This window comes from Betta splendens, chromosome 17 (assembly GCF_900634795.4).
Source record: "Betta splendens chromosome 17, fBetSpl5.4, whole genome shotgun sequence".
In the NCBI taxonomy this organism is placed as follows: Eukaryota; Metazoa; Chordata; class Actinopteri; order Anabantiformes; family Osphronemidae; genus Betta; species Betta splendens.
The window spans coordinates 2,541,263-2,684,283 of record NC_040897.2 but is presented as its reverse complement, the minus strand read 5'-3'; the positions used below and the strand labels follow the sequence as shown (position 1 = coordinate 2,684,283).

General features: G+C 43.7%; 7 protein-coding genes across 12 annotated transcripts; 5 read left to right on the top strand and 2 right to left on the bottom strand.

Annotated features, from left to right (window-relative positions):
• The first annotated feature begins 42,284 nt into the window (after positions 1-42,284).
• On the top strand, positions 42,285-72,780 carry cdh6 (cadherin 6). The gene is made up of 12 exons (XM_029132057.3): positions 42,285-42,440; positions 52,657-52,960; positions 58,803-59,097; positions 59,172-59,291; positions 60,010-60,183; positions 62,838-63,025; positions 63,783-64,033; positions 67,330-67,466; positions 68,105-68,226; positions 68,833-68,950; positions 69,057-69,308; positions 70,295-72,780. The coding sequence occupies exons 2-12, from the start codon at positions 52,772-52,774 to the stop codon at positions 70,840-70,842; spliced, it is 2,394 nt and encodes a 797-aa protein (XP_028987890.1). The 5' UTR covers positions 42,285-42,440; positions 52,657-52,771; the 3' UTR covers positions 70,843-72,780.
• A 10,470-nt stretch (positions 72,781-83,250) lies between these two features.
• Positions 83,251-87,705, top strand: c17h5orf22 (chromosome 17 C5orf22 homolog). Of its 2 annotated transcripts, none has more exons than XM_055503656.1 (10): positions 83,251-83,493; positions 83,705-83,850; positions 84,010-84,159; positions 84,302-84,435; positions 84,703-84,998; positions 85,644-85,706; positions 86,386-86,507; positions 86,726-86,792; positions 87,014-87,255; positions 87,335-87,705. In XM_055503656.1, exons 1-10 carry the CDS (start codon positions 83,419-83,421, stop codon positions 87,486-87,488), a joined length of 1,449 nt encoding a protein of 482 aa, XP_055359631.1. In that variant the 5' UTR covers positions 83,251-83,418; the 3' UTR covers positions 87,489-87,705. The 2 variants fall into 2 exon arrangements, with proteins under 2 accessions (XP_055359631.1, XP_028988656.1); XM_029132823.3 differs by having other exon boundaries at positions 83,253-83,493; positions 87,116-87,255.
• Positions 87,706-89,459: 1,754 nt separating this feature from the next.
• Positions 89,460-95,739, top strand: LOC114844971 (uncharacterized). The gene is made up of 7 exons (XM_029132699.3): positions 89,460-89,652; positions 93,053-93,197; positions 93,278-93,373; positions 93,867-94,011; positions 94,088-94,233; positions 94,363-94,502; positions 95,206-95,739. The coding sequence occupies exons 1-7, from the start codon at positions 89,553-89,555 to the stop codon at positions 95,352-95,354; spliced, it is 921 nt and encodes a 306-aa protein (XP_028988532.1). The 5' UTR covers positions 89,460-89,552; the 3' UTR covers positions 95,355-95,739.
• Positions 95,740-97,891: 2,152 nt separating this feature from the next.
• On the top strand, positions 97,892-100,700 carry LOC114844333 (actin-related protein 2/3 complex subunit 5-like). Its single transcript, XM_029131629.3, has 4 exons — positions 97,892-98,181; positions 98,797-98,869; positions 99,930-100,106; positions 100,180-100,700. Exons 1-4 carry the CDS (start codon positions 98,042-98,044, stop codon positions 100,240-100,242), a joined length of 453 nt encoding a protein of 150 aa, XP_028987462.1. The 5' UTR covers positions 97,892-98,041; the 3' UTR covers positions 100,243-100,700.
• Positions 100,701-102,621: 1,921 nt separating this feature from the next.
• rnf2 (ring finger protein 2) lies at positions 102,622-108,633 on the bottom strand. The gene is made up of 9 exons (XM_029131628.3): positions 108,500-108,633; positions 107,236-107,332; positions 106,781-106,941; positions 105,448-105,530; positions 105,189-105,321; positions 105,014-105,113; positions 104,733-104,905; positions 103,843-104,032; positions 102,622-103,626 (listed from the first exon to the last, which is right to left on the bottom strand). Exons 2-9 carry the CDS (start codon positions 107,320-107,322, stop codon positions 103,525-103,527), a joined length of 1,029 nt encoding a protein of 342 aa, XP_028987461.1. The 5' UTR covers positions 107,323-107,332; positions 108,500-108,633; the 3' UTR covers positions 102,622-103,524.
• Positions 108,634-109,017: 384 nt separating this feature from the next.
• Positions 109,018-121,306, top strand: si:ch211-267e7.3 (ADAMTS-like protein 2). Of its 2 annotated transcripts, XM_029131625.3 has the most exons (19): positions 109,018-109,154; positions 111,551-111,654; positions 113,056-113,131; positions 113,209-113,311; positions 113,388-113,533; positions 113,630-113,753; positions 114,994-115,074; positions 115,310-115,485; positions 115,572-115,950; positions 116,445-116,513; positions 117,368-117,620; positions 117,702-117,802; positions 118,002-118,128; positions 118,571-118,784; positions 119,208-119,363; positions 119,462-119,632; positions 119,709-119,885; positions 119,978-120,125; positions 120,210-121,306. In XM_029131625.3, the coding sequence occupies exons 1-19, from the start codon at positions 109,062-109,064 to the stop codon at positions 120,338-120,340; spliced, it is 2,829 nt and encodes a 942-aa protein (XP_028987458.1). In that variant the 5' UTR covers positions 109,018-109,061; the 3' UTR covers positions 120,341-121,306. The 2 variants fall into 2 exon arrangements, with proteins under 2 accessions (XP_028987458.1, XP_028987460.1); XM_029131627.3 differs by lacking the exon at positions 120,210-121,306 and having other exon boundaries at positions 119,983-120,120.
• A 995-nt stretch (positions 121,307-122,301) lies between these two features.
• Positions 122,302-136,104, bottom strand: agla (amylo-alpha-1, 6-glucosidase, 4-alpha-glucanotransferase a). 4 transcript variants are annotated; one of them, XM_029132351.3, is made up of 35 exons: positions 135,952-136,104; positions 134,096-134,223; positions 133,484-133,694; positions 133,224-133,393; positions 132,767-132,970; positions 132,092-132,273; positions 131,890-132,001; positions 131,224-131,350; positions 130,977-131,079; positions 130,552-130,649; positions 130,334-130,473; positions 130,005-130,192; positions 129,692-129,815; positions 128,560-128,723; positions 128,376-128,477; positions 128,132-128,287; positions 127,895-128,045; positions 127,703-127,827; positions 127,496-127,608; positions 127,290-127,424; positions 127,015-127,145; positions 126,192-126,328; positions 125,981-126,114; positions 125,732-125,907; positions 125,532-125,634; positions 125,175-125,298; positions 124,813-124,914; positions 124,625-124,736; positions 124,416-124,551; positions 124,231-124,343; positions 123,905-124,116; positions 123,727-123,824; positions 123,551-123,638; positions 123,282-123,415; positions 122,302-123,209 (listed from the first exon to the last, which is right to left on the bottom strand). In XM_029132351.3, exons 2-35 carry the CDS (start codon positions 134,181-134,183, stop codon positions 123,092-123,094), a joined length of 4,611 nt encoding a protein of 1,536 aa, XP_028988184.1. In that variant the 5' UTR covers positions 134,184-134,223; positions 135,952-136,104; the 3' UTR covers positions 122,302-123,091. The 4 variants fall into 4 exon arrangements, with proteins under 4 accessions (XP_028988184.1, XP_028988183.1, XP_028988185.1 ...); XM_029132350.3 differs by lacking the exon at positions 129,692-129,815 and adding an exon at positions 129,367-129,490; XM_029132352.3 differs by lacking the exons at positions 129,692-129,815; positions 134,096-134,223; positions 135,952-136,104 and adding an exon at positions 129,367-129,490 and having other exon boundaries at positions 133,488-133,627.
• Positions 136,105-143,021: the final 6,917 nt, after the last annotated feature.

Below are 143,021 nucleotides of genomic sequence, written 5' to 3'. Positions count from 1 at the left end.
CCTGCTGCTACCCACCCACACACAATCCAAATGCTTATCAGGTTTAAGATCGGCCGTTTCCAAAGTCAACAGATGTGAACCAATTCAGGATGTTCAGCAGACACACTCTGCTCCTCACATGACTAATGCAATTAGAGCGGCAGGGCTGCACACAGGAGGATAAACAGGCACATCAGTAATCTGCACACACACACACACACACACACACGCACACACGCACACACGCACACACGCACGCCCGCACGCAAAAAAACTTCCATTAGCCTGACACTCTTTTCACCACACTGTCAGAGTCATCTCAAAATAATTTGCTTTTCATGGTTTGAAAGCCACCTTTCATTCTGTGAAAGTGATTTCTGGAATGAAAATGTACCGTTGGAAGCACCACGGCATCAACGGGGTCAGCAGCTACGATTAAAACAGTAACGATGAAAGAGAGGGATTCATAACATTGTGACATCTTCTATTTAAAAGGCCCAAAAAACAACATTTATGCTGTTTCAAAAAGGCATGAGTGAAGAGAGTGTCAGCTTGGTCTGCAGAGGTTTAGCTCGCATAGTTTTTTGTCTTCACCTTCATGTTTAGCTACACAGACTGTCCACAGACAACGACTAAAACTCCTTAAACATGCAAAGCTCGTTTTTACACTTGTTACCTCAGATGTTGGTTTGATATACAGGATATGATGATTAAAAACACAATCCTCATTTCACTGCAACATAGGAGAACAATGGCAAAATCCATCAGATACTGTATTAGACAAACACCCCTTCACTCAGTTCAGCTGACTGCGCAGCCCCCATGCTGAAAGGCCAGGCCCAGGGATCTAGAGCCAACCACTGCACTTTACATCACTAAGTGTTCTGCCTCATGTCCACACCAAATAACTGGGTTAAGTAGCTATGTAAGTAATGTTCATCTTAATATAACAACCTAGGATTCATCAGCAACACGTCAACACAGTGTGGCTGTCTGACCCAAGGCCCGACTCATCTCTGTCTGTCTGATGCTTCCCTTCTGTTTCACAGCAACACATTCCTTTCCTGCTCTACTTGACTCCAAGGTCAACGTCTAATTAAGAAAGTGTTCAAAATGAATCACAGACTGATGCATTGATCACATCAGCGTTAACATAAATGTGCCTGAAAGTGCCTCTAATGGATTTGATCCATATGGTGCTGAGCCCCGAGGCCCTGAGGGGAAGTGGGACATGTTGAGTGGGGGATGGGGGAGATGTCCATGGGTAAGTGTTGACTGCTGAGGATCACTTCAGGCTAGAATATTAGCAGAGCTCTATTTGCCAAGATAAAACCTCTGCGAGTCTGTCGCAGAGGGGAAATGTCAGCATTTGTGGACGTAAAGGGGAGGACAGGTAACATTTAAAATCCCGAAGTGGAACACATTTAGCCTCCCTCTGTTCAAAATAATACAACAAGCTTAATGAGAACAAAGGACGCAAACCCAGAGACATACCTCAATATTGGTTCAGGGTAAAATGCAATGGAATTAACAGTCTATGCTCCTCTGGAACATCCTGCATCTGCAGCAGCCATGCAGCTTCTGCTTTTTTGTTCTAGTCAGGTACATCTTGATGTAGTGTCTATGCTAAAACCAGACTAATAACAAATAAGTCACCTGTAACTGTTACACACCAATGGACTATTTATTTCTCCTAGTGCTTGGAATTTTGTCCAATGTTCTCAACAACAAAGCAGCAAAATGATCAGGTGTCATGTGGGTGCAGGGGTTTGGAGAAGTGGTGAGGCATGTGCACGTTCCCCAGTGGTCTGACTGGGCCAGTCGTCTGCGCCAGGTGTAACGGGGACATAGGTAATGAATGCAGAGCTGTGCAGTGTGGTCTTGAGGCCCAGGAAAAACCTGACTGCGATTTGTACTGTGGAGGAACCCGAGCCCATTATCTGTCGTTCATATCAGGCTGTCGTGTGAATATGGGCTCTGACCAAAGGGACATTATTAAAGAGTGACAGGGAGCCGTGCAGTGTTTATGGGTGTGCAGACACGTCTGCCTGCATCTGCAAGTCTATATCTGTGTGCATGCATGTTGTCACTGAGGCTAACGTCACATGTGTGTTGTCTGCGTGCAAATGCCAACATGCATGTAACTGTGTGTGACCAAGCGATGAGTCCTGACAGCGGCTGTCACATTAAACATGGATGTGGTGTGGCCGTGTTCATTTGCTGTCTTCGCTCATTAAACAGCGGCGTCGGGACGGAGGCTCACCAGGGTCATGGAACGCCATTAACGGCTGCATGTGCGTCTGTGAGGACGCGCTGCACTTCAGAGCAGAGACAGCTCCACAGGTCCTGGTCCCACACACACTTGGTTTTAGGGTTTGAGCGAAGTGACGTGTTGTGCGTTGCAGATTAAAGGCCTGCTTCAAGCAGTGGAGCAGTAACAAAGTGAAATCAGCCTCATCGTGCTACAGACCTTCACAAAGCTGTAAAGTCAGGGGCTTCCACCATGTGCAGCGCTGACTACTTCTTACTTATTCATTATTTAATGTGCATCTCAGCTCATTGGCTGGAGTCTGCTGAGGTAAGGATGCTGTGTATGGTCCATGGCCATGTTTGGTGGCTGACTGCTGATGCAGTCATTGCATCATGACCTTTAGGTTTAATGCTTGGTAATGTTTTACTTCTGTACATCAGCTGGTGCAACAGTCATTAATGTCTCTGACAGTAGCTGTATGAACAAACATAGTATTGATATTCCTATCAGCCTCTGCTTTACTTTGTCTTTAAAAGTTTGCTTTGATTCTGACCTAAATTTATGGCTTTAATCTAAAAACTGTATTTCTCTCTTTGATTTGACATGTTGAAAGCATTATTACAGTTAGTGTTGACCAGGAATTTCATTATTCCTACTGCCAATAAGGCACCACATGACCAAAGTGGCAGGTGAACGTTCTCTACATGTGGTCTACATGTTCTCGTTCACAGACACACAGCATCAACATATGTTTAAACTGTTGCAAACACATGCAGCAACTCTTTAGAAAATTGGAGAAAACTTCTGATTGTTGCCCACATGAAACTCTGATGAAATGTTAATTATCACCTGCCAAGAAGAAACTAGATGTAAAAACCTTCCATGACAGCGTCTGTTTGCTGTGTTCTGTGTGAGACAAAGCTAGAAATAGCACTGTGTCCAGGCACTTGTTTGTGTTGTTGTCCACAGACATAAAGAAACGTGTCATGGGATGCTGTCTGGCGTGCTGTTTACTGTATGTTTGACTGAGAATGACCACATAATGTACGTACAACAGACTCTTTTATCCGTCACCTTCATTTCTTACACCTCCTCTCACATGCTTACATTTTTTTTATCTCATCTTCACTTCTTAAATTTTTGCTTTTGAATTAAAAGTCATCAAAGGGAAGTGAATTCATTGTTTGAGGAAGCTGCAGTGAGAATATTTATCATACGAATGCCACTGCACCTCTGCAGTGGTGATGACCGTGGCTTCTCCTTGTGATTGAAAGCTTTTTATTATTTTATAATAAATGGCGTAATGTGGTTATGTCAAGTATTAATACAGTACGCCGTCAGAAATGTTTAAAATCTCAAAGCCTCAGTGCAGCGATACTGTTACTGAAACGTTTAATATTCTGGACCTGACACGTGCAGACACAGTCATCTGTACTTGTCACCCAATGGATGATGCTCTATATACTTTCACACAGCATCATGAGACCTGACTGTAAACTAGAGGAGAGACGGACTCACACTCCTAGGATTATGGATTGGATAGTGGTGTTCACCTGCTGCGTAGAAGTGCTGCCTCTCAGCTACAAGTCAATGGATTCATAAAGTAGTCCACAAGGTTCTGGCTCCTCCAGAACATGTGCTTGCTAGTACAAGTAGGTACAGTAGAGTCACAGGCTTAACAGCATCAACAGTGGATCAGGTTCATTCGACCTCCACGTATCACACAGGTAATAACACACATTTCACACAGTTTGAGTTTCTCTGCCTTATTCTCACATTAGTTTGTGATCAGTGATGGACCAGTCACTGGTAGAGCTAAGGTTACTGTATATTACAGCAAAACTTTCCTAGTTACGGGCGGGTGCAGTGGGTAGCCATGTCGCTTCACAGCAAGAGGCGGGTTCTGCAGAAGCAAGTTCAGGGTTCGATTCCCGGGGCGGACCAGGTGCCTTTTGATGTGCAGTTTTCATGTTCTCCCCATGTTTGCGTGGGTTCTCTCTGGGTTCTCTGGCTTCCTCCCAGGGTCCAAAAACATGCATTAGGTTGATTGGTGACTCTAGATTGCCCGTAGGTGTGAGTGTGTGTGTTATGGTTGTCTGTCTGTGTGTTGCCCTGTGATGGACTGGTGACCTGTCCAGGGTGCACCCTGCCTCTCGCCCATAGCCAGCTGGGAGAGGCTCCAGCACCACCAGCAACCTCGCATGGGAACAAGCAGTAGAAAATGGATGGATGGACTTTCCTAGTTTCTTCAGGATTTTTTGGTCCCAGTTAATAAATAAATAAATCCCAGTTAATAAAATACTACAGCGCAAGAATGCAAGTTTTACTACAATTCAGCAGAACATTACTGCAGAACTTTACTTTGCTGATGAATATTGCGCCTTTATCTTTTAACAATAACAGAATGTTCCCTGTGAGGATACATATGATATTACTGTGAGCCTCCTGGTCTTGTACTTCATTGATTCTGCACTGGAGACGGTTCTGGGTTTAAACCATCCCTCTGGGGGCAGCAGTGGGCAGCCAACAATCCATTGAATGAACTATGCATCCAGTTCCAAATCAGTTTTTAAGTGTCCATGTGTTGATGCATATGAGATCATCTATGTTCGGTAAATGGTGCTAATCCTACATAGTCCCAGATTCACCTGGTGCTTAGTGAGAGCGTCATGCAGCCTGCTGGTCTCACTCTATGCATCACTGCGCTCTTTTAAGTGCACTCTCTCACCTGTGGAGTGAACTGGACCTTGTAAAAGTGCTAAGTAATGCTTTGTGACTCACCATTGTAGAACGTTTGCTCTGACTTTTGTACATGAACCATTGTTGCCAGACTAATGACAATTATCGTATTTATACGATAGTCATAGGGTCAGTACGATCCATGATAGAGCCAATATACGATAGTTTTCACACTGCTGTTCCTCATGTTTTGATTTCGTTTTGATTGACGTACACATTACCAGAAACTGTTTTCACCCGTAGCTGGTTGGCTCCTCCCCTCTGTCAATCACATCAGCAGCTGCTGATTGGTTCGATCATCTCCTCGTGTTTACACAGTTGCACCTATCATTCGGCATTGCGACAAGAGTGAAAATAAGTAAAGTGAGTTCAGAACCAAAGTAAACTAGCAAAAGAAAAACCTCTGGTGGTACAGAGACTGATGAGCAAACCAAGCAGCTTCATCGGCCTAACTGTGAGTTGGACGCTACGTTTCAGGGACAGATTGAACCTGTTGAATGAGGTCGAAGCCTTTTGCCGCTTGTGATGTACTGTACGTCAACTATGCAGTAAACTGCATCTAATGATTATTGACCAGGTTTATCAGATTGACAGATTGAAGTAAACATCAGGAACCAAACTCGCTTGACGTTTTACACTTAATGCTGCCAGTGGAAGTAGAAACAGCTAGTGTGAAATATACTCTATGGATGCGTAATTATAAAAATATATACAAATATATACAGTATATTTTAATTAAAATATTAATAACACACACACAACATAACAGACATAACAAGTCTTCATTATGGACCATATTAAACAGAAAAAAGGATGCTGTCATTGACTAAACCTCTCACATATTTGACGCTTGAATCAGAACTATGAACCTGCATATCTGACTCTTTGCCTCTGTCAAATTCTCATCCTCTGCTGACTATTACTGTGTTTACAGAAGCACTCAGGGCCAGACCCTGTACCAGGAGCCTAGTCAGGTGCAACTTGACCTGCTGCGATCCCTCTGCAGGTCCCTGGAGCAGAGTCCAGAGGGTCAATTACTTATCAGTTGGTGTGACTGACGTTAACTACTAGGACTAAACATAACAGCATTAACATACAGCAGTAATGTCTGGGGCTTTGACAGCTGTACAAGTACCATCACACGCTCTTAGAATTCTCTGTTAAAGTGGTGAACTGCTCATCTCCTAGCATCTCCGATTTTTGAGTTTACTTTGTCTATAGCTGAAACGTGCTCATGATTTACAAAGAAAGAAAAGCAGCAGGTCGACGTCCACTCCTACAGTACCTCATAATCAAACTTAAACTAACTGAACATCTTAGTGTACAAAACTAGCTCTGTATCACAAAAAACACCTTGTGATAAAACTTTATTAAAGCTTTATTTGAATAACAGTACATTGCGTTTACAGCTTCTAAACATGCAACAGGATTTTCTGTTCACCTGATCAACTCTCTTCTCTGTGTTGTTCAGCCTCCTGCATACGTGACAATACAAAACATCAGGTTTATGACGAGCATCTTGTTGTGTTAAATGGACCCAAAAAGCAAATGGAGGCAAAATAATCTACACTTTAAAGCAAAGTATGAATACCAACTAAACAAAATAACAAACTCTGCTGAAACAAAAGAAGAAGAGGGCAAAAACCTCTTCTTAAGGCATGGCAACACAAAATACAACCACACAGTGACCCTCAAACAAAGGCTCGCTAAAAAACAACTTCACAGCAGAAGGAGTTTCAGTAACATGATAGTAATGAAGGCCTGCACAGCTGAACATGCCTTCCTTGTAAGCAGAGCTCTCTGAAGCTTGACTCTGATTGACTGATCTGTGTTTATTTGTAATATCACCAAGATGGTGATACAAGCAACACTTGTGCCAGCCTCCACTGGAAACGATTAAACGAGTGGAGATGATGGAGGTGAGCGAAGCTAAGCAGTGATATAACCAGTGGGGGTGAACAGGAGGTAGAGGCTGGAGCCATGGCAGGTCATGGAGGATGCAGCCTGCTGCTGCAGTTAGTCTGCAATAGAAGGAAGGCTCCACAAAACCAAATCTGATGGGAATTAGATATTGACAATATTGACAATAAATAATTTGACTTGATCAATTAACTGAAAACTCAAGGTCTAAGATGGCACCCTGCCGCAAGGCATCCTGGGAGCTGACATCATCAAGCAGAAGGCATATACTGTATAAATAAGGTTAGTGGAGGTGACAGTTAAATCATATTTTAGTTCTTAGTACAAATTGTTAATGGTGCCAGAAAACATCTTGAGCATTAAATAAATACCAAAACTAAGTACAAAGCAAAACAATAAGATGCTTATTGAACTAAGACTGAGAACTGAGACTCCAGTTTCCAACCATCCTGTCTGTGTCAGTATACAGTTTATATACAGTTTATTGATTGGCTACAATAAAGGTTGGCTTCATGTGGGATTTACTGGGTTTAGTTGTGTAAAGTACGATAACATTTGTGATGAATTGGTTCTATGGAAATAAAACTGAATTTGAAGGAAATATAGCAACAGAACAGCAGTGAAATTTCACTGAGGCAGCACTGGAAAGGTTGTCTGAGAAGGAAGGAAGTAAAAATGCCTGCCTGCCTGCCTGCCTGCCTGCCTGCCTGCCTGCCTGCCTGCCTGCCTGTCTGTCTGTCTGTCTGTCTGTCTGTCTGTCTGTCTGTCTGTCTGTCTGTCTGTCTGTCTGCATGTCTGTCTGTCTGCCTGTGCCTGCCTGCCTGCCTGTCTGCCTGCCTGTCTGTCTGTCTACACAAAGAACCTACATATTCTGTAACAATCTGCTGCCGTTGAACAAACTGTCAAGATAATAACTCAGAACCGCTTCAACTTCATGAATGGAATCGATTCTAACACGCACAATGGCAGCTTATCCACAAACACGGTCCACACACACAACCGGAGTGTGTGTGTAAGCATCAGAGGAAGGAAGCAGCCATGTCAGCGCCGGGACCCTTCACATGCTCTCCTCAGGGCCTCCTGTCAGAGGTGAAGCCCAGCAGCTCCACAGCGACCCACTGACCCCACGGCCTGCTTTCATCTGCACTGCTGACGTCTGCTGATGCTCACAGGCATTTCCTCCTGGCTTTGAACACAACCAACCGTTCATCATGACTTGTACAATGAAACCTTTCACAGCCTTTTTACACTTGGTAAACTGCTACTGTACACTTAAACTTTTTTTAAACAGAGACACATTTGGCCACAACCCTATTGTGTGCTGATGTGTCCTGAGGGCATTACAGGAAACACGTTATCTATGCAGGATGTGGAGCCAGAACCAAGCTTCTTACTCTGCTGGGTCAGCGTTCTCCACTGCCTCACTATGTGTGTTACAGTATGTATGTACAGTACAGCTAAGACTCCAGCAGGACTCCAGCAGCTGAAGGTGAACAGGCTCTGACATACATTTTGCTCTGGCTCTTTCCTTTGGCCTGGATATTGTGACTGAACACTGTCGACTGAGGAGGACTAGACTAAATCTAATGTAAGTTAATCAGTGACCAAATATCTAGATGTGGATCTATAATACTAAACACACTGCCGCCTCATTGGTTTCGTCACACTGACAAAGTAATAATAAAATAGAATCAGAGAAATATTTTACCACAGACATATTTGTGCTGGGAAGGACGCTGGTGATTCACTAATTACTATTACTTTTGGAATATTCATTTGCTTTTTTCAGTAACTTTGTGGAGAAATGTCAGAAGTATGGTACAGTACAGTATGTTCAGCTTTGGACTAAACCCAGTGTCAGTCATGTCTGTGTTCATTTGTCCAATTACAGTATGCAGCATTCACATACATTAAACGTGTCACAAGGTCTCATCTCAAAGATGTTAATGCTCCTCACGTTCTCTGGATTCATCTCACTCACACTGATCCATTTGTTTACTTTTACTCCATCCGGCACTGAATAGACACACGTTACTTAACAATTAAGACTCTGGCTTTTCCTGTTATCTGACAACTACATTTATCTTCACCAGGTTTACTTTCATTCAGATTGTAGCTCATGTTGTGGTTTGATGAATTTCACTCTTTGCAACATTATTGAGTCCTAGTGAGGCTAGTTTCTGTAGTCAAGTTAATACTAACTCAAAACAGCTGTACCAAGGTCTGGCAAAGACCACCCAGACGTCCTGGGTGGATCCACCTGAATGGTGGTCTTTCCTCCCTTGTTTCTAGCATGTGCTGCACTAAACACTTATTTCATGGACTCCTTTTTTCAGTTACTGTTTGTTTGAGTTCATACCCTGTCCTTCTGCTTGGTTTTGTGCAGTCTTGTCTGTCAGTCGTGCTATTTTGTTCCATCCTGGTCTGTGTTTTGTTTTATCTCAATTATCTGAGATGGCGAGATGGAGACAGGAGAGGGGAAGAACCCAAATGCAACGACACAACAAGGAAATTAAATGAAACATATAATTTATTAAATACAAAACAAACACAAACTAACTGCTTCCAGCAGGAGCAATAATAGAATAGGTAGCTATGTAACTAACATAAACTTAAACTAAACATAAAGCCAGGACTAAAGCTTGAACAGAAAATTACTGCAGGAACAAAACTAAACTCGCTACTGCTAAACTAAACACGCTCTGTAAACAAACCTGAACATGAAAAAGCCAGAAACAAAGACAAACCTCCAGAGTGGAACAAAGACACTGGGCATCAAAAAATACAAAACTCCACTATAACCACTATAACTGTAATGTGCACCAACAAACCAACAAGGTCTAAACCAAAAGACAAGGCTTAAATACAACATACAACAGGTGCATCAAATTAACATCAGACCAGGAACAGGAAATGTAGAACAACAAAAGTAAAAGGGCCAAAACCAAAAGAGAGTGTCTCAAGTGGTGCGAAGGACCCATTGTCACGTTTACAGTGTGTGTGACCAGTGGCTTTTTACTTTGTGTAGGTTTATACTCATTGACTCACAGACGAGATTCACATTCATCCAGTTTAATCTGATATACAGAAATAAAAACAAAACCCACATCTGTGTGATTATATGCCCTCTCCAGGGCTCCAGGTTACTCTCAGGTATGAACAGCTACAGTATGCTGGTGTTAGAACAGATTTTGGGTAATTAGAACAAATTAAGTTATCACCTAGCTACATTTGTACGTGTGTACTGTGGGGATAGACCATTGTGTAATATGTGTGTGTGATACACCCACCAAGTGGTGGAGGTTTGATGTTGTCCTATTGGCTTTGATCACCATGTGTCAGTACGCTGCTATGACCTCATTTACACTCATGCTGACTCACTGTCATCGAGACCTTTACATATTTAAATGGTTGGTGAACATGACTGAGTGACAGGTGAAGCTGACATTTGCTGCATCATGATTATTCTCAGTCAAACCATCAAAGAATGACAAATATGACAACTATGATGTGAATGCGTGTCCAGTTCAATAAATATTTTATCGTACTAGGCAAGTTTAATTTAACAATTTCATTTAATTCTTTTGACTTGGTCACACATGAAACAGGAAGAGAAGCTTCACATTCACCATGTCATGCTGACATTCACCAGCCTTATGTTAGTTCCTGAGCTGGTGGCTCCTGAAAGCACAGTAGGTTCCACTTGCTACAAAATGAACTGGTTCCTTCTCCTTCTGCTATTAAAGCTTATTTCAGTTGTTTTTATTTATATTAATTTTGTGACATGGAATCATCCCACCACTCCCCAATCAAACAAGCTGCAGATGATAAGCAGTTTCATAAACTGACCTCACAGAAGAGAATTATGATTTCATATTTGACAACCTAGCAGTAATATGGAGCAGTGTGACATGTGGAATTAATATCAGAATATATCCATTTTAGAAGGTTGTAACATAAGTGAAAGGTGTTGATTTTTGCTTTTGCTTTTGAATTGAATTATAACCTGAATGATTCTGTCAATACCAACAAATTAATGTGTTTTTTACTTACTTAAGTATTGCTGTAATGACCGTTTTTGCTAAAGCCCTGATCAGGCTCATGGAGAGCTTGGCAGATGTTCCACATGTTCCCTCTCACCTTTGCTGTCAAGGGACCAAGCGAAGTAAAAGAACAGAACATAACCTCAACTAAAACATCAGGTTTGTTCTCCTGTATGAAACTCTTTCAGCTCCAGCTTTTGTCCAAATCTAATCAAAACACAGACCTGTCGACTTGTGCTGCATTGAGCCTCTAGTTGTGACTGAAGCTGAACTTGGCCTATGCTTCTTATCTGAAGGCATCTGCTCAGACTCATCAAAGATGAGATCGTGTAAAACCAGACAAATGTCTTTTAGTTTGTTACGTCAGCTTTGGTATGTGTTATCTACTGCCTGGACAGTCAGCTGACTCCACAGACCGTCTCCACCACTCACCACCTGCCACCGAGCAGTGATTCAGGCTCCATGACTCTCAAACAATAATAGTTCACTGCTGACTCACCAACAGTCTTTAGTCCAGAGGCGTCTGTATTCTGTACATATGGGGCCTACAATAATGTGCTCAAACAAAATCACGGCTGGTGACATTTATTCATGGTTCACATGGTTTGCAGAATAACTGGAAGAGAAGGCTTTATTTTTCATTTATTTGAAAACGTTTTGGCCCCAAAGTGTTCAAATCATCATTCAGAGCACCTACACGTTATTATCTACGTCTAAATTATTTTTTTGCTGAATAATTTTTCTCAGTTTCACACAAGGCACAGAAACACGTCAGCCCCAAGCTATGAATAGGCCACTGTTGTATACGCACTACGTCTGAGGTGAAAGACTAAAATGAGGGTGAGTCCGTTGACTTTGAGTTAAATGCACCACTAAAGTCATATGTGTGTGTTCAACACCTAACTTCTTCTCTGTTTTCTGTACTTTATCCCAGAACCTGATTGTCTAATTGTAGTATACAGAAACAGATGATGTCTGATGAAGACAATTTGTCAATATTCATATTAAGCTGGTTGTTATAATTAAAAGAGTTATAGGGTGTTTTTTGTTTTGTTCTTTCTCTATACCCCAAATTAAAACAATGCTGGTGCCTAAACATTTTCCTTCACATCCTTCAAACCAAAGGTCACCACGTCTACAGTTCAGACCCTCTGCAGAGGTGACTCCTCAGCCACAGAGCTTTCAGTCAGTTTTAATCAATACAGCTGTCTGTGCTGTCTACGCTGCCTGATGATGCATCAAGCGTAACCACAATGCTCCGAATGGAATGCTTTAACTTGTGGTTACACCAGTGTCAGCATGCAGAATCTTCTGCCAAACGTCCCAATTGGGAACTTCACTGAGCCTGATTGGCAGATGGTAAAACATCCATTCTATCAGTTCTAAGTAGCTCTTTACTTTAACACAAGCTCGCCCATAACTCACCCTATAACTTTCCATAGGCTAGAGCTTAACCTACATTTTATCTACAAAGAGTTTGACATCTAGACAGACGATACAGGAGCAAACCCTTTACCAGGCAATGAGACAAACTACACCAAGTAGATGCGTTAATGTTGTTGGTGGCTCCTCAGGCATGCAGAGCTGTGCAGTAAATCTCCTCAAAGATGGTGGGGAAACAGTAATTACAGCTAAGCTACTTCATCCAAACAAATTAAGCCCAACAGCTGTGCCAGGCTGAAGCTGTTTGTTTCCTACAGCAGTCACGAGCTGTGATCATTGCATTTAGACATTCTCTACTGTTTCCTTGTTCTCTAGAGAAAAACTAAAGACTAAATTGAAAACAACAGTGACAAACAAACTGTAAAACCACATTCACTGTAGTGCCTGTGAGAAACAGATGCTGAATTATTGAACTTGGCTAAGTTCAAATCCAGAAAACTGTGTAAGTACAGATGTATCAATTGCTACTACAGTAAGTACGAATCCACACGTTTCCTTTATACTTACCAATCTACGTAGAATTGAGCACGGATGATTGATTAGCAGAGTCCTCCCATGACACGCCTCGATATACATATGCACAACGGGAATTAATATTAAGGCTGTTAAATTATTTACTGACCACAAAGCCAATGATCTGGTATGAGCTTCAAATGTGTTCCAATGAATGGATCATCGCTAAAGCAGGCAACCCGCTACAATGTTGCTGACTGTAACTGCATTTGTGATTATTTGTAAATTGATGAAATAAAAATGTTTCCTTTTGATTCATGTTTCATCCTGTGACGGTGCTTTTATACTGTAGTGATGTGTCCTGTCAATGGGTCCGATTACATCAGGTAAACCTGTAAACTGCGCTTTAATGTTGCCCTGATCAAACGCATTATGATGCCTTGCTGACATACAGATGATTGCCTCCCACAGAGCTGGCATGGCTCGGCTCAGGGTCCACTACCGGACCGGTCCGCAGCTCCTTCTGGATGCCCCCGTGGATGCAACAGCTGTGTGGTCAACAGCTGGATGTGCACTGGCCGCCTGGCTTCTGAGAAGGAGGATCTGGGAATGAATGTGCAACAGGAGGAAGATGGAGCACGAGCTGCAGTGTAACAGCACCAGCAGAGTGTTGAGAGGACTTAAAACCATCACTGGTAACAAGAAGCCCAGCACTGAGCTGGAAGTGTCTGAACGGACCATTACAAATACATGGGTATTCAGCTGACGTAAAAACTGGACTGGTCACACAACACAAATGCTCTGTACAGGAGAGCAAAGCAAAGTCTTCCTGCTGAGGAGGCTAAGGTCTGAGGGGAGTGCAGGGAACACTGCTTAAGACCTTAAATGTGCAGGAGTTGGGAGAAAGGAAGATGGTGCTGTAACCATCACTGCTCCAGAACAATTCCCACCCCCTGTACAGCACCGTGTAGTCTCTGTACAGCTCCTTCAGCGACAGACTGTTACAGACTGTGAACCACTGAACATAGAGTAACGCTGGAGGTAATCTGAATAGCTATGAACCAATGACTGAATATAATGAATGAAAGAGTACATACGTCAGGCACGATAAGGACGCAACCTGTGAGTGTGACACAGCTGTGACTCGGTTGTTGCTCGTGGGGCTTGGCTTAGATTAACTAGAGAAAATGCATAAGTACAGTAAACGAGCAGATTGGGCAACAGAGCCCAGTTGCTACTGTAGCACATGTCCGAGCCAGTGCTGTGTGACCTGACCCAAACACACGCAGAGTTTTTCTTTTTTACTTTAAAGTGATCAACATAAGCAGCCATTATATCAGTATCATTGCGGATCAAGCAGAGATAAAGACTCCTTGTACTATTATACTTTGTTCTCTCTCATATTCGCCCCCACTATGAGCTGTCACTGACACCTTAGTCCAGGCTCCTGTCTGCTGAGGCTGCTGCAAACAAGGCGTTGGGTGAACTAGTCATGAACAAAGCCTGGTCATCGTGTTGTGTAAACTAATTCCAGTCAGCCTCATGTACCTGGTGCCCTGGTGAGTGGTCACGCAGCAGGAGAGGATTCATTTGGTTTGATCTGTGCTGTGTTCTTTTCCCTCAGTCAGACCTGCTGCACTGAAGTAACACATTTGTCATCTCTATTCTCCCATGTAGCTGTACGTTTAATGTTTCTCTTTATGACTCTGCTCCCCTCCTCATCCTCCTCCTCTCTTAATCTCTTGCCTTTGATGCCATTAAAGGCAACTCCGCGGAGACTTGCAGCTCTGTCAATAGAAAAGCTGCCAAATCAGATTCAGACCCAAGGAAGCTCACTGTGATCTGCAGCTACACATCAGGGGTTTGTTGTGAAATGGCACAATAAACAGCAAACACTGCATCCTGTGACTATAGATCACAGAATAAATCCATGGCAACAATCACAAATGTTTCTTAGGTCATTCTGACAAAGATATTGATTTGATTTGGCCTTTTCAAAGTAACATGGTTCATTTCAGAAAGTGTGGACTGTAGACAACTCGAGTTAACCTCCATCTCACATGCTCTTTGTTCTTTCCCTCTCGCCTTGAGCTGCAGAAACTGAAGGTTGATCTTTGCCGCTTCATCGAAGACACCAACTCGGTGACACACATTTCAGCCTTTTACTGATGACAAAAGCGACATTTATGCTGCGAATGGCATTTGATAAGTGACAGCGCAGCCATCACTGTGTTAAAACATTAATGACCTTTTCCCGTTGTCACTCAACTGTTACCAAGTGTGACTCATGAGTTTGTGCACAACACACAGAGTGTGGGACAGGAGTATGGTTGAAGATCCAAAGCAAACCTGTCATTATTGCTCCACTGACAGTGAGGCTGGGAAGAAGGAGCTTAGATAGATACATGTACACACCCATGTCATGCAAATGATTAAGTGAAACTAGAGACACCTGACACTTCTATACTGATCAGATGTGCAGTCCATGATTGTACAATAAGTAATGTGGTTTGTAATAAGCACACAGCTGCACACGGAGCAGCAGATCAGAGATTGGATCAAAGGAGAAACCGCCACATGAAGCCAAGTTTCAATTTAATTATAGCACCTACAGTAAAGCAGAGTATAATGAAAACGGACTGTTTTACTTTATATAAAAGATTGCTTCTGAAAAGGATAAATGTTTTACACATGTTACATGTTCAGAAAGGAAGCAATGACCAGAACACAACAGGATAATAAAACCTGATGGACATTGTGGAGCCCATTTGTTCGTGGACACGCCAAAGGAGAATTGATGAGGACCAGTGATTTTCAATCTATCTGTGGCTGCAACTTGTTTTGACCCCAATATGTCTAGTGCAGTGTTTCTTCATTGAATACATTGCTTGGCCAATATGTGCTGCAGAAATTTGGCGCCAGTGTTGCCAGACATACAATAATTATCATATTTATACGCTAGTTTTGAGGCCTGTATGTTCTACGATATCATAGAGCCAATACATAGTGTCAAAACTATTGTACACAATACACGATAGGTTTGACACTGCTGTTCGTCATGTTTTGATTTAGTTTTGTTCCTGTGCTTTTTTCTCTCTCTATTTTTTCACCCCAACCGCTCGGGGCAGATGGCCGCCCACATCCAGCCTGGTTCTGCTGGAGGTTTATTCCTCGTTAGAGAGGGAGTTTTTCCTCTCCACTGCTGTCAAATTGTAATTAAAGTTTTGCTGTATGTGGGATCTGTTGGGTTTAGTTGTGTAAGGTCTTAAACCTTACTTGAGATAATTTTGTTGTGATTTGGCGCTATATAAATATAATTGAAATGAACTGAATTGCATTGAACTGAACATCACCAGAAACAGAGGTCTCCTCCCCTCTGTCCATCACATCAGCAGCTGCTGGTTGGTTCCATGATCGTGTTTGTTTGCACACTTGCACCTTTCATCCAGCATTGTGAAAGTGAATAAGCAAACATGAGTTCAGAACTAAAGTAAACTAGTGAAAGAAAAGACTCTAGTGGTGACTGATAAGCAAACCAAGCATCTTTATCGGCCTGTCTGTGAGTTGGTAGCTGCCTTTCAGGGATGGATTCTGCCGGGTGAATAAGGCTGAATCCTTTTGCCACTGCTGCGGTGCTCAAGTGGTGTTGGATATTACAGTAAAAAAAAAAATAAAAGAAAACAGTAACTATTCATTATTATTGTAGCCATAAGGTAAAACTATTAAAACATTTCAGTGTGGTAATTTTACGAAAGGTCATGTACTGTAATATGTGAGTTCATACATTGTATTGGTTTTGCTCTCTGAACACAGTGATGTTAATGCATTTGCATTTTGTGAACAAGTAAAACATATATCTGTCTTGAATAAAATAAAGAAGGGTTTGGTGAATGTGCATTTGAAACTGGTGGGGTTCAGTACCTCCAATAAGGTTAAGAACCACTGGTCTGGACACACAGCGTCTGAAGGCCTGGATGAGGAGTGGACGTATGGTTAAAGCTAAGTAGACAGGTGAATAGATGTCATACAGTAGCAACAACATGAAACAGACAAAGTTAAATCATCTGCAATATTATGTCCTGAGAAGAATATCAGCACCATCGCCACAATATTTTCATGGTTACTAGAACCCAGGGAAAAAGGCAGACGGTCCAGATCAGCAGGTGGGTCAGAGTCCAGAGGATGCGGAGCCAGAATGGGGCTGTTTGTAATGTGACACATTTTTATGGTGATAGTTTAACTGTGTTTTGAACAGTGAGTCGTGTATATACAGTGAGACAGTGAGAGTATATATATTTCTTATATACTCTTCTTGTAAAAGCAAAGCTGCCCATCACAATACGGCATTCAGCCTAATACATGCTGCCTGTTGAACTGCTGGACAGAACAAAAGAAAAGGTTAATATTAGTTATGACCTCTATGTCTGAGCTGGGATCAGGTTGGCAGAACATTTACAGTAGTGATTCAATATACTCACCACCATAAAAATGTTAGGGACATTTGGATCATCTTCATCTTGACACCTTGTCCATTTTTTTATTCATACTTATTCTGAGTTGGATTCTTTTTTAATTTGAACAGCTACTGTTTCTGGGGATTTGATAAAAAGAGGCTCCACCTTCACAGGACTCATGTTTGACTCACTTTTACAGTATCACTGTTATTATCCAGTTTACACTGTACTGTATAATAAACCAGACTTCACCTGCACTAGACACAACCACCATGTGGAGTTTGTTTCTGTGGGAACCTGATGTGATGGTTAGAATAAACCCTCAGCTGATAATTCAACCCATCATAAGAACTACTGTAATTGTTTATTCGACAAAAAGGATCCAATAGAGAAACCAAAAGGACACAAGGACATAGCCTAAATGGCCTAATATGAAAGAGCAGTAACCATAACACCATTCATATAATGTGTATTCCCCTGTGTTAGACTTACAGGTGCATCCAATCAATAAGCCAAAGAAGTTCTATTTGATCCATTTTACCATATTCTAGTTGCAGCTGCTTCTGTTCCAGGCTGCCATGTCCACTTCCTGCAGCACCTGCTCCTTGGTTCTCCCTCGTCTGCTCCCTCTGCCACCTTCCACCAGTCAGCCAAATGGCACGCAGACAGTTTGTCTGCAGTGAATCAGTACCGGGTCACTGGTCCGTCATGGAAGGAAAACCTCTAGAAGAGGTGTGGGCGCTAGGGTTCTACCACTGGACCAATGGTTTTCTGGACCCTGGAGCTGGACTAGTGGTTTCACTTTCTGAGCATTTATGTCTATTTGTCATTAAACTTGTCTATTCATTTCTCAGTATAAGCTGGCGTACATGGAACCTTGAAGAGCAGCTATTTTGTTCTCTGTGTGTTCAGCTCTGATAAAATGTAATTGACAATCCTCTTTTTAGATAAAGGGACGAAGGGTCTTGTTTCAGTTGGGAGCAGTGTATGCTTCTGCTTCCTAACAGAGATATTTATATTTAGTGATATTTATGTCATGTTTTCTGGGTTCAATTCCCGGAGGCGGCCCTGGTGCCTTTCTGTGTGGAGTTTGCACCTTCTCCCCGTGTTTGCGTGGGTTCTCTCCGGGTTCTCCTGCTTCCTCCCACAGTCCAAAGACGTGCATTAGGTTGATTGGCTTCTCTTCATTGCCCGTGAGTGTGTGAGTGTATGGTTGTCTGTCTATGTGTTGCCCTGCGATGGACTGGCGACCTGTCCAGGGTGTACCCTGCCTCTCGCCCGTAGCCAGCTGGGATAGGCTCCAGCACCCCCGTGACCCCGCACTAGGGAGTAAGCGGTTAAGAAAATGGATGGATGGATTATGTCATGTTCCTCCTAGTGTGTTGGACATGTTGAAGAATGCACATGAACAGTGGCTTCCTTTAGTGTTTTCCCGTGTTTGGCTCCAAGACCGCAGAAAGTGCGGTGCATAGTTTAACTGTTGCAATGAGTGTTTTCTCTGTCTTCTCTCTTCGCCTTTTGAAGTCTGCAGCTAGATATTAGCGGCTCTCAGATTAATCCCGCTGGCTGGCATGCTCATCATCCTTACAGGTGAAATAGATGCTATGGAGCCACTTTGTGCTGCTTTCATGGTGGAATTATCTGTGAATAGAGGTTCACAACTAAAGATGCTTGTGTCATTATTTCTCTGTGCACAGGAAAGATGATTCATCTGCAGTTTTTATTCAAGGTGAAATTACTTTGAAACAGTTTATACCATAAACTTACAGCTGAGCTGAGCCAGATTGGCCGGGTTGACTGGTCTGAAGTGCTGTGGCTCCAACTAATGGCTGTGGTTCATCCTGCTCTGCTGGTTTCAGTCATTAGGTCCTGAGCAGGACCAGAGGACCCACTGCACCAGACTGAGGTCGTGGTAGTTTCTTATTGACGTAAACACTCATCTAATCAACCCATTTGTCTAAAATTGTCTGAACCAGCGTCTCATTAAACTCGACTGATTATTCTTATCTTTGTCAGTTTCATTGATCTTGTATTAGCAACATTATTGTTTGATGTGACTGTTGTTCTGGTGTGGCTGCATTATTTACCCTACTGACACTCAGGCCGTTAGACTAGCTGCACAACATTATATTGTGAGAATATTCAATTCCGACCTGTAAACGCTGTTATTGTAATTTCTTCTTCAGTCTCTGACAGCTCGGACTGTCTGGCATCATGGGCTCTGTGCACCATTGGGTCAATTGTAACTTATCTTTTGCATGTAATCTTAGGATTAATCCCATAGTGAGTCTGCCTCCGTGGACGACAGCGTGTAGCGTCAGGAAGACACAGGACTGGCATTAAGCTCTGCAGATTATTATGGGGACAACACGCAGACGTTTCACCTGGACACACTTTAATCTGCTCTGTTCTGTTCTTCTTGGGTCTTTTATGGGTTTAAAGCTTTTTCTCTTTATCCTAATCTGTTTATCCACTTGTTTCATTTTTTTAATACCTGGGGGGCTCTGGAGGCTTTCTCATAATAACATTGGCTTTTATTGTGGATGACTTGACACTGAAGCTTCTCTCTGTCCATTTGTTTCCTCTGTGTCTAAATCCTGTGTTCTAACCTACAATAGAGCTGTTAAAGCTTCTGAAATGCTGAGCAGGCCTTGAAACTGTCTATTGAAAGTGTGGACGACAGATGGACAGTGATAGAGGGAGAGAGGGGGACCTTATAAGAGAGAGGAGGGACAGAGTTGGAGGTTGGTCTGAAAGCTTCAAAGTGCCTTTAGCAACGTTGGATTAAGGTCACAGACGCGTTTCATAATGACAACATAGCACAACGTCAGTTAATATCACAGTCACTCACTCTGCTGTGTGCTTTAGTGGGCAGCTCCCAGCACACTTCATGTTTAAGGTGGTGTGGGCTTTTCACAGGCAGTACTCCCTGAAGAATTTAACGAAATCCCCGTTAATCCCTGAATCCCCACCAGTTGCTACTGAATGATTCAATTTCCCTCTCATTGTCTGTGAAAGTGTGTGTGTTGGTTCATGCGCTGAGTGAGTGTGCGGCTTCATGCGCTGGGAGCATGCTCAGTGGCCTTTGGATTGACAGCCAGGGGGGAGGACTTTGTGTTTGTGTGGGGGAGGGAGGTGAAGGAGAGACACACTCATGTCAGCATTGGTTAAAGAATCATTCACTGCACAGAAATGTCGATGCATGTGTAGTGACTAACTATAATCTTGTTAAAAAGGTTAAACCAAACCTCAACAGTCAAAGATAATGATACATGTGACTCACGCATCTTTCTTAAGGTCATTTCAGCAGTAACTAACATAAAGATCAAGTGTAGTCAGGTAATCGAATCATTAGCTTTAATAAAGAGGTTTTCTTTGGACACCGGATGTGTGGCCCTGACCAAAGGATTTTCTGGCCTCACTGGATACAAGACCCTGGACCTGACTGTAAATCAATAAAGAAAATGGATTTGAACCAAAAACGTCCAATGCTTGGTGATTATTGTGTGTGTGGTTTATTACCAGGCAAAGCTAGAAAAAGGCTGATCATAACTGAATATTACGCCACAGTCCTTGGATCGTAAAAACCCCAAATGGCTGTAAACTCCCCCTCGCAGCCTGGATGAAGCCCTATGTCCTCAGACTCCTGCTGCTCTGAACTAATGCTGGTCTAACAGACTCGTGTCACAGATTAATAGAAGTCATTGCAGTGAAATCAGGACACGTCTTCAGTTTGCTATTTTTCTTGTTAGAAGAGAACCACTGCCACATGTCTGGGTATTCAGCACCTCCCATCAATCACCAGCCAGTATGCTGACCACGACCGCAGTTAACTGCATATAAGGAAGAGTAATTGATGCCACTTATCAGGTAATTTGGCACTGATGAGCATCTGACCACAGCAGATCCTTCTGCCTGAAGGAATCGATGGCTCCCATATGCTGCAGTGAGGGGTTTTGATCTGTGCAGCAGCACCAGAGTAACCAGAGATGGAGGGACAGATGGACAGTGTATCCACTGGTGACTCTGAAGCTCAGCCAGACAATTTTTATCCTCCACTCCTCCAGAGACACCTTTCTGTGATATATGTCCATATTATTCCTTTACCTGAGGAACCCTGCACTCATCTGTATGTTAAACTGTTGTTTGATGCCGTACTTTCTTAATGTTTTAACTCAATTATAAACTATGAGAGAGAATCTTCAAACAGATCAAAATATATATTGACATAGTCATAGACTAATCATGGGTCCGTGTCCTTTCTGTGGCTTTACTGCAGACAAGTCTAATCTTATGCAGTTCTCTAATTCTAGGAACAGGTCACAAATGATTCCCTCAGTGTCGACTCTTAAATAGAAGACATAAAATAGAAGTAGTGTATGTACAAAAACATGGGTATTTTGATTAATGAGTTCCTCACGCCCCCCACAGAACGGCAGCTACAGCAGCAACTCAGTTCTACCAGTAACATATATGTCCTACAATTCTAAAATGTAAAATGAGCCTTTCCAGGCAGCTTAGTGGTTGAGTCCGACATTAAACTTTAATTTGAAAACAGCGTTAGTGTCTAGTAATTGTGGTTAGATCACTACACAGTTATTTTTTGCCTGTGTCTAACACAAACCTACACCACAGCACAGGAGAGGCGCCATCACGAGTTGTGTCACTTCTTTGTGTTTGTGTTTGTTGTGCAAGTGTGAGCTCAGGCTCAGCAGATGTTGTTACCTGGCAGCTGCAATAGAATTCATTAGTGACGTTAGCGGTGCTTGGCTGTCGATATTCTCAAAGTCAGTTCTTCTGCTTCACCTAGTTGTAGCAGACAAGCTCGTACTGCGCCTGCACTACCTACAGTACAGTAACGTCACCGCGGCGCAAAGATGCTTCCACATCTCCAGTTCATGCAGCTACAGCGAATCACTTCTTGATTTTACCACATCAACTGCTACCTATTAAATCTGTTCCCATTTAGAAAAGGCATCATCACTTCTTTACTGTTTCCTGATTATTCCCATTCATGGGTCTGTACGGTACAAAGGGTCATCCTCCAACATTTGTGAAGAAGAAAAATATCTAAATAACAGAAAATGGCACAAATGGCCCAGACAGATTGTTACGTAGTTCAGAATGTAAAAGCATGACTGAAAAGAACTGAAGGCATCAGCCTTATGAATGATCATACAGAGAGTAGTTGCACTGTAACCATCCATCCATTTATTAATTCATTCTCAGATGAAGCTACATGATAAAATCACAGTTCAGTTATACTGTAGTCACATTTTGGAAAAAAAGTTTAAAATTTAAATCAAATCACTGCCCATTAAATCTCAAAAAAAGATAAAGACAGCTGCTCTCACTGATGATGGTTTGCACAGGAAACAGTAATAATCAGTTTCAGAAACTGAAAGGCATCTGACCAGGAACGTTCTGGAAAGGTTGGGAGATGCTGAACATGAGGTAGCACTAAGCTGCTGTGACTAATGTCCTTCAGCAGATTTGTAGTGAACTGAATTATTTAATACAGTAGGACAATTTTTCTGATTGGGATTTTGGATCGTCTTGTTTGTGGTTGATGTTGACAAAGCTGCTGTTGTCTGTTTAACTGTATATGGACACAGGCTGTCATACTGTATGTCTGGACCCATGATAAAGGTCATTGACAAAGACTCATTAAATTCTGATTGGATATCACTCAACCCTAAACCCTGTCATCAGTTTCATCACTGACTGTGATAAAAAAAAACAAACATACAAATTCAGATTAATCTCATTCTTGGTTTCTAAATGAAATCATTTTTGTATAAGCATTTTAAATGTCTAGTTAGCTTTGTTTTATTTTTTTGCTATTCATTGTTATTCATTGTTGTCCATAATGTCAGATCGCGGATCCCTCCTCCATCAGTGTTCAGTGCAGAATGACTCACAGGTTTCGTCACTGGCTCCACGTCCCTGCAACGAGAAACATGACGCAAATGAAAAAACTTCCCACTTTTTACTTGTTGTTTACTTGTTAAAACTTTGTCTTAGAAAGTGGAGGAGATCAAGCACATTGGCTGAGGTGAAATAAAGAATAGAATAGAATAGAATAGAATAGAATAGAATAGAATAGAATAGAATAGAATAGAAAAAAACTTTATTTGTCCTGCAATAGGGAAATTGCCATGTGAAAGTATTGTGAAAGTTAAGGGCGGGGTCCTCTTTGTAGCAAGTTCAGAGCAACACTATGATAACACTAGCTCAAACTGTTCCGTCAGAGGCCATTAATAAAGGAAGGATGCGCCGCAAGGTGCTGACCTCAGCTGATGCGGAGCTGTTTAGTGTGTCCCTGGACTGGGTAGCAGTAGTAATAGTGAGCTGAGCATGGAGCCCATTCAACTGAAAGGCATTAAACACAACCAAAAGACAGAGACAACAGAATGAAGTCATAAGGTTTTCGGTTACGAGTCCACACAAGTGCAGCTGGTAACAGGCTTTATTTATTTATTTATTTATTTATTATTTATTATTATATATTTATTCTGGCTACTTGACTACAATCATCATGCTCCATTGTTGTTGCTGAATGTCAGGCTCTAATAGGTCGCCAGTCCATCGCATCTTTATATAAAACCTAAAAATTATCTTAGCTAATTTTTTGTTCTCTTGAGGGAATTTAACAGAACTTTAACAGTGAAGTTGTTACACATGACTAATCTCTCTGATCTCTATATAATCTCCAGATCTTAGACTGGAGTCAGATACTGGCACTGGTGTCTTAAAGAAAATTGACTGGTCTAAACAAATTATTTTTTATTAACTGGATAAATTAAAATCTCTTTTATCAGAGACTGAACCAAGAGGTACAGTAAGTACTGAAACATACTGTACAGAACACCTGTCCATCATCATCTGTTACATACAGTAGATGGGACAGAGATCTGTGGAACCACGCCAACACCTCAAACTGGTTGTTATACTCCACAAAGTATCAGAGAACAGCATCTTCAGCAAAGGATGGTTAAAAGGTCCATTTATAATGTTTTTTAATGGGAGATTAGACCCATTACATAGGTCTGCATGATTTCTCAGTCGTAAATGAACTTGGAAAATCTCAGTATGTCTTTTTCATATGCATATGAGAAATGTCAATAGAATCATCAGCTGATGTTTAAACCCAAGAGAGGACGGTACTTTTAGCATTGAACTATGATTCGTCCTTGGGTTCAAGTTGTTCCTTCCACCAAATCTGAAGAAAACGCCCTGAGATACTGCTGTTAAATGCCCCTTTCTTCTTATCCACGTAGACATTTGAAGACATTTACCACAATGGGTGGATTAGAGGCACACACCTAATTGTGGCTGGGATAGGGCTATGAACATACACCTCAATGTTGGGTTTGTTTAATTAGGTGTTCTTTTGTCCTTATACTATGGTCAACAGACAGTTACAACCATGTGACCCTGGTACTGAGGACAGGCCAGAGACTAGGAGCAATCTAATGAAGTGCTTTCTGCCCAGCAAGAATGTGCTCCAGACCCCTGGGACCCTGAACAAGATTAGCCCCACTAAAAACAAATGGAGGATTGTATTATTACCTTTAAATACAGTCAAGCAAATGAATGGATGGAAAACATCAAAACAGAGGTTAGCACAATGGAAACATTCCATTCAGTTTTGCAGTTTAAAAAATAACCAAGTACAGTAAATGAACCAAACAGATTAAAGCGAAAGTGATTCTGACTTAGTTTTCATCGGTCCATCAGTCTGTCCCAGCTGTGATTTGGGTGAGAGGCAGGTCTCACCAGACCACTCAGGTCTGTACTGTATGTGGCAAGTCTGCCCCCAGCTGCTGGTTTAGATTGTTCAGTTCTCCGGCCAGCAGAACAATTCACGTTCTGAATCGTAGACAAACGATGCTCTACTTCACCTGCATTCAAATGTGTGTATAGACTCCTCTAACATGTCTGTTTCCTTACGTGTTACTCATTCATTCCTTGGTGAGATCATGATTTTCCCTTGACAAGATCAAGATTTTGCCCTTTTTTAAAGCCTCTGATTGAAGAAAGGTCAATCAGAACAGTCTTTAAAATTCCAAATCTACTAGATACAATAATGAATGAAGAGGAAATGATGTTATGTTGTACTCGCTACTCACTGTAAGTTCTGACCTCATTAACACTGTAGATCCTCTCTGTCACTGTCTGCATAACAATGGACCAGTGAGCAGTGACTATGGATTTCTATCAGCTAATAAACGCAGGCAGAGTAATGGGATTGATTTACAGCTGGCGTGATGGCACAGTGAAACAGGGCCTACAGGCTCGGAGCATCTGACAGAAACCTGCGTTTGTGGCTGTGACCGTGTTTTCAGGTCATCTGTCATAGAGACTATTAATTACTATAGAGATGAGGAAAAGATAGGACTTTGATTAAGATGAGTCATTTGATCACATGCACATTGGAGAGATGTTTGATGTTGGTGTGAGTGTAGCCATCTTTGGCAACACCAAGGTGCCACCAGTTCTCATCACCACATTAACATATTCTGTGTGTCGCCTCACATATATAGGGCTATTCTCAGTGTTGAGGCTTTGCACTGGTTACATTAATAATCCCAATAACTAATTAGGTTATAGACGTGAAGCAGGACAGTTCTGTCAAGGTTTGGCAGTAGCTGCTGCAGCACAGCTCAGAACATTGCTCATCCTTCTCATGTCTCAAGTACAGGAGCTACACCCTGTAACAAAAACCAGTGGTCGTTAGATTTAGATGACTTTCCTGGATATTTGTAGAACAACTGTGATGATAAATTTCTAGTAGATTAACATAATTATTCAGATTCAGATTAAGGTTTACGAGGTAAACCCCTTGATTTAAACTCACGTTGCTGCTGTTTTACATGTTAAGCTGCATGTTAAGCATTGGAACTCACAGACCACGTTCCATATCACAAACTTAATGATGGCTTATCATTCATTTACAATGTTCTTCTCATCTACTGATTAGAGATCAAAGACATAGAACAAGGATATTTATTTAAAAAGGAAGCTTCACGCAGAATTTGTGGGTCTGTTATTATGGAACCAACAATTCTGAATTCAGGGCTGCAGGCTGTGGTCTGGAACAGGACATGCTACAGTTCAGTGGTTTTCAGTTTCCTGATGATGCAACAAAGATTGCATCATTAGGCAATTGAATTGTCTTTTCTTTTTGACCTTAAAGCTAAGATTAAACCTGCCTGGACCTTAACCCTGGATTAAAGCAGTGTCATCTGAAACACTCTCATGTTGGGGGAATAGAATGTACGGTTCATATAACACACGTGTTCTCTGGTTCTTGTCTCCTCTGCAGTCACTTCAGTTAAATCTAGACTTCATTCGTGTGCCTGTGCTGAAATAAGAGGGATTTGCAGCAGCTCATTTGCATCGGTCTCTGTTAACAGAATAAAAAAAAGTAGTGGGAGTCTGAATTCCTCCCGAGCTGCTCATCCAGCACCGTTGACCTGCCTGAACTTCCTCATTTACCCCATTCCACCCTCCCTCCCCTCCAGCTGTGAGCTTAGTAAGCAGCATGGAATAGTTGACTAAACCCTCTAGACCTACAAATAGAAAGAGAATCATGGTCTCGGTTTAGAGAATACACATTACTAAATTACCGTACTGTACTACATACATAGCTGTAATATCCAATTCTCAGGTAGATTTGTCAGAATGATGAGCCGTCCCCTCACAGGCCATGTGTGCAGGCAACAGCTGCCTACTTACACCATATTCCAATCAGAGCAAGGGAATGACCGGTGATGTTCAGTCTGCTCACGTTCACTGCTGCATTTGCCATTTGCCTCCGGTGACACTGAAGCCCACAAAGAGACCAGATATGAGCATGGGTAACCAACAGGGGCGTCAACATCTCCAACAACAACTAGCACACATGGATTCTGCCAGCGGAGAGTGGTGACAGGAGTAACCCCCCCCCCCCCCCCCCCCCCTTGCTGTAACTGGATCGACCTTCACACACCAGGACTGATAATAATGTTCAATTTTAAAAAGGGACAACACACAAACACTTTCTTGGAAATTTCCAAGGCCTTTCTTTAAAACATTGAATTTCATTTCCATTCTTACCGTCAAATCCCATCAAATCCCAACTTCAGTTTCATTTTCTAATTATGAGTTTTACTGCAAAAAAATACAGAAGGACACTTAAAGAAAACCATTCATCTTTCCCACAGTTGTTACTCATTAGACAAGATGTTGATCATTATTAGGCATATTATAAAAGATTAAATTAGCGTGAGTCTACAGTGTAAAATAAGGGTCACAGAATTTGTTTTCTTGTAGACACACACACTGACTAAATCTACAAATTAATTTGCAATTACAAATTAATGCAATTACACTGCCTTACTGTACATGTATGTCTGTACAGTATGATGCTGTTGTTACACAGGACTTGCATTTCATGGTTGTATCATGGGTACTGCATGTTATTTAGTGTTTCTCGCACATGCTAAAGCATCATTTCACATTTCATTTTTCGATAATTTCACATACTGTACCTGTCTAGGAGGTGACAGACGCCCATGTTGCTGTAGAATTGCTCACGAGTCAAAATGTCACCAAAACCAAAAACTCAGGCAGGAGGCTTGAGCTGAGACATTGAGATGCCTTGTTTAGTTGGCAACATAATGCAGACCTGTACATTGTCTTTGGAGCACTAGCTCAGAGCTGCATCGCTGGTCACTCGGCTACGTTTCACCCACAGTTCATCAACCGGTGAGTAACGATGTTACGATGTTACAACATTAACAATGTTAATTTTCTCAGTCACAGTTCCACTCAATTTCAACACTTGAATTCTCTCAGGGAAAATCCTCTTCACCTCTCCTCTTCAGAATCTCAAAGCATGTATTCACACAGGGCATAAGCACATTTTTATCCTCTTTTTTTATTTATTTTTATCCTAAAAAAACAATAAACTACATCTTCACAAACCTGTTTTTTAATTTTCTTAACATTTACTCTCCTAAACAGAAACCTTCTGGTGGCTCATTAAACTCCCTCAAACATGAAAGCGACTGCAACTTAACTCTGACAGAACATCTGTAACTAGAGTAGGCAATGTGACGGTTGGACTGAGATCTGAGAGCTGCAGAAACACCTTGACTGACTGACTGATTGTCTGAGAATGGATGATACTAATTTCAGTAATAATCCTAGAGTAAAAGTTATCACTTTCTGAGTTTTCTTTAGTAGAACCTGAAGCTAGCTGACTACCTAACGTATCTCTGAGATTTTAGGCCCAAATATAACAACTTCCTTTTAGTGAAGAAAGTTATGAAACATCGGTTTGTTTGATATGGTTTCATATGGATAAGTGTTCTTAAAAAAAAAACAGAAACGAGACCATTGTCCTAGAAAAAGATCTTTGACTTACATTAAAATATAAAAACACAGGAAAAAGTTGATTCCTGCATTAGCAGGAATATACATACAATATACATACAGTACATTCCTGAACTATCACTATTGAAGACGAGAAAATGTCAGTAATATTATTTTATTTCAGATAATGTATGTATATTATACGCACAGAATCATTAATTTGTAATATCTGTAATCTGTTTATTATAATCTATTATAATTTTTTAAATCTTAGTCTACTAAGGAAAAGACTGTAACTGCATCAGCAGTTTTTTCTAAATCTGAATTTAGTCACACCCCCTGTTGAGCGATTCACGTGTTTTTACAGGAGATGAGAGATGTTTGTATATAAATATAAACGCCATGGCGAAACTGGTGAAAAGCATAGATGCATTATTACCCTTCACTGCTAGATTGTGTGATGCCCAGAGAAGCGTCACCTCACTCTCTGTCCTCTACACAGCAGCCTGCATCACATCTGGACCATGAAGCTATCATCAGCTCTGACCAACTCCTGTGTGTTAAAGATAAGACTTTATTATTCCCACGATGGAGAAAATCTTTTGTTTTCAGCAGCAAAGAGACTTTTAACAGAGAAAACAGGATAGAATAGAACAGACAGCAGTATTGACTGTACAAAAAATAAATAAAAGGGGCAATTTTACATAAAAACTAAAGTAAACTTTAAGTTTAAAAGTAGCTACTTTGCATATCTACAGAACAGCATACAACATATTTATGGTTGGTAGATGGATGGTTGACGAAGTTATCGCCCATCTTCACCTTACAAATAAGAGATATTGCAAGTTGATATTTGATCTTGTGGATGATTTTGTGAATTACACAACAACAATGAATGAGTACACCGTGAAAGTACATGTTGTGTGTCACTGTTGGATATGTTGTACAGTCTGATGGCTCTGGGGAGCAATGACCTGCAGCAGCTCCTTCCTGCACTGTGTGTGTAACAGTCTGGTGCTGAAGAAGCTGCTCGGAGCTTCTACAGTGGTGCAGGGCGTGGAGGGGTTCTCCATGATGGATGTTAGTTTACCAACATCCTCCTGTCCTCCACTTCCTCCATGGACTCCAGTGTGCAGCCCAGGACAGAGCCTGTTCTCTGAACCAGTTTGTTGTGTCTCTTCCGGTCTCTGCCTGTACTGCCCCCAGTCCAGCACACAACTCCATACAGGACTACTGAGGCCACAGTGTCATAAAAGTCCTTAGCAGCAGTCAGCCCACACCAAAGGAGCTTTATATTAGAGGGTCTTCACAGTGCTGCATTACCTGCTGTGGACCTGGCATCTGATAACAGTGTCTTCAGATTCTGGACTTGTCCAACTGAAGTAAACAGCTGAGGTTAAGGCTCCCTTCTCCCTGGTGAAGTTATCATGGCGTGCAAGGCTAGAAACAGCAGTAGACTCAGAATAGAAATAGTCTTTATGTAGCAGAAAGGCCACTGGACAGAATGTTGAAGTGAACACAGCAGAGACCTTGGAGGCGCTGGGGTATTGCGGGAATGTAGTTTATTTTTGACAGTGTTTGCTTGAAGCATTGTGTGTTTGGAGGCCTTCCTACAGTAAATCTGTTATCACTACAGATGGTTCCTGACGAGCAAACAGCAACACGGACTTTCCAACCGCACCTATCCACACAAAGGCACACGTTTCCTTCTGTTACTGCTAGTGGAAGCATCCTGTCGTAACACAGCCAATGACTCCACTTTACTGCAGATACGATTGTGGCTCTTTTGATTAGGCCTTTCAGAGCCCACAAAGCTGTCAGGACAGTCGTTTCCGCTTGTACAATAAGATTCTGCACCTTGTTATGCTCATCGAGTCGAGGCAGATGTTTTGTCTCCCTGGGATGAACTTCTGCAACCACCTGTACAGCAGCGTAGACGCAGCAGCGTGACCACAGTCACATGTAGCGTACAGGAGAGTAGGTTGCATTCAGACACTGATTGTTTTGTTTACTCCTGCCTGTGTGATGGAGGTTGACGTTTGAAGATATAAAGCAGTAAAACTACTGTCTGCAGCAGAAACCACGAAGCTGCCCCTTGTGCAGCCTTGTGTGTCTGTGCGTAGTCACTGTGTGCTGTAGCATAGCAACGTCTGCGTAGAAATGACAGCCAGCGTGTACTGTACATGACAGAGTTGCCCTGTTCTTCCAAATGTCATTGTGGCTCATGTAAACTGCTCAAGGGCATGCTGGGTAAAGCAGAAGGCTCCTGGTTCTAAGGGTAAACCTTATCCTACATACAGTATGAAACATGGTGGGAGGAGTGTCATCGTCTGGGCCTGTCCTGCTGCCAGCACTGATGAAGCTGTGTATGAACTCAGGGATAAAGGTTAAAGCAACAACTGTGTTGTGTTGAACTAATTACCATGTAAAATGCCAAAGGTCTGCAATGCTGTAATTGTTGCAAATGAGGATGGATTCTTTGACACTGGAGCAGCTGTTTAGGGCTGTGTGTTAACTGTTTCATTGGACAGGTTACTGTTTATAGTGTTTATTTATAAATCTTTGTGGACTAAATAGATTTAGCTGCAGAGCTTGGATGGTGGTTGATTGACAGATGACTGATCCTGATGTTGCTGCAGAAATTCAAGAGAGATCAGCTGCATGTTTGCAGCCATGACGTGACCTTGTAGATGTGATAAAACTAAGAAACAGAAGAGCTGTAACTTAGGTAATTAGACCATTATCCACCATGCTAGCAATACAGCTACAGTTGGCTTGAGTTGATGTGTGCAGTGTCAGTGGATTGACTGTTAACTGACTGATGGAGGTAGGCAGATGAAATGAGTGACAGGTCCTATGACGATGCCAAACAAACCTGGGACTGACAGAACTATGGGTTGTGTTACTTTGCCAGAAGGGCAGGTGGACAGATGGATGGACGGACGGACAGACGGACGGACGGACGGATGGATGGAAACACACTGGCAGGCTGACCAAGATGGACTGAAGAGAGAATAAGCAGAGAGGGGAAAAGGAAGGGGACGGTAATGGACAGATCCTAGTTCGCCTCTGCTCCGTGAGCCTGTGTGAAGGATCATTTGCTGTTGTCATCTTCACTGACGTTCTGTGTCCTGTCATGAGGCTGCAGCTGTCAACAGCTGGGAAATCAGCAGCTGTCTCACAAAGTCACGCAGCATCTCTTGAGCGTAAACCTAACAAGGCCTCATGGATCTCCCTAAACTCATCACTGACAGTCCCACCTCTCCTTCTGTGTGGGCCTCAGTCAGAACTCTTTTTGACAATTAAAACATCACATTTTACGATGGACAAATTAAAACTTAAAGTTAAAAAGTTTCAAAATAACAATTTATGATATTGGATTGAGCTTTGAAGCTTGAAATCTGTCGTTAAATGTACACACCACCCGTAACATTATATTAGAATGTAAAAAGGCCAAATCATTAGTAATTCTTTTAAAGCCATGAAGCTTAACATACATAGAGGTCCAGAATACAGATGTAAAGACAGTGACAGTCGTTGTTTTTAACATAATAATAATCATTTAGAGTTTGATTTAGAGAACTGTGCTTTCTTGTCTGTTTTCTAGTTTTTCATCTGTATTTTAGCAATGTTAAAAACTCAATCAATTAGAAGACATTTGGTGACACAACACTGTTGCCAGTTGTCATAGCAACACAGCACACTCTCCAAGTTGTAAATTGAATGTGTCTTTCCACAGAAGAGTTGGAGTGAACCTAACCTCAGAACTAATGATGCTTTAAATATATCCATAATTTAGAGACTTACACAGTGGAGCATCAGAATCTACAGTTTGTGTAGCTTCATATTTAGTGGGAACCACTTAGTTCATGTATATGTATATGTGGATAAACTAGATAAATATTGTGAATCACAGTGAAAATGATTAAAATAATTATACGTATAATTAATCTGCCATATTGTGTCTGTCACAAACAGAAAATAATAGTGAAAATGGAAAGAAGAGTCTGTCTGTCTGTCTGTCTGTCTGTCTGTCTGTCTGTCTGTCTGTCTGTCTGTCTGTCTGTCTGTCTGTCTGTCTGTCTGTCTGTCTGTCTGTCTGACATTTCAGAGTCAGGAAGCAGAGCTGCTAATGAAGCTGTCTGTTAGCTGTTATTTACCAGCTACTGTACGTGTTCCGTGTGCAGTGCAATGGTAAATCATTAGGAGGTGAGGAACAGGCTGAGGTTCCTGGAGGATGAAGATTCAAATCCAGCTCCCAGTAATAAAAAAGTAACTGACATGAGAGGACAGAATATCTCCACAGCAAACTGGGATCTGCTGCAGGTTATTGAAGGGTGGGACACCTGTCTTCACACATTATAATCAGCAGAACAGGAATGATTGGACCATCCAGTAACATACAATACAGCGGGAACTGAGCAGAAGAGTTTTTGACTGACTGTGTCTTTCCAGTAACTGCAGAGCCCACTGGGCCACACCCAGTAGGCCTGCCCTGTGCGAGACCAACACGCTCCTGGGTCATGACCACCATGTACCATCCCTGAACCATCGTAGCAGTGAGACAGACCTGTGAGTCAGTGTGTACAGGGCAGATTGTGTTTGTAGCTTGTCTGGTTTCATTCCTATTAAATCATCAAGGCTGCAGCAGTTATTACTGCACATTCCAGAGTTGAGTGACAGTCTGAACACACCTCCCAGTAACGGTCAGTACTGCAGGATGTGACAGGGATCTGCTGCTTGTTGGCTTCCTTCTCTTTGCATGTCAAAGCATCATCCAGCGACTTCTCTGGCCGTCTGTTCAGCTTTGACTGAGCAAACGCCTCAGGTTCATCATAGCAGGTCTCAGTAACTCAGGAAAAACTGCCTTACAGCTGTGAAATGCAACATTGGGAAGGAAAGCTGTTTTGTCAATAATTAAACTAAGAGCGAAAACATTGGGCAAACGTACGGTAAAAAGAATCATAATGTAAGTCATGTAAGCTGCACTGGGGGTAGCGAGTGTCACAGTATCACCGACTTTTATTTGTTCTGGATGGTGGTGAAGCGTTTCTCCGAAGAAGTCCAGTTGACATGACTTAACCTTAGGACAACTTCACCTGGATGATGGACGTATGGGAGGAACAGTTTACCACTTTTCAACAATCCCTTCATACGTTGGGAAGCAATGCAACAGTATGATGCGACGTGTAGGTGGAGACCTCCCACAGCCGCAGATGCCGTAGAGCCAGGGAGGCAGTTGCTCGTTTCCATCTCCACGTCCACAAACAGACGTGAACAAAGAGATGATCTGCTTCCCAGCTTGTGTTGGTGTGAATGAAGAGGATCCCAGAAGCCCAAACCTCCATGTGCTCACACACTGGTCCAGTGTGGCCTGTTGCTTGCATTCTTTCATTTTAGAACCTGTGAATAGGATGTAAGTCAGAGCCAGCAGTCAGTGTTGCTGATCCCAGCCAGGTCAGAGCTTTACTGATTACAGCTTTGGGTCTGATCATGTGTGTGGCTAAGAGGTGGTTGGGAGCACACGTCACTGCCTTTCTCCTCCACTCCCTTTCCCCTGTTGTGTGTGCTTGTGGGACATGGGTGAGAGTAAGATTCACCATTTTATAATTATTTTACTCAGAAATCTGGACATTACATATGAACCTCTTAGACTTATGTCCAGCTGATCCCTCTTTTAAATGTAACCTTAACTTAACTATGACTCAAGTTTGAACTGTTCAGCAGCTAAACAGTCATTTCATGCTAAGCGACATGCTGGATCCCCCTGTCTTTACACCTTCTGCTTTTACTCTAATTCAAACTGGAGTTGAACTCTGATTCAATCAAAAGTGAAACATGCAGAAAATCTTAAACTGAATTATAATGTTTTAAATGCATATTTTTCACTTCACATTCAGGAACAAGGACAAAGAATCAGACCAGTCGAACGCCAGCTCCTCCTCCGTCCATCCATCACACTGAGACTGGTCAGTGACCCTCATCCTCATGTGACCTGCAGGATAAGCCTCCATGACAGCACAGAGGGGAGAACATACTGAGCAGCTTCCTCCTGGGTTTGTCACCAGTCAACAACGCGTCTTTGTCTTCACCATCTTATCTGTGGCTTCATTCAGCTTAGACTCACATTCTCACCACAAACAGTGGTCAAGTTGATTAATTCCATTGTTGTGGCCACGGTGTTGCTGGTCTGACCGTCTGACTGTTTATGGTGCTTTTACATGGACACTGCACTCAAAAAATGATTCTTGCCCCTAATAAAACATATTTATATTTTTTAAGTATTATATACATGAAAATGGGATTTCAAATGATTACTGTATATATGTGGGGTTTTTTTTATTAACATACTGTAATGCAAATATACTCAAAACCACCAAATAACCTTTACTTGAAATCTGAAACGAGTTAATGAAACATGTTGTTCAGCATACACTCTAAAAAGTAATCATGACTAAAACTGGTAATATCTACTAAGATAAGACATCCATGAGGAGGATAAAATGGGCTTCAACTACAAACCCCCTGCTTCACAGGTAATGCTACACCTGACTGAGACTGAGCAAGAACTGGGGAAGGAGTTTGTACTTTAAACACAAAAAAGTACATGATGTTTATATATTATATTTCAGGGTTCATCAATAACAAATCAACTTTATATTGATAGTTATAGTTTTTATATAGTGGGTAATTACAGTACGTGACAAAATTACATAAAGTCCATGTTTTAGGCCTGATCATTTTTTTGAGTGTGGACAATTAGGATGTGAATAGGACCATGATCTGTTTGCGCCTTCACAGATTTGTTGGTTCGAGACGGTCCTGTGGTTCTGGTTCTGGTTGCCCCTGCGTTTTATGTTTTCTCTGTCTGTGTTCTGCTTGCATTGACTTTAAGTTTGTTATTATTGGTATTCACCTCTGTGTTGAGGTGTTGTTTTCATTAAATTAATCATTAAGTTCAATCTGTCTTGTGGTCGTACAACTATGTCCTGTCAGTGGGTCTGATTTCTAAACTGCCAAAACCAAAAACATTTAGTTATTCATTATGATTCTATTAAATTTCTAGTTCACAAACACAAGGAAAAAGGTTTTATTAAATATAGTTAGATAAGACATGTTAATCAGTCAGGGCTTAGTAAAATACTAAGGTATTTGAGTGAGACAGGCAGGAGCTGGCTCATACAGGATGAGTAGCAAGGTGCTAATGATGACCAGCAGACAGGAAGGAGGCAGGAAGGGGAAATGGTCCAAACCAAGGGATGAACCCGTATCCACATGTCTGGACTGATAGCAGACGTTCAGCGCTGGACTAACCAGAGGAAATAACTGCGGTTAGATAATATCTGGAACAAAACAATGGATCAGACAGTCGTGGTCTAGAACACCATTGTACCAGTGTGTTTTCTTGGATTAGTAAACATGTTAACATCTTAACAACCTCGACCTTTGGCTCCCATTTGTTCTTCAGGTTTCTTCTGTCTAGTGATTGTTCTGATGGTACAGAGTCACAGTAAGGGTCTCACACTAACAAATGTCCTAATCGTTTATATGGTAAAATCTGGCTTCACGCCTCAAAATGCTCATTAATAGCAACTTATTCAGCATTAGATAATCTGGTCCATACAGAAGGGAATATGGGATTATGGTCCTGTCCAGCAGAGATAACGTAACAATGGCTCTGTCACGGACACACAATCTGCACCCTCACTGTGCAGCACTAGTGGCTTCCCCTCATGACTACGTCTCCATTTCTAGGCTGGCATCCGCTGCTTTCAAACACAGAAATCTATGTGACATGTTGATCAGAGCTGATTATTAAAAGATTCTACGGCTCTGGCTCAGGCATTATTGTCAACACTTGCAGTAATTAAATCTGGATCATCTGGATCCAACTGGTGGTAATTTGAAGTTAATCCACACGTTACAGCTAATCATATAATTTATAATATTTTGAGGATGAAAATAGCAGACTACCAATCACATCATAAAATAATCACTAGATTAGATATAAATGTGTGCAGAATCCAGAGCCGCCATTCAGTCATGAACTATAGCTCAGCGCCTGGTTGTTTCGAGGTGGACGCAGTGAAGACTCGTCTGCGGTCCGAGCGCTGCCCACTCAGCCAGTCACGACTCTCAGACTCTTATTGCTTCCTAAAATATCCAGCATCCAGCCACATGCTGTTGACTGGCCTGTTATTGTTTTGACATATTGTGCTGTTTGTCTTAATTTGAAGTTTGATATTGAAAATCTTATAAATAGAATTAATAATAGGACTCAGACAGGTTAAGAGTGGTCATGTTGGCTCTGCCTGTGGGTGATTATAGATGCCTGTCTGTTCTTGGACAAACATGCAGGACATCATGGAGGAGCAGGACCTGGGGCTCCTGGAAACTCTTGGATATTCAGGTACCTTATGGAAACATCCACCTCCATGCTAAGGGCTTCACTGAGGCTCAAAGAACCTTTCTACATGTCTAAACTTTGATCTAGCCTAAGTATAAGTGAATAGTAAAGAACATGTGGAGGCTAAAGATCAAACTCTGTCCTAGTAGTTAATAAGCATTCGGACAATTAAATAGTGAAAAGTTCTTTTGTTCTTATAATTGTAAAATGTGACTCTGGAGGAGTCAGTGTCTCACCAATCAGCCATGAACTTCACTACAGTCACTGAGTGAGGGGGGCATGACCAGAGCCTTTCACACACAACTTTAGCAAGCAGCATTAACAAGCCAGTGCAATGACACGCTGGTTAGCAGTTAGCTTATGAAGCCAGTTATTACTCAATAACAGGTGGAGGATGGCCTCAGGTTCCTGCAAGGACAGCAAATGAAGCTTCATCGTTCTCTGAGCAGTCGCATGCTCATCTCAGCCAGGAAATCGTGCATTCCTTTTGCTTGTGGGTCATGGCCTGATGGTGGTTTGCAGGTTGTCTGTGTGGGTGTCAAAGTTGTGGGCGTTGAATGAGGCAATAGTCTGCTCATTGTTTCATTACGTGACACATGGGGAGGGTGAGCATGGCTGTTCCTCCCTCTGTCTACTAAGAAGCGTGAACAGTCAGCAGGAGGTCAAGGCGACTAGGGAGAGGAAGGCCCTGAGGGCTGGAGCCAAAGAGAAGGGAAGGCAGGGGGTTAATAGTGGGATTAAGCCTGTACAGACCCTCCCACACACTCATACTGGGCCAGCCTAGCGCTGCATAGACACTGGTCTAATGCCCATTCTATACTACATGTCATAAATCCAATGTCACACTTGTTCCATGACTGGATAGAGACAAACAGGGAACATTCTCCTCAGTCCCACCATGAAGGATCCTCCATAGTTGATGGAAGGGATGACAGCCATGACGGATCTCCGTTCATAGTGTCTGTGGTTGGAGACGAACGTTGCCAGAGGCTCAGATTTAGATTGTTGACAAAGTGTGCAAAGTAAAAATGTGAGCTTGGCACAAAACCACCTAATCCCACATAATCAGCACTACATAAGACAACAATACCAGAGAGGGACCCACGTATAAGACGGGGGCTGCACATCTTGAGCCAGTGGACGTTTACCAGTTACTGGCATGAAGAGTATGAAGACACACACACATCATCTGACTGCTCACACTGAAGCTGAGGCTCGTTTCCTATAAAGTCTGTAAACCATCAGGACGTGCGATGCTGTTGCATCCATGTGGTTCAGACTTCCTGCTTCCTGGTCGCAGCAGCCGTCACACTGGGAGAATAAATCCCAAAGTTGTGACACCTACAGAGATGATGCCAGGCTGCCTTTGAGCAAAACAGCATGTTTTGTGTTAATGCAGTAGATACTGAAGCATCGCTTAAAACAAAACTCGCTTTCAGGTCAATACACTGGATGTGTAGGAGGAACAAAGACATACTGTAATGTATGTTTCGTATCTGAGTGCAGACATTTGTCGTCACTAGGAATCAGAAAACCAAGAACCTGCTTTAGAGTTCTGGACCAGGTGTCCGAGGGTTCCCACTCATTTCTAAGTACTTTGAATAAATATAAAAACTCTGATGAATATTATGGTTTACTGCCTTTGTTGATCTTAGTAGTTTCCTCTTTAACACAGCTCTGCTTGAACCACTCGGAGGTGGATTACACAAAGAGTAGTGTGTGAGCTGAGAGGAATTTAATGGCAGCGTCCATCTGTGAAGTCAGAGGGGGGTCTCTAATCCCCGTCCCTGAACCCCCACGCCACAGCGGAGATGGACAGAGGAAGAGAGGGGCTATTATACTCCAGCCCAGAGCCTGTTTTGATGGCTGGGAGTTTTTACGAGGGCTTAAGGATCAGTCTGACTCAGGCACAGAACAGAGGCTCTGATGGAGCTGAAGCAGCCTATTCCCACTTCTTTTTGTTCCTGCTGTTGAACTTCTGTCTCATTTGCGAGAACCACTGTTCATGTGAGCTGAACAACATGCTTTTAGTGCTGATGGCTCAAAGCGTCGGAGGCTCGGCTGCGCCACAAAAAACAGCAGAGCTGCACCACAGAGTGATGTTCTCATGTCAAGGCGCTCAGCGCTGGAGGTGCGTGGCCAGAACGACCTCAAGTGTGTTTTCACTCCAACAAGTGAACTCCAGACGTCCAGCTACTGTATTAACATGATGATAGTCTCATTATACACAGAGACACTCAGTGTGATGTCATCACCTCAGACTCCAGCAGACCCACCTGTGTGTGTGTGTGTGTGTGTGTGTGTGTGTGTGTGTGTGTGTGTGTGTGTGTGTGTGTGTGTGTGTGTGTGTGTGTGTGTGTGTGTGTGCAGGATCAGCTGTCTCAGTATCTCCCATAAACACGCTGGTGCCCTAAGCTACAGCTTCTCTGCTCCTCATGAGTGACGTTCTCTCAGACTCTGCTCCTGTTGCTGCAGCTGTCAGGAGCTGTAATACTGTGTTTTCTGAACTCTTAGTACATGAATAACATCAAAGCGATGAACTGTCAGTATTCAACATTAAATCCGTCTTCATGTTGACAACGACTTACCCCTCTGCCCTCAAAAGCCCTGTGAGAGGGTATTAAACACATCCAGACCTGAAGCTCCGCACACTGACGCTGTCAGACCGTGAATGCTGCACATCGACACAGAGACACACGCTGATGTCCCACGTTCTCGTCTCCACCTTCACCAGCTCTCACCCGCTAAGATTCATGAACCAAGGCCCAGAAGAACTTCTACACGCCTACATCTTCCAGTTACTGATGTACAGATGATGTGAGGTTACTGTTCTTCATCGGTGGTTAGATATTAATGCCTCAGGTAAAATTATCATCATCCTTTAAACATGTTGAACGTCCACGCTTACAGTCTGACTGTTAAACACAACGCCTCCTGGGCTGAGGGGAGTATCGCACTGTGGTCACAATCAATATTCAAAGTGATTCTCTGTTATTATATATATATTATATGATGATAAAACTATAGTTCAGTTACTGATGATATATTTAATGTTGTATTTACAGTTACTGACGCTATTACGTGAATCGTAATAGCATCATACGCGAATTAATGCAGTTTTCTGCTGATGAAATGTGATCTGATCTTCACCATAGTCACAAATATCGTATTGTCTTGTTGTTTATAGCTTCTCTGATTAATAACTGACAGATCCCAGCGGTCTTACAATATCATTTCAACAGAAAGCTTTAGTGAGATTGTTGGCATGGTGCTGAGGTAAATATCCGCCCCCGTGTTCACGCAGAGCATGAATGAAATCCAATGTTGCTGTTGCCGTCCCTGCATCCTCACCCAGAGCCTCGGATTCACTTTGTCTTGGCAAGGCGCAGTTAGCAGCGCTGCCAGAGCCACTCAGCCAATATGGTGTAACTGATTTAAGGCGGATTAGAGATTCCTGCGCTAAGCTTGGGAGAATCCTCTCAAATATTCACAGACTGAATTAGTGAAAGAAACAATGCATCTTATGTAAAGTGTTTGCATCCTCTGATACTGTGGGTGGTTGGCCACGGCTCAAAGCCAGGCGCTTTATGGGGATGAACCTCAACATCTTCAACTACTGTACACATCATGTCTTCACACTCTGGACCTGCTGTTGCTCCTGGCTCCTGACTTTGCTTTCACTAATTCCCAGAAAATCTTCTCACTCTAACAGTGAATGTATCGCACACATGCTCCTGTGGTTCTTCTCTCCTGTGGTTTCACATCCTACGTATAAGTGCTACTTCTGTTTGATCCTGGCTCAGAGGCCACATGGACAATCATCTGCACACCGTCACTGCTGTGTGGAGATATGAAGAACAAAGACCAAAATAGAAAGGGTTCAAGAGTCACGCAAACAAGTTGATTTAATGTACACTACCAGTATTTAGAATTACAAATGATGATTTGAGCCCCGCGATGCAGTTGAAAATGGATGGATGAATAGATGGATGATGTGAGACAAGTCTATCAGACTGATAGTACAAGTCTATCAGTGGCACTTGTTCAATTTAACACACAGAGCTGTGGAACGGCTGACGGATGCAGAGGGAGTGAGGCTGTTAGTCCAGTGTCTCAGCACCACATGACTCCATTTCAGCACTGCCTGGACCCCAGCACACAATAGTGTAGCGAGGGATGAGCTACTACCAGTCATTACATGCATTCAGAGGCTAAACCCTTTACAGAACCTCAGCCTCCTCATAGATGGAGGCAGCAGACTATGGAGAGACGAGCTACCACTGAGTCATTCCACAGGAAGACAGCGGCCACTGGGATCAGGTCCTCTTCTACAGTCATTCTGTGAAGTAGCATCTGTAGCATCACATCCACTGCAACCCCATAACACAAGACACAATAGCCACATTTCAATCACCAACACAGACCTACAAAGCTTACAGTATGTGTGAGCTGAGCAGTGAATGCTTTGTTCTAGACTTGTTATGTCATTAATCCGGAGGTGTTCACCCTAAACAAGCCTTCATATACTGTACGAGCACCTCCACATGCAGGTCTCTGCAGGCACCAGCTGCCCACAGCCAGCCAGAAAACAGGGTTCAGTTGAAGTTAAAACAAAAAGCTGCTTCTGGTGCGAAGACTTGGTTTTGTTGTGTGACCTGTTCTATCATACAGTAGTTGCTGCATAGTTCCCTGTTGCTGCTGAATCTGGAAGTCCTAAACCTACTATGAGACGCATAACACATTGGTGCATAGAAATGAACGGATGTCTGACAATCTGGAAGGTTAATAACTTCTATTAGACAAATTATGAATGTGTAACGAATAAATAAGATTAATAACACATAAGCCACATTTTTATTCATTGTTAATACAGGAATTAGGCCACTGCAGAGAGTTATTACATATATCTAAAAACAGTATAAACATATTTTATTATAAATTTAATAGTTATAAAATCAGGGGATGGAAATGACAATACTCTACATGTGAACTGCCAGTCTGTGTCTGATGAAGCCCCTCAGAGCCAACCATGGAGGCTCCTCCCCTTCAAAATGTGCGTCTGAAGATACATCGACTTAAAAGTGATTCAAGCCGCGCGCACGCGCATGTGTGCGTCAAATCATCGAATGCAGAGTAATGACCAATCAGCAGCCATTTCAAGTCTTCAATTTGTTGATTTGATAAAAGCAGGGGCGCGAGGACAGGTCTTGGGTAGAGAGAGAGAGAGAGTGGGGCGTGAGTGAGTGAGTGAGTGAGTGAGTGAGTGAGAGAGAGAGAGCGAGAGAGCGGGAGGACGGGGGAGCCGGGGTTGGCAGCGCTACAGACTGGACACTCAGGCATCAGCTTCAGCGGCGGCTCCGGTGGACGAGGCTCCGTCCCGGCGCGCAGCGGTAAGTGGCGCCGCTCTGCGCGGCTTCTTCTGTCACCGCCGCGCGGTGACCGGACATGTTGACTGTCACGCAGATGCTTCATGACAGGCTTCTAGCTGTTCTTTGTCATTTCACTCCTTCACTCATTAGCGGCGCGTCAGTGACACATGCTAAAAGTGTGCGACAACTTTATTCTGCGCTATTGGACACCAGAACTTTTAGCTGAATACCTGTTGAATTCTGTGAATTGCTTCCAACAGTTTTGCTCATTAGTCGTGATTAGTGTGTGGAAGTTACAGCTGTGCGCCGCGTGCCAACGCTGAGGCGAATGGAAGTTGTTGGTAAAATGTGTGTTTTAATGAAGGCTGAGCGTCGGAAGGGGTCTCGTTCAAATCAAATGTGATAATCAACTTCCCCTTTAGTGACTGCTCGTTTTGTCTTTGATGTTCTCCGTCGTGGTCTGATCCGCATCTCTCATCATTAGGCTATTTCTGCGCGCGGACTGATGCTGATCCTTTCATCTTTCTGACTCCATCTTGATGTAAAGTTACACATACATACAGGCTGTATTTGGGTTGTGTGTTTTATATTTGGAAACCTCAGCCTCACACGGTGAATGGACGGTTGGCTTTGACTCTCATGGGTGCGGTGGTGACATATTGTGTTTGATCTAGCTGACATCTGTGGGTGTTTCTTATTGGGGTGCAGCCTTAAGACCAATTTATTCAGCAAGTTCATTATAACCATTCACTCAAAGAATGATTTAACTAAAAAATACAACTTCACTCAGCTTGGAGACGCTTCCTAATATTGCTGATGTGGAACCTTTGACTGATCACTGCTTGGTAGTTCAGACCTCTCGCTGACCTCGTTTGATTGAAGCTCTGTAGAATTCTGGGCTTTCCATGCAGGGAGGTGACTTGAATGTGCTCTCACTAGCATCCATCACCCATATTACACATCACACATTCCTCAGTGAGTCAAAGGACCACGAGCCATCGCTTCTCCTGACCTGAGCCCTAGAAGCTGGTCGGCACATAATCAGTTTACTGGAAAGATTAGCCTGACTTTACAGTGTTATTCCCAGGATCTGTGGTTATTTGGACTTTACAATAACTGGCATGTTTTATGTCACTTATAACTAAGTTGAAATGTAAATGTTATAAATTTATCATAGACTGTGTCAATTTGTGTCCCAGTTCTTCTATATTTAGGATTACTTTATAAAATCACAGCTCAGAAGCCTGTCCCTGTGCCTGCCTGTACCACCGTGCATTGTTTGTGACTATAATAGTCAGCGCTCAAATCTACAATAGGAGACTTTGTTCTCCAGAAGATTAGCAACTACCAGGGAGGCCTTAAGACAAAGACTGTCTCTAATCTGGGGTAATCGTAACATGCCATCAGTGAACTTACCCCAAACTGCCTCAAGGTGGACAATTTAATATACTGTGCCCCCAAGTATCACAGTTGATGCAGTTTGACTGCATAACCAGCATGTTCACATTCTGTCTTGTGATGTGAGAGCCCATGTAAAGGCTTTGCTTTCCTATGGGAAATGGAAAATAAAATGAATAATGAAGAAAATGAGTGGATTGAAAAGAAGAAAACATGTTGTTTGTTGAAGAGGTGATACAATTCACATTGTATGTAGCAACTGAATAAAGTGGGACACAGATGAATCCAGTAGCTCAGAAGTCAACAAAATCCGGATTCTATCAGCATTTTAAGGGAAAGGAGGACATGCAGGAATGGAAACACCGGCCTTATGGTTGAATCAGCAGAGTCCCGCTGTGAAAAGCTCAGACACCTTTAGTCTTGAGCCAGGCCACAGTCACTGTGAGACCAGTCATCCTCTATGTGGCCTGATAAGTCATTAAAGGTCCAGAGACACAGCCCAGAGCGAAGGCAGAAAACGTTCACACTGTACAAGGATCAGCAGAGATGTTTGGCCCTGCTCGTGGGTAAAAGCTCTGCTCAGACAAACAAACAGAGAAAAGGTTTCATGTCAGCGTTATTTTCTTTGTTAGGGTCAGAGCTGTAGCTTCAACTGGACTGAAACAGGTTTGACACAAGTCAAGCTACAGTAAACATCCACCAGTGAACTGTTAGTGTGTTTCTGTATGAAAGAACCACAAAAATGATATAAACTATTCATATTTTCTTTGTACTAATGTGACATGTTATTCATTTAATTTCACTATATCTATGTAAATAAGCAGAAATAGAAGTAAGGCAGAGAATACAGTGTTCTTGTGCTGTGTGCAGGCAGACGAGCAGAAATGACCTCAGCCCAATCCAGCACTGGTACTGGTACTGGTACTCTATACAGTACGTCCTGGATACAAAACGCACATAGGAAGTGATGACCTTCATTAATCCAGTAGACTTGGGCATCGGGGCGAGGGCGTTCTAGCGAGACTGATAAGCACTAAACTAAAACCCAGGATGATTTTGACTTGGTCAGAGACATATTTAGGACTCAGAGCAATAATTACTTCTTACTCACAAGAAGATTTGTAAAGTAAACAATATTTGAACCCTTAAGGAGAAGAGAAGCAAAATAACACTACACGTTGTTGGGCAGGTGTGTCTCAGCGCTGGAGACTGGTCAGTGAAGCAGAGGCAGTGTTGGTGAACCATTAACAGTGTGAGAGGTGTAGGGGTCAAGCTTCCCGCTGCATGAGACGCCTCCAGAGCTCAATGCTGCTTCAGCTCAGTGTGTATGTTCACAGACAGGGTTGAGAAGGGGGAGGTGATCAGGTATCAGCTCTCAGTAAGAAAACACATGATGGACATGATGTCATCACATTTAACTACAATGAAGCCCTGACACTGCTCTGTGTGCTAATTAGGCTGATGCCAATGGTCTTTGTGCTCTGTGTGTGTGGAGGTGATAAGAGTGATTCGGTCCAGGTGCTTTCAGGTACTTTCACTGTGGATTAAGTAGTGTTTGATCAATGCTTCTCCAACAGCAGCACATGTTTCTAGACTCCACCTTGGACCCCATCACCCCAGGTGTGTGTCCCAGTTCATGTTCATGCTTGTGATGGGGGATCGCATGACTCCCAGCATGAACCAGCAGCAGCAGCAGCTTTCACCACTCTTCTCTGACGAGTTCAGCTGCTTCTGTCTAACGGAGCAGCTAAACTGTTTGAAGACAGCTTCAGCCTTCCTCGCCGCTGCTTGACAGCTCCTCCAATTACAGCTCTACAGGCCCAATGTGGAGTGTTTGCAAATACTGTTCATCAAAGCTGGGTCGCAGAGAATGAATGTCAGACTTCTCAACACTCAGATCAGATGAGAAGCTGTTTTTGATCCTTGAAAGCATCTTATTAGTGTCAGATGGTTAAACTAAGGTTCCACGCAAGACAACCATCACCATCACATCTTTGCTGCAACACATGCATTCACCTCAGGACGACAGTACGATTACTGAAATGTAAGTAGCAGGAAACGATTAAATCATGAAGTTCAACCTACGATCACATTCAGATGAGACAAAAATCAATCACACTTTCAACTGGGGTGAAAAATTTAATTGAACCTAACAGCTTCCAAATATTATAAATAATTCACTCTGTTTATTTAAACCAGGCTAAACCATAAACCTTAGGCAATAAATAGACTAGACCAGTCAAATGTCAGGGGAGACAAGGTTTCATACTAGAACGGCACCAGACTAAGCATGATGTCTTATTCACGAGAGTTTTCACCACAGCAGCCACAGTCATCATGGACACAATATGTTTGACGTTATGCCATCAACCCACTGCTCTGTTTGAGTATTTAACCAACAAAGCAGCACATGCTGGATGAGCCAACAGGACATCTACATATCATCAGGTTAGAGCAGTGGCTCGGTGATGAAGGAGAGGATGTTGCTGCAGGACTGTGTTGTTTTGTGACGTCCGAAGCACCTGTACTTGCTCAGCGGTTCTTAGTCAGTAGATTTTCCTTTTATGTTTATGTGATGAGTCTCTGTCAGCACCCTCACATTTTAAATTCACACTGCAGTCGATACAGAAATAACAAGCATCACAAGACCTGAGACTTCAGAACTCAGCGTTTCCAAAATAAAACAGCGCTGCACATATATTCGTACCCACTGCTCTAAACAGAGGAGGGTGGGAGCAGCAGCATGAGCCGACTGTAACCATGACTTAGAGATTGCCCACAGCTCACACTGGGCAGTCAGTCACTTCAGAAAACACCACTTAGTGTAGACTGCAGTGGTTTTCTAATCTTGGACCTTGTTACAAACAGTCTGACCCCTAACCCCATGTACTGTAGGTAGACCACAAACACACAGGAGTGTCTTGTGTTTGTGTTGTCTTTGTGTGTCTGAGACTATGAGAAGACTCACACCTGCTGTTGAATGTGGTTGTGTTAAATGTGTGAGAGGTTGAGTGGTGCAGTTGTGCGGTCGAGTGTCTGGGCTAAACCGCTCATATTGAATGGAACCTGTTAGTCGGAGCTGTCAGCACATACCACCTTGTTGGTAGCCACCAGCCACCACCGAGGCTCAGGCCGTCCATCCCTGCTGCTGTGTGGGAGCACAAGCTTACCCAGCATGCACCAGGTGAGCAGTGGGGTCCTGAAGACCAGATCTGGCCTTGAGGCCTGTTTGGGACTTGTTGCTTCTTCTTTCAAAGAGTCTAAAACAAAGTAAACTACAGCCCTTACTTCCAAAAATCGAACAAGTGAAAACTGACTTGGTAAGATTTCTTGACATCAGATGTTTTGTCTTAAAACATCAACATTTAATCTCGTGAAATATTACCTGTTAAGCAAATATGGCTCATTTCAGGTATAATGACACTACTTTACCTAAAAGAAGACAAATACGCTTGGTAAGACTTTGATTTTTTGCAGTGCTGATCTGGTTCAACAGCTGCAGCTCCGTCTTCACCTGCTGCGTCTGACCGGCAGTGCTGAATATCGGTGACTGTTGGACGTGGCACATGAATATTTGATCAGGCTGGATTATCCTCACTAGACTACGCAGAAACACTCCCAAGCTGCTTTCATTCCTCGTCAAAGGGCTGAAGATGCTGATCTTTAAAGCTAACACAAGGATGTCATGCTGTCATGAGCACCTGGACAGCTGCTATAAAACCAGTGATTAGAGCCACCTTTAGATGTTCATCTGTCCTCTGCTCACTCACTCATGTAAACAAACACTGCCTGACAGGGTGGATGTTTGCTCATTTGCATAGTAATGGCCTGTTACATTCTGAAGCAGAGTGACAAAGCATTGTCTGGCTGCAGCTTCCCGGCTCTGTGGCAGCCGTAAAAACCCAGGTTCTCGTCATCAAGTGTCCTCCTGAGTGAAAGCAGTCACCCACACAAACCAGACTGCTGTTAAAGCATCATCGCATTGTGCATCTCCAGACTGTCCACATTATCTGACCAACTGTGGCCATGAAAGGTGATGTACACCAGAGTCACGGTGTTTCTATGTGCTGCAACACAATCAGCCCCAAGCCCCCTAGTAAATGGTTATATAGATTCATTACACATGCAGTGATTGATTTGATTCATGAGGACACATACAGTAACATACAAATAATGACAATCTGAATATTTCAAGAAGTTCAGTGTTTGGTAAATGGTGTCAATAATTAGCAAATTAACTCAAAAATCTAAAAATTACAGAACAAATAAGGTTTTTAATGCTACACCCGTAGTTCAAACCAACAAACCTATAATACAGCCTACATCCATGAAGCTCCACTCAGCCTCTCACCCCACTGACAGGGAGGCTGCAGCATGTCCACCACCTAGTGAGTGAGTTAGGAGGTCAGTGGGTTAGTTGTTGGAGACTCTGATCTTACCACTTCATAGACTCTACTGCTCCTCAACTTGGTACCAGTTGGATAACGTGTTAATTGTGTAGTTAGAGGACATCATGGAGACCATTGCATGGACACCTTTTGTATTTGCACCCGGACACAGGAAACACATGTTTAAGTTATGACACTAATAGTTTGTGCTGCTCAAACCTTTGACATTCACTGATGGCTGCTGTGTATTAACATCCATCCATCCATCCATCCATCCATCCATCCATCCATCCATCCATCCATTCATTCATCCACCATCCATCCATCCATCCATCCATCATCCATCCATCCATCCATCCATCCATCCATCCATCCACCATAAATCCATCCTGTCGCTGGAGGGCTCAGAGGAGTGTGCCCTGGAGCGTAGCTGGTAGGAGCCATCACACAGAGACAGGCAGTCATTTACACCTTGAGGCTGTTGGAGTCACCAATTAACCTGCTCATCACTGGATACAGGTGGAAACACACCATGCATCCTCTCGTTAGCAGTTGAGGTCCACCAGATTGTGACAGTATCTGGTTTTGTAATATGAAATATACTGTGTAGAAGATTTGTTCCCATTGTCTCATGTTCAAAAGTCTTCGTTTATGGCTGAGCATGTGCGACTGTTAACATATTCCTAGATTTTTGCAGTTGTTATCTGGGTTTCTCAATTATAACCCAGTTCTGGTGTTTCCACACCAAGTCAAGAAGTGGGCTACTCTGGATCTTCTGCTTCTCCTTCACACACATGCACACTGACTGTCTAACTGAGCCGTGTTCTCTTTGTCAGGTCAGCCGTCTCACCTGAATCACTGAAAACCTCCAGTTTATGGTTTATTCATAATGAGCCATCAGGGCAGAGCTGGACAGGCAGTACGACTGCTGCTGCTGGGTTCAGACGGCTGCTCTGTCCTGATGGAGAGGGCTGTTACACACACACACACACACACACACACACACACACACACACACACACACGCTGCTTGGTGGTTCTAGCTCTAATTGGTCCTCTGGGAGTTGTCGGAGGTCTCGGTGGTTGTCTGCAAGGTGGCAGCACATACACACACAAATACACATGTACAGTACATACACTAACACTGCTGTGTGTATCAGGAGAATAGGAAATGGAAGCGACATGGGAGGACAGGGGCTGTGATTGTCACCTGAAGGTCACCAAGCATTTAGCAGTCGTTGTAAAGACAAAGGAGCAGCAGAGGGAATATCACGCTGGCCTGGGCTGCTGTTCCAAACCGGCTCTGACTGCTGTTGTTCTGCTCATATCACCTTGTTATAGAGCCATTCAGCTGAAAAGGCCACAGGATTGGAGCTGCTTTGTGTGTCTGTCATTCTGTCATGTGCGCAGCTCTGAATCACTATCCGTTTCCTGCGGCTTCATTTGCATCAGGTGGTCGTCGTGTAATCCTTAGATAAGGTTTTACAGTATGTATTAATTAAAGTGGTTCCAAGGAATATGATTGACAGGTTTCTCTTCCTGCATTAGACTGAATTCTTTATCTCTGACTTCGAAGGAGGAGGTAGCTTCAACGGAATAATAACATTACTGCAGTTAGCTGTCCAGTATGTGACGTTTGATCGTAGGACCCTGGGATGAATCAGCTGCGCTGTAAGGATGCCAAACTCTGTAGTAAACAGGTTCATCTGACCATTAACCCTGTCTTCAGTCAGAGAACAGTTTCAGCAAAACTGCTTCACTGAATGATCAGTTAACCTATAATAAGAATAGCTCTATTATTTGAAGTCTTTCATTTCAGTAATTAATAGCATTTTAGACTAAAAGGAGTCTTTTTCTCTACGTCTACCAACCATTGTCAGAGTGTGAATGACTTTCAGCAGGAGCAAAGATCAGAGTCAATGTAGTCACCCTCTGCTTGTGCTTTTGTGGAGCATGTATTTATTATTTTAACAAATAACAAACACAGATGTTAGAATTCATCCTAAATAACATCTCAGCGAAAACAGTGAAAGGCCCACCTGACAGGTTAATATATATGTCACTAGGCAACGCAACAAACGATTCACAACAACATATTTTCATCGTTCATGGTCTTTGTGCACTGCATGAGGTTGATTGAGTCGAACTGGGACGTGTTTGCACACCAGGTCACGGCCGCAGCGGTGACCACCGCTCCTTCTGTAATCGCCACCGCCTCCATCTGCTTTGTGTACATTCTGTTACTTTAATGGTTGCATTAGTACAGTTAAGCTCTGGGAACAGATGGTGCATGAGATCAGCTGCTGCTACATTTAAATAAATGTTACATTGTTACTGTCATCATGTTTAAAAGCTCTGCTGAGCAGAAGATGAGGGAAAGCAGATTATTTGAGAAAACCAGTCTGATAATCACACTCAGTTCATGCTCCACTCAGACAGTTGTTACTGCGGATGTTGCTCCAGAGGCCGTGGAGGTTGGACAAATGGCAAACTTTCATTTCAATGCTGTTAATTGATTGCTGCTAGTTACCTGTCAAAGTATCCGGATGAGGAGTTATTGGCCTCGTTGGAACACGTCAGCTAAGACATTCAAATTACAATAATTACATTAATCATATAATAAATGCATGAGTGTTACATAGTTCCTGACCTTTGTCCTTAGCCTAGCACCAGTGTCCAGTGTGGGATGACACCACAGACTGCCTGAGGAAGGACACGTGCATCTTTTTGTTTACGTGACATTGAAGGATATTATCAGATCTTATAAGCTTAAGCGATTTTAAATTAGATTTTTCATGGTTTCCTATCTGTTCGTCACACACAAATCACCAGGTGAAACAAAAACAAGCGCGACCTGTATGTTACACAGAGAGAAAAACGGTGTTAAGCATGTTCAGTGGAGAAAATGCCCAGAACCAGGAAATGTGACGTTTGACTCGTTGATTGAGGACTGTTGGGCTGGAGGACTCTCGCTCCAGCCATGTTGGCTGGAGGCACCACAGTCCACAGTCAAACAGTCAAACTGCGACGACTGCTCCCTAGTGCTGAGGAAGTGGAACTGATGTGGTATCAACTCAAATCAAACACGGCACAGTAAGTCGAATTAGTTGATTACTCACTGCGATCACTGTTACAGCAGCTTGAAGCTGGTAACGTTTGAATTCAGGCCAGATAGAAGGAGCATCTACAGCGAGGCGCTGACAGAGTGGGAAGATAAAAGCAAGTTTGCTTTCAGCTGTAATTGCTGTGTAAGCGCTGCTTCCACATCCCTTCAGCATGAATGTGTATGGATTTATTGATCACATGAGCAGTTTTAAGTGCACAAAGGCAGTTGTTCAGAGCATGTTTCTGAGCTAAGTCAGTGGCCAAGTCTTTATTTATAGCCAACACACTAAGACAGTTTTCACACTGTGAAACATTGAAACATTGGATTGAGAGAATTGTATCTAATATGATGTGTATTCTATTAGGCTGTGTGGTGTGTGGCACGCCCACAGCTTGGACACGACTCTAACTTTTAATGTTGAGCTGTGTGAATGGGAGGACACATGGTATGTGCCCTGGCTGCACGTGGCTGCAGTGGATTCTTTGATCATATGCTACTGTCGTATCGTCCCTGGCTGAAAGCCACATAGGGGAAAGTTACTGCTGTTGAACTATTAGAGAGTGTTGAAGCCAAATCACTCAAGTCTGAGCCTCTGCAGAGGAGCAGCTCACAGCTATGGAGGAAGAAAGCATCAGAGCTGGGAGGGATGTTATGTCAATGCTCATTTTGCTTGTTCAAAATTAGAAAATATTTTTTGTATGAACTGATTAATACTTGTCAGAATGAATGAATGAATAATTATTACAGGTCAAAATCAAAGAAAGCACATTATTCATTAATACTTGTCTGAACACGCACCTAGGGAAAAAGCCTCACCACTTATCTGTGTCCTGACCCAGTCAGTATCATGCTCTGCCCCCCCGCTCTTTCTCCCCTCCCTCATGTGCATAATAGCACATCTGTTCGGGTGCAGTGAATGATGACCTGTTGGGTGGTGAAGGCTGTGAGTGCATTTGTCATCATTTAGCCAGGCAGAAATAAAACTTTGTTTACATAGAGACTAGTAAAATGGGAATATTCAACATTAGCATAAAGAGGAGATTCAGCTCTGCTCTTTACAATTGTCCAACACCTCGCTGCAGTTTGTCTTTCTAGTGGAACAGCTACTATACACCATGTCTCCCCTTTCACTTTGCTCTCCACACCCATCTGTTGAACGGGGCCGGTCAGTAATAGCGTCTGTGTTTCACTGATCTGACCTAAGCTGCCTCTAAATGACTGCTGCTGCTTTGACAAAGCTTCTCAGAGCACGCTGGTTGGACAGGCTCAGCAAATCCACTGTGTTGCAGCAGTCCCACAAATCTAAACTGTTGTGTTCAGCCATGTTTTTTCTGCGTTTCTTACAGATTTATTCTCCTGCCCATCGACAGGCTATGACTGATAGACTCGTCTTCCAGGTCGAGGCCGTCCAGCTGGGAAGATAGAAGCTCTGCACCGTGTCGACCTGTTGGCTCTAGGACAATGCGGCCTGTCCCGCTGGCTGTGCTGTGGCTCTGTGTGGCCACGTCCCTGGATGCACTGGCCCTGATTGGACAGAAGACGGCAGCGAGAGAGGAGAAGCTGCTGAAGAGGGTGAGGCGAGGGTGGATGTGGAACCAGTTCTTCCTGCAGGAGGAGTACACCGGCAGTGACTACCAGTACATTGGAAAGGTAAACGCTTCATTGTTTCACAGAGATGCATCATCGTGTTTGCTGTTCTTCTAGAACTGATGCCTTTAGACTTCTATGACTGTATATTTTATTTCTGGAGTTTGTCAGAATCAAACTCTTGTGCACTGGCTTCAGATATGAAAGGATGTAAATTTAATAATTAGGCAAAGTTATTTTTTGTGTAGCTGAATGGACCTTTTTAATTAATAATAAAGGAATGATTACATGGTTGCTTTAGTACAGGTGTGTCTGCTGCTACGGCTTTATCTGCATGGAGCTAACATTACTGTTGCTCCCAATCATTACTAATGTACCGCAGAGGCTGCTCTGGCCTGGTTCTGGTCCAAACTCTGGAGTGGACGGCCGCACCTGCAGTACTGATCACAGTAGTGATCCAGCATGAGTCAAGCCATCACTTGTCCTTGGTTCCATTAAACAGTATAAAACTGGGCCAGTTTTAAGGAACATATGCGTGTTTCTACCTTTGTAGTAACGTGAGGCATACTATTCAGAAAAATTAAGCTTAAATGAGGCTTATGGACAACTTTTTAACAGCTGCTGTGTAAGTGGTGCTCATTTAGTCTAAGCTGGCCACGTGTCTCAAACCAAAACCAATGATGGACATGAGTTTGTAGCTGCTGCTGCTCTCCTTCCTCAGGCCCTCACATTTTAAAACACAAACAATTAAATCTCTAAAATTGCTAGTGTGATGTTTTGCTCACCCAAAATTTGAAGGCTCATTGATGTTTGCTGTACAGCAGAACAGAAAGGCTGACAGGGAGAAACGGAGGGAGACTCATATGCAGAATGTCGAGGACACACACCTGTACGTAGGGACTCACGGTGGTGAGTCCCTACGCGCAGACCCCTTCATACTCATTTACATTCTGATAACTCACATCCATCTGTGACAGTTTGCCAGTTTAAACTGCAGCCTATGGAGGATTTCTGCTGCAGCGTCCAAACTATTCCACTGATTAGGTTTTTAGGTTTATGTAAATGTACAGTAGTGAGTAAAGTAAAATTTCCAGGTTTATTTAGTGTGTGTTTTCATTCACATACAATACACAACATACACCAGAGCTGTTCCGCATCTTATACGTATCACTCATCAGTGATGCAAGCTTTACAGTCAAAAGACAGTAAAAATGTGTTGTTTTTCCATCCCAGGAGTTTACTCGTCGAGGCTCTTTCTTTGAGACACTAAGTGATTCAATACTAAAGATTTGGCCTTCAGTCAGAGGGAACAAAAGCACAAGCTGAGACAACAGGAAGCTGTGTTCTAGTCAGTAGGATTCAAAGTTTTACATGTAATATCAAACGAAGTCGGTGAGAGCAGCCCCATTGTCTGTGTCCGACCATGTGTTCATCTCTGTGACTGAGGATAATGCTGCAGCAGGGAATGTTGGGAACCCGCTTGTAGGCTGATTGCTGAGGTTTGTAGAGCGACGATAGTTAGACTTGTTAGTGTTTGATCAGTAGCCAGATGCCGGAGGTGATGTGCAGCTCAGTGTGAAGCTGTGCCTAACAGCACAATACCAGTCAGCTCTGAAACAGAGTTTGCCGTGATTCAGATGAACAGAGAAGCAGCGCACCGCTCCTCTGAGCTGCAGGGCGTCTGCTGGGTGAGCAGATACGTGTCAGGGACAACATATGGTTTCCAGACAGATTAACAGGGATGGGACGAGAATGCTTCTAACATACAACAATACTTATCCAGCGTTCTGCCTCCATCCCTGTTAACGTGAAAGGAATGTGGAGCCTTTATACTAGAGGACATAAACCTCTGAGCTGCCACGTCTGAAATGAAATGAAAATGAAATAAAAGGAAGAATTCTAATTTGTAATTTTTATATTTTTGTCAAAAAGCATCCTTATCTTAAGGTTTAAAGATCTGAATAGTAAGTATATGTGTGTGTACATCACCAAAGTGTAGACTCACCTTCTCTGACTGTTTACTTTGTAAAGTCTCACTGACTGCATAAAGAATGAGTGAACATGTGAATCATAATAATCATAACTCAACATGTTTTATATTGCAGATAGAATCTTTGCTTAGATTGCTGCTTTGCCCACTCTTTATTGTCGCCATGAGCTTCATTAGATCAGCACATAAGATGGTTTCACTTCAGGAGCCTCGTCAGGTTCATTTGTGGAATCAAGTTATAAACACTAGTTAGATAATAGTATAGTTAATGCTAACATTAAATTAACAGATGAAAAGATATTCAGGACAGTGTGTGTCCAAATTGTGCAACTGAATGGAGAAAAACATTTTAACAACTCTTTACTGGGTCTGTGGACACAGTTCTTATGAAAGGAAAGAACTTTAAACAGTAAAAGGAAATCAAACAACAACAGGAACCAGGTCTCCCTGTTAAACTTAAAGGTTGAGATGTTTGAAGGGATGTGTATTGTGATAGAGGGGATAGGTCCAAGTGCTCAACTTAGGCCTCTAAGTTCTAATAACTGGCCTCTGTGTGTGCAGGTCCACTAAACTCACCCAGTAGCTAACTGTTATGGCTCATCTGTCCCTTTGCTCTCAATCTCGTTTTTATTCACAGCACACTTGTTAGGTCTGAACATCTCTACTGCAGTCGGTACACAACAACCTGCATGAGATCTGCTACACCAACTGGGCACAGTGGTCAAATTAGGGCTTTTCTGGTATGAATGCGATGCCACTGACAGCATGAACATGATGAAAATCATCAGAGGCAGCAGTGCATATAACACTGATGTGGAACACATATAAGGACTCCAGAAAGCATCCCTGCTCTGAAAATGTCTGCAGGCTCCATCAGCTTGTGTTAGGTGAAAGCACGGAGGTGTTGCAGCCCAGCAGACTGACAGATCAAATCAGACTGAACACTGCTGGAGAGAAGAGGCAGCAAAGATCAAAAGGGAAAGAGGCAGGAAGAAATGGAAGGAAAGGCCAAGAGTGGGGTAGAAGAGGGAGCAGGGAGGGAGGGCAGAGGAGATGAGGACAGAGGGGAAGGAACAGGAAGTGTAGGTTATGTAAGGTTGTAGACAGAAAGAACAACAGGAAGAAACACAACAAAAGTCATCTATGAAAAAAAGACGCAGAATATTCTAATACTAATGTGTGTAATGTGATTACCAAGTAGCAGTAGCTGATGATGGCAGATACTCAGAACAGCTGACACAGACAGTCCAGCTTTATTAGTGAATGACGCCAGAAGAGTCTTCTGCATCATTATTAGGCACTAGGGTTTTTAGAGTTCTTGTCACCTTAAACAATAGGCACTGAAGTCTTGGTTTTGGAAAATGGAATTTACCATAAGAAATAGCTGCCTCCCTGCAGACAGTCCCACAATAGACGATGGATATCAAGAACATAAGTTCTCTTTAGGTAGGCAACGTAGAGCTGGGATACACCTCCCGTGAACACAGACTGCATCACTGCATCCAACAACCTATTCAACAAGTAGTTTGGCTCAAGGGCTTTTCTAACACAAGCACGCCCAGAGGTGAAGGGACAAAATCTGGACATACTCGGGACAGCCAGGAAGATGGACGATGTGGAGCAGGAGATCATCCACTTTGAATACTGTATGTGTGTGGTGGTGGGGGTGGGGGGCGGGGGGCAGTATCAGCAGTGAGCAGGAAGAGCCTGAAGGGATCATTTGCTTTTTGCTGCCTTTGTGTAGGCGCGTCTAATTATCCCTCAGTCTCATCAGGACTGTGTAGAGATCCCATTTAAAGCTGTTTGCTTGTTCCCAGGATCATCCATCATCTACTGAAGCAGCAGCATATTCAGCCCAAGCAGACTCTGCTTTATTAAATACAGTATTCACCACTGAAGCACTCAGCTTTGTAGCACCTCATGGGAAACTTCGCTTTCTTTTACCACCATTGGCATCAAACCTTGTGGACGACTGCTTAGAGCACAAGCTGCATCACACACAGAAGGAGCTCACGGTACCGACTGTATTGTTGAGATGTCAGGATGCTTCAGACCATCTAATCTGAGCCATGTAGCCTCTAAGGGTCCTGACATGTCCATCTGATGCCCAGTTGGTTTGTGGTGACTTCAGAGATGTGCTGTAGCACCAAGATAGTGATACTAATACTGTGTCTGTGGTTCTGTACGGAGCAGACGTACAGTATGCAAATGCAAGCCTTTTAATGGTACCTGAGACTTTCTGTGGTGACAGATGTTTTTCATACAGACGGTGTTCACTTCTCAGGTGCAGCTAAGATGACTTTGCCTGTTAATGACTGAGGGTTACGTCATAGTGAGTCTGTCAAAGCGTCACAGTGTTTACGCCACTGACAAACACAGGTCACCTAGTGGGTCAAGCGTCTGTTGCTTTACTGTCTGTGGAGCATGAACTCATGACAGGGTAAAAATAGGATCCTCCCATTGTCCACCCAGCATCACTTACCCAGTGAAGCCTGCAGATTCAGGCTGAGTCAAGCATCCATGGTCCATGGACGGTGATGTAAAGATGCAAGATGAACAACACAGGGTCCACAGAGTCAGAGCTCCCACACAGGAACATGCAAAACCTTCTATCAACCACAGTGAGAGGAAAAAGAGAAGCCATGAAGGCTCCTTCTCTCTGCCTCCCACACACACACACACACGCACGCACACACACACACGCATGCATGCATGCACGCACACACACACACACACACGCATGCATGCATGCACACGCGCACACACACGCACACACAGATATAGGTAAAATCAAAGGCTTGAGCCTAACACCTGGCCTGAAGGATTAAAAAGGGATGAAGCGATGGAAGGTGAACAGGAGCCACTTGAGGTTGAGAGATTGGAGGCGGAGGTTGTTGCTGTAGGTATCACAGCAAAAGCAGCAGAGCTCAGAACAAATGTGATAGAAGTTCGGTCCTTCGGGCAGATCACAGGCTGGGCTCTGGGCCTCCAGCTCTTCATTCTCTACCACAGCTTTGCTTTTAGAAGCCTCTTGTTTTCATCTCAGTCTGGAGCTTTATGAACTCTTCACCATGACGTGATCCCGCTCTGCTCATCACCATAAAAGTAACATCAGGCTAAAATATGGCCCGTCTCCCAGGTCCATTCAGAGGGAGAGCGCAGTGGGACTAGTGAGCACTCAGTGTTCCTAAACACCAGCTGTGATGATGGTGAGATGTAACTTGCGCTAATTAAAAAAAGTGCTAACATCACTCTGTGTTTATGTAGGTCATTCATTATATATAAGTCAATTATTATATATAGCTGACAGTAGAAAAAAAACAGTGTTACCAGATCAAAGGTGGGTTAGAGGGAAGATACAGGAGAAGGAGATACATTGTTAGCATTGTACTTTACCTTTTTCCTCAGACAGACAGTAGTTGACCAACAGGACCACAGTGCTGCTTGTAGTTTGTTGTTTGCATACAGGACATGTAGCAGTTTTCAAAAACGGTTTCTTAATAAAGTATGGTCGTTTAAAAAAATCCTTAAATTATTAATCCTGAGCTCGTAGCCACATTGTCCTAAATCTGTGTTCAGATCAAGTTCTGTTTTGACCTAATCCCTCCTCCTGCGTCTCCTTAAAGGCAGCACCATGGAGCCCTTACACACAGCAATACAGTATCATTAAATGAAAACATAAGTAAGAATAATAATATTAAAACACAAGATTCAGACTAAAAACCACATTAAACACAACTAAAAACAAGTCTCTGTCATAAGAGAGACTCTGACTTACCACATCTCTACAACTACTTCCTGCTGAGGGGACTGTGGCAGCATGTGATCAGTAGTTTTCTGGCTTGTTGGACATGTACTGTAGTGTTGCTCTCTACATAATACATGACATACTTATTGAGTGGTTTCCATCTGCAGCTGCAGTCCGACCAGGACCATGGCAACGGATTGGTGAAGTACGTGCTCTCGGGGGAGGGCGCCGGCACAGTGTTCGTCATCGACGAGAACAACGGCGACCTGCACGCCACCCGCCGCTTGGACCGCGAGGAGAAGGCCTTCTACACCCTCAAAGCCACAGTGGTGAACAAGCGCACCGGTCACAAACTGGAGCCGGAGACTGAGTTCGTAGTGAAGCTCCACGATATCAACGATAACGAGCCTCAGTTCAGCAGAGAGGTTTACACTGGCAGCGTAGCCGAGCGGTCCGACATCGGTAAGGACTTCACCGGCACCGCGGGGGTGTTGCGTCTGTCAGCAGCAGTCATGTTAATGTGGACGTCCCTGCAGGTACGTCGGTCATCCAGGTGACAGCTACCGACGCTGATGACAGCATGTACGGGAACAGTGCCAAGCTGGTCTACAGCATTAGCCAGGGACACCCCTACTTCTCTGTGGACCCCAACACAGGTATGTGGACAAGCATGAGCACACAGAACCAACGAGTGCTGCTCACTGCTGTAGGCTCAGGCTGATCACATGACCTAATAACACAGTACTGGACGGAGCAGTAAAGCTGCCGTCTGTCTGGTTAATCAGCTGCTTGGTCAGGACTCGTCATCAGCTCTTCAGTCAAACCGTGAACCACCACTTACAGCAGCAGTAGGTGCCTCTAAACAAGTCACCATTTTCATTAAAGGAGGGGTTTGCTAACAGTGCGAGTTTTTCTCTAGATCACTATTTCCAGTGATGAAACTCCACAGCAGAATAGCTGCAGATCTACAAATTCTTTTATAACAGAAGTGTTGTTGCATGCCAAAACAAACATCGGTGTAGAGCAAGTCTATTCAGTTTTAGAAATGTTTATATGTCTTGTGCCAATTCGACTAAAAGGATTTAAAAGATTCAGGATTCAAAAGTCTTCAGGACACAATGAATTGAAAAACATGGTGAAGAGTCCTTGTCAGCGGTAAACAGTCCAGGTTGGGGTTCAGTTCAGGGGGCGTGACCTACAGTAGGTGATGACACAAGAGGAGATAAAGAACAAGCCTGTAACATAAAAGGAGCAGGGATCAACCAGACTTCACACTGTCACACTGCATTTAAAGCCAACTAGTGATGAGAATACAGAAACACTCAGCTTCAACAACTGAAGATGGTTGATTATTGTCCATGTTCTTGTGTACAGGTGTGATCCGCACAGCGTTGGGTCCTGGCGACATGGACCGGGAGCAAAGGGAGCACTACCAGGTGGTGATAGAAGCCAAGGACATGGCTGGACAGAGGGGAGGGCTCACAGGGACCACGGTGGTGAACATCACCCTCAGTGACGTCAACGACAACCCGCCCCGCTTCACCCAGAGTAAGTGTCAGGACAGGACGGAGCAGGAGGTGTGGGCACTACTGGCCGCAGCTGGTTCCTTCACTTACCGTTCCTTCAGACAGTGAGCGAACGGTGTTACGATGGCAGTACGCGCCTGATTCAGGGTTTGTGACAGCTGCACACTGTTTGAAGTCACGTTAGCTCAAAGTGACATTTCCAACCCCTGCAGGGGATGAAGGGATGCAGAGGCCGGCACAAGCGTTTCAGGTGCCCTTGAGCAAGGCACTCCATGCTACCCCCCCTTTCCCAATTGTCAATGACAGTCCTCCATGGGGATTATTAAATAGAAAAAACAGATCTGTGGTTTCAACTGTGGAGCTGTTTCTGTCCAGCAGTACTGCACACATCAGGCCAGGATGCTGCTCTGCACATGTAGCTCCCAACTCTCCCACCATAACTCATTCATCCGTTACAGCGGGAGCCTCATCCATTCAAAGAGTAGCTGTCTCTGCTGCAGACGTGGAGGTTGTACCAGCTGTGCCTGTCCTTTCATTATTTCTTCTTAATGAGTTCGTCCTAATTAATCCTTAATCACAGCAACGGTCCCACTGTCAACATGTGGGCTTTGTACTAAGCAGCAGAATCTCCAGACTCAGCTGGGCCTCACACTCTTGAGCTTTTCCATCATGCTTTAAACGATAATAGGCCAGAGTTCAAAAAACTCAGCTAATCAGTTAAAGAACTCAGAAGTCCTGTAAAAAGGCTGAGGCCATGAATGGAACTGGACCCTGTGGGATCCTCTGAAGGGAGCCATGCAGCGGTTTATTACAACGGATTAGCTTGTCCAACTTTGCCATCTAATGTTCATGGGTGGAACTAAATCTATAGGTCTGACACTTGCAGTGATTAGATGTGATGCAGCAGCCCTTGCCCTTGCAGTTACATTGAAGTACGGCACAAAATCCTTTTTGTGCCCTACTGTCTAATCATCATTGTGTATCAGATCCTCCTCCCCTTTGTTCTCGGTATTGCTTCCATCTCTGCCTCATTCATGTCGCAGGCTCCGTTAGCACTCATTCACTCCATTAGTGGTTAGGGCGGCTTGGACCGGTCTCACAGTAAAGGCTGCTGGCTGACAGCTGGACTCCTACTCACATAAGGACCAGTTATAGAATGTTACTCTTACACATATTACACAATTAGGCTGTTTTCCCTTGCTTTGCATCTGCTTCCTTTTGGTCTTTGCCAAGTAACAGTTCGTGGGGCTTAACCTTCCTTCACCCCTGTGGTCGCTGTAGCTGTTGGGAGTAGGAGGCTGATGATGGAAGCAGCCTCAGGTTCTTACTTCACAGTCTCATGTCGTTTGCATCCATTAGGAGACTTTTCACGTCTGTGTTTGTGAGAAGGAAGAGTAGCAGCAAGTAGCTGACATCAAAACACCACGTTAGCACTTATTCCAGAGAACAAAAGGAAACCTAAACTCACCGAAGCCTTTTAACGATCGTCAGCAGTCTGGCAGAGGGATGTTCCCCCGCTTGGCTTCCATCAGCGGTTACCACAGCGTCGTTTGTTCTCCTGTCTACCTGTCTAACCATCCGTCTGATGTTTTTTTTGTTCACCATTTATGCTGTCATGCATTTTTCCTCTTGGTGTCTTTGAGATAATGTAGTGCAGCTACTCTAACGGCTGGATCCATCTTTACTGGGACTTACTGCAGCTGCTCTGTTACAGGATCACTAGACTAAAGGTGGTGATGGTCATATTTATCTGAATGGTTCTTAACTGTCTCCAAAGGCCCCATTAGGCAGATGCTTAGTGGGGAAAATGACAAAATCCTCCTCCAGGATTTAAGAAAACTGGTTTGTAGTCTGTTGTACAGCAGTAGTCTGTTGTAGTACAGCACAGAGATACAAGCTGTAGAAACATGATCGTAGACATACAGTAGACGAAGACAAACAGGGGGTGTGTGAATGTTGGCTGAGCAGTGAATGATGAACGGTCAGGCAATGTGGCTTTGACTGCCACCCTGCTGGTTACTGTAGGTATCTGATCATTTATTGAAAATAATTTCCTAAACCTGAAGGACTGGAAACGAAAAGCACAGACAAGGAGATGGAGAAGTGGAGGAGGTGAATGTACACTTTACACACCAGTAAAAACCTTAAGCCTTGTTTTTACCAGTTGGCTTTAATGAGGAATTACACACACACTCAGATTTAATGCATGAATTAATAAATAAATGGTATTAAACACAATTTAACAGTTTTATGTGGATCAGCAAAAAGTTCCGATTTAAAACACTGTGCATGTGACACGATGAGAAATGATGCCACAGGCGACAGATGCTACCTTCTACAGATGTCATGTGGTGACAGTGGAGCGGCTGTGAAGGCTGCTGGCTTCACACCTGACTGGTGGCTGACAGGCTGACCTGGCTCCAGCCACCACAGGCTGAGCAAATCTGTCCCATTAAATATCAGCCTGTACAATGCAGCTCTGCCTGGCTCCTTAACGCCAGGGAACAACCCCACTCTCAAACTACAGTACGTCTGAAAACATGTTGCATTTCAGTGCTAATGGGAGCGTGTTGTAATTTTATATAATGACAAACAATGACAGAACTGACCTCGATGAATGGCTCTGATCAGATTGCTCGTGTCTTGATAAACCCATGGCTGCTCATGTGCTTTCAGGTATTTACCAGTTCAGAGTTCCAGAGTCGTCCAAGTCTGGAGCCACAGTAGGAAAAATCCAAGCCACCGACAGAGACATTGGGAGAAACGCTGAGATGTTCTTCACTATTGTCAGTGGAGACGGCATGGACATGTTCGAGATCTCCACGGACAGGGACACGCAGGAGGGGGTCCTCATGGTCAGCAAGGTGAGAGCTGCTAACAGCGACTGTATGAGCACCTGGCGCTCTGGGTTCAGGTGTGGGGCGCATACATGGCTTCCTTCACCACATGTTGAGTAGTGGGGGGTGCAGTAAAGGTACAGCAGGCCAACGCTGCCTCCATGTTGAAGCCTGATGCAGACAGCTAGGTGCTGTTGGCCTGTTGTAGGTATGTCATGGCACTAAATCACAGCTGTATCACCAGCATAAAGCACATAGTTGTGTTTAAAGTTTGAGCTACTGTACTGCATATTCTACACATCATGTTTCTATAAAGTTACTGTAGAATAAGGATAAAGTAGTGAATCTCTCACATCTTTCTACTTATGAGGATCCTGTCCATGTTTTACCTGCTGCACTGTGAAATATGCAAAGTCTGAGGAGGCTGATGGTGAAAAAACAATTATTAATCTACACCAACGCCACAGACGCTCCTTGAGCCTTTGCTGTGGGCACAAATGCAGCAGGCATATGCCTCTAGTGACATACAACACAACTATGTTTAAAGCTCTTTGTTTGTCTTGCTGGCACCACCTAGAAAAAAGAGTTCATGTGATTCTGTCAGCAGGAAAATGTCCATAAATCAAGTGGGATGGCTCAGCTTCTGAATGGCTGCTGCGAATTTCTTGCTGGTTACTAGTGGATGTTGTGTTGGTCCTAACAAAGTTACATCAAAATGACTGTTGTTCATCTTCAACTGCCGCTCCAGCATTTGCTTCATTCTTTCTGCTGCCTTTGTTTGCAGTCTCTGGACTACGAGAAGAAGTCGTCGTACACAGTGGAGGTCCAGGTCCAGAACACAGAGGTGAATCCTCGCTTCATGTCTGCAGGCTCTAAAGACATGGCCACGGTGCGGATCAGCGTGGAGGACGTGGATGAGCCTCCGCTGTTTGACAAGGCCAGTTACCGGATGGAGGTGAAGGAAGATGCAGCGCCAGGCGTGGCTGTGGGCTCGGTCAGCGCCATGGACCCAGATGGAGCTCGCAAGATGCTCAGGTGAGCAACCTCCTACCGTGTAAGAAAAGAAGATCTGGAATTGATGGTTTCGACCCTTTGTGGTCCTTTATCAGCCTTAAACAGGAAGTTCCTGTTTCCCTGTAGCTGGCACATCTATTTTAGTAGAACAGTGAAGCGAGTCTGACTTTAAATGGGCTGCCGCTCTAAAGGCTGCTGAGGTTGGTGGAGATAGAGTGAAAAAGGGGAACGAAAGTGAAGTGAAAAGATCCAGTAGGTGGTAGAGTGATTATAAGACTGTACAGCCGAGTGTGAAAACTGCTGAACACATTGTAAACACAAAGCCTGGCTTCCAGGCTGTGTTTAATCCCTGCTGCTCTCTGCAGAACCGCTTATTACGCTGCTTGGCATTAGCATCGCTTGTACTGCTGGTAATTGTGCATTACTCAAACGGAGCCTGCTGCATCCTGGGAATGTTCTGACACCTACAAAATGAAAAGCCTGCATCTCTACAACTAGCTGTGTTGCAGTAGCTGCTGTTACGATAGCTGAAACTTTTCTGATTTGTGTTACTGCCTAAACACTAATAGGACAAAACACGCTGAGGCAACGCAGAGGAGTGAAGGGGCAGTAGCATAGTATGCTCAGATGATGATGATGATGATGATGATGATGATGATGATGATGATGATGATGATGATGATGGTGATGGTGATGATGATAATGATGGATGAAGTGTGCATAGTGGGTAAACTTATGAGGAACCTGTACAATTAAATCCAGCATAGGATCGTCACACACACACACACACACACACACACACACACACACACACACACACACACAAACACACAGTGTGTTCGTATTGCTCTATGAAAGGAGTCGGTCCAGGTTCAGAATCTCCTCTTTGACAGGCAGGAAAAGACGGCATCTCACTTCTATTATCTGTGAAGTGCTCTGAGTCTGTGAATAGCTGCATTCAGCAACTAGTTAAAAATAGAGCTGACTCTGTGAGCAGTTCACAGACAGCGGGAAGAAGCCGTGATGCTAACAACAGCCTTGCACAGAAGAGGACAGAACACAGCAGTTTCAGTGCAGCGGGTCCAGCATCTAAACTGCATTCTCTGTCCTGAGGTGGACTCTGAAATTGACTCTCTCATCTCCTCAGGACCAGCACATTATTCTACATCTTCACCTCACTTTGTACCTAAAGCCATTCATGTGAAATCCTCTTACTTCTGTTAACACAAAGAATCATGGCAGGATTTGGACAAATACTGGTATTTGGTGTCACCTAGAGAAGACAGTGTGAAGACACGTCTGGTCCACTCAGCTCAGTGTAATGGTTAGATGCAGAGACCAGCTCCATCTTAATGGAGCAGCCAGACCTTAGACATTTACCTGAATTGATTGATTTCATACCTTTGATTTTAGCTGACCATGCTCCCGTTCAGCAGCCGTAGGCGGAACAGAGGCTTCCATGGATGGTGACGCTTATAATGTAGGTGTGGATCAAAGCACTAGACTCACAGGAAAATAACAACATACAATAAATATAAATTCAACCCTTATGTGTCATACCTTTAAGTTTCACCCAGCATTCCTCTAAGTCTTCTTCAGCCACTAAAGATGGTGTCCTTGGCTTTCACATGGTTACAAAATACAGTGCCATAAAGACAGTGGACAGTACCTGACATAATGTGATATGCCTCATATGTGACACAACAGCATCCCAACCTGCTGGCCCAATTTAAGTTTGAATTTTATGTCATTTGTGTAATTCACATAATTCACCCTGAGGCACAGAAGAGTGAATCCCACTTGTGCATGTGTGGCGGTTCCCCTCCTCTACTTACCTGAAGAATAGTGGGAGATGATTGGCGGAGGTGATATACCTCCTGTAGGAGCACGCAGTGGAAAGGCGCGTGTTGGTGTTTCAGTCATGTGCTGAGAAAAGAAGCTGAGCCGGTCCTTTTACCTGGACCGGCAGTCACTGATGGTGATTGTGAGTACTGCAGCCCGATGAAGTTGGACTGGCGGCCGCCATCGTTCGTGTTTGACTGCTGCGAGTTAAGGAAGGAGTGAATCTGGCTGCCGGCTGATCGGTGCACTTTGTTGTCAGCTGAATTTGACCTCTCCTGCGTCGTCGCTGCTGCCGCACAACTTTGTTGACGCGCTTCGCTGTCTGTTTTAATAAATTAATCTTCTGTGTCATCCGTCTGTATTGTGGCTGCTCTGCTCGGTGTTATCGTGTTTTTAATAGTTGGGACTGGCGCTTTGGTTTATTTACAGATTCCGAATTTTACTGTCTCTTTACTGTTGTTTGTCTTTTTTGTATTGCATTTTTTTACTTTATTCTGTTTTTTACATTACACCGGTGTCTGCCGTAGTGGAGAGTGGAGCAGAGAGCGGGCGCACCGGCAGCACCGGTACGGTCCAGGAGTGGGGGGGCTGTGGAGGAGGCGTTGCATCAGCCTCCACTGGTAACTGCATGAAGGACCAATGCAGCAATATCTGGGCAGGTAGCATGACTTCAGTGTCAGTGGTTCTGGAGAACAAACAAACAGGAACAAAAAACACGGGACAGTTTAAGGGCTCAGCCTGATGTGACTGCACTTCAGCTTCATGCTCTCCTAGTGTTAATGATGTCAGTCTCAGTAAGCAGTGCGCTTTAGTTTTGGGTTCAGAGCTATTTTCCTGCCTAACAGATATTGTGTTTTTTAGGTCTTGGTTGTTAAGTTGGTTAGTTTGTCAGTCTTTAGCTGCATAAGGACCTGGTTGGTGAGTTTCTTTGTCCATCGCCTGGCCACCACTTAGATAGTGAGTGCCCCACAGAAATAACAAAAACCATAGGATAAGGTAATCTTTCAATTTTCAGATAGTCCAAAATGTGTGTGATGATGAATTCAAGAGTATGTGATCAGATTCTTAGACCGCGTCCCCTCAGGCCAATAAGGAAAATCAGTAGTTCCAGAGTGTGATTCACAAAGGCTTGGCAGAAAATAACACACAGAGCATGACAGGAACATGGGAATCTTTCAGACTTCAGGTCAGTGAAGTCTGCAGCTTGGAGGTACTGGAGAACAAAACACAGGATCTGAGGCAGTAGCATGAGACAATCTGACAGGGGAGTGACTTGAGGGTATAAACAGACTAAGCCTGGTCCCACGTCGACAGGGATGAACCTGAACTGGAGGCTTGGTAGCCAAGGTTCCACCAGTGGACCAGCGTTCTGATGGGAGCATAAGGAAGCAGCTTTATCCATACTCCTCTTAAAACAGCAATACCAGCATTACTTTGTTTTATCCCTAACGTTCACTCTGTTATGCTGGTTTCAGATACTCTATCGACCGTCACACTGACATGGATCACCTGTTCAGCGTCCATCCAGGGAATGGCTCTGTGTTCCTGCTCAAAAACCTGGACAGAGAAGAGAGAGCCTGGCACAACATCTCAGTCATCGCCACTGAGTTGAGTAAGTCCAAGAGGGATCCATGATGTATAAGACATAGTCACATGTATAAGATGTAACTAGAAGTAGAAGCTCATATATGCAAGACTTTATGTGGAGGAAGCTAGGTAAGGTAGTAGGTAGAAGCACAGACATGAGAACAGAGCTCCTGCAGATAAAAGCTCCAGAGGAAGAACCTCTGGGTATTTGTTCCTTAAGGGTTAATGATCCTTAGCAGAGATGTAGAGGGATGTTCCAACTCTCTGAGTCTTTGTGGGTATCTTCTGGTTACATCCTGCTGCTGCTAGGCACGGATGATTTCAAGTTCCTGCAGTAAGAAAGCATTGTTCTGCTTTTGTTCTGATTGACTTGTTACTTTGGAGTTCAGTTCTCATTAAGATCAAACCCTTAGCTTCCACAAACGCACTGACTCCAGCACAGTGTGAAATGGAAGCTTGATTGGTTTCCCAGCTGGGACTGACACACACTGTGAACATCACTGTTCACCATTACACTCATCACAGTGTTCTGCTTTCTTCTTTCATGTTGTGGTGCAGAGTTCAAAACTGTATTTATACATTATGTGAAGAAGAGCAGACATTAGCGCTGCCCACTGCTGGCTCCCACCTCCCCTCATGGTGTTTGTTGTGCTCTCCTTCTAGATAATCCTCGTCAGTTCAGCCACGTAAGCGTCTACATTCGCCTGTTGGACATCAACGACAATGCTCCCGCCTTCGCTGCAGTTTACGAAACCTTTGTGTGTGAACGAACCAAGACTGGAGAGGTACTGGAGCTCTAGCAAAGACATCCCTCAGTCAAGATTTCACAGCACCTCACAACTCCTTACAACACCTCGAACCTTCTCATACCTCCTCACATGAGATATGAGAAGGTATTAATTCTATTACACCTTGTGTGAAACATGATTAATGTTATCATGGGTGCTGATAAGCTACGACTATGCCTACAGTACGAGGAGGTTTAGTTAGACAGTGACTAACAGGTCTTTGGCCCAGATAGACCTGGTGTGACCCAACAAGTACATGGGCCTGTTCTATCAACCTTTTTAATATATTATAGCACTGTGAACACAGAACATATGATGTGTGATTTTATCATACAGAATGTTCAAAAAACAGGTCTGTAGAGAGTAGTGCTGAACAAAGACATTTGCAGTTGAAAACATTTGCATCACTGCTAATGCACCACTACCAATAAAACTAACAGGCTGTTAAAAGCTGAACAGTACATAACCACTGTATGACTGTGGTACCCTGATGTTGAAGCACACATAAGAGTCAGTGAGTTAGGGTTAGTGACTTGTGAGAACCTGAGCGTATGACAACTTAGTCGCTGCCTTTAATTCACTGCATACTGGTTTCTCTCACAGCGGATCCAGACTGTGAGCGCTGTTGATGCTGATGAGCCACAAGGAGGAAACAAGTTTTTCTTCAGCCTGGCTCCCGAGGGGATGTACCGAAGCAACTTCACTGTGCGAGACAATGGTGGTAGGTACAGCAGCTCCAGACCGGCCGCAGTGGACCAACATAATGTAATGACAGAATGAAGTGGTTTGAGCCATGCCGAGCTCTAACTAACCTCTGTCCACGTCAGATAACACTGCCAGCATCCTGACGCGCAGAGCCAGCTACAGCCGCCTCCACCAGAGCGTCTACCTGGTCCCCGTGGTGATTACAGACAGCGACTACCCTGTGCAGAGCAGCACCGGCACCCTCACTGTCAGGGTGTGCACCTGTGACCGGGAGGGAAATAAGGAGCTGTGCAATGCAGAGGCTCTGAGCAGCTCCCCTGGCCTGAGTACTGGAGCTCTCATTGCAATCCTCCTGTGTGCCATCATATTGCTGAGTACGTATGGGGAACCATCATTTATCCCAGTAATGGGTTGAACAACAAATGTTAAGCAGACAAAGCGTCCAGGAAACCTGTAGAGTGTTAGGGTAACTAGAAGTACAACCTGTGCCACAGATCAAACCACCCACTGCACAGACACTGCTAGGTTCTGAAACCCATTTACATGCTAATGAACACAGAATCGGAGAATGACAGATGGAGAAGGAAGTGTGCCATGTTTGATCACTCTGTGCAGTGCTGTAAACACAAGCAGCCTCATCAGCTCTAATGGAAAACAGCTGCAGACTGTATGGAAACGACGGCATCTCATCTGCCACCACATCCACTGATCCTCTCATTCACACGGTGGTCACAGTCCAGGGAGCTGCTGGAAATACATATGTATGAAAGTACAGTTACTGCAGGCTTAGTGGACACACACACACACAGGAGGCAGCCACTGCTGTAATACAGTGTCCACACACACTGGTAGGTTAAAAGCAGTAGAACTATTTTAAGTAGATATCAGTACTTGATTAGAACAGGGCTCTGCTCCTGTTGCTCTCCTTCTGCTAGTGTAGCGTTTACATCGCTCCTCCTCCACCACAGTGTTTGTCTGCAAGCTTCAAATCCTCCTTGTCTCTTAGGGAAAGTTGTTACAGACACTCCCAAATGTCCTATATACCGGTTGTGTACCCGCCTCTTGTTTGGAGCATTTGTCTTTCCATGCAGGCTCCATCCTGGAGCTGTGACAGATTGGTTCTGGGTGTTGATCCAGATTGGTTATGTTTGCTGAGCATCCTTTGGGGACTATAAGAGAATAGCGTCCTTCTTCTATAGCATTTGTCTGTTCGTGTGTGTAGCCAGCCACCTTTGCAGGTAGTAGAGATAATGATACTGGCTGACTGCCGACAGGTGCACTTAACAACTCAGATCTGAGTATGCTCCATTTGACTGAACTTTAAATTGTCTAATTCTTCATTGTTTTTTTTACCCTGCAGTGATCGTTGTCCTGTTCACGGCGTTAAGGCGTCAAAGAAAGCAGGAGCCTTTGATCATCTCCAAGGAGGATGTCCGGGACAACGTAGTGAGCTACAACGATGAGGGCGGTGGCGAGGAGGACACCCAGGCCTTCGACATCGGAGCACTGCGGCACCCGGAGGCAGCCGCTGCTTTGGATGACTGTGCCAAACAGAGGCGAGACATCATCCCCACTGATGCCCTGCTGTACCCCCCCAGCTGCCGACCCACGCCCACTGCCTCTGGCCTCATCATGCCCCCGGTCAGCATGGTGTCACGAGATAATGGGGACGTGCGCCACTTCATTAACCAGAGGGTCCTGGAGAACGACTGCAACCCCACAGCTCCACCCTACGACTCGCTGGCCACCTATGCCTATGAAGGCACAGGCTCAGTGGCCGAGTCCCTGAGCTCACTGGGCTCAGCTTCATCGGAGACTGAACACGACTATCACTACCTGAGTGACTGGGGGCCCAGGTTCAGGAAACTGGCCGATCTGTACGGGGCAGAGGACAGTGACTTCTCCTAACACACACAGTCCTACCACATGAATATTCAGGGAGAGGAAAGAAGATCTAACAACAAGCTTTAAGAAAATGTTGGAACATGCACATGAACATATGGAACATGGGACATTCAACAATGCCACCTACTAAGTGCACATGGATCCATGTGAAGAAACGTCCCACAGTAAACATGGACGTACAGCAACTGTAAATCAACCAGCGCAACGGTGCTGCCAAAGAACCTGAAGGCCTGTTTCAGGCCTAAATGAAGTTTGAACCAACGCCGAACTCCGTTCTGTATTGAGGATTCTCTTGTTACCTTGCTGTGATTGTTGAAGGGTGCTCTGTAGTGTTCTTGTGGCTTTAAATGTGCTGTCGGAGCCAAACTGACTGAGTGTTGGTCAGTCACCAAAACCAGTGTAGTTATTTCCAGGCTGGACAAGCTGCAGAGATGAAGAGTGTTGTTTTGACTAAGTGTCCTTCTGCTGCCCTGAAAATGAACTGACTGGGGGGTCATGATTCAAATGACTGCTGTGTCACACGACCATTCCAGAGGGATCCTTGGTTGGAAGTGGTATGAGAACAGGACAAGTCTGACTAAATGCACTGATTTCCTTCTGTTTACACAGAAGCCATGTGTTTGCTGCATCGTTTCCTTTTTGGGTAAATTGTACTAAGAGTATGCAACTGCTGTAAAATGTTTTCTGACCATTGTTTCTTCAGGGCAGTCTCATTGACTTCACCAACTTTTCCACCAGGCCACATTCAGTTTCAACTGGTTCACAATCACTGCTTCATTTTCACAGCCAGTAAATGGCTTTAGGCAATAAGTAAAGGCTAAAGCTAACAAACCCTAATGTTGATGGTACAGTAATTGGACTCAGTCTGTTTAGAAGCTTAACATTGTCTCCAGCAACTACACATAACAGCTCAACGTGTTAGACCAGTTATGTTTTGACATGTACTTGTACTTGATATTCATGGGTGCAGTGCAAACACAATGACATCACACTGTTTGTATAATGCTTTAACCAGCACTAGCCCTGGTCCAACCCCAAGAACACCTGCAGACCACTGAACATGCGTTAAACACAATCGTGTCTGATGACGGGTGTTCACAGCTCTGCTAGTGTAGCTGTGCAGTAACCTGGACAGCTGGTGCTCTCATTCTCGTGCTTCCACAGTCACTGCTACACTGATGCTACCCAGCTATGAGCAGGGAGTACACCTCCACCTACAGCCCCTCCTGGCTCTGTCCAGTTTTCACCAATGACTTTACCTGTACTCAGCATAAGAGCTCTGACAAACTCACCTGTTACTGCAGTCAACAGACCTGTTCAGCCTGTTATCAGTCACGACAAAGGCATGTTTATAGAAGAAATCGTGTTTTAAGTGGCAGCCATACTTTACAGTCACAACTGCAGCTTGAATGTCTTTAATCACTGGTAACCTTATTTTTGTGTAATATTTTTGCTTGCACCTATTTCCCATCATATAAAGATATGATCTAAGTCTTTTCTGCCAGTTTCTTTGATGTGCTGGTTTGTTTATTCAGCCCATTCTTTGGTGTCGTTCAGTAACATGTTGGTCTATAACTACTGAGGGACAAACGTCAGCCTCAGTGCTGTGATTGAACAAAAGCTGCAGTATCATCACATCCAGACTTCTTCAGAACTTTGGTTGTTTGATTTCACATTTTGTTCCAGTTGTATTTTGTGAATGTTTGCTGTGAAGGCTTCAAACTCAAAATTTTCACATGTTCTTGTTTATATGGGTCCATTAATTTTGTACCAAATATTTATAGGAAAAATAATGATATTCATGGAGGGACAAGAAAATTCAAATATTGTCAAGCTCTGTTTTTTAATGTGTGAATCTTTCTGTGGGCAGTCCACCGTCCCAATATGATGATGTATAACAAGTTGTTTAATTTTCTCAAAATAAACTTTTACAGTTAAAAACTTCCTTTGTTTAATAAACAAGGACAATGTGCGGGAAATAACAACTCCAAAGCAAAGAGTAACCAGATTTAGATGCCACTTTCCATCTGCAGTCCTTGGGCAGGTCACATTATCCACAACAAATAAAGTCGTAAAAAGCACCCAACACTACAACAAAACTAATCTGTCATACCCACAGACACACACCCACATTACAAAATACACAATATACTGTACAATATGTACATTATCAAATTTAAACTCCAAAACCACACATTAACATTTTATCAAGGTCATCCAACAATAACTGTCTAAAAACACTAAAAGCATCCATCTAACCATCCATTTTCAGCCGCTTATCCAGGGGCTGGGTCACAGGGACAGCAGTCTAAGCAGAGAGCTCCGGACTTCCCTCTCCCCGAACACTTCCTCCAACTCCTCGGTGGGACCCAGGCGTTCCCAGGCCAGCTGAGAGACATAGTCCCTTTTGAGGCATCCAGAACGGCATCTGAAACCGTTCTGTACATCGACATGCATTACTGTAGGCACCGCACCGATCCTACTCACCACCAGGTGGTGATCAGATGAGACGACCATAAAGTCTAACATTGACCTCCAGCCTAGGGTGTCTTGGTGCCATGTGCACTGATGGGCACCCTTTGTTTAAACATGGTGTTTGTTATGGCCAAACTGTACCTAGCAAAGAAGTCCAAAGACATAACACAACTCGGGTTCAGATCAGAGAGGCAGTTCCTCCCAGTCACGCCTTCCCAAGGTGTCACTGACATTGCCCACGTGGACATTGAAATCCCCCAGCAAACTGATGGAGTCCCCAGTTATAGCACTTTCCAACACTCCCTCAGAGACTCCAAAAAGGCCGGGTACTCCACACTGCTATTTGGCCCATAGGCACACAAGACAGTGCCTATGGGCCACCCTCTCTTTCACTGGTGAAAACACCAACATGTGGCAGCTATGCTGGGGAGCTAAGAGCAAGCCCACACCAGCCCGCCGCCTCTCACTGTGGGCAAGATTAGATTCGATGAGAGCCCAGCTACGTGTGGAGGTGAGCCTGAATATTTCTAGCCAGTACTGCTAAAGTTCCTGGACAAGCTCAAGCTTCTTCCTCCCCAGTGACGTGACATCCCATGTCCCAATAGCCAGATTTGTTGTCCAGAGATTGAGTTGCTGAGGCTCCAGCCTTCAACTGCTGCCCCATCTACTTTGCATAAACCCCCTACGGCTCCTTGTGCGGGTGGTCGGTAAACACGTGGACAGCCCCATGTTGCTCCTTTAGGCTATGCCTGACTGGGTCCCAGGGGAAAGGGCTCGGATACGATGGTAACCCTGGGTCTGGCTCCTGTGTTATATTATTTATAGAGGGGTTTGTGAACCACTCTTTGCAATGGGAGACCCTATCAGGGGCATTAAGCCCCCAAAAACATAGCTCTAAGGGGCCTCCGAACACACAAACTCCTCTATCAGAATAAAGTGGCAGTTCATAAAGTACTCAAAGCACTTTTACACTTCATCCACCTTCACGCACACACATTCACAAAACAGTTATATGTGATGTTGACTGGGGGGCAACATGCAGGGTTCAGTGTCTTGAACACTTTGGACAAGGACACTTCGGGCATATGACTCATGGTTGTGTCCTGGCTAAACACATTCCAGGCATTAGCGATACTAAGAGGTGGAACTGGGAAACTGTTAATCACAGAAAAGCGATCATTAGTCATGAAAAACTATTGCAGCTACGCATCCGCAATTAGATGAGAGGATATAAAACCATGCACAAAACCTTGCAAACATATATTCAACAACACTCCTCAAGTTCACACCACCCTGAGGCACTCCTTCAACCCCTGTCCTTCTCATGCACCCAGGTAAGAAAAGAGTTTAGGAAGATCAAAGCCAGGAAAATTGTTTGGAGCCAATGGCATCAGCTCCAAACTCCTAAAGTCCTGCACAGGTGAACTGTGTGGAGTTATGGAGCACGTCTTCAATCTAAGCCGCAAGCTGAGGGTGGTACCACAGCTTTGGAAGACCTCCTGCCTGGTACCAGTACCTAAGACCGCACACCAAAGACCTCGGCAGCTTCAGACCAGTGGCTCTGACGTCCCATCTGCTGAAGACACTGGAGAGACTGGTCCTGGGTCACCTCAGATCTGCGGTGGGAACCTATCTGGACCCGCTGCAGTCCGCCTACCGACACGGCATAGGAGTATAGAACGCCTACATAGAGCTCTTTCTCACCTGGAGAAGCCTGGCAGCATCATGCTTGGGGCTGTCATGTCATGTGTTTTGATTTCTCCAGTGCCTTCAACACCATCCAGCCAGTGCTTCTGAAATTCAAACTGGGGAAGGCTGTTGTGGACCTCCATCTGACGGAGTGGATTATGGACTACCTCTGGCTCTTACAGTTTGTGAGAGCCAGGGGTTGTGTGCCTGACACTGTGACCTGTAGTGTGGGGGCCCCAAAGGATACTTTCAGGCCCCTTTCCTCTCTACTATACGTCAGACTTTAGACACAACACAGACAGCTTTGTTCTGCATGTTCTATGACGACTCTGCGATTGTCGGACTGATTACCCATGACGATGATGCAGAGTATAGAGGACTTACTCAGAACATTGTGGACTGGTGTCATCCCACCACTGCTGAGGAGACTGCGATCTTTTGGAGGGGGCCACTCCTGAAGACCTTCTATGACTCTGTGGTGGCATCAGCCATCCTGTACGTTGTGGTCTGCTGGAGCAGCAGCATCACAGTGAGGGACAGGAAGAGACTGGACAGGATCATCAACAAGTCCAGCTCTGTCCTGGGCTGCACTCTGTACACGGTGCAGGAGGTGGGTGAGAGAAGGGTCCTGGCTAAACTGACATCCATCATGGACCAGGACTCTCACCCACTGGAGGACTCACTGTCTGCTCTGGAGCAGCATCAGTAGCAGACTGATCCACCGTCGCTGTGTGAAGGAGAGATATCGTAGATCTTTCCTAGCTGCTGCTATCAGACTGTTAACTATCTCCCACACCACAACTGATAACCATCAGTGGTTATGTAGAAATGTACTACAGAAATGTAATATTTGTTCAAAACTGTACAATATTTATATTATATTTATTCAATATACAATAACCCTACCCATTACTCCACTCTGCCCACCTGTACAGTGTTGTATTGTGCCAACTCAACCTAATTTGATTTGATTTGTGGCTGTATGTTTCATCTGTTGCTGTACTTTCTTTACTGTGCCTACGCGGTTGTGAGAGAGAATTTCCCAACTGTGGGACTTTCTTATTCTGTAACAATGGCTCTAGCTGGCTAGCTCTGGCGAGAAGCCTCGCAGCCAGTGCACATCCAGCTGCTGAGCATAGGGTTTCAGTCGCAGTGCAGGGAGCTGCAGACTGGTGGACCAGCCATGCATCCTGAGCCGAGCCGAGGCATGGCATTTGTGTGGGACACAATCATCAAATGGTTGATAAGGGCAAAATGCAAGTGCATTTTGCAGCAAGAGCAGGTTTACCTGATGTAATCGAAGCGATCAACTGGACACATATTGCTATAAAAGCATCGTTTTTGTCAGCAGATGTCAACAGAAAACATTTTCATCAATTCATTCAATTTCATCAGTGTACAAATAATCTGGGTCACGCAAATGCAGCTACAATCAGCAACATGGTAGTTAGGTTCTTGGTTTAACGTTGATCCATTCATTTATTGACCAGCGTGGTTGAGAACAGATTTGAAGTTGGTACCAGATTGGTGCCTTCTTGGTCAGTAAAGAATTTAACAGCTTTAATATTAATTCTTGTTGAGCATAAAACCTGTGTGCCCCCAAATATCATCCTGTCTTCAGCGTCTGTGATTTAATGTAGAGACTTCCTATTATTTACTGAACACAGTGTCAGGAGGGCAGTTCGTCTCTTCCTTCAACTCCCCCTGTTTTGGTGACACTTTGGTGGTTAACTTTTGCTTCACATCCAACTTTATGTCAAAGTTGTGTATAATTATTCAAAACTGGCTGAAGCTGAACGTATTACAGAGGTAAATAAAAATAAAGACAGCAAATCCTTAGACTCACATCAGCATCAGCTGCCTGGCAGCGACTTCCAGTAGCTGGCCTATGCTGCTGTTAGTTAGTTAGTGGTGTTTTATTTTTCCCTTGCTACCACAGATATAGAACAAAATTATCATTTAAAATAGGCCACTGTTGCTTTCATATAAAATTTTTATTCTACATGTTTTTGTCAGTAAATAAAACAGAGAAACGAATACATAACAACATGGTTGGATAAAACAGAATCACATAAAAGATTGACACTTTGTATTCTGGGCTGAAGTTAGATTAATCTTTGATAGAGTGCAGTTTGACTCTTTTAGTGGCAATGAAAGGATTTTAAAGCTGTGTTGCTCCCACCATCTGTCACCGCTGACGGTCAGTGCTCAGTAGCAGCTTTAGTGATGACCGCAGCAACAAGGAGTTCACCACATGCCTCCATTAGTGCTTCACTGTTAATCTTTGATGGAGATGTCATGTAAAGAGCTGGAAAGACACTGTCAGACTCATTCACTCTGAATGCCCCCCACACACACGCACTTTCCAATTTCTTCGCTGATGGTCCGCCTGAGTCTTTCAGGTCTCAACACACAAGCTGCTCAGTGCTTGACGTTCTCCTTGCCTCTTTCTCTAAGGGAGCTAAAGATGGCTGCTACTGACTGAGTCTGACAAAAAAAGAAGTAATCAGCTCATTTAGAAGCCATGCAACTATGCAACACACATCCATCTCCCAAATCCCATCATATATGCCTATTCACCTTCACAGCTAGGGAAAAATTCTAGATTCTAAGAAAACAAGCACGGGCAGGATGGTTGGACCAGTGACACAGAACCCTGGAGAACTAGCTAACTATATGCAAATTTTAAATGAACCCTTTATCGCTAGGATTCTTGAAAACATTGTAGCTAGATAATTATCTGATCACCTGAGTAGGAACAACCTGTACCAAGATTTGCAGTCAGGATTTAGAAAACATCATAGCACAGAAACAGCTCTGGTTAAGGCTGTTAATGATCTTCTCTTAGCTTCAGATAATGGTCTAGTTCCTGTCCTTCTCCTGTTAGATCTTAGTGCTGCATTTAATACAATTACCTACAACATTTAGACTAGAACATGTCATTGGAATTAAAGGAGCAGCACTGGGATAGTTTAAATCCTATTTGTTGAACAGATATCAGTTTGTTTATGTTAATGACATACTTCCATACTGTATTCACAAAGACTAGCTTTGGAGTACTGGGGGTACAGGGTTCTGTGCTTGGTCCACTTCTGTTCAGTCTATACTGTACATGTCCAAGAAACTGATTAATACATTTTTTACCTCTAGGCTGGACTACTGTAACTCCTTACTCATAGGATGTTCTAACAGCTCATAAAAAAGCCTACAGCTAATTCAAAATGCTGCAGCCCCAGTTCCAAGTCCCGTGACTTGGAAAAAGAGATCACATTTCTCCTACATTAGCTTCTCTGCGCTGGCTGCCTTTAAATTGTAGAATAGAATTTAAAATTCTCCTACTCACCTACAAAGCACTCATGATAAAGCTCCTTCTGATCTTAAAGACATCATAGTTCCTTATGCTCCCAGCAGAACGTTTGTTCTCAAAGCGCTGGGCTACTTGTGGTTCCTAGAGTCATCTCTTGTGCCCTGTTGTACATCAAGGATAAACATCTCATGTTCTGTTTGACTGACTAAAAGTTTATGGCCTGTGTCTGTCTTTTACACCCTGGTCTCTGGCTCCATCCTATCTGACTCTCCACCAGAACCAAGGCCATAAAACCAAATGCATCTTGTCTTCGAAGCTTGGTGTTCTTTCCTTTGGATAACAAGACCCCAAAGATGCAGAAGTCACAGCAAGATAATGTGGCATGAACAATTTGATTGGTCCAGAGAGAAATTCCACTGGGCCCAGGGAAAGAAGTTAAAAGGCGGAAACAACCTGAAGATTTTGGGCTCTTTGCATCACACCTTCGTGGTAAGTCGTCTGGACGGTGTGACCAGGGACAATAGTCCTGAGGACTAGGGTCTCCCACAACATCTGCAGCCATCACGTTCTGGGCTCATCAGACTCACCAGCTACTACAGGCCCTGCACCAGCATAAAAGGACTGTCTCTGAAGCTTCAGAGGCCGTGAAACTGTCTTACAAGCGTGTGTTTCTGACACAAACACCTGCTTATGACAATAGTCAGCAAAGGAAAACAGGGAGAAACATGGTGAGCTCCATCTGAGAAGACGTGCTCTGCCACAGACACTGGTTAAAACAACAACAGGAGAGGCATCAGATTCGCCCAACAGAGAACAACTCTCATCTGATTGTTCATGGGAAACTTCCACCACAGGGAAGCAGAGCTTTAGGTACCAAGTTAAATATGATTCAGATCACTGGCAATGATTGTTAGTCACAGGAACCATGGCTTAGTTAAGCTGCAATAGACATAGACTGCTGGGGGACATTATTTATACACTGAGCTTTATTTCCATCTATTTCTTCAAGCCAACAATCTCCCATGATTGTTCTATGTCTAACTAACTTTGTCTCTTTCTCTCTAGTAGTTGTGCTTCTCCCTCCATTTGGTCCTGTGAGCAACACATTGGGTGTGAAATCCAACACATCCAGGTACAATCAGTCTTACTGGGGTGATTAAATGATGAGCCGGTCTTTGTTTCACCTCATACTTCATAGAGATGTTTCCTGAAATGACCCTGGTAGTGAAGCAAAAGCCTGTTACATAGTGTAGGAGGATTGCTTATGACAGAAAGTCGGGTAATCAATGTCCAATCGATTGTTTGTCATTTAGCAGTGTGAACCAGTAACTGGACCACACGTCCTGTTCATGAGTGGAGAAAGCAGATGGCTTAACATGAACAGCTGGAGTTGGCAGAGAGATCGTCATTATTTTTACCTTCTTTCTGGAAGCAACAAATATTGAAGAATTCCACAGTGAGACAGTGTAGAGCTGCTCAAGGTCACAGTGCTGTATGAAGTGGATCTTTTTACTGTACATACAGTACAGTTGGAAAGTTCACTCTGCTTTTATGTGAAGACACTGAAACACTACAATTATGATCAATTGATGCCTGGCCTGAATCCCCATAACTCGTTGAAACTAGGCAGAGACTGTCTGATGAAGCTGCTGTGACAGTAATTACATCCTATCTTTTCCAGTTTACCATCGATTGAGACACACCAGATTCATAAGGTCCCAAAGGCAGAGTTTCACTGGGCCTAAAAACAGGAACCACTCAGATCTGATCAATACACCACTGTAGGAAAGATAGGTCCTTCAGTATATGTTTAGATTTGTCCATTTAGCTATCATACATCAAAGACCACACCTTCTGCAGCAGGGCTGGCTAAGGCCCCTGTCACCTGTCAAATCAACAATAGATGCAAACCACAGAAGGTTGTTTTCTCTTTTCGTGCATAAACCTTCAATCTGGTTATGACAGAAAGAAACAATCGAGTACACAAGATTAGATTTGGGATTTACTGTAAGTTTTCAGCATTTGTCTTATTGCTACAGTGTAAACAAAAACCTGATGTTAACAAGAGGAGCAACAGATTCAAGTCAGCAAACACACAAAACACTACACTATTATGAAAAGGTCATTCAGTATAAACAGTATCTGTGTTGTTGTAATGAAGCTGCATGCACATATAAGATGAGGAAGGACTGTAATGGAAGACATTACAATACATTACACAAGACACAATACATTCTGCTCTGAGCCGTCTTGTACATAGCTGAGTTCTTTTTTTTTAGTCCAGTTTATTGTCCGAGAACACTCCCAGGTTTTTGTACTCCGTTACGGCCTCCACATCTTCCTTTTTAATAGTGAGAGGGGTGACAGCACTCTCAGATTTCCTGCTATGGAGCAGGATGGGGTTGATATGCAAACTGGAGGGTGTTGACTGAGGGTTTGACCAGAGAACGCAGGGAGTCCAGGTTCAGCCTCTCAAAAGCCTTCATGATGTGAGAGGCCAAAGCCACTGGTCTGTAGTGATTGAGGACTCAGTGACGTGAAGTCTTATTCACTGGCACAATGCATGACTTTTTACACCCAAGAGGAACTCTCCGCCTTTGTGGGTTGAAGTTTGTTGAGCTCCTTTCTGACTTGATCTGCTGTGATTGTGTGTGAGGTGGGGGTGGATGAGCCCTGTGGGTAATGTGGAGGGGGGCCTATCGTGAGCAGTGGGGGGTTTAGAGGCCCAACCTGGAATCTGTTAAAGAAGTTATTAAGTTTGTTGGTCCTGTCCTTAGACCCCTCAGTATCCTGGCTGCTAGACTTATAGCCAGTGATGGTCCTCATGCCTCTCCACACTTCCCTGGTGTTGTTGTTCTGAAGTCAGTGTTCCAGTTTCCTCCTTCCCCTCCCTGATTTTGACTGACAGCTCTCTCCGAACACTCCTGGCCGCCTCCCTGTCCCCTGACCTGAATGCTTTCTTCTTTTCCTTCAGGGTGGCTTTTGATGTCACGAGTGACCCATGGCTTGTACTTCTCAAAGCAGTGAAAAGTTTTCTCAGGTACATGGGTGTCCCCGCAGAAATTTCTATAATCTGTGATGCAGTCCGTCATTCCATCAATGTCCTCTCAATGAGGTCCACAGAGAACCTCCCAGTCAGTGTGTTACAACTCCCCCCGTCGGCTCCCTTAACTGTGGGTGGCGAAGCCTGCTGGGGAAAAATGGAACCTCTGTGTTCTAAACAAAGTCCAAAGTCAATATCAAATTCAATCTGCCCTTCAAGGAGGGCGACGACTAATCTCCTTCAGCAGATGCAGGAAAGGAGCAGGCATCGGATGTGACCAAAAGCGGGGAGCGCTCTTTCTGGACGGCCCACAGCGATACTCCTGGAGCCTGTAGCGGGAGAGAGTGTCTTTTTCTCAGATATATATATATATATATATATATATATATATATATATATATATATATATATATCATAAGTTTATATATAAAAGATATAAAAGAGTTAAGAATGCTTACGTCTACCTCCCAAGTCAAATTCCACCCCTTCTCCTATTTACTACTGTACATGTACACTTAACAGTTAACTTTTTCTGTGAAACATACTGTATAAATACAATTTTATGCCAATATAAACAAACAGTAAGTCAAATAGTACACATCATTTAAGATTTATAAATTATTAGAAGAGACAGCAATTCCACTCTTCAGTTGTTGCTTTCTTAAGTGCGTCTTTATCTATTTGTAAGCACTGTGCATGAAACCACCTGCAACAGCCATCACACTGTGTCTGTAAAAAAGGGCACACGAATGAGCATTTTATAGCATCTGAATGAAATTGTTATTTGTTCTCATTTATCATAGTTATTACCTTCTCTGTTCCAAGTCTTGCACATTGTAATATTTAAACATTACGTAACACAGCACCATAACAGCCACCAATTACTAAAACAATAACAGTGCTTTACCCAGTCGGTGAAGGAAGGTCCTGATCCTGATGGCTTAGTGGTACAGCAAATAGCACAGTTTATCATAAGATCATATCATATCACATATCTATCAGTTCTGTGCCGCTTTTTTCAGGATCCACCATCAACTGTACTGACTAACTGACTGTAAGGGCCATATTACAGTACGACATGGTACTTTTGAATACTACAAAATCCTAAACTATACAGTAAAAGTAGTCAGGTCTTTGTGGGGTGATAGAACATGTCTTGTAGTACAAGACTGGTCTGGGTCTGGTATTATGCACCAAAGTCAAGTTATTTACCATCAAAGTTGACAATTTATACTGTATTTTAGTGTAAAGTATCACTTTTAATTACTACAAAATGTACAGCAAAAGTACATAGATGTTTATTAGTTGAGGGACGTATGGTATTTATGCGGTATTTCACGTGTAGGTTTCCGTAATTACAACAGATGAATCCCCTGAAATGGGGATTAGCGACCGTCGTGTTACGCTCTGCTGTAAACCTTAGAATACGGGCGCAGCACATTTTTGTAGCGCGGCTGTCTGAACGACGGCTGAGCGAATGACGGCTATCTTGACCGCAGTCAATCCACTTGAACTACTTCCCAAGATCGAAGTGCAGAGCTCTCACTTTGAGAGGTTTACGGAATTACTGTTTTAACGCTTTTCATCTTCACTTGATTCACCTGACCATCGCACTCTGTTTTTAACTATTGAAAATTAAATAAATGTAATTTTGACTGAATACTGATAGACTGTAGTCAAAACAAATAGTAATTAACCATGCAGCTAGATTCAAACTCTCAACCTTAGTATCACAAGCTTTACACTCTAACCAATTGCACAAACCAGCCAGGGCAGTGGTCAGTGCAATAATAAACCACAGGGCCCGACCGCAAATATTTTTCATAGGGCCCGGAACTGCTCGCGGGGCCCCTGAGTAGTAGTGTAGTCGGAACCATGGTTCGGTCAGGTTTTAGCCGGACATAAAAATAAGTCTTGCGTCACTTCCGGTCGGTCTACGTACAGCTAAGCGGAGTGTTATCTTAACGATGCTTCTGTTCTGTTGCGGTTTAAGTATCAAACTATGTAACTAAACATCGTGTCAGTGTTCGCTCCAGCTGGAGACACAAAGTGTGCAAACTTTACAATGAGTTCTGTGAAGACAGCGACGAAGAGGGTGTACACGAAGCTGCCCGTGTGGATTGTGGAGGACCACCACGACGTAAGGCTGCCTCCAGCTCTCAAGTGACCCTAATAATAGCGGTCTACTTATAAACAACACGCTGAATAGATCCCACAGTCTGATACACGCTGTACACGCAGTGGTTAAGGGTAGTAGACTTTTAAAGAGGGATGGATTTAGTACATGAGACAAGAATTACCCTCAGAACTCATGTAGTAACGTGTAACACGTTTTACTGTTTCCTGCCCAGGTGGTTAATCATATCTACCGTTCTATCGCATCGAGACACCTTCCACAGAGGAACATCAAGATGGTTCACTTGGACTCGCATCCTGATCTCCTCATCCCCGTCAACATGCCTGCTGACACGGTCTTTGACAAAGAGAAGCTCTTCAGGTCTGTTCGCTCTCCTTCTATGTGTACGGTACTGGCTCTGCTAACCTCCACTCTCCTTGTTCTGATTTCTTTTTGAAATGTATGAATATGGCAATGGTGCATACAAACTGTCTTGTTTGAAAGATTTTGGTTCTAACAGTCCTGTCTTCTCTGGTTCAGTGAGTTGAGCATAGAAAACTGGATAATGCCCATGGTGTATGCTGGACATGTGTCCTGTGTGATGTGGCTGCATCCATACTGGGCCCAGCAGATCAGAGAAGGAGAACACAACATGGCTGTGGGCAGGGATTCCTCTACCACCACCATCAGGCAGGATGATACAGTGTTAATAATACAGTTGTGTTGTTTTTTAGCATTTCATCATTATGAGCTGAATGAAGCATAATCCTGAAGGAGTCTATGTCTCACCCCTCATCACTGTCTGTGTCTTCTTTTCGTCTGGCCTTTACAGAGTGACGAGCACTGATGACTACTTCCTCAGCGACGGTCTGTATGTTAGTGAGGAGCAGCTGGAGGACTCTAAACCTCTCCTACTGAATGTGGTCAAAGTCAATCCTATCCAAACAGGTCACGTGTTACCCACAGGTCAGCACCTCGACACGTGTGGGACATGAAGCACAACCTGAACAGAGGGGAACACCTTTCTGAAAACGTGTTGTATTTGATGACACATGTGTGAGTTAGGCTGAATGTTCTGAGATTTGCCTTTAGTGTGTACTGTAGGTGTATAAATGCACTTAAAGCATCTAGTAGCTCTATCAAAAACCGTGACTTCTTGTTTGATTTCTTGTTTTTGACCACTTATGGGGATAGACGCACGCAACATAAAGTCACGCTGATATTTAATTTCAGAGGCCAAAGCAGAGGACCCAGAGAGGTGTCTGCCAAAGAGACTACGGACAGAATGTAGTGAGGCTGCGGAAGCCAGCTGCTCTGGGCCAACGACCACCAACATGCTGCATAACGTAAACAAGGACCAGGGCCACACTAGGACGGGGCTGAAGGATGATGGTGGCGAGGATGAAGGATCAACTAGTTATGTTGTTAAAAGAATATCGTCAGTCTTATCTCAGACAGAGCCGTATATATTAGACATCGATTTGGATTTCTTCTCATGTAAGAATCCCTTCAAGGAACTATACACACAGGTATGTCCCGCTTCGTGGAGCATGTTTCACCATAGACTGTTCACATTTAGTCATTCCATCTATCTATCTGAGATGACACTAAATAATAAAAGTCAAACCATGAATAACTGTTTCATTTATGAAACATTCAATTTAGTGACTATAAAGTTGCAGAAGAGTTAGTTCCATCTTACTGGGGACACACCGGATTCTAATTAGTGAGAATTGCACAACTCAACTGGGGTCCAAAGGTGGAACATGCATTCAAGTTCACCACTCTATGGCATCAGCCAGAGATGAGCTGATGTGGACAGCCACTTGAAGCCAGTGCAGAGGAACAATAAGGTGAACATATATGACCATACGGTGGTTCAGTGGAAAGTCAGAATATGAAAACATATAATCCTGAGCCCTCCTTGTATGTGTGGCACAATGTAATAAAATCTGAAATAAATAGGCATTGAATTATTTGGAAACACAAGCAAATCATCAGTTATACGTATTTATGGACCTGAAACAAAACTGTCACTTAAATATTTCTTCATTTTGAGGCTGTCTTCATTCTGGTAGCTGATGTAAAGGATGTAAAAGAACTGAACATTTTGACATCACACACTAAACATGGGGAAATATGTGTAACCTCAAGTGTTTGTATTCTGTGTCAAGGACGAATACACCATCCTTAAGGAGCTCTACCACTTCAGGGGACCTGGTCCAGATGCTAATCAGGTCAGAGGTTTAGTTTCGACATCACAATATACCAATATAACATACATTCGGAGATGGTGAAAGTTTTTACTATCCACCCCACCCAACCACACATGCACACACACTCACAACCTACATTCATATCAGGTGGTGAGTTGTTCTGATGTAGACCTATTGCTGCTCGGTTCTGTATAATAACTCCATAGGCAGAATTGTGTATAAAGCTGCAGCATACGCGCCCCAGCCTCTGTTTGTAATCTGTCTGGATAGGCTTAGATCTATATACAGTGGACACACAGTTGTGTGTGTCATGTGAGTGTCATGTCACCCAAAGTGAATGTTAAGGAACTAACTAGCCCTGTTCAGAATGCACCTACTTCCATGTCAGCCGGTTCACTATATCTGCTACCTACTTCTCTAACTTGTACCAAAAGTAGTACATGTTGTAGTTGTCATAGACTGGGAATTAAAAAATGTCACTGGACAGATAATCATAACGAAAACAACTGCCACAATCCAGAAATGATCTGTATCGCAATGTAAAATTATATTGGTCTTAGATGTACTGTTGATGTTAATATTTTAGTAGGAATATTGTTATTTTAACTACCACTATTACCACAGTAGTTGGTTTAACGTACACAGTAAGTGGCACTAAGGAGTTCAGACTAACTGTTATTAACTTGAGATCTGTGCTCAGGAGGAGCTCGATGAGTGTGTGGACAGACGCATACATCAGCTGGAGGACCTGGAGGCAGCCTTTGCTGATCTTGTGGAGGATGATGGAGAAGACACAGTTGCACGCTGGGCCAGAAATGCCGGGTAAGGCTTTGTGCTGTAGTTGACACAGTGTTCCACTGCTGGCTCTGGGTGGTGCACATAATTGATTAATGACACAAAGTCCTGCAAACATTTAAAGGTTTTATCAGAAAGAATATCTTATCCTGCTCTAACATCAGCCTTCACAGGATTCTCATGTATGTCAAGTTCAGGGATTTACTGGGTAATCTCTTTGACTGCTTTTCATAAACATGTTTCAGCTTGGCTTCATTAGCCCAACTGGTTTCCAGTCTGAAGTCTAGAAATCCCTGCCCCGACTATGAGATGGTAAGAATACGCTACTGTAATGTTAAACGTGGCCTTACTACTCACACAGGCTTTCTATCACTGTAGTCTGGCACTGTAGTCCTTTGGAGTCCAGGGACCACTCCTAAAGACCAATGGGCACTCATTCTAAATGTCTTTCAAAGTAAATGCCCACATACATAAATGTTCATTCTTGCTACACTTTGCTCTCATGGTTGTTCTGTTTGTTTTGGTTTCCCTAGTCCATCTCTCTGTCACTCCTCCACTGCTTTTTTTCTGTCCTTCACTTCTTTTCTCACTGTACCTTCTTTTCTCTCCTTCCCTCTCAACCTGCCCACCTTCAGGTCCACCAGGCGGGTTTGACCTGTGACTCTGTTGAGCTGCCTCACCACATTAGCACTGATGAGGAGATTGACAGACTCATCTCAGCTGTACAGTTGTTTCTTGTGGCTCTGCCCAAACCTACACTGGTCACTATGTCAAGGTAAAAGAGTAAAAGATTGGCAAAAGAAATGATCTGCTGAAAAATGTGACAAATGTAGGTAATTTGTATTTATTTTTAGATCAAGCCTAGATGAATACTGCCCAGTGGAGCAGGTGGATTCGGTCCAGAGCAGAGTGCTGGCTGTGTTGGAGGAACTATATGGACCGCTAGACTTACACAAGAACTATGAAAACAACAGCACAGACTCAAACTGCCAGCAACACACCTTTTAACACACACACACACACACACACACACACACACACACACACACACACACACACACACACATACATACATACATATTAGGATGCACTATTTAACAAAGACAAGCACATTGAAGTGTGTTGCACTGGACATTCACAGCACCGTGCATTTGCAGCTGGAATATGTTATGGCACAAAATAGTTGTACAGAATAAACCAGATCAAATAAAAGGTGAAATACTAATATATTTGTTTTAGAGCACCAGAAAGGTGTTTTTTTTTTCAAGAATGCCTGTGATTCTCTTTTTGAGATGATTTTTTTTTGTTTGTTCTACATCTACTTACATATCAAAACTGAAATTTATCATTTACAAAATGTCTCCAATTGTGGAACTACATAAGGAAACAGTTCAAACTCAGGGGCATCAGCGACTTTGGAGGAACCTGATGGTCATCAAGCAGAAGAGTGTGGTTCAACTCCTGGCTCCTAGATTCTGCTTGAACCCAAAGATGCTGCATTAGCTGAAAAGCAGCTACAGCTTTTATTGGTGTGTCCTGAAGTCAGTAAATTCAGAATGGAATAATTACTATTGTAAAGGTTTTGATTTTTTACACATATATAACATTTTAACAATTCATAAATAATAATTTAAGAGACAGAGTTTGGTGCTTTTATCTTTGATGTTTTGGGTGATTAATATTATATTAGTGCTCCACGTCTTTTAAACAACTATCCCTGGTTTCTCAAATTGCAGCAGCTATGATGAATGTTTGAGTGTAAAGCAGGGAAAACCAAGGAGCTGGTGGTGGACTTTCACAGGCATACACACTCTGCACTAACACCTGTGAACATCCAGGGAAGAGACATTCAGAGTGGACTCTTACAAGTACTTGGGTGTTCACCTCAACAATAAACTGGACTGGTCACACAATACAGACGCACTGTATAAAAAAGGACAGAGCAGACTCTATCTCTTAAGGAGACTGAGGTCCTTTGGAGTCCAGGGACCACTCCTAAAGACCTTCTATGACTCTGTGGTGGCATCAGCCATCTTCCATGGAGTGGTCTGCTGGTGCAGCAGCATCTCAACAGCAGACAGGAAGTGACTGGAGAAGCTCGTCAGGAAGCGACTGGAGAAGCTCGTCAGGAAGCGACTGGAGCAGCTGGTCAGAAAGCGACTGGAGCAGCTGGTCAGGAAGGCCAGCTCTGTTCTGGGGCGGCCTCTTCAGTGCAGGAGATGGGAGAAACGAGGATGGTAGCTAAGCTATGATCCATGATGGAGAACGATGCCCACCCCCTGTATGAAACGGTGTCATCACTATGCAGCTCCTTTAGTGACAGACTGATACATCCTAAGTGTCTGAAGGAGCGACACCGTAGGTCGTTTCCACCTGCTGCTGTAAGACTTTACAACCTAAGCTGCTCCTAGTAAATCACTGTTATTGTAATTGTTGCTACAATTGTCACCTTATACTGTGGTCACCATACAGTATGTATGTGAGTGATTGTGTTGATATATAGGATATATTTTTAATTTTACTTGAATTGTTAATAATCTTGACTCTGCTCTTGTTCTGTACTGCTGTTGCAACATGGAAATTTCTTCATTGTGGGACGAACAAAGGTCTCTCTCTCTCTCTCTCTTCTCTCTCTCTCTCTCTCTCTCTCTCTCTCTCCCTCTCTCTCTCTCTCTTTCTCTCTCTCTCTCTCTCCCTCTCTCTCTCTCTCTCTCTCTCTCTCTCTCAATAGTGTCTGAATAAATGTCTCACGTATGAATAAAGACAAGTTGGTTGGCGCAGCAACTTCCGCTAACGCATCATTTGGAGTTAGATCTATGATTGTGAGCTCCTCTCATCTCATGATAAAGTAGCTGCACAGCAGCAGGACCAGCCTCGGGTCTTTATGACGGAGTCCTGAGCAGCGCTGCGGCCGCTTGTCCTGCAGAGGGCGCTCGAGTCGTGACCGTGAGTAGGCGATGGGCGTGTCCGCGTCCGCGTGAACGCCTGAAGCGCCTCTCCAGCGACACTCCTGCGGCTGTTTGTAGCGGCGTCAGTAGCAGAGTAGCTCCGGCAAACGTAACGGTCTTTAAAATGAAGCAAATCAGCTGTCCTCGTATCTGCGTCATTATCCTGAGCGCCGTCGTTTTTACGGCCGTGCTGGTTATGAACGCTTTGGCCGGAGCAGGCAGAGGTAAGTAGCCTCTGTCCCCGTCACAGCCTCCGAGTAACGGGTCCGACCCGCAGATGGCTCCGTGCGCTGGGAAACGGCGGAAAAGGGAAGGTCCAGCACGGTTTACACTGTTCTCTGTCGGCGACTGTGAATCTCAGCGTCCAAAATGCCAAGGAAGTGAAAAAGCAACTCGCTGCTGAACTTTGTGGACGCAGTGTGTTGCGGGGCCAGGGTGCGGCGGAGTGGGCGCTGCGCGTTCACATCTGCGGCTTTTTTCCTTAAAGCGGATGAACTGCAGGAACAGAGTCTGTTCTGACCACTGCTGGACTGACTCTAAACTTTACTTCACTACGTTTCAGTTCTCGCGCTGTTAAGTTAATTTTGTTGTTACGTGTCCAGTATCTAAAGGTTACGTAAAAGTTGTTCAGGCAACAAACATCCATTTATGCATTACTTGAGAAAGACGTGACATTTGACTAAACGTCCTTTTCCAGCATAAACCATGTTAATGGCAGATTGTTGCTTAATTTAGGGTTTATACTTTTGCTCTCTGGCTCAGTTGATTCAATGTTATTATTGAAATATGATTTTCAAATTTGTAAAAAGTACAAAGTCACAGTACAAATAGATTTTTATGCAACAGCTCTTTAGGCCTATTTTACCAATTTCTAAATCAGTTAATTACATAGGAAATAGCAGCAGTAAATATGCATTAAAAATCTGGCTTATTCTCTTAAAATAAACAACTTACTAGTTACGTTAGTGAAGATTCCCTGTGATCCAGGTTGAGTCAGTCTGTGGTTACTGGGCAGTGAAATATCTGAATTCAATATTCATCTTTTTATAACCTAAATGATGTAAATGTGGATAATAAGCGATGTTGGGATTGGGTCTGAACAGCAAGGAGTTGGTTTTGACTGTTATAAACACTATTAGATATTTCAGAAGGTTTTTACAATTTTTTACATTGCAAATAATTATGTCACTTAAGACAGGACTGTCTGAAAATATAATACTTTACTTAAAACATTCAAGTACATCAAAACTGCAAAGTACACCTTATTATGGTCTTTTAATAAATATTTATACAGTACAGTAACAGTTTTCAGAAAGAACGCTAAATGCACGTGACTGTTTATTCAACTATGAAGTCAGAAATAACAATAGTAATAGCAGCTCCCAACATATAAACTTATTACTCTGAGTTCTTCCACTTAATTCAGTTAGATGACGAAGCAAGGATGACATTCTGTTGTCTTTCTCTTCACCATCTTCCTGGTCTCTCCTGGCTCAATCTTCTAGCGCATTTGTGCCATCCTCTGGATTTATTCTCACAAGGAATCCATAAGCAAAATTAAATAGAGTCTAAATTATTCAGACCTCTTTCAGCTGTCAGCGTTGATAAGTAAATACTAGTCAAAGGCAAGTGTTACAGTAGATAGCATCAATTCAGCCTCTGTCACCAAAGATGCTACAGTTCAGTACAGCTAGATATATAAAATATTGTTGCATATTTTACAGTGCATTAATAACTGGGACCCATTGACAGTGTAGCTCTTCAATCAGCAGCTTAATCATGCAAATAACCTTTGACAAAGCAATGCTAGCTCTTAGTTAACCTAGATAGAAACCAACCCAGACGGTGGGAACTGCGTTACGAGCCCCTGTCATTGCTACTATTAGCATTACATTACATCGGGTTAGGGTGTGAAGAATATTAGCTACAGCGTGTTGCACAAAAATCCAAATGTGTTGAAAACAAATGTTTCATATTTTTGGCACGGAAGTAATAAACTGAACGATAATATATATACAATCATGTGAAAGAATTAGGACGTTTGTATGTATGTATTTTTGTAACAATTTTGCATTCTTTTTTTATATGTGGATATTTAATCTCAATTTTAAAGGGATACTTCACCGCTAAAGAGCAAGTTGTGTTATAAAAATTAGACATGTTATTAGCCAAAATGTGAAAACAAAATAGGAAAAAGCGACAGTGTTGTGGCTGAAAATGGTCATATCCTACAATACCCAGAATCCATTGCGCTCTGACAAACCTCCCTAGCTTCAGTGTTTGAATAAAGACATAATTTCTAAGTCGTTTATCAGCTTTTATTTTGAATCAAGGCAGACAGTTGTGCAGACAGAAATTCTTCATTTAGCCAAAACCCTCTTCTTTTCTCCATCGGCTGTTAATGACTGGCAAAACAAGACAGAAGAGTCTCTGTGGCGATATGTCTACCGTTGCCTTCTGCGCATTACAACCTCTAAAGTCCTCAGTGTCAGTGCTTATAGTCTGGAAATTAGGGTGCAATTCGGGCAATGTGGTGTGAATCCTGGACACAGAAACTGGCTCTGGAGACATGGAGTGTCACTACCAGCTAAACATAGTCTGGCTTCACATGCTGCCTGGACTCTGGAACCCGACTTCTTGAGAGGGGAGTGGGTCTGCTGGCACTGCTGCCATGTGCTGGAACGTTCCTTGGTGAATGGGGGGGTTGTCGGGGGCAGGCCTGTCACTGTTTATAATGTGCCTATGGGCCAAACAGCAGTGCAGTGTCTGGACGGGGAGCTGGAAGGTTCCGCAGCAGTCTCACGTGGGCGGAACAGTGACACCTGGACAGCTGTGATTGAGAGGAACACCCTACTCTAAGTCGCATAATGACCAACATGTTCAAGCGAGATGTTTCTGTCAGCACGCGTTGCACCAGGTCAGACCCAAGGTTCGACAACGATGGTGGTCATGACATCTGTATTTAAACCGCGTGTTTTAGACGCTCAGGTGAAGAGAGAGGCTGACCTGTTAGTGAGCTATGAGTATGAGTGAGTATGACAGACATTGCAGGGTGGTCAGTCAGCTGTGCTGGTTCTTTTCTATGTGAATATTTTCTTCAGCTTGTTTGATTCTGGAGTGGAGGGACCATGTTGTGTCACATTATTAATACAGTAACATCTGAATAGTGACATCATGGCATTAACCTTGGCCTCCTCCACAGTAACACATCCCCATCAGCAGTGGCCAGAATGCTTTCATAGACACTAATCAAACCTTAAAATATGTCCAAACAGACTGTTTTAGTCTGAAGTAAAGAATCCACTGAAGTTCAGTGTGCTCATTAAATAAGGTTGTTTGTCTTGGCTCAAGTTTTTTCTACCTAACAATGAATCATCAGACTGTTTTGAGACATTTTCCTTGTTGTCTCTATGTGTCTGACTCACATCCTCCAGTGCCTATTGCCCATCTACTTGTTCTGTGGCAGGAAACTGTATAAGCAGTTTTAGACAACAGTGCCTTGGTAGCCTGGCAGCAATGCTGGGTTTGGGCCAATTCCCAGTATTTCTATGCTGCTACTCCACCCAGCAGCTCTGGGACTGACTGCGTCAGCGTTGAACCTCACGTTGCTTTGTTGTGTTCCAGGGCCTTTCTATTCCTCCACGGGTAACGTGTCATCACGCTATGAGACCAACATCACTCCAGCCGGCTGGACCTTCTCCATCTGGGGTGTTATCTATACCTGGCTCACATTGATGGTCTTATACCTCACCTCCTACGTGTTCAGGGGGTAAATTAAACCTTTACTGACTCATTGCAGATTGACCTGGTCTTGACTCAAGCAACCAGCACATGTGTTTCTGTTAATAGGTCCTGGGCTCAGAGTCTGCTGCCCTACACCTTCTATTTCTGCTGGCTGGCCAACATGGTGCTGAACATCGCTTGGCTCCTGCTGTGGGACAGGGAGTATGTTTGCTGCTTATTAAAGCTTCAGATGAACAGAAAACAAACAAACCAGCAAACCTCTGGCACTGGTTTCTCTGGTTCCTGTAGTTTCTGGACCTTACATTTGCCATAGAATAAACAAAGCAGCTGAGAATAACGCTGACAAATTATTATTTGGCCAGATTTTAACCAGATATATAACATTACAAATTAAATCCAGTCACTGTCTGTTGTTATCAGAGTGAAAGTGAACCACCTTATTATGAATACATTTAATGTGTGGCTTTCATAAAGTTTTTATAATATTCTGTGAATATTAAAAGTAGCAGTCAGCCTTAATAATAATAAGTGACTGGACTCTTTCATGTGAGTCTGTATAAATGTGTTTGGTATCAGGCACAGAGGGACTATAAGAGCTACAAAGCTATATAACATACTGGAGGTAGGATGATTGTACAACCACTGATGGAGTTGTTGATTGTTGTTGACCTGACCCTGTGTGTGTGTGTGGCAGGTTAATGCTGGCAACTCTGGTTGTATTAATCCTCATGGCCATTTCCAGCTACAGTGCTTTGTGGTGCTGCTGCTTTGCCACAGATCACTATGGACTCTGGTTACAGACGTACCATCGTAAAGACCTGGCCTGTCTCAGGATACTGGTAGGCTCAGACAGATGTCATGGTGCTTTCTGGAGGCATCCCTTGTGATCATGTGGTTTTGCTTCCTAATGCTCAGGTGCAGAACGGTTTGGCTCTATATGCCACCTGGCTCTCCATCGCCTCCCTCATCAACTTTGCTCTGGTTCTCCACATGTGGGGTGTGGACAGAAGCACAGCAGCAACGGCGTCTCTGTGCATCCTGTTTGCAGAGGTGATGCTGTGGTAAGTTCTGATTGGACCCGTGAGTAAGGAAGGAGCAGCATGTAGAGGCCCCCTATGGGCCCCTTAAGGAACGATGAATGATTTCATCAAGAACGTGTAGCACAGCAACTGTTGGGTGTGTGTGTGCAGGTTCATTCTGGAGAACTGGGTGCTGGACCGTTGGGTGCGTAACATCCTGACAATCTACCCTGTGGTGATCGTGGCTCTGGTGGGAAACGTCTTCAGACACTTCAATGCAGCGGATCCCACTCCAAACACTTTGTTCATGGGTAAGTGGAAGATGAATGTCAAGTATATTAGCTCTAGTAATATGAATACACTGTGTCTTATCAATAACTCGGAACCTGACCCCAAACATCTAGCTTTGACTAAACAAGCACAAATAACCTGTTATATTTCAATATCGTATTGTCGCTTTATTTAAAAGAACAATCTGATTTGCATCGTGTTCATATTTTGAATTTTTGACAGAAAAGGGCAAGATATTTTAGAAGTTACTTTAAGATTAAACACGCTAGTTTGTCTTTAGTTTTAGTCTGTTCAGTATTAATCTTGAGTTTGAGGGTCATTTCATTGTTTACAGTGTTCTGAGCTGTGAATAGGTTTTAAAATCTTCCAATTTTAATACAAAGCATTGTTATTAAATGTCAAAGAATAATTCACTGCACTCTATATTTCTGCTAGTCATTTCTTATTTGAAAAGGTAAAAAAAATAATGCAAAATAATAATAATGCATAATGCATACCAACCAGTCATTTCATTGTTTACTGTGTTCTAAGCTGTCAAAAAGTTTTAAGGTCTTCTATTTTTAATAGAATGGCAAATCATTGTTATTAAATTTAAAAGCTGACCACTCACTGAAATGTGTTAGAGTCACTGACCCTCAGCTTTCATCATTGTTCATATTGCTGTCCTGCGTTTTTATGGAGGTCCTTTGACCAAGGCCTTGCTTTCTCGTCTTATGTTGCCAGTTGTGCTGCTGGTGGTGGCGTGTGTCCTGTTGGTTTCCCGTCTATGCACTGTGGTATGGAGGAACATGTGGCGGCCCCTCCACTCCCCCGGTTCAGCCCGGCTGATGGTGTCGCCCCTCGATGGCAGCAAGTTCAGGATGTTTGCTTGAAAACGTACTGCTTGACTCCTGCTCCTCTAGCTCTGCATTCAGATGCTTCAGTGCATTCGCATCCTTGTTTTATATTTTCTCTGACCACTTCATATGTTGTGTTACTTTCCTTTATATTTTTTTGTGGGGGGATGAAGCACTTTGTGCTACACTTTATAAATGAACATTAATTGATTGATAGGGATTGAGAGGAGGTGGATTTAAAACTGCAAATGGTATGTTAATATCATCTATATGTAATGTGCTTTTATACAGAATGTGCACATAACTTTGTAATACCTTAAATGTATTACTGTTTGATAGAAAGTTTTAACTGAAACAATGTGTCTACAGTTGAATTAGGTGTTGGCTTTCTAATTTTTGCTAATTAAAGCATGTGCTTTCACATACTGTCGTTTGATTTTGTTGTTACTGTTTCCAGTTCTCCTAAGATGAATTTGTGCAGCCACATGCAGGCCTCCAAAAGCGTTGTGTCCTGTCACTAATAGGTGACTTCTTCATTTCGAAATACTCATGATTTTCGCCTTTGCCTTACACACACATGTTTTTTATGTTCTGTCCACCCCATTTATAGCAAATATTATAATCAAACACCTGTTTAATGTCAATCTTTCTGAAAGCTGGGATGTTTCAGTTTCTCTAGATGGTGCTGATTTATCTAACTTTTAGAAGTGTTTGTTTTAGAAATGACAGATATGTGGACGAAAGACACACTTTTTATTTTTTATAGTGACATTTTACGTGAATAGAGTTACTCACTGAACTGTGGCTTAGAGATTCTCCAGCTCAGCAGAGATTCTCTAAATGTCTCTGATTCCTCACCCGAAGTCTGTTTCCTCTGATCCTCTGATGCCGTAGATGATTGGTGGGTTGGTTGGTTGGTGGGTTGGTGGGTTGGTTGGTGGGTGGGCTAAGGGAACATTTAACATGAAGACGTGATTATATCATTTTACTGTGACTGAAATAATGAGGTAAAGAAAACATTCTGTCCTTTTGTGCAAGCACATAGTAAAACAGCAATGATGTTACTGTTCACAGCCACATTTCCATGAGAAGCACCTTAATAGTTTAGATGATGAGCACTTTTAGTTTGCAGAAATGTTTGAGTTGTGAAAATGAAGCATGTGTTGTGTAATAATGGCCTCTAAGCGCAACAACACAACCATAGCACGAATGGTATGAAAAACAGCAGAGCATGAAAAGTGTTACCAGCTGTGGGTCTGGTGTCATAAAGAGCAGCAGCTCACAGCAGGACGTCAGTGTTGCAGTTGTGCCCCCTGGTGGCCATTCGTCATTTGTGTTTCTTTAGCATATTTGTTCATTTATGTTAAAAGGGATTTGTTGTGGTTTGTGTTGCCTGGAGCAGCTCAATAGAAACTCCAACCAGGTGTGCCTGATCTGGGCCACTTTGCTGGTGAGGGCTGGTGTTATCAACAACAGGGTGGACTGCAGGCCGAGACCATGACATTTAGAAAAGAATTTGAAATGGATATTCGTTTTGCTTTTTGTTTCACACCCAGGTGTGCAGGCGCTGGTGGCTGAATCTACCTCATTTAGGAGGCAGAGTGACTTGGGATGGAGGGCATGCCATGTCAATTAGTTTTTTGAGACTTGTTTTATGAATAAAGAATATGAATAAGAATATCTTTTTCTACTCAGTCACTCCCAGTTCTATCAACCTTACAGCTGCCCAGTTGGTACCTTGTCCACAGCATCATTATGTCATGCTGTGGAATGAGAGTGTTTTGGTTGTATTTTCCCACTCTGATTTGTTGGTAACATAAGTTGATAGAATCCTAACTATTGAAGTTCATGCTTGTGCATTGACTTGGTCATTGTGTAGTGGACTGTCCCATTGAACTTTCCCATCTCCTAGTCATTCGTTATTTGAAAAGGTAAAATACATAATTCATAATGATAATGCATAATGCATACCAACCAGTCATTTCATTGTTTACATGAATGGCAGCAAGTTTAGGATGTTTGCTTAAACACACTGATTGACTCCTCCTTCTTTAGCTCTGCATTCACTCACTTCAGTGCAATCGTCTGTTTTTTGAAAACTGCATCTCACAAGGGTAGAGTTTGCAATGATTATACTTTTTAAAACAATGTTTTTGTTATTATTTTGTGTACTGGGTGCTATTCATCACATTTGTTATGATGGTCATTGTGGTAAGATGTTGCACTCCACATAGTTAATTTTAGTTTAAAAAAAAACAAACAAAATAAATCTAATCTTACCCATCACGCATGTGTACCAGTATGGTCGCCTTACCGCTCCAGTCCAGTAGGAGGCGGTGACATCTCAGTTTTGTGATTGAGTGACTGCAAATACACAACATAGAGTAAAAACGACGTATTATTAGGGATGAATGCAGGCCATTTAAAATAGTATTCAGGTTCATACAGGAAAGGGTATTTAATACCAACATGTAGTGTTTATTTACTTATTTTGTTGTTTTGAGTAAAGCTTAAATTGGGCCAATCCACACCCTAGTTTAGAATGTGGGGGTGATGCGCCCAAATAATGTGAGTACCGTCAACAAAAAGCAGAAGAAGTAGAAGACGAGGAAGCGGAAGTTGGGGCGCGATAGGACTCAGTAGAACCCGGAGCAGCTCAGCTGGACGTATCTGCTGTTCTGTAAGACGCTTCTTTCTCAATAGTCCGTGCTACTGTGTCTAAAATGTCAAAGAACACCGCGTCTGACCGGTTTAGGAGAGTAGACGTAGATGAATACGATGAGAACAAGTTTGTGGACGAGGAGGACGGAGGAGAGAACCAAGGCGGTCCGGACGAGGCAGAAGTGGACTCTCTGCTCAGACAATATCCTTCACTTTATTGTCACTGATCAACTCTGGTTCATTCATACGTCCTCATTACAGTCCTGGGGGCTGGCGTGACTGAAGTTAGCTAACCAGCTGAAAGCTAGGAGCAGGCGCACGTTGACTTCTATTTTTAATATGACATTTAAGGGTGTTGTTGCAGTTGTACCGAGGTCCAGTGGATCGTACTGTGGAACATTCCTTTGGGCACTTTGCAGCAGATCTGAGGCATTTCCGGGTGTCGGTGCAGGAGGGTGTGGTCGCCGCACGACTTCTCTCATCGGACTGTTCGTTTATTCTGTTCCACTGTCACACATTCACGTGGAAAGTACTGATTGACGAGATCTAAAACCGAGAAGCTTTAGGGTTAGAAACTCTGCTCATTCTGAGTTTTGAGGCCAGTGACATCACGAGAAAGTTAAGACAAGCAGCAAAAGCTGGAAATAGAAAAGAATGTAAAAATCGTCCAGGTTGTTAACAATTCAAAAGTGCGTTGCTGTGCAACCTGTGTATCTGCCACATCCATAAAGACCCAATTAATTACATAAGGTGCTGAATAAGATCATAGGAACCACATTCCTCCTCTACTGTCCAGACCTTGACTGTTGTTTTGCAAGGGGAACATGAACGGAGCTCTGCTTGCTGTGCTGAGGAACCCTCCAGTCAACACCAAGAACCAAAATGCCAAGGTATCAGCTAGTCATTCTTACCACTGATTTATGCTTTTTCAGGCTAAATAATGTCTCTATGTCTCAGTGTCTTTAAATGTTCTGACCACAAGCTGTTTTCAGGGTGTGTAGCTTAGTATGTAAATGGGATGTGATCCCAGGTCACACTAATGGCATTTGCTGACATATAGTGAACTTACATGTAGTCTCACAAAGCAGTGACAATGGCTGCTACACGCTCCTCTTTTTGATCCTGATCCAGATTTGTCTTTGAGCAGCGGTGCCGTGTAGATTCTGTTGCTGGCAGGTGAGCTCTGTGAAGTAAGAACTACAAGTAAGCAGCACTGGTGGAAATCCAGTCATGGGGTGTTTGAATCAAGATTGAGGTGGCGCTGTGTAATCACGGACCTGCCTCAGCGTTTTGGGATGGAATAAAAGGAGAAGGTGCATTTCTACTACTTTGTGGGCCTGCATGAACCATAGTCATAGAAATGTACCAAAAAGTCTAAAAGTGGATCTTCAGCACATGAATAAGTGAAAGCTAAATCTACGGAGAACAGAACATTACCAATAAATATGAGTGGTAAGACATGCAGTCATGTAAATAGGAGACTTTACGTTGCCTCAGATCTATGTGTGTGTGTGGGGGGGGGGGGGCTTCATCCTCCATTGGTGGATACAAATGTACTAAATGTCCCTCTGCATATTCTGCATTCTTCTGTTTAAATGATGTCATCTTTGAAAGCAGGTCCATAGTGTGATGACATCATTTGAACTAAAAAGCACTTTCTGATATGACAAAAGGCAGACAGATGTTTATTACCCAGTGGTACATTTAATTGACCATTGTTGCTTGTTAACATGTCAAAGAAAGAGCGATGACAAAACTGCTAGAATGACATGCTGCTTACATTACCTGACTTGAATAATGACTTATTCTGCAAGCCTCTTAGTCCAGGTTGAATGTAGAGTGTGTGTAAAGAAGAATTGTCCTTTTCTTTTCACCTGCTTGTGTAGATTATGATGCTTCATTACTAGGTAGATTCCGTGCCCTGTGTGACGCATCTTATTCTGTGTGTAGGAACGGGCAGAGCTGCTGGTGGTGAAAGTACTGAGCAGCTTTAAGAGCAGCGACATAGAGAAAGCTGTAAACTCGCTGGATAAAGCAGGAGTGGACCTGCTGATGAAGTACATCTACAGAGGCTTCGAGAAACCCTCAGACAACAGCAGCGCTCTACTGCTGCAGTGGCATGAGAAGGTAGAGCTGCTGTGACCACAGAGCAGCATACGCCTCTGACCCTCACTGAGTGTGTTCATTGTCTTGTCCTCAGGCTCTGGCAGTGGGTGGAGTGGGCTCCATCGTCAGAGTGCTGACCGCCAGGAAGACCGTGTGATCAGCTGAGAGCCTGCAGACACGTCTCTGCTCGGATGAATCCAGATCAGCCTTTTCCTTGTTTCTATTTTTGGACATCCTCATTTATTTTTGTACTGGATCGGAGTGTCTTCCTGTCTTACTGTTGTCAGTCTCACCTCTCCTCTGGCCTGTAGAAGTGCTGGCAGTCAGGCGGAGGTGCTGGCACCTCTGACGGTCTGTGCTTGCCCAACGCATCAGATGCTCCACGGCAGATCTGTGCTCCTTTCACACTGCTTCACAGCTGCTCTGCTGGCTCACTTCAACTTCTCCTCTACTTCCTCCATGCGGCATCTGTCATTCTGTTCATTCCTTTGCCCAGTGCATGCTGGGATTGGACTTCTGAACATGTACATGGACTTTATTTTCTACTTACACAAGTTACATATTGCTATAATTTCTTTTTTATATATGAAATAAATAAGAAAAATAACAGACTGATCATATTTGTGTCTTTGAGTTGATTACAAGACTCGTTTAGCTAAAGTCTTGGATTCTGTCTTGGCCCCTCCAGCAAGTGGGATGTTATCACATGGTTAGTGGTCTGACTCCTGAGCCATAAGGTTAAATCTCTGGACCACCTCGAATTCTGGCACCTTAAATCTAGGACCTATCCCAAAAGAATGTCTGAAGATTAATATATAATATGCAGGTCAATCAAAGCTTATTTTAAATAAAATGGCAAGTTGGTTAGGAAGCACTATCCAGACAGGTGGCATTATATACAGCAGGAGCTTTGGCTTCTTGGACTCGAACATTCTTTTAATTTTTGCAAAACAATAATTTAAGTTGACATCATTCTGCAGGTGTTACAGGTTTAGTTGTTGTGTACCGTCATCACAGGTAAACGTGTATGTATCCCTGGTGCTTAACAAAAATATCTGTCCAGATCCAAAGAGGAGAATCTGTGCTGTTCTACTGTCAGCAGGTAGCCTTAATTGACTTGTAACAATATAGTATGTGTGTTATAAAAGAAATGGTTTGAGAGATGTCTTGCTTACACATGCATGAGCTGGAACATCAAACCCAGCCAGGAAAAAGTTGCACTTACTAATAATTATCAGCGCTGCAGTGCAACCCGTAACTGTGTATGATTGGAGTAATGTCAGAAATAATGTTCAGAACATTTGCACTGCTAGCGCTGCAGTCAGCACATAAACCAGTGTTCCATGTTGAATACACAGATTTATTGTCCAAAAATGCAGTTAACATGGCCCCACACACACGCAGGTACCAACTGAGGCCGTTTTCATGGCGCTGTGATTTATATGTCTGAGCACTCGCATCAGGACATTTAGTTTCTAAAAACCTCTTTCCTAAAGCTGTGTAGAAAGTGATGGTTTAATAACACATTTACAGAAATAAAAGCTAAACAGAGTTGGCACACTAACACTTAATTCATAGAACAGGTTTGACAACATAGTCCTGACTTGAGATTTAAAGTCCACAGTGATGCAGACGATGGGCTAAAGATGAATGACTAACAAACTGCTGTCATGCAGGTACCAAACTCCTCCTACTGCAGCATCAGCTGATCCTGCTCGGTGTTACATGCTACAAGTGGTAGGAGGAAACGATAAATGCAGCTGAATCCAACTTCACAAGGGTTCTCGTTTAAACCGAAACACTGCACATTTTTCACTTCATTATTCCAAATACAAATATGGTCTAAGTACCTTAACGAAGGAACAGTAGAATGGGATGAGCGCTAACAGCAAACAAACAGGTGAGAACTGAGACTAGAACTGAAATTCAGTGAACACATCCATGAAGAAGCCAGCTGCACTGGAAAAGTAACACGTCGCCTCCAGCAATTTTTCCTCCGAATGTGCCATTATTGAACAGGGAAAATGAGCAGCAGTGAGGTTCTGGAAGTTGAGTCAAACCAGCGAGACATCCTTGTTTCAATCTAATGCCCAAGCAGCTCCTTCAGTGTGAGGTTGACCCGCCCTAGCTAAGCTAAGCTCCTCCTCAGGTTTTCCAGCTAGACGACATCCAAATGAGCTCCATGCACATCAGCATCTCTTTTCTACAGAATGTTTGAAACTCGTGTGTGAACGTACCAAAGCTGCAGAACCTTAGCTTCACCTAAACTATGATTTCACAGTGTCCTGGTGTAACATACAGACCTACTGCGAGCTGATTGGAGACAAAATATAATGTACCTGTTAAGTTCTCTCCAAGCTGCAGGTGATAATGATAAGTCTAAGTCTAACACCAGTGGGTCAGCGTTGAGAGCGACTGGTTGGTGGAATCAGCTATACATTGTCCTCTCCAGTCTCTCAGTTACAGGAGGAGGAGCCACTGAGCATCTGCTGTTCCAGAGCTTTGGTTCCTCACACAGTTATGGCAGCCACTGAAATCTTAACAATTTTCTCCTTTTATTTGAAATACGACAAACGAAAGAAAAGACAGCACTGAGAACATTACTGGGACATAAACAAAACAATTAGCTTCAAATTAGCTTCAATCTTCAGCATAATTAGGATTCCTTGCACTGCCCACTGCTCGTCAAAAGGAACACGTGCAGCCTTCAAACAACCGTTGGGCCTCAGTCCAAGCAGGTCACAAACACAAGATCTAAGGAGGCAGACGAGGAGGTTTCTGAGCGACAGAAGTCTTCAGGCCAGGTGAGAAGCTCCAAGCTTGTAATTTGAATTAAGGAGCCTTTTCAGTGTAACATCGTTGTTTTGTTGATTCAGAGATGCCTAAAAAACAGACTTTGGTGGAGTATACTAGTGGAACCTCCTTGTAAATACAAGTCTTCTACACCATAACTAGGTGGTGCAGAACTGAAACCAGGCTGGAGTTTGTCAGATTCATCCTACATGGGGTCCACGACGGGACGCGTACACTTACAGCGTTGGGTTCATTAGGAGCCTTTTTCATGGTTCGGTCAGTTGCTAATTCGTTGAATGTGGTTGTAACAGAAGGCCCAGTTGTAATACTGGCAAAGGTGGTCTTCACTGTCAAGTAACGTACAATGATCCAAAACTCACAAAGTATAAAAGAGGCCTTTGCAGAAAACAAACATTTTTGTACTTGGAAAACAGCTCTTTGTTAGATGACCCTTGTTTTGAGTCACTGTCAGACGTCCATCACCTCCGATGTACTGACCTGCTACCTTCTACTGAGAGAAAGAGACACAGAGAGACACAGAATATAAAACAAGGGCTTTTCTTTTTACAAGAGTCCTCGTCTCCGTCACACACGCTGCCCTTCTCGTTTCTGTCCTTCTGCTGACCTCCTGCCAGTGTCTGTGTGTCTACTTGTGTTCTTTAGTGGGGGCAAAGTAGAGCTCCATGGGTTTGTTCACCTTCCAGTATTTTTCACTGACCAGCTCCAGAGAGAATGACCCATTTAGAACCTGTGAACAGAGCAGACCATGTAGAAGGTGTTGAGCTGCTATATGGCTTTTTGACGAATAATTTCCATAAATATTACAGCAATCAGGGACAGGAGACTAAAGCAAATGCATATATTGAATTTAAATTTTTACACCTTTTACTTTCAATTTAAGTGCTGTCTCTGAATGAGGGTTTAATACATCACTGGAGTTTGTTACACTGCAGTGTGTACCTACAGTGAACTGGTTTCCAGCGGTGGGGATGTATATGGTGTACTGTTTCTCTGACGCTGCCTCCACGTTGACAGGACTGGCTTCTGTGTTTCGTCTCAGCTCCTCCAGAGCCAGTCGGACGGCCAGGTATTTGGACAGGTGATCCACCGTGGCGTTGCCTGACGTCTTGATATAGCGAGGTACAAACTCCATGCTGCCGCAAACACACCCAACAATACAAAGGTGTTGTTACACATTTAAAAGCTAATATGTTAATAAAGAAAGACATTAGCTGTAGCTTGTTGTTTCCTTTTTTAATCACTGTAATGTTGATGTTCATAAATACACATTAAACGATGAGTGTGTTTATTTTCAAATATCTGGATATTTCAAACTGTGAGGTTTATTAGCCATAAGTAAAATATACAGTATTTCCAAATGTGTGAGTAATAGAAGATAAAAGGACGGAAAATGTTATATTCCACCAGATTAACAAAATGATCACCAACTAAACTATAATACACATAGTGCTGTCATATCACACAGCTACATGTATTATAGGGAAATGTTTCCAGGCGTGCTCTACCTACTGAGCTACCAGGCCACTTGAAGGGCTGTTGTGTTATACTGTTACACTTAGACAGGTTGTTTTCAGTAACTCCAGTGTTTAACTGGAAGAGTAGGATGGAGGTGTCCTTCATTAGTCGCTTTCTGAGCGGCAATCATCCATAAAATGTTTGTCAGAAGTACCGTTATTGCAAAAGGACCATGATATAGTTTAGGCCATATCCCCCCCACCCCTAGTAGTAGGACAATATATACCTTAAAGGTTCAGGGGGAGGACTTAAAAAGAAAGAGTGTTGATGCTCTAATTAGCAGTATAGTAAAAAAGGGTGTGAGGGAGGCGATTGTACCTGTTGTGTCCGTCATCCTTCTCCATAAGGGTGGGGTGTGGCCTAAACACCAGTTCTATTTCACTTGCGCCACCATCCATCACAGCGTCCCCACCCCCATTCTCAGCAGCATTGTCCATGTCCAAACCGCTGTCGTCGCTGGTCTTGGTCCGTTTGATGCTTGGACCCGCCTCCTGGCCAAAGGAAGTAAAACCATAGTATCTGAACCCTACGTGCTTAAAGTAAACACTGCATTAGTGACTGGACCAGTGCATGTGTGCGTGCTCTATATGCCACCATACCTGGTTGCTGTGGACAGAAGCGTTGCTGCAGTGGGAGGAGTCTCCATTGTCTTCAGCGCCGCTGCCATTCTCCACTGTGTGCCTTTTACCTCGCTGCAGTCTGACAAAGAGCATCCAGAGGGATCAGACTATGCGTGAATGTATTATTTGCCTGCAGTGAGGAGGCTGTGTTTACCTGGTCATAGCCTGTATCTTTAGCCCTTCTTCTATGCTGTGGGACAGTGCTTGCTGGTTGTTGTGTTTGCTTATTCGAGCTAACACTCTCTCCTGGTGGGCTTCGTACTCGTCACGGCTGGGGTAAATCTTACCTAAAATGGGATGAATGACAGAACATGTGTGCTACATATACACATACATACACATACTACATACGTGTACTACATTCCTACACAGTATTTCCAAACAGTAACACTAAGCTTCTTGTAATTACTCACTAATCAGTGCATCAAAGTTAGGGTCTGGCCGAAGGGACCTCTTGGACACCAGCTTCTTACGGCAGGTAGGACACTCTTTATTACTGCAAAGACATGGAGTTATAAAACAGAGTTTGCTATCAACATCAGACTGCTATTCACTTTATTCAAGTAGCGCCAATTCACAAAAATCATCTGAAGGCACTTTACAAAAGTTAAGGACCTCATAGACTTCAACAATACAACTGTAAAGGAAAACACCAAATCCCACTTGAGCACTTCCCCTCACCCCCATTATTTGAACCAACACATGCTTCCACAAGCCAAACCCTATAAAGTTCAATCAGCGCAAAGTGATGAGTTAATCTCTTAAAGAAAAAAAAAAACACGTTAAAATCATTTCAATACATACATTTCCAGCTGAAATCCCAATGCTGCCTGAACAAGTGCACTTTCTCACCAACATTACATTGCCTGATATGAAACTGTTTGACTGATGAACCAAACATCTTGTTATAAAACAAGATAAACTGAATACATTTAGGTGTAGACCTGCACACAGTGTGTGGCAATCAAAAGGTTTATAGTGAACAAAGATATTTGTAGGTTACAGCACTGAACTGACCTTGAACAGGTAAAGCAGGTTAAGCAACATTTAAAACTGTAATTGAAGAGGCACTGTTCATGTACCAATGTCTGTCTCACCCTTTTGGTGAATAATGTTATGTTACAGCTTTACTAACCTTGTAGTGGGACACACAACACCAGAACTGATAAACAGGCTTCCTAAACTTAGCCGTAAGTAATGCTGTTACTTCTTATTATCATCATCACTATCAATAATGTTTGAATATGGTAGTTGCGATGTTGTATATCATGGCTATTATTAAGTATTATGTCATTATGTATAACAATATAATCTAGTATATACATATATACTACTGCTGAAAAGGCTAAACTGTCCATCACAATGACATTCAGCCTAATACATAGATCGAAGTCCATTTTTAAAACACTAAATAATTTTAATACACTAATAAGTGACTTGATTTCACTTATGGGAATGTTGATCTTTTTCTCAACATTACGTTTGAGAAGGTTTGAGGTCAAGAGGGAGAAAAGAAACATGAGGTTTATGACACACAGCGAGCTAGAAATAGGGACAGAGCGCTTTACACAGCACGAACTGGTGTGCTGTGTTGATTCAGACCTACTGGTCATTGCAATCGCGCCTTTCCTGCCTTTAGACTGAGGCCACCTCACAAGGCAGCTGGTTAACCGTGACACTGACCAGTCCCACACCTGGACATATACCACAGTCGAGACAAATGGTCCTACAAGGTTAAAGACTCACCCAGATCTCAAAGCTGTGATGATACAATCAGCACAGAAGCGGTGCAGACATTCTTTGGTTGTCATTGTGTTCTTCAACATGTCCAGACAGATAGGACACATTAGTTCACTGTGTAGGGACCTGGGTGACACTGCGATCTCCAGTCCATCTGTTATAGCTTCCTGTACCGGTATAAAACAGAGACAGACGTTGGTTAGTACAGACACTACTCCACCTGTAACAGTCCTGCCACCAGAGAATCAAAATCCACACTGGATGGATTCTAGATGCCCTGTGCAGGTTCATGTCACTGTCTAAATCTATGCTACTTTAAATGAACAGAAATGTAAAATGTAAATATCAAGCGTCAAATGCAAAGCGTAAAAAAAAAAACTGGAGCTGCCAAAAAAATGCTGAAAGCAAATCTCTACAAATGTATACAGATGAATTTATAAACTGTGAAGGGTGGGCGTTACCTGTGGAGTTCTCTGTAGCTCATACAGACTCAGTTCCCAGGTCTTACTCAGGGGTTGAACCCCATTGGTCTGAACTGTTTGAGTCATCACTGCAACACTGTTACAAAAGAAAATTATAACGACATTTGGTTGTAAATAAATCTTAGATGGTCTAATTTCTACCATGGATAAAAAAATGCCATTTTTCTCACACACACACACGCACACGCACGCACACACACACACACACACACACACACACACACACACACACACACGCGGTCTCCAGAAACCCCAGTAAACACCAGATACCATCTTTTTTACATTTTAACAATAAAGCTTGCATTACAATCCAATAAGCAGGTTTTGAAGAAACCATGAAAGTGATGATCATGAATGCTGCTACATTACAGACATATACATAATTTATTGAAAACGTTTTCATAAAGACGTATTTCTATTTACTGATGTGGGAGGAAAACAACTGACATCATGAGAGTTACTTATTATGTGCAAAGATTTCATAGATTGGTTTCTATGCCAAACATTTATTCTATTTGTAAGTTGTGTTTTTTATAATTACAGAAACCCCCCACCGGCCTAACAATGAACCTAGTCCCATCTAAGCTTTTCCCCGCATCCACGGGGCTGACAGAGGGGGAAGTGGAGGTGGTCCACGGTAATCACAGGGTGGCTCAGTGGAAGCTGCTCTATTGTACACAGATACTTAAAATGTATCAGGAAAGAACCCAACCGGGGGGACAACGTCTGTTTTCGGTTCCACTGTCCCCAACACAGCCGTCACATTATGCGTCGAACATGTGTTTGAACCTGCTCGTTGGTTTGGTCCAGCCCTTCAGTACTTTCTACTATGTGCAGGTAATAGACAGAGCCCGTGCACAGATTTCTGTGCCTCGGCTAATGCTAACTACCTAACACACAGCTAGCTATTGAAGCTGGCAATTGAAGCGAAGCAGCTAAATATACAAGACTTATAAAGCAAACAAAGGTAGATGTACTTTGTTCTGATGATTTACACATTATCGATGATAAGAAGGCTAATATTTAAATACAGACGGGTTATCGTGAATGTGTCGCTGTGACATGAGAAAAAAACAACAACAGAGAAAGAGCAGACGCGCCAATCTCCCGAGGTAATCTGTGTGTTTGGCTTTTATTTACTACATTCAAACCGCTTCAAAGTCTAACGTGAACGACCAGTGACCAGATACACCAGAGCGAAATACCTCTAGATTGTAGGATATATTGTTCTTTCTGTACTTACATTTTCAGTTGAAGGTCCGAACCGATCCAGTAAGCGCGTTCAGGCGAAGGCAATATGGCGGAATCAAAAGAAGCAATGTATTCTGGGAAATGAAGGCACTGCGCCAGAACGGCCCGGGTCCCACAGCAGCATAAAGATATGTGAAGATATCACATTACTGTCGGAAAATCACACCCGCGTTCCCCCAATCTTCAACTTTATTCATTATTCAGACGCAGTGGCAGAAATCTGCCCACGGGTTTATAACGCAGCTCGCCACAAACATGCCTGTACTATCCAGCTGTGGCAGGTGTCCTACGTGCCATGGCACGTGTCCACCTGGGAGTTGTTTAGCATTCACATCGTTGTCATCACTTGATAGTGTCGTTGCGATGAAGGCTACTCCCACTGGCCGAGTATTCGTGGCAGGTCCGGGCGGTCACTTTAAGGTGGACACGCGTAGCCTCGGGTGGCACCTCTGCAGAAGAAGCGAGCGGGGGTCGGAGTGGGAGGAGGCAGCAGGCAGGAGGCAGGGGACACGACGGGGGAGGGAGGCGCTGGAGCTCCGGGACATGAATGAACCATGGCCGGTAACGGCGCTTGGGCTCTCCCGGTCTGCTCCTTCCTGCTGCTGCAGCTCCCGGTGGTCCCGCTGCCGAACCTCCGGTCCGCGGAGGTAAGTCGCCCTCGCCTCACTTCACAGCGACGCCGCGGCTGAAGCTGGGCTTCAACTGGGCTGCGTCCCAGCTTCACGGCAGGAAGGCGCAGCGTTGAGTGCGATTGACTCCTAAATCAGGATATGAATGGAAAATGCTGCTTCCTGCGGGTGCTGGAAGCGGGAATGTTCGCTTGACCGTTGTTTCAGCGGGACTTACGTCTGCGAAACGACTCCACGCAACGTTTACACCGAAACAAGCAGCGCGGCAGTTTAACGTCACGAGTCAAGTTGCGTTTATTGAAACTTTACTCCTCGAACTGTGACACGACTTAACACCTGGAGGTCCAGTCCTGCAGGGAGCAGCTGTGCCAAATACTCCACGTCCATTATCTTCAGCCTCAGGAAAACATGCCTGCTCATGGTTCTCTCCCTAAAAAGCTCACAGAGGAGAGGGTTCAGAGACGTTCTGTCGGTTTAGGCCATGATGCTTCAGTGGTTCAGTCTTTGTATTGATCCACATTTCACTACATCGAAACCCAGGAAAGTATAATTCATATTTAGTCAGGTGAATTCAGAAAAATTAGTCATCTGTTCATTCAGAAATGCCGCTGTTCTGACCTGAACCCCTCGGCCTTTATTTCAATAATCCCTGGTTAAAAGTGATACAGAGTTGTTTGTATACTGCCTTAAAATGGAAAGTTGTAACCTTTATAATGCTTTTATTCAATATCCAACTGCCATATATTCATAATTCAAAAAGTTTAAATTAAAGTTGTTCCAATGAACTGTGGTGTCAGATTATGCTGCTCGACATCATGTATAAGGTATAATTCAATGTAGGGTGAACGAAGCGACTGATGCGATAGCAGAGGTTATGTTGTCAGTCCTTGACGTGTCCTGTGGCAGTAATGGTTGGACCAGTAACTGAACAGCTCTGAGTGATGATCTCTGCAGAACTACTACAGAAGAAAGGGAAAATCTCCTATAGACCCACGGCGGCAGGTTACTGGATGAATAAATAGAAACTAAGGAAGCTCAGTGTGTGAAGGACGTCCAGCATCCGAGTGTAGCAGCATCACTAAGAGATGGTTCACGGTGACCTGAAGCATCTCTGACTGTCAGCTTTACCACAATGTTAGGTTCTAAGCTTTACCTCTGCAACACCTTAGGGTTCCCAGCTGATTAAATGCCTCATATTTCAGTTCATTTGTTGCTGCCATACAATGAAAGCACACATTTATACTGCACAGGAAGTCACAGATTGTTTTGTGCGAGACTGATCCTTGTGTATTACATTAGCGTCTGCAGTTGGAGGAATGTGGTGTAGTACACAAAGTAGACATGACATGTGGTACGCTCCGTGGATTAGACTCTGGCTGTGCAATGTGGCTAACCAGTCTTTCTACAATAGTAAACACAACAGTGATGTAATGTTCTCTAAAAGATTTGAATGGCTTAATCCAGCTTTTGATCCAGAGCCTGAATCCAGATGTGAGCATGGCTTTCAGTCACAGGCACCAGACCATGCATTCTATTTTATATGTGGTGTCTTGTTTCCAGATTAGTCCCCCCACAAAGTCTTTTTATGGAATGTTGCTTCAGATCAAAACATGAAAGCAAATTTTTGTAATATTCCTTTTATTTTTGCATATCTGTTTCTATAATTACCTATTACATAGGTAACCTGTGTGTGCGTGCGTGTGTGTGTGTGTGTGTGGTTGGCCACAGGGCTCTGCCACAGATGGGGGCTTGTGTGGGCTTGTCGGGACCCTGTTGGATAACACACAGGGAGCCTAGAGGTGACTGTGTGTTTGTCAGTAGAAACTCAAAAACCCCAGGACTGGAGCCGAGTCGGTTGACACAGGCATGTTTAAAATGTCCCATTAGCCATAAGAATGTTGTCTATGCAGCACTTCTACATATATAACATAGATAACACACACTGAGACTGAATATCCCACATGCTCGCCAGACATTTATCTGTGAATGGTTGAACACTTTCGTGCTCAGTACAGTGGTCATGAATAAAACTCTAAACCAACAGAATGTGGTTGATTCATGAAGACAACACAAACAACTATACTGTTTCCTGTTTATTTAGGGGATGGTTACACGCGTATAGGAACCAGAACAAATGAAATGATCCACCAGAAGGCCTGACCTCTGACTAGGACACACTGAGGCCCTGCCTTAATCGTCTTTTAAACCATCACCGTCACTGTGTCATACATACAGTATCTACCTGTGTGAAGGGAGGGTGGAGCAGCATGGAGCCCTACATGCTAAACACACAGACCACAAGATGCTGGGGTCACCGACGTGACACTGCAGATGGAAACCGCCTGAGAAGTGTGTCCCACTGTCAGACACTCGTCCCAGTGCTGCCTTGTTGACCTCATCCTTACTTCCCTCAGGAGGAGGTGTTCCAGTGGTGGGGGGAATGGTCCAGCTGGTCCTCTTGTTCCAGGAGCTGTGGAGGAGGAGTCAGGAGCCAGGAGAGACACTGCCTCATACAAAGGTAACACCTGGTTGCTCTGTCCTTGTGTGGTGGAGCTCCACCTCCCCCACGCTCCAAACACAGGCGCCCCCCCCTGCTCAGTGACAGCTGGAATCCTTAGAGGACTACAAGCGTTTCAGATGGTGTGTGTGTGTGTGTGTGTGTGTGTGTGTGTGTGTGTGTGTGTGTGTGTGTGTGTGTGTGTGTGTGTGTGTGTGTGTGTGCGTGCGTGCGTGCGTGCGTGCGTGCGTGCGTGTGTGTGTTGCATTCTACAGTACGTCCCTCTGTCAGACGGGTGGGGGTTTGTGTGAGTTTTCTGTTCAGCCTCCGTCTACTAACATGTAACACTCACGCCTCCCTGTCGTCTCTACTGCTTTACTGTCTAAACATTAGGTGGGTGGGCTATAATGCAGTCCTACAGTGTTGACCTGAGTTTATACTCAAGTAGTTATGATACAAAAGACTTGAAACCTGGTGACAACAAATGTTTCCTATGTGCCCATGAGCACAATAACAGCGGAGTTCTGGGGAAAACGTAATCTTACCCATCATTGGAGAACCTACAGAACAGATGCAGAGCCTGTTACTGTTTACATTAAGGAACTGCTGAGTGTAACGGAGTCAGCTGTAATGTACAGCGCCTGTCTGAGGTGTAGCAGACCCAGGACCAGTTCTCAGGTGGAACTGGACTGGGACAGAGAACCAGGTCCTGTACATGACTCTGTTGTGAGGCCTCTGAGCTGTTGGTTGACGGTTCTCCATTTATACAGACATAGCTTTGTTTCCTTCCAGCTAAGTCACTACCAGCAGCTCTCCTTCAGAAACCTCATCTGTTTGTGCTGACACACTCCTACAAATAGATCACTTTGGTGAAGATCCAGATTTGCTTTCCTTAAAAAACCATCAGACAAATTCTAGAGGTTCACACACACAGTTATTGGCACATTCTCAATGAGGTAAACAAAACTACCATTATCTACTTCTGCTGCCAGAAGGAAAATAGTGAGAGTGGGCTCAGATGAGCGATATGAATAAATGTGAGAAGGAGCTGCATTCATTATTCTATAGGGTGAATGTGTTCAAGAGGGAAACCTGCTCGATGCAGGTTTTTGTTTCCTCAGTTCATGGTGGAAGGCAAGTTATTTAGGAATTCTTTATTATTTCTGATGAATTTAAAAGCTCGCTGAAATGGGATTTGTTGGCAAAGATGACTTTGTTGTGAATTAGTGCAAATAGAATATTTAACTGGCTGCTCAGTGACTGTTTATTCTACAAAGAATTGGGACTGTATGACTGGAATCATATTGACAGTCGAAAAGCAAAATCCATTGATGGTACCATAGAAACACCTTGTTGAGAGGAAGATGACCGTTAGATTGGTTTTGGTTTTCTTTTGCAAATATTGTCTTCTTTGTATCTCAGGCTGCCCAACACCCAGAATGCGAACACGTCATATTGTGAGGGCTCTCCTAAACAGTATCAGCTCTGCCCAAACCAGGTATGCTGCTGCTCTGATCAATTCAAACAGAAGAGTCAGTTTGAAATGAGAAACTCTAATGTACTCGTGTTTTCTAGCCCTGTCCCAGCACAAGCCTAAGCTTCAAACAGCACCAGTGCTCCCAGTTCAACTCTAAAGCTTTTGGAAGAAGGTACTACCAGTGGATGCCTCTCTACCCAGGTAAAGTGTATAATGTCAGTTTTTCTGTCTATAAAGTGATGAGGCGCATATGTAACTGCTGCATGTTTTCATGTAGCTGATTACATCAGCATTTCCAGTAAACCATGCGACCTGCAGTGTACCACCACTGGTGGAGAGCGGCAGCTGCTGGTTCCTGCCCACGATGGCACTTTCTGCCGTGATGCTAAGTTCCAGGGAGTGTGCATCGAGGGAACATGTCAGGTTTTACCTTGCTCCTTGAAGCTTCACTGAAACAGTGTTACACTTTTCAATGATTCTTTTGGGATGTGTAACAATAGAAGGTTTTACTTTGTGTAGCCTGTAGGTTGTGATGGGCAGCTGTACAGCAGTCAGGCAGTAGACAGATGTGGCGTATGTGGAGGCAATGGGACCTCATGCCAGCATATCTCTGGATCCTACAGAAAGGCACTCACACAGTTAGGTAACACACCCACACAAACACAACCATACACACTAACACAAGTGCATGTGAAAACAGCTGATTCCAGGTCCTAGAGCTTCATAGAGAGGATGTGTGTGTCATCACCATCACCCCGAGTACGGACTCCGTACAGACTCGATAAGTTGTATAAATAATGTGCGCTATTTATTTTTGGATGCATAATAAACAGTTTAACCCTCTTCAGATGGTGTTACCTGAAGGTCTCATTCTAGACATGTGATATTGTTATATAAACACTCTACTATGAGTAAAGTTATGTGGTGATTGATTTGAGGATTTCTAACTACATTTGCTTTTTATGAAACAGCCTCCCTGAATTCTGTGGATTATCTTCTATACAGGTTCATTTTGTCCCCAGATTAATGCTTTCACCAACAAAAACACTAAAATCAGTTTTTGATTGAATCAAACCTCCAATGACATTATATAACAGAGGAAGTGTTTCTTTCAGCAACTTTGCTCAGAAGTCTTCATATATTATTCCAGTCAATTCGGTTTGCATTAAGGTCATACCATGGGACAAACCCTTCAGTCTGTTACCTTCATCTTCTTGGCTGCTTCATGACTGACTGTTAACCTAGATCATCACTGTGAGCATCGCTGTGACTCTCACTATCGAGTCAATGCTAACATTTTATGCCATGGATCTGACAGTGACATCCAACTTCTCAAACCCAGCTTCAGGTAGATGTGAGGCCCAGTTTGCTGCTTTATGTCACTCCAACGTAGGGCATGTTACACCCCATAAATCAGCTGCTATTCTAATGGACTGCCAGGTATTCATGTATTCATGTCCATGTAACGTGCACTTGGAGCGTTTGGAGCTTGTATAACCATAGATGGTGACTCCACACACAGATCCTGGAGAACTAGTCATTCTCCTCCCTGCACTATGATGTAATGCGTGGAACAAGAACAGCTTAAGTTTAGCTTGTATGTGTTGTATGATGAGTTACTAAATCATTTTCTGGATGATTGTAAAGTGCAGATGTAGTTTCACCCACTCTGGTACGTGACAGGTCTCTGCTCAGTAACTCAATTTATACAAGCTTTTAAGGAAAATTCTGAACCAAAGTGAGTCACAGACATTTAAAAGCTTTTAGACAAATTAAGTTTTAGATTAAATTAAATTAGATATTGAAATAGAACCATAAGTGAAACAAGCTGTGTGTTACATTTACAGAGAACCAAGTGTTTAAAGCCGTGTCCCTCTCATCAGGTTATGTTTTTATCACCAACATCCCAGCTGGAGCCAAAGATATTCAGATCATAGAGAGGCGCAAGGCTGAGAACATCCTGGGTGAGAACCTACAACTTCTTTAAGGTCAATATGCTCATTAACAGACATTCATACATATTTATTAGCAGAAGGGTCAGTGGGAGGTTTTTAGTTCTTCTTAGAGTTCCATCATTTAGGTATTATACAACACTGTTACCCTAACACCCAGTGGCCCAACTGGTTCCAGTTTATTGACATGTACTGTTACTGAACCATCATTGTCTCTATCTTGCCCTATATTTCCCCTATTGTGTAGCTCTGTCAGATGAAGGTGGTCATTTCTTCTTCAATGGGAACACAGTTTTTGACAATCCTCAAAACTTCCACGTGGCGGGAACAGTGATTAAGTACAGGCGACCAGGCAGCGTGTTCTCCGATGGGCTGGAGTACGTCATGGCTCAGGGTCCGACACTGCAGGGCCTCAACGTCATGGTACAGCAGTAGCACCACAGCTTCTCACTATGCTTTTATTTGTTCAGATAGACGTTAACCTGTATTGTGTTTATCCTTTTATGTAGTATTACAACTTGAATGGGAAGCTCCCACACATCACTTATGAGTATATTCTTCCTCGGGGGACCCAAGGCGTCGTTGCTATAGGAGACTCCACAGACCCTGCTCATTCCCAGCTTGCTCTCAATAACGCCTCCCTCACCTACGGCAAGGTGGCAAATCACAGCAGGGGGAGTATAGGGTCTGTTCACCAGCACAGCCCCCCACTGGGAGGCCCGGACCGTACAGTTCTCCATCTGCAGGAAGAAGACTTGTGGCAAATCCAGACGGCCAGCCCTCCACCACCACCAGCTGTACTGGTCTACAGTGCAAGAGACTCCCCCAGTCACGTCTTCAGCCACAATGATGTGGAAGAGCAGGGGCTTGCAGCGCCACCAGGCTACCGTGAGTCAGAGGCCGCTACAGTAGTAGCTATACACAGTGGACTGAAAATGGTTTCACTGATGTCAGGTGCGAGGCAGGAATATAACCTACTGACCTGCTTTATGGTTCAATAACTATATAATCAATAATAATAATAATAATAATAATAAAAATAAATATATAAATAAAGTTAATGTTTAACCAATGTTTTGTTTATTAAATTACCATAAAATACACACTGAGAAGCTTTGGGTCATTGAATACTGCTGTAGACATAATGGGCTGTCCTGTACGCTATAAATGATGGAATGATAATAACTGAGTAGTGAGATATAAGTATATATTATTAGGTTATGACACTTACACATATATACAGTAAAACACTATTTATTTGTCAGTGCTCTTCAGTAGACATATTATTATCTGAGGGCTCAGACCTTTTCTTTAGTATAATATCCGATATTAGTGTAATACGCCTGTTTGTCATGTCTTATTCAGTTTTTCTTTTCCTTAAGGGAGTTCCTCCAACTCTGTTGATGAGCCATCAACTGCTGATGAAAACGCTGTGTTGCTCTCATTCTCAGGTACAATAGGTTGGTGCACATTAAGGTCTTGTGAGGCCTGTACATGGTAAAGGAATTTGTGATGAACACAGGCTGTTTGAAGACACTGAAGCTGAGCTGTACACAAGTAGAAACACAACCAACATCTGAAAAAGTGCATGAAAATTGTCTCAATTTAAATATATCTAAGTAAACTATTATAGGTAAACTATAAATAAGACATTTTATTGAGACAAGAGGTGCAAGCATTGCTTTTTTATCCCTAAAGAGGAATAAAAACTCTTGTCTGGGGTTCTAATAAAAGGCCTCTTCATCACCTTGCACCAAGAAGTCCGCTTTTTTCAGTTAAGGCTTCTGGATCCATTCTGGAGGGAGGGTGGACTAAACCAGAGAACCTGTCGACATTCTACAGTCTTGTCGCCTTCAAGAGCTGAGGGAAATGGGAGATTTTAAATTACTCAAGGGGTAGCTCTGCAGCATACAAAAACACCATAGAAAATCTATATCATGGTTCCTAACATGGTATTTCCTTTACTGGAAAGTGAACGTGGCATTATATGAGTGAGCACTGATAAAGCAGTAAACGTAATTTCAGATATTGTAGTACCGGTAATTTTACTACATCCACATCCATCATTACTATTCTCTACCAACCAAGTACACGTCTGGTTTACAGGAAAGAGTGATATTTAAGGCGGTAACAGCTGATTGTTCGCTGTCAAATAACCACAAACCTTTATGGGCCACGTTTAGACTCGAGAGATTTGGATCAGATCAGATCAGAACCATGATGGCATGCTTCACTTGGAGTTTGAGACTACAATGATGATTTATTATTCATTCAAATAAGATACGGTGTTGGTTCTGTGACTCAGGTGGTCAGGGTGGCCCCTCTGCAGCCCTACCCAAAGAGCCGGCCTTTCTGCTGCTGGAGGACCTTCAGCACAACCACTCAGACTCAAGCTCTCGCTCCCTGACGAAGTCGAACACACACACAGTCACTGGTGAAACAAAAGCAGGCTCCCTGTTGGAAATGGACCCCGATGTGCTCGCAGTCAGCGACATCCAACACACCAGGGCAGACGCTGACACCCACACTGCTGCTGTCCAGGCAGCCAGCACAGAGAGGTAGGACAGAACCGGTGGAAGCTCTGTTCAGAGCTTCACTCCAGTTGACCACCTTGCGTGTTTGTGTTATTCTCTTTGTAGCAACGACTTTGATCTGGGTCTAGAGCCAGATATTAGTGTGGCAGATATGTATCGTTGGAAGGTTTCTGCTTACGCTCCCTGCAGCTCCTCCTGCACAACAGGTAAGCTTGTCTATCGAAGGCTTACAGACCATGTTGTTTGTATTATTTATTGTATTCAATGCGTTGTTTTTTTTTTTTCACGAGACAATCCTACTATTTAACTGTTTCCACAGCGATAAACTGCTGAGCATCAGCGCTGGTGTCATGAATCCACCCTGTACATCACCTGTACAATGCTGCTGTCTGTGTAATTCACCAGGTTTCTCTACCAGCTATGCCTTGTGTGTTCGATATGACGGAGCTGAAGTTGACGACACTTACTGTGACTCTCTGACCAGACCCGAGCCCACGCACGAGTTCTGCTCTGGGAAGGAGTGTCCTCCAAGGTGCTGCCGAAGCTGCTTCATCACACACAGAACCCATAAGAGAGTTTGTTTCATTAACTGTCTGAGGGTAAACGTGCTACAAGAGCGTTCTACTGAATTTGAGAAAATAAGCAAAAATCAAGTAAAGGCCAGTTTGTTTTTAAATGTCTATCTACAGTGGTTTATTCTCCATTTGCACAAGATCACTCTCCCTCAGAATCAAAAGACTGTTGAGTGGGAGCTGGATTTACTTTTCCTCTTCGTCTTTCACCTTCTTCCTCAGGTTCTGCTCAGATCATGTCTGTTTTATTTCAAATTAAACACAAACTTTCTCTTCATCAGTCACTGCATCGGGAAAATTCAAGGCCTCTTTTAAATATTTATAGTAATTCATAAACATATTACTATAGACTTGCATCTGAATGTTCTGGCTTGTTGCCACTAATCAACGTTCTCTCTGCAGATGGGAGACCAGTGGCTGGAGCGACTGCTCGCGGACATGCGGTGAGGGAGTTCAGTACCGGACCGTGCGCTGCTGGAAGATGCTCTCACCTGGCCTCGACTCCTCCGTGTACGATTCCCTGTGTCTGACGCACGGCCTGCACAAACCAGCAGCTAGGAAGGTCTGCCACGGCCAGAGCTGCGGTCCACAGTGGGAGGTGTCCGACTGGTCAGAGGTAACGCAACCAGCCATGATTAATACTACAGAGTAACACTGGCCATAGCAGCAAAACACATCCCATGTCAACAACAAGCTACACATGGAAGGAGCCTGCTCATTACCTGCTGAGTCACGGGTAACCAGTTTCCAGGTGTGTGGCAGCGAAGAAGCCTCACCTTGTTTATCTCATCATGAAAAAGCTGTTCATATCATCTGTCATCTGTGTTCACTGCCTGAAGTCCTGATGTGTGAGCATCCAAGTACAAAGACTGCACTGTATCCACTGTCACCTTCCTACAGATACATTACATGGCCACTTATCTACCTACTCTCCAATCATACACATGTGCAGGACGTGACTGTATTCACAGCAGTTGACACTTGCTGATGGAAACGTGGAAACATACCACGAACTGATTGATTGCATGTGTGTGCTCAGTGCTCGGCGCGCTGTGGCTCTCGTGGTGTTCGGACCCGGGACGTTCGTTGCTCCACTGAGGTTCTACCATGTAACAGGTCCTTTCAGCCATTGCTGCATCAGGAGTGTGAGGGGCCACCCTGTGACAGGAGGTGGACAGTGTCTGACTGGGGGCCTGTGAGTCTAAACAACACATCTCATGTTTACCTTATTGTATTTTAGCTTCAGACATTTGACTGCCTGTGTGCGTGTGTGTGCGTGTGTGCGTGCACCAGTGCTCAGGGGTGTGTGGACAGGGCAGGATGCAGCGTGCCGTCATGTGTCGATCGTCAGGTGGGGTCGTGATGTCGGAGGAGCAGTGCGACCAATCGCTTCGCCCGCTGGCCATCTACCCCTGTGGTGACAGGGACTGCGCCCCCCACTGGGTGGAACAGGAATGGCAACAGGTAAACACAGTTTTGGCAGCATGATTTCCTGGGTGTGGGATTGTGCAAACGATCCATGTTTGGTTTTCTGTGCCAGTGCAACGCTACGTGTGGCCGTGGAGTGCGGTACCGCCAGGTGCTGTGTGCTGGGCTCCAAAGCGGGGTGTTCAAAGAGTTTCCACACAGCAGCTGTGACCACAGCAGGAAGCCTGAAGCCAGCTCCCAATGCTTCCAGAGGCCATGCTCCAAATGGTTCACCACCTCCTGGTCCCAGGTCACTGTCTGTGTCTGTGCCCTCTACGGCTGGAGCATGAGCTCAGTGTCTGTAACATAATGTGACCGTCCTGTCCCCTCTTGACCTCGCAGTGCAGTAAGACCTGTGGAAGCGGAGTCCAGGTGCGTGAGGTAAAGTGTTACCAGGGGGAGGAGTTGGTGACCAGAGGCTACAGCTGTGACTCTGCCCTCAAGCCAAAGTCCAGACAGAGCTGTGAAATTCAGACCTGTCCGACCGCAGGTACAGCACTCAGCAGAGCATCTGTGGATCAGCTTTTAGATGAGGAGGTGAGAAGTCAAGGCGTTTCCTCTTTTCTTTCTCCAGCATCATCTGTGGACAACACGTGCCAAGACAAGCCAACAGCCAACTGTGGCCTGGTCCTTAAAGTGAAGCTGTGCTCCCACTGGTACTACAGAAAAGCCTGCTGCCAGTCCTGTAAGACGCCCAAACCCTGATGAGGACCCACCTCAGCACAAACATTCAACTGGTGCTACACAGAAGCATGCTGCTACCAATGTGTGGCCTTAGGACATCAATATTAGCCTTCCTACTGTTACACTAGCACTGATGTCCAAGGTCAGCATGTTGTCACTGCTTTATACCTAAAGTTACTCACACATAGAAACTCCCACATATTTAGGTCACTACTGCTTTTTCAGCAGTATTACACGTGTTTAGGTACTGAAACACCCCAGCACAATGTGAAGGCAGAGGGATGTTCGTTCACCATACGCATCCTAATAATACTGTCGTGCCCAAAGCACATGAAGGTCCAACTGCAGCATGTTGTTCACCCGACAACAGTCCGGGTCAGGTTACAGCAGCTCACTCCTCCAAGAGTCCTGTCTTCATTCTCTGGGCAGGGTTTGGTTACATGCTGAACCTCAGGGAGATTTCTTCTCCCCCCAAGTCTATAAAACCTCAGGATTTCAATATGAACATAGATGTAACAGGTGAAACATCTACTGCATCATAAAGCAATACATGACGGTATGGTAGATGAACTACATGCACCTACATTAGCTGGTTATTCATTCATCAGGTGGCTGGTGATAGATTGGTGAACCCTTCATCTTCATTGGAGGACAAATCGATCACAACAGTCCCTTAATATTAACACGTATCTTCAGATAAATCGGCCTGAAGAGATGTTTCTTTAAGCTAAATATGAAAATAAAGCTGATGTTTGTCTTTGTCTGCTCTGTAGAAAAGATGAGATGTTCTTTTTACCATACAGCTTTAAGACTTACACACAGGTTTACTGTAGAACAAACTAACATGCAGCTGCTGTGAGATGGCATCTGGGTTGAACACCCTATGGATCTAACAGAACCACCCACTGTGGCACCCCTGTGCCTGCTCTAACGCAGGCCTCTGGTGCTGCACTGTATCACTCGTGATTAATAAAAGGACCAAATTTTTTTAGGCTTCTTGTGTTTTTAACTGCTGCTTCTCTCACTGAACTGACTTTGGACTGAGTGTGTTGTCTGACTGTCTGCAGTAGGAACCGGGAAATGACCAAATACAGGGCAATCCTAATTTTAGGGCTTGCCAGCGTAACTATGGTAACACAAGATGTATTTTATGGGACTAAAGAGAGCGATAAAAAGAAAAAAGACCTCTCTCTACTCTTCTTGTGATTTTGTCTAATACCTACTCTCATATTCCAATAGTTGGATGTAGAATCACTTCAGCTAAATTCACAGATTAGATCAGAGGCTTTTATAATTGGGCCTAAAATAGTCTTTGACTTTCTGTGACATGAAGCTGAATCAAAAAAGTAAGGAAAAACAATCTGACCTACAGTACAAACATACACAAAAGAACAAAGTGTAAACACGGTGGTACTTTCATAAAGACACAGTGATGTGCTTGTTGTATGTGGATGTACCTGATGTGTCACAGGATGTTGACCGTCCTGTGGAAGCCTGACCTAGTCCACTATCACTGTCTGCCTCTGGTGGTCACTGCCCACTGGCACATCTGGTATGTTACATAGATAAACCTTTCATAGTTTTCCTTTCCCGTTTGACGAGTAGCTGTAGAGTATCTCACTATGGAAATCCACCCCCCCCCCCTCCTCAGTGATGCTGGAGTTGAGAAGTCTTTGCTGGTGGTCTGTCTACTGTGAATGTACTTTTTTAGAGCATTTAGAGTCTTTGTTGTGTCAGATGTGATTTGGCCTCTAGGAAAGTGCATCAACATTACTGTACTGCAAGATATGCACAATGGTTAAAAAACACCTCCTTTATCATCTTATTATTAGCACCAGAATGGAGTCATAGATAGACATTGATAGAGTTGTGGGTCAGTTGAACCAACCCCAAAGGGTCTGGATCATGATGGTCACCACTGTGACATCGTCTGGGTTCAGATGATGTGCAAAGCAGCAGCTTGGAACAGAAGAGAGGGGACGAGGAGCTGACTCATGTTTATTTTGCAGTGGCACAGTAAAGACTTTTGCAAATGACGACAGTTAGTGGATGTCCAAGCAAAGGGAGGGTGTGTGTCCTCAGCATACACTGTTTAATAACATATACCACAGCTGCGTGTAACAGTTCAATCTATCGAAGCCTGACGTGATACTGGTCTACTGGGCAGTGAGAGCTACTGGGCAGTTAAAGCTGGTCTACTGGGTAGTTCCAGCTCACACACTTTTCTACTGCCACATCAATCGTTATGGTTTCTGCTGATTTTCTTTGCCACTCACCACATTTCTCCTTTTGAAGAGAAATTGTATCATAATATGGGATTTAATAATTCATCATGCATTACATCCACCAGCATAGAGACCTAGAGCATTGCTAAACACACTGTCACAAAGACTGACCTGGTAAAACTGGAAGACAAAAGGTTTGTGAGATATTAGTTGTAATGAGTAAAGGCATCATGTGCAGAGACAAAAAGGCCCTTTAACAGCACTCACTACAGGTTATGGGGTGGGGGTTGATCGTCCTGTGCTGATCTCTGCTATGGAAGTAACGCTCCAGTATGTTCCATGTGGTCAGCTCAGTTCTGGTAATGTTACTACCAGAAAGACTTTGCTCTTAACTTACTTCATGTGCATCAACATATCCACACTATTCTAAAATCTAAACCGATAAAAACAGTGACGTAAATCCTAAATGCTGAGTTGGCTCTCATCTCCCATCGACCTCTAAATACGCTGCGTGAGGACCACCAGCATCACAGACGACCGAGGTCACCTAGAAATCGTGTAGAACCTCCAGCACGCTGGCGAGAGACCAGGCCTGGGTCTCACAGCTGAATGAGCAGTACTGGCCGTTCTCATTGGTCAGCTCTGGCAGGCCTTTCCAGGGAGACCTGAGAAAACAAACAGTTACCACCAACACTAAACACGCAAACCGGTGAGCAGGTAACTGTGGCCAGTCCCACCTCTCCAGGTGGGTGTAGTGTCGAGACAGAACGTTTTTAACGAGGTTCACTGTTTGGGCATAGGTTTCTTGTCCCATCTTCGTGGCAAAGTAGAGTTTAGCTCGCAGGAAATAGCCGACTGGCCACAGCCACTCCTACACAGGCAGAGGTAGAGTCAGTGATGGTCCAAATGGATGGTTGGATGGAATCATATAGGTCAGACATCTTCTACACAGTTACTACAGATAGAAGGCCTGAAGCTGTGTCATCAGCGGGTAGGTCGGACTCACCGGGCCTTGGTGGTAGTTGAAGCCTTTGGCCAGGTTGTAGTTGTCGTTGTCCAGTGCGTTGTCATACACCCCACAGTACACCATGTCACTAGGACAGCACAGACTCAAACATGTCATTTTACTTGAACTGTTGTCCATGAGTGGAAACACCTTGTGGGTGTGCGAGCACTTCTTACTCTGGGTCCAATGTCTTCATGCCCAGGGGCCCAAGCAACTTCTTTTCAGCCACCTCTAAAGCCTTCCAGGCTCTGTCCACCGTGAACAGCTCTGGAGCCTTTAAAGCACAACCCACAATCAGTCACAAACAAGACTACAGCTCTAGATGAGACATTAAAGCCGGGGGGCTTCACCTACCACCACCATGGAGATAGTGAAATTGGGCCTCAGCTGGTAGTCACACCAGGGGCTGGAGGCTCCATAGCTGTCCTTATAGATGCCCTTTTTATGCACCAGCTCTGGGCTTTTTTCATGGGGGTTGTTCGGGTCATCAGACACCCAGAAAGCCGCTTCAAAGGACTGTTGGAGCTGCTGGTTCCACTGGGAGTAGGTGACAAACTCTTCTTTACCTGGAACACAGTGTAAACGTAGCATAATGGAAATAAGAGTATCGCACCTAGTGTGTGTGTGTGTGTGTGTGTGTGTGTGTGTGTGTACGTGTGTGTACACATGCATGTGCATACCTTCTCTTTGCACTTTAGCTCCATCGTAGGGATACAGTCCTTTGGCATGGAGACCCACCACCCAGCGAACAGCTGACTTACTGAGACCAACTATCTCGACTGCTGCTCCGTCTCTGGACAGACAGTCACACAATGAAGAATTCTGAGCCACTGAAGTGGACGTGCATCAGAATGAGAGGCGTTACCTCGGAGTAGCTGGCATGCCTTTGTTCCTAGCTCTCTCACTCTCTCCCATTTTGTCCATCCAGGTGCCACAGTTAAAGCGGTTCCCCCCGGTGACGAAGCCAGTGGCTGGGTCCACCTTGGCCGTCACACTGAAGCCTGTAGAGGAGAAGCGGAGCGGATGTTTCATTGTAGACACACAAGCCTCTTCACAGTTCACCACCTGCCTTACCTTCATCTCTCATGTTCATGTCTATCTTGGGTCCAGCATTTCTCTCTCTGAAGGAGATTCCCTGTAGGTGGCACTGCAAAGCCTCTTGGATCACATCGTACAGGGGCTGTTCCTGTAAACACACACACTACAAAGGTCCACATTGCTGCAGGCGTGTGTGTCTGTTACATTGTGGGTCCTGTACGTACCACCTCTCCAGGTTTGCATGGCTCACAGTCGTCAGTAGGGTACATCCGTGTAACTGGGCAGTTAAGAATTTCATGACCTTGGGGAACATGGGTAGCGTAGTCCTGAAGCAAAGAAGAACACATCAGCAAACTATTATAACAAAGTACAAAGAGAGAGAGAAGTCTGTTTTATTATCAGTTATTATTATCATAATCATCATCAGCCAATTTGCTTACACCCACTAATGTAATGTAAACACCCAGTATGCATGCAACATTCTTCATCCACACTAGACACAGCACAGACATCAAGCAACCTCACCCATTCAGCGCTTATGTGCACTGTCATTTGGCGCCTCACCCCAGTTTGTGTGTGTATCTACCTGGATGCACTGCAGCCACCACCACACAGCATCGCGACAGTTGTACCGAGCGCAGCGTCCCTCGCCCAGCAGGTTGGGAATCAAACCGTGACGCAGGGTTCCAGCAAAAGCCAGGATGATGTTCCTAAGGAAACCAAAAGTCATTTAGATTAATGTCCTAAAACATACTTTGGTTCATAAGTGGAACAAGGATGTGTGACTTTTTAACTTCAGTAATGACACCATCCATCCATGGATGAAGGCAGACGCTCAAGAACACGATTCTTTTACTCACGTGTCTAGAGATATAGTGTTGACTGTCAAAGAAAACGCTAAACATCCAACTACGACACACAGCACACTGAGAATAAATGTTACCGAGCCTCAGTGTGTCTTCCAGTAAGAAGCATCAATCCTCTGAGCGCAATGAAAGTGTCTCTGCCCCAGCAGCGGAAAATTCCAGAGGAGAAATGAGGAAGACCTGCAAATATATCAGTTATATGTCACTAGAATCAGGGTTTTTACATAGTGGAACACACTCTAACCTATACTCATCAGATTTTCTGTTGCTAGGTTACCTGCAGCAAGAGATACACAGCACTGCTCCTTCTGGCCTGTGATCGGACTGACGCGATAGGGGACATTCTCTAAGTTTACAGAGAGCAGAGGAAGAGCCGGAAAGCGGCCGACTCCACACATCTGAACCGAGCCCAGCGCCAGGTGACGAACAAAGCTGGAGCCATTCTGGACAAAACTGGACCAAAACGACCAAATATCAGCAAACGAGAGAACATGTCAACGTGATCAAAATCAATCACCCACTTTACCTCGACATTTGTTTGTAGGCAGCATCCAGAGCTGTGGTGTAGGTGGACACCAGAATGGCATCAAAATAACAGGGAATGAGGTAGCGAGGGATGTGTTTCACATAATCAAACATGGCTCCCAACCACTGACCCACCTGCAGACACACAAAGTCAGTACCTGACATCCCCACCGGTAAAACCTGAACCCAGCTACAGTGTGGGAGGACCTCACCAGAGCCAGAGGTCCCTCTCTGCTCGTCAGCCGGTTAGAGACAAAGTCTATCAGCCAGTCTCCTTGTCTGAGGTTAGCGCACACAGGATGGCCCAGGTCGTTGTTCGGACGGACGTCCGCAAACACCGACATCAGCCCTGCAGACACACAACAGCTACCGTCACACTCCAAAATGATCGTGGGTCCTGGTGGACTCCCTACGGAACGTGGGTCCTCAGGCTCCATTCTCTTGGGCTGAGGGGGAGTGTTTGCCTCTGGCTCTCCTGGGGTGGATAACGTTGACCCACCAGTGGTCATTTTTTACCTCGGGTGTCATCACTGTGGCTGCTGTGGCTCTGCCTGGTGGGTTCTGTGTGGGTGACTCGGGTTGCGAAGCCTGCCCTGCTAAACTAAAAGGTATGTACAGTAGGATCCCTGGATTTCTTCCCTCCGCTCGTTTGACTGGGTGTGGCGGCCGGCCTTCTCTTCACAGGTGATAATAATAATAATAATAATAATAATAATAATAATAATAATAATGATAATAATAATAATAATAATAATAATAATAATAATAATAATAATAATAATAATAATAATAATAATAATAATAATAATAATAATAATAATAATTTTAACACACAACACCAGAACCTATAAACAGGCGTCCTAAACTCAAGTGCAAGTACTGCTGCCATTTACTGTTAATAATGTTTGAGTATGATATATTATGATATTGTATGTCAAGTTTGAGACCCCTGATCTACAATGTCATTAGCATCCATAGCATAAACACCATCTACAGCATCCACACATTCTACACTGTCAACAGTGTCTACACTACCTTGCAGTCCAGCATATTTGAAGGTCTCCCAACCGGGGACGCTGTAGCAGCCTCCACCATCTTCCTGTTCTTCTGAGCCACAGCGGAACAACAGGACATTCATGTCTGCTAAGGTCAGTTTGGACATGAGTCTGTGAAACACGCAAATTAACATCATATATAAAGTCCAGCAGGAGGAGATTCAAATATTCTTCACATTAACCAGTTCTGCTCCATTAGGGCTAATCAGGGTGTGGCTGGATGACGGCTAACAGCTCTGGACATGCATCACTCACTGTGACAGCGGCTTTCGCAGCGCCTCAGGTGGGTTCTCATCTGCAACACTGCCTCGCTTGTACTTTGGGCTGAACTGGGACAGGTAGTACCTGAGGACCCCCACCACCTTCTGGGCCTTTGGGTCCAGACTCACCCTAGGTGAAGAAGGATGGTTGGAAATTACATGAACTAAAGGCTGGTTTAAATAAAGCAGTGTTAGTTTTACCTGAAGGCGATGACGCTGCCAGGTGTCAGCTTCTGGAAGCTGATTTCCTGCACAAACTCAGACCGACCTTTAGATGTCACCCCAGCTTGCTTCACCACTTTACTGTCCTGTAACTATATGCACAGAACAGTGCTGTGTTATTGATATACATCGTTTTACTTCGTACAGCTTCAGATGTAGTGATGAGTCCATGATATTTAGTATTACAGCTATGTGCTCTTTGATTTCCACTGTGTATTCTGGCATGCCGTTGATGTAGTCGTCATCTTTCCTGTAGATGCCAACGTTCCTTTCCACTGTCCTGGCCTCCAGTATCACTTCCTCGATCTTTCCTGCAGAGACAATGAATGTTTTCAGCATAGAGAACTGTGGTCCACCCCTAATATGACTGCTCCTTACCAGGTATGAACATAGGTGGGACGTTGGCATCATACTGGTGAACCTTGGGGTCCTTGAAAGCCGTCCTGCACACTGCTACCACAGACTGGTGGGTGACGGGACAGTGGCGGGTAATCGCAACTATGTCTGCATCAACCTGGTCTACATACACCTTGTGGGCAGAGGCTTTGCAATTAGTCTTTCTGTGATTTGTAGGACATGCAGCACCACAGACAGAGATCTAGACTTCGCATGTACCTGTATAAATCCTTGGGCAGCTAGCTCCTGGTGAAGCTTGTTCAGTGCCAGTTTCCCAGCTATGATGCCAGAGTGAGGTCCCACTTCACTGGCTGAGGAGGCTGGTGCAGTCGCATTCCACTTGGGGTAGAAACGCTCTTCCTTCACGACAGAGATCTGGACACACATTATCCAAACTGAAACAATGTAGAGTAAAAGCATAGCTACTGCAGCTGGATGGATGGGTCATTTGTGCGTGTGTCACCTGGTGTGGTACTAATTCATCGTATCCTCTGGTGGAGCCAGTAGCACAGCAGGCCATGGAGACAACAGCTGAACTGGGCAGAGAGTCCAACGCTGAGCGAAGCTATATCAGAAGCACAACCCACTGAACATCTGCAGAGGTAAACAATCACACTCAACAAGCTGCCCTGCAATCTGACTCTCACCTGTATGGGGCACTCATTGTCATGCGTCACATCAAGGAACATGGCGTGTGCAATGGAGGGGATCAGTGGACGGAGACTGGGCTGAACAAAGGCTCCCACTGGCTCACCTCCGTAACGATAGACTAGTCGGCCCTCCTCGTGGCAGTCACCAGCTGACATGGCCTCTGTGGGAGGAAGGAGGGTGAGACAATTTAGACCTGATGCACCAGTTCGTACGTTCAAGTTTATGTTAGTCTGAGCAGGTGGACAACACAAGTTAAGCACAAACATTTAGCTGTTAACGCTCAGAGTGATTCTGATAACTGTAAAATTTATACCCACGCCTTGTATTCTATATATTTTGAGAAGGTGGTACTATCTAGTGTTGTATACATTTAATAGGGTCCCATCCCAAGCTGAGCAGAGTGGGAACCTTGTGCCCTTACTGAATAAATACACAATAGTAAGTGAACTTCTTTGGCTGCCGTTCCAGAGCTTCCTAGAGCTGGGAATTAGACCTGAGTAACATCCAGAAAGAACTGATTCCTGGCTTGTCTTGTGTCAATAGATAACTTGCCTTAAAATGTTTCTGTTGAACTGAGTGTATAGTTTGAAGGCTCCGACTCGGCCCCAATGCTGAGCAGCTGCAGTGGCATTTAATGTTGCTGCAGCTGTTTCACCTCAGAGCCTCTGCAGTGAACCTGACGGTGCATCGTATCCGTTCACACCAGACCCTTATTCTAGTTTCACTTGGTTTCTAGTCATCAGGAGTGTACTGTAGCATCTTTTTGTTCTAAATGAACCAATTTTTCAGGTGTGTGTCAATACCTCGTATCAGTGAAGTGATCCCTAGCTTGGTAACAAAGACGTTATCCAGCTCCTCACTGCCGGTGAAGAGTTCAGCCACCACATACAGATTAGGACACACTGTTCTGGCCACGTCCAGCATGAACTAATTCACCACACCATGGCAGCACAGCAAAACAGAGTGTGTGTGGGGTGGGGTGGGGGGTTAAGGCATTCAAGTAAAAAGAAAGAGGAGTGGAGACAATGCGAAGGGAACACACCACACCATTACCATGCATCCAAGACACAAGGTGGAGAAAAATGCAGTGAAGAGAAAAAGAAAAAACACAGTTAGTTGAGTTCGTACCTCGTATCAGGCTGCTAATTCCCAGCCGATTTACAAACACATTGTCAATCAGCTCGCTGCCTGTAAATAGCTCAGCTATCACATATAGATTGGGTCTGACCGCTCTGGCTGCATCTAGCATAGCCTGGACAGGGCAACACATCAGCATCAGATAGAGAGAGAACAACAGTTAACACAGGTCTGAGGACATACAGTAGAAAAACCCTGCACTGGACACGTAATCGGTGAATTACACACTCTCCATAAACTTTTGTATTAGGCCACGTTAGGACCGAAGCAAACCTATGATCCTAAACCTGATGTATGACATCACCTCAGCCACATGCAGCGGTGTGGAGTGGCAGTTGTCCAGTCTGACTCCATGGAAATACTTGGCTGTGATCTCAGTGTACTTCTGCATGTGGGCCCACAGGTACGGACAGTCTTCAGGTCCGTTGCCATAGCGCAGTTTGACACTGTCACCCCAACAGATCAGCTCCCGGCGCAGGTACACGTTTGAGCCTACAGGGAGTGAGGTACAGAGGCTAACAACTACCTCACTGGGCCAGTTCTGGGTTTTTAAAAAAAACCTTTTATATGTGTACAGGCTGATTCCTGTGTCTGTGTTTGTATTGGATCATATGACTGGTTTTCTGTGTCTACCTGGCTCAGCAAAGTTGCGCAGTGGATCATCCCCCATCACCCAACCATTATGAGCCAAGCAGTGACACATCTTGTCTGGCTGGTTCAGAAGCTCCATCTCTTGCTCCAGAGTCATGTCTTGATATGGGAAGGTGAAATACCTGGGAGAGACAGTGGACAACGATCACATCCACCAATGTCACGGCCCAATTACATGCATGGGTTTCATGCAGCATTACCTGGTCACCAGAGGGTTCTCCTTGGTAACAGGCCCCAGTTTAGGTCCATGATCAGCCAGACGCTCATAAGTTACATTTCCCAAAACACAGTTGACAGCCTTGATGTATAAAGGCACAGAGTAAATGTTAAGAAATGAGGATTGTCAGTGCTGAATTTTGATGGTTAATGATCTCTAAAGCACTTTTCCCTCCGACGCTTCTCATTCTGCTCACACACACAAAACAGTGCCCCTCCCCCCCACTTATACTTGTACTGTAACCTACCAGACCCCTAACCTAACTGTGTTTCTATATAAAACCGTAATGGCACGTCTTTATTGTTCTAATAGAAATCTATAGAACCCAAATGTTGTGTGAGGTCCTGTCCTTATTCTAGTCTGATACGTGACATGAGCCTAACTCTGCCTGTTACTCCTGTACCACACCTGCTCCTGATGCTGCTGGACGACCTGGAGGTGTTCGGCATTCAGCTCATTCAGTTTTTGTCTAAGCCAATCACAGCATTCTTCAATGTGCTGTGGGGAGGAGCTGCAACAACAACAACAACAACACACTCTACAGTTTGTAGAAGCAACATTTATTAATTGATTAAATGACAAGCACTCTCTAAAGACAAAAACCATGGACTGATTCACAGCCTGACTGCACAAGACAAGTGATGTGGAGTTCTACCTGTGAGGTACAAACGTCTCCAGAGCAGAGTCCATGTCCACTGTGTTGCCGTAGCGACGGTACAGCAGGTCCTGGGTGATCTTCAGGCCATGTTTCCCCCCAGTCTTACTACGATCTGGCTTACTGCCTAAAAGCACATGTGTAAACAGAGACTAGGAGATTAAGGGACATGCAAGTTGCACACAAAGCCACAAAACTCTGAGACTCTAAGTTGCCACTGTGTAAGAAAACCAAAAACTTTCTAGACAATATAAAAACACTAATTACTGACCAAACCTCCCTGTATCAGATGTCTACTTCTGCATGGGACTCTGCCCGTTTTAACGCTCAGGTCCCTGTTATGGTGTTTTCCTCCCAGTCCTTCTTTCTGTGTCCTCTTGTGTTAGGAGCATTTTTGGTTTTGTGATGTTTATTTGGATTAATGGAGTTTGCCAGTAAGTCATTCTATTCGTCTCTTTGCTCAAACATTTGAAGATTCCGCCTGCCATAATGAACCTGTCTTCCAGTTGCAGTGTTTTTTATGCTGCAGGTTCACTCTTTCCTATTTCAGGGCACAAACCCTGCAGCTACTCTGAGCCTGCCAGACTTTTTATTGCAATGACGCAAGCATCGAGCTACATGCAGTGATGTTCACTTAGTTTCTGACTAATACTTGTCTCCACTGACCATTTTTCAGAAGGATCCGAAACTGTTCCACGGCACTTTCCACTTTGACCTGGTAGAACTCCCACAGCTTGATCTCAGGAAAGAGATCCTGATGCATCACTGTACGAATGGCCTGATAAACACAAGGAAGAAAAAACAGCAAATTATTTCTTAGTACACTGCAGCCTTCATAGCTCCTTTCACAATGTCCAGCTTTACTCACATTCAGATGACTCTGGCTGGTGATGTCAGCAGGAAGGCCTTTTGCCTTGTAACGTCCCTCCGCAATTCTGGTGGTCAAATGCCATAAAGCTCTGTCTAAGACCCAGGCTGGGCGCAGGTGGGGGGAATTCACCAGATTGTAACCACACTCTGGATGTTCTCGTATCCACTTGCTGTTGGCAGCTACAAAGACAAAGCAGATTTGGTGGCCCCTATAATTTACCCCATCACGTTTGTACAACACAGAATCCATGTCCCTTCATCCTTCACCTGGGTGCATTCATTCACGGTACATTTTCACAGATTATCAGATTATCAATGTAAGGACCTGCCCATTTAAATAGCCCAAAAGGCAAATTAACTGCCAGGGAAAAGACCTAGTGATGCTAAACTATGACAACTCTTATATAATATTGGAATCAATAAAAATTTGTTAAGAAATAATGGACCATTCAAAGTACAGCATAGTTAGAACATGCCCTGACCAATGATCCATTTAAACCTTTATTCTGAAAAGCTACTGCCAAACTAATGTTGTATGTTTTCCAAATATGTTGTGCACCATATCAAGGATATGAGTTTTATGCATTTATGTTGAAAAACTGTGTTGACTTGCTTTTTTAAGTTTACGTTAAGGTCATAAATATATTTATCTAAATAATAAACATTAACTCACCAGTGTGATTGTACACCACATCTGTAATAGACAGCATGCTCCACTCTTTCCTTAACTTCTCAACCAGCATTCCCACATCTTCCCAGCTATAGCGCTGACCCTCTGGGCTGAAGTCAGGGTTGAAGGCCAGCTGATCAGCTAGAGAGTAGCAGGACCTGGACACTCCTAGAGTCTGCAGAGGAGTGAAGTGGATCATGTTGTACCCTGGAAAAGGGCAACACCAAGGAAACACTTATTGAAACACACACTTTGCACAAGGCCACCAAACTTTAATACCCAACTGTACACAGTGTAAACATAGAGTACACTCTGTTTGTCTATGTTCCTTAAACAAGCCGAGGAAACCGAGGAAGGAAATTAATAAATGACTGACTGGCTGTCAATACTTTAGCCTCTACAGTTCAACTGTATGGTCCCAGTTCGTCTACTTGTATGAGGTTACAAATGACACACTCACCTGACTCCTTGGCTACTCTAAGCCTATCTGGCCAATCATCCAAGTGGCCCAGGCATTTTGACAGGTAGGTCTGAATGGTAATGCAGTCCAGCGGAAGGACTTGGTTGTCTGATCCAACACGAAGAACTGGGTCAACCACAATGTATCCTCCCCCTGACCGCTCTGTGTCTCTGCAGCCAAACAAAGAAGGTAGAATAAGCAGTAAACCATGTTCAACAGGGAACAAGGGGAGAAAGAAACAAAAAGAAGGACATTCTTACCCACATCCAAAATAGTACTGATAGGACCCAGCTGTCTTCAGGTCCAGGGAGCAGAATTTATCAGAGTCATCTTCTTTCCCCGACGGGTAATTCCAATCCAGAACACGGAAGATGTGTCGTTTGAACTGCTGCCCCTCCAGTGGGTAGTTTGTGTGCACCATAACCTTCCTGCCCTGAAGGCTTGGGCCCAGGCGGAACTGCAGTTCAAACCCTTCCAGAAAAGTAAAGTACTAAAGTATCAGCATTGACCAAATAGCAACAAGCTTAATTCTGCTTCTGTCTGTGCATCCTGGCACAAAGACAGTATAGGTACAGTATTGTGAGCCAGAGCTTGTACCTTATTAATATATTTAATCTGGTCCAGGTTGAGGTTTACCTCAGTAAATCCCTATTGAATATGGGCCTTCTTCAGTGATACAGTACACTAAAATCAGCTTTAAAGACAATAAAAGTCCATTATCTGTTCTGTACAAATCTAGTCATTACTAAGTCACTCAGTGCATGCTAACGTTTCCACTGATGCCTTAAATCATGAACCTTTGTTTCCAATACATTACATTACATTTTAATTTAAAAGCTACCGTATATGGAGAGGAAACAATCATTGATTACCTTGTTCAAGTCTGAACAGTGTCCTCTCTAAGTTTTCCTTTTCGTTGAGCATTAGGACTCGAATCTGCTTCAGGTGTTGAGGCAACATCTTATGAAGATCTCGTCAAAGTGAAATGATCTCTGCTCTCCTGCAGAGAAACAAGGTGGGTGAACAATTACTAACCATCAAGTCATCAGTTTATTGTAACTGCAGAGGTTTTAGGCTCTTTGACAAGGTGATGCTGAAATAGGCTTCATGACTTCTTTAACTTGGATGTAATCTATTGTTATTGTCTTGTTTCAGGCTCCTGCTTTGGAAATCTTGTGCTGATGTTGTAAGCAAACGGCTTATTGAAAGCTTCCATACAGAACCCGAGGCTGCAGAACGCCACACACTGAATAGAAAAAGTGTTCATCTTCAGCCGCTTTCCTTTTCCTTCGGTCTATGACAAGTGAAACTATTTTAAAGCTTTGTTTACCTTATTTATGAAACTAATGCTAACACACTATGATTCAACTGCATTTTGTTTCTTCTGGGTTTCATTTTTTTCATGTGTGGACAATAGCTTTTAATGTATGACTAAATCATTGCTCAACCAGAGTATGCAAAGCCTGCTACAAAAGGTGCTTTATGCAACACTAGGATGTGTGTGAGCTATCAGAGTTTGGACCATCAGAGAAGCAACATGAGAAAAGTTATAGGGAAAATGTCCAGAGGGATCGTGTTAGGACATCGTGTTAGGAGAAGAAGGTATTGGTTAAGCCTGGACCTCTAGGCAATCAGATGATTGAGTGTTGTGCAAACTTGTTGTAAAACATGAGGAAGTTTGTCCTAATACTTGCACAAAACGAGGCATGTCTGTAATTTTAAACAGACAGCAGCTAAAAATAATTTAGATACAACCCATGAAGTGGAAAGCTACATAGACCAACAATAGCTTCAGTAGTAGCACATTCAAACGTGCATAAAATATATAGCTTTTTTACACACACCAATGTATTTCAACTATTTATTTGATATAAATCTGATGATTATGGCTTAGAGCTAAAGTTGAATATTACATAGGTTTTTACACTCTAATGATCTAATTAACACCTTTTTGTGAGTTTGTGTTTGTAGCGTACTAAACCAGCTGACTGTCACTGACTGTCCAAAATGAGGGAGAGCCATAAAATGTCAAAGGGTCACAGATGCTGCAAATTTCACTGTTTAAACTACCCAAACAAACCGAGCTTCTGACGAGCTTCTGAACCACTGAACCAAGATGCACGTTTACATATATTCTATTGAATATTCTATTGAACAGATAACGGGAGCAGGTGAAAGCATCCACAGTCACTGAACCCTCGGTCTGCGTCTGCGCACTGCGGCGGCCTGAGCAGCACAAGGTCAGGATTCCAGCCGTTAATGTCAAACTGTCTATTTATAAAGCTCAGCCTGCTCGGCTCGTGGAGGTCCGTGACCGATGCAAGGTGAAAGAAACACGCACAGGGAAACGGCAAAATTCAGAGACGTGAAGGTCCCGACTGTGACTGATTCCAAACTCCAGTCAAAGCAGCAAATTATGACTGCGTCGCTTTTGCTGCAGAACACAGCAGAGTCCACTTTGCTGGCAGTGACTAATTCATTGATCGGTCAACGTGAAATCGACTGACGACGTCCAAAGCACTAAAAATACAATTAAACAGATGTCCGCTGATGCAATCGGCCACAACAGAAGACGCCGCTGGAGCCTCGGAGCTGTCATTTACCGAAGCAGCGGCTGTAGGACGACGGGACAAGCTAGTACAGAGCTTCCGACCTGCCAAAAACGAAACGCAGAACTGCAACAGCCTAGAGCCTGCGCAACCGTGTCTGAATGTCCGCCTCTACTCGCCTGTCAGTTGTGTCTTCGCTTGGCCACAGCAACAGGAGAACAGTTAGCGGTGGAACAGAAGCTCGGCTGTTTTCCTGTGTGGACGGAGGCTGACCTGGGGGGCGTGGTCTGCAGGCCGAGACCGATTACCGTAATACCCCGACAAAACAGACGAGACAACGAAACGCACTAGACAACAGAAGGCAGCAACTAACAATCTGTTATAGCCTGACAGGAAAAAGTAGAGGAAGAAGACAAGAGAAACTGAAATACCTTACATTACTTCAAGGTATAATGATTAGATAAAATATATATAGATGCTTCAGGAACAATAAATGGCAGAGTAGGTTTTATGTTTGCTATTCCGGAGTCAAACATTGTGACATATAAAAAAAATTATGCTAACTTATTATGGCAATATGGCAATTGTGTGTTACAGCGAATAGAGGAAGTTAAACCTTTAAGTATAGAAACAATATAGTATTAGACATTAGACATTTAACATGTGTTATTGGTGAATGTTATTATTAAATTACTTCAGTATTATGTTCTATAAAATTAGATACAATAGATACAATAGTAATAGTATTTGGATTCCTGCACTTAAAGGGGTAGAGGGAAATGAAACCTCTGATACCTACGCAAAAAGAAGCAGGGTAATTCAATTCAATTCAATTTTATTTACAGTATATAGCGCCAAATCACAGATAGAGAGAGAGAAAAGTACAGAAGCAGCAACAACAGAGCACAGGCAGGATGGTTGAAAGGAAAGGAAACAGAGGAGCTCCATGTTTAAGACCCCAATCTACTGTATGTCTATTGCAACCACCAATCATTGCCAGTGACCTGAACAAAGGAATGTTTTAAGCCTGATCTTAAAGGTGGAGAGTGTGTCAGCTTCTCAAACCTGAACAGGAAGCTGGTTCCACAGGAGAGGAGCTTGGTAACTAAAAGCTCTGCCTCCCGTTCTACATTTAAAGAATCTAGAAACCACAAATAGCCACAAATAAAAGTGTTCTGCTGGGAGCATAATATTACAGGCAGCCAATGCAGAGAAGCTAATGTTGGAGAAATGTGATCTCTCTTTCTAAGTCCTATCAGAACTTTGGCTGCAGCATTTTGAATTAGCTGTAGGCTTTTAAATCAGCTGTTACTGTAGGAAATCCTCTGAGTAAGGAGTTACAGTAGTCCAGTTATCTCTGTAATATAATGTTATGATGAACTGTATCAAATGCAGCACTAAGATTTAACAGAACAAGGACAGAAACTAGACCATTGTCTGAAGCTAAGAGACGATCATTAGTGACTCTAACCAGAGCTACTGTATTTCTGTGCTACTGTATGGTGTTTTCTATATCTAGACTGGATATCTTCATACAGGTTATTCCCACTCAGGTGGTCAGATAATTGTTTAGCCATGATTTTTTCAAGAATCTTAGAAATAAAGGGTACATTTGAAATGGGCCTATAGTTGGCTACTTCTCCAGGGTCCAGAGTAGATTTTTTAAATAAAGTTTTGACCACAGCCACCTTAAAAGCCTGTGATACACAGCCTATATGTAAAGATTGGTTGATTTGATTTACTGTAATATGGACAAGCTGATCAAGGGTAGAACTTCTTTGAGTAATCTGGTTGGGATTGGGTCTAAAAGACAAGTGGACGACTTGGAAGAGTTAATTATTGAAGTTAACTCCATATGAGTTATGAGGGAAACGCTCTCTAAGACAAAGGACTTGGTAAATTTAAAGTTGATAGATCTAAACAGTGATTTCTGTCATTTGGAGGAAGACGCTGCTGAATGTCTTTTCTAATGGTGATAATTTGATTAGTAAATTGGTTCATAAAGTCATTGCTGCTGAGATTTAAGGGGATAGTAGACTCAATACAGCTATGACTCTTACAGTAGTCAGCCTGGCTACTGTGCTGAAAAGAACCCTGGCGCTGGGCCTGGGGTCAATTATTGTAAATTTAAAAGTTAATAAGAAATAGTCAGATAACAAAGGGTTTTGGTAAAGAACTATTAAATTACCAATTTCAACCCCATATGTCAGGACAAGATCGAGGGTATGGTTAAAACGGTGAGTGGGTTCATTTACCTGCTGAGTAAAACCAATAGTGTCTATTACAGTAATGAGTTAAAAGCAGTGCTGAGACAGTTACTGTCAACATCTACAAGAATGTTAAAGTCTTCCAATACAATGACTTTATCTGTGCTAAGAACTAAGTTACATAAGAATACAGAGAATTCAGTTAAGAGCTCGGAATATGGAGCAGGAGGACGATAAACAATATAAGACACAACTGGCTTCTGAGAATTCTCGTAAGTCCTCTTTGATTTGTGTGTGACTTGTATAGTTTAGGTGGTCAGGAAGCAGACACAGTCTCTATGCGATAACTAAAACTAAGACTAAGAGTGGGTGGCTGCTGTAGAGAACATGCAGAGAGGCTTGTAAGACTGCAACAATATATAATAATGTGAAAAGACAAATGAGGGTTTAGCCTTATATTTTAACCTGAGCAACCAGTTCAAATTTAATGATTGATGATTAAAAATATGGATGGGCAGTAGTATGGGTCCAATAAAAACTCAGAACATGGTACCAGCATTTATTAGGATTCATAGTGATGACAATTTGAATTCAAAATTCAAAATTCAAGATTTCTTTATTGTCATTCCACTCAGTATATGTACAATACACAGGCTGAAACCAAATTCAGTTTCTCACCAGCTGCTGACAGTGCAGAGTAGTAATAAAACCTAATAATAATAAGTTGTAATTTAAATAGAATATGCAGAATAAAATAATATAAAATAAAGAAATAACATACTTTACATACGTAAAACATATTTCTTAGGGTGACGACAGTACACTAAATTGTAGATGGCAACCTTTACACTCATTGAGCAGCAGTCTTCTCTTCAGAGAGGATATTAATGTAAGTGTGAGGGGTGTAGTCCACTGAGTGTCACAGCAGTGTGGATGTGTGTGTGTGTGGATGGGGAGGGGGCGTTTATCAGTCTCACTGCTTGTGCAAAGAAGATGTTTAGCATCCTGCTTGACCTGCAGCTAATGCTCCTATACCTCTTGCCTGGTGGCAGCAGGGAGAACAGTCTGAGAGGGGCGGTGAGGATCCTAATGATGGAGCGGCTCTACACACACAGCGCTGCTGGTAAAGCTGTTGCAGGTACGGAAGAGGGGCACCAACAATTTTGTCAGCTTTTCTAAGTCTCCGAAGAGAGTGAAGATGCTGTTGTGCTTTTTGGTGACTTCTATGGAGATGATGGTAGAGGACAGGTCATCAGCGAGGAGCACGCCCGGGAACTAAACGCGCCACAGCGGCACCATTTATGAACCATTTGTGTTAGTTGATCCTTGCGGGCCTGAAGTTGATTACCACTTCCTTTTGTTTTAGGGAAATGCTCCACACTGTAAGCTCTTCTACTTCCATTCTATATGTCGACTCATCATTCCACAGTTGTGTCATCTGCAAACTTAATGTGGTTGCTACCGTCACAAACTGACTCCACATTTGTGACAAAGAGGGCACACAAGTCAGGTTTGGTTAACTGAATTTTACTGTAAATCAGTTAACATAACTAAGAAACAAATATGGCGTGTGAGTAGGTTCAATATCAGTAGTGTATGGAGTGTTTGAATGAGTGACAGGTAAGATGTGTGTTCAAAAGAAAAGACAAACCAAACCACGCAGATGGTGAGAAGTGCAGGAGAGACCTTCAATCGCTGAGGCAGATGTATTTATAACCTCAGCAACCTAACCAGGTGCCACCGCTTTGCTCTGATGACCACTTCCTGTCTGCTGGCACCTAGAAACAAACAACAACAAAACCAAAACAGAAGGGGGCGTGACACCCTCTCCCATAAAAGGGAGGTTCTATCCTGAACCTCACAAACATGATATGCCATTACATGCCAAGGTTGAGAGCAAAACCACCCCCCTGGATAAAGACAATCCATGCAGAAAACTTCTCTCGCCAGAGACACCTTCCAAAACACCACTCAGTCCTACACTGTACCACGTCAGCTAATTTAAAAGGACGAAGGACAAGCTGGCCAAGAAAAAACAGAGAGAATTACATGGATTTAGGATCCTACAGGTACACGAGATAATGCATATTCATTAACATTATCTGGGCCCTTAATCTGTCGAATGTCCAAGATATGTAAAAACAATGCTCACCTCATCAATCTCTGATTGGGATTCTGCAAAGACTTAAGAAAAGTCAAAGGGTTATGAACAGTATAAACAATCAAAGTCACATTTGGTCAGTCGTGCCCACATCAACCGGTCAAACAGAGCTTGAATATGCTGGACGTGGATGTGGTGTCTGAAAAGACCACCACCTCATCCAAGTACACAGTGCAACTACTGAGGCCAGCCACCGCATGATTCATTAACCGCTGGAAAGTTGCAGGTGCATCACGTAAGCCAAAGTGCATAACAGTGTAGAAGAACAAACCCGACGGAGTAATAAATACTGAAATTTCCCTCTTTTTGAGAGGGGGACCTGCCAGTACCCTTTATGAAGATCAAACTTACTCACAAATTTAGCTGACCCTACCTGATCAATACAGTCCTCCATTCTCTGAAGCGGATATGAGTCAGGTTTTGTGAGATTATTCACTTTACGATAGTCAGCTGTCAGAGCTCCAGGTCCACTTCCTGTTTTAGCGCAGTAGTTTCGTTTTCTTTGCATCATTCTGTTCACGCTAACTTTACTTCCGGTTTTCAGTTCACGCACCTGTGTCTCATTTGTCATTACTCACCAGGACATTTAAACACCACCTGTCACCTTAGTTATCCGCCAGATCGTTTGTACGCATGTCGTCACTTTCCAGCATTTCATCGACAGATCATTTCGTGTTTGACCCCACTCCGTGTTATCGACTTCTGATAATCGCCTGATCCTGACTTGGTATTGTATGCTGTGGACTGTTGCTGAACCGTGCCTGTCCTCTGGAAGTGATTAAGCCTGCTCCTTCTGTGCCTTTATATTCCTGCCTGCAAGTGTATGACCTGGACTGTCTGAGACTACGATTTCGTATTAAAGCCCTTTTACTTACTCCGTCTGTCTGCTGCCTTTTCGCTGTGCATGTGGGTCCAATCCCTACCAAAACCTGACATCAGCACCTTAACCTGGAATCTGCTTTTTTAACCAGAACACACAGAGAAGCCCTTTAGATGAACATTGCCCTTATCCAGCATATACTAATATATATACTTCATTCTCCAGCTGTGACTTTTTCTAATGCAGATACCTGAAAAAAACGCTGCTTGATGGGCTCTGCATTGCCAACATCAATGTCATGTTCTATTAAATATGTTAGAGTTGGAGTATCTGAAAAGAGTGTCAGCTTGATCGGGATGAGTGATGGTCGAACCCATTTACATAATCAAGAAGGGGGTTCCTCCTTCAGCCATCCTTCAAAATGGTCAGTGGGCATTGAACTCTCTGTCCAAATGGTAAGTCGTTTGGGCTAAACCCTGTACAGTACTTTCCTGAACATATTCCCAGGCGACTAACAACAGCCAGGGCAGCCCTTCTTCCCAGTCGCCAGACAGCTCTGTCAGAACAGACAGGAAGTAAAGTTGGAACCTTGGTGAGACTGGATCACTTTTGGAATCCTGAATATGAAAATGAACTGGGACAGAGCCCTGACCACGGCTTTAGCGGAAATAGTGCGAACTGGATAAGCAGCCAGATACCCCGTAGACTGACACATTACAGTCAACAAACAGGTGTGTCTAGATTTAGAACGGGGCAGAGGTCCCACACAGTCAATTCATCTGGGACCTGCGCTGCATGACTAGTAGCACGTGTAATGGCACAGGCTGAAAAAACACCATCAGGTGCTAATGGTCTCACTGTGACATCATCAGCATCAGCATCAGTCCAGTTCTTCGCCAACGGGAACCACTCATCAGGCCACACTTTATTTCCAGCCAAAAAATTTCCCAGAATCATGTGCACCCCTTCTACTGGCAACGGTGGACTGACACCAACTGAGACATTACCCTGCACTAGACCACAGGTGAGACCCACTTTGTGCACTGGAATGGATAATGGTACCAGTCCCATCCCTAAAATTACGACACACTGGCCAGTATTGGTTTCATTTGAAAATTCCAGTACTGACTCGAGAATAAATTAGTCCACAGCCCCAGTCTCTCTCAAGATTTTGATAGGGACTTGAGTCCGATGGTTCCACCAAACCCCTGCTTTTGGTCTAAAAGCCCTTTTACCATGTTCATATGTATGGTGGGCTTCATTCTTTGCATCATAAGTCCTCCTATGTGTCAGAACAAATTCTTCTGTTAAAACCACCGCCTCATTTGGTGATGGAATCTTACGTTCATTAATTAACATCGCAACATGATCTGGCACTGAAGGTTACAGAGAGCTTAATAGGTACTAACCTATTGTTTTTATCATTGTCATCATCTTTCAAACCTTCTACTGTATGTTTTATTACTACTCTCTAATTTAGCATATGACTGCACAGCCAGATCAAAGAAACTGGCTCCACACCTCCAGCCTGGAGGGAAGTGTGTTTTCACAGCAGAAGTTTATGTGGTCCGTTACACAGTCTGTGATGGCATTAATGTCCTCCCCATGTGGGTCGCAGAGCTCCGTCCACACAGTGATGTTAAAACAGTCCCTGAGAGCCTCCTCGCTCTCAGACGTCCACCTTTTGACTGTGCGGGGCACCATGAAAATGCATTTGTTTGAAGTATGATGGCTTTATGAAAGTATATACACTAGAACAGTGAATGGTGAAGCATGTTTAGCTTTTATTATCCCAGAGTGAAATATCGTAAATTATACAATTAGCAATAACATACTACTTTACAGGAGTGTTAACATTGAATAGAGGAAGTCAAAACCTGCAAAGCTCTCAGCAGGATCAGATCCAAGCAGTTGTTTAGTAAAAACAAAGAGTCAAATTCAAGACAAGGCATAGTACTAGAGATATGAAATACCCTGGATAGAGAACGAAAGGTCCAGTTTTTATGGATTCCTGCACATACAGGTTAGGAGGTTAATGAAAAAGAAAACTAGAAGAAAACA

Bases quoted from the DNA above. Each gene is read 5' to 3' on its own strand.
- cdh6 (XM_029132057.3), top strand. From the start codon at position 52,772: ATGCGGCCTGTCCCGCTGGCTGTGCTGTGGCTCTGTGTGGCCACGTCC. The intron at 63,026-63,782 runs GTGAGAGCTGCT...CTTTGTTTGCAG, and splicing joins GGGTCCTCATGGTCAGCAAG to TCTCTGGACTACGAGAAGAA. The intron at 68,227-68,832 runs GTACTGGAGCTC...TTTCTCTCACAG, and splicing joins AACGAACCAAGACTGGAGAG to CGGATCCAGACTGTGAGCGC.
- c17h5orf22 (XM_055503656.1), top strand. From the start codon at position 83,419: ATGAGTTCTGTGAAGACAGCGACGAAGAGGGTGTACACGAAGCTGCCC. The intron at 83,851-84,009 runs GTCTGTTCGCTC...TCTCTGGTTCAG, and splicing joins GACAAAGAGAAGCTCTTCAG to TGAGTTGAGCATAGAAAACT. The intron at 84,160-84,301 runs GCAGGATGATAC...TGGCCTTTACAG, and splicing joins TCCTCTACCACCACCATCAG to AGTGACGAGCACTGATGACT.
- LOC114844971 (XM_029132699.3), top strand. From the start codon at position 89,553: ATGAAGCAAATCAGCTGTCCTCGTATCTGCGTCATTATCCTGAGCGCC. The intron at 94,012-94,087 runs GTAGGCTCAGAC...CCTAATGCTCAG, and splicing joins TGGCCTGTCTCAGGATACTG to GTGCAGAACGGTTTGGCTCT. The intron at 94,234-94,362 runs GTAAGTTCTGAT...GTGTGTGTGCAG, and splicing joins TTTGCAGAGGTGATGCTGTG to GTTCATTCTGGAGAACTGGG.
- LOC114844333 (XM_029131629.3), top strand. From the start codon at position 98,042: ATGTCAAAGAACACCGCGTCTGACCGGTTTAGGAGAGTAGACGTAGAT. The intron at 98,870-99,929 runs GTATCAGCTAGT...TTCTGTGTGTAG, and splicing joins CCAAGAACCAAAATGCCAAG to GAACGGGCAGAGCTGCTGGT. The intron at 100,107-100,179 runs GTAGAGCTGCTG...TCTTGTCCTCAG, and splicing joins TGCTGCAGTGGCATGAGAAG to GCTCTGGCAGTGGGTGGAGT.
- rnf2 (XM_029131628.3), bottom strand. From the start codon at position 107,322: ATGACTCAAACAGTTCAGACCAATGGGGTTCAACCCCTGAGTAAGACC. The intron at 106,942-107,235 runs GTAACGCCCACC...ATACCGGTACAG, and splicing joins AGCTACAGAGAACTCCACAG to GAAGCTATAACAGATGGACT. The intron at 104,906-105,013 runs GTATGGTGGCAT...TCCTTTGGCCAG, and splicing joins CTTCTGTCCACAGCAACCAG to GAGGCGGGTCCAAGCATCAA.
- si:ch211-267e7.3 (XM_029131625.3), top strand. From the start codon at position 109,062: ATGGCCGGTAACGGCGCTTGGGCTCTCCCGGTCTGCTCCTTCCTGCTG. The intron at 115,951-116,444 runs GTGAGTCAGAGG...CTTTTCCTTAAG, and splicing joins TGCAGCGCCACCAGGCTACC to GGAGTTCCTCCAACTCTGTT. The intron at 117,621-117,701 runs GTAGGACAGAAC...TTCTCTTTGTAG, and splicing joins CAGGCAGCCAGCACAGAGAG to CAACGACTTTGATCTGGGTC.
- agla (XM_029132351.3), bottom strand. From the start codon at position 134,183: ATGTTGCCTCAACACCTGAAGCAGATTCGAGTCCTAATGCTCAACGAA. The intron at 127,146-127,289 runs GTGAGTGATGCA...CGTGTTTCACAG, and splicing joins CTGCGAAAGCCGCTGTCACA to ACTCATGTCCAAACTGACCT. The intron at 125,635-125,731 runs GTAACCTAGCAA...ATATATTTGCAG, and splicing joins CTGTGTATCTCTTGCTGCAG to GTCTTCCTCATTTCTCCTCT.